General features: G+C 36.5%; 1 protein-coding gene across 2 annotated transcripts; it reads right to left on the bottom strand.

Annotated features, from left to right (window-relative positions):
• Positions 1–26,358: 26,358 nt before the first annotated feature.
• LOC149575694 (cleavage and polyadenylation specificity factor subunit 3-I-like) lies at positions 26,359–108,821 on the bottom strand. Of its 2 annotated transcripts, none has more exons than XM_089815457.1 (6): positions 108,787–108,821; positions 108,418–108,640; positions 108,029–108,126; positions 28,458–28,503; positions 28,213–28,362; positions 26,359–28,077 (listed from the first exon to the last, which is right to left on the bottom strand). In XM_089815457.1, the coding sequence occupies exons 2-6, from the start codon at positions 108,547–108,549 to the stop codon at positions 26,458–26,460; spliced, it is 2,046 nt and encodes a 681-aa protein (XP_089671583.1). In that variant the 5' UTR covers positions 108,550–108,640; positions 108,787–108,821; the 3' UTR covers positions 26,359–26,457. The 2 variants fall into 2 exon arrangements, with proteins under 2 accessions (XP_089671583.1, XP_089671584.1); XM_089815458.1 differs by having other exon boundaries at positions 108,418–108,608.
• Between the last annotated feature and the right edge of the window lie 35,358 nt (positions 108,822–144,179).

Raw genomic sequence — 144,179 nt, 5'->3', positions numbered from 1 at the left:
CTTAGGTGCATCTTTCCACATGACTCCTAATAGAAATTGGTTTAGTAAGTATGAAAAGTTTGATGGCAGTAAGGTGTTTTTGGCTGATAACTCAGTTCTTGATATTGTTGGTCATGGAAGTATTTGTGTGAAATTTTTTTATGGTAGAATTTGAAGATTAGATGGTGTCTTGCATATCCTAGGACTAGCAAGGAATATAATATTTGCTAGCAAACTAATAGATGTAGGTGTGCATGTATAGTTTTTTGAAGGAGGTGTGAAAATGTTGAGAGGTGTTATGGTAATAGTAAGAGGGATTAGATTAGGTACATTGTACCAACTTGATGCATACACGGTTGAGTACAATAGTACTTCTGACAAGATTTTGAAGAGGATTACCTTGTTGGAGGAGAGGATTTCACCTTCAACAGATGGTCATGGTTTATGGATGGACAAGGGTGCTCTATCTATTGAATCAAAGTTGCCTACAGAGAAGACTATTATGGCACTAGAGACTCGACCATATAGGTGAGAAAGGTCTATGAACCTTGAAAAATAAAAACCTTATTGATGTGTTAAATGGTTGCAATCTTGAGTTATGGATAAAAACTAAGCCTTCTTCTATTACAGTGTAGCCAAAATAGATAGAAGAAAAGAAATATGTGATTCAACTTCCTGCTACACCTGAGAAAGTTGAATCAAGGCCCTTAGAAATACAAGACGTTGAGGAGAGATCTACGAGTTCAAAATCATCAAAGAGGGAGAACCTGATCATGAACCTAAACTGAACCTAAACCTAAAGTAGGTCTTGTTCAAAGGTCTAGTAGACAAAGGAAAGCATCAGAATGGTATGGATATTCTCTTGATGATTGGAGATGTATATTTGCTTTGAATGATAATATTGATGATCCAAAATCTATAGAAGAGGCTCTTCATATGAATAATTTAGAGTCCTAGAAAATAGCCATGGATGAAGAGATGGAAGCTCTTAAGAAGAATGACATATGGGACCTTGTACCATTACCTAAAGGACAAAAGTTTGTTGGTTATAAATGGGTGTTCAAAAGAAAGATGGGTTTAGATGAAACCACTGAGAAGTACAAAGTACGTTTGGCTACAAAAGGTTACTCCTAGGTTGCAGGAATTGATTATGGAGAAAATATTTTTCCTATAGAAAAAATGACATCCGTTCGATTTTTTCTTTCTATTGCAATAGCTTATGATCTAGAAGTTGAGCAAATGGATGTGAAGACAACTTTCCTTCATGGTGATTTGGGGGAAGAAATTTCTATGACACAACCAGAGCACTATGTAGTGAAAGGTAAAATTTGTTCGGTTTGTAAGTTAAAGAAAATCCTTGTATGGTTTAAAAAAAATTTGATCATGTTGATATTTCATTAGAAAGATTGCTGAAGAAGATTATCTGTTTCAATCATTGTTTTGTCACTGATGCAAAACCTATTATTTGTTAGTAAGACAATTGCTTATATGTCTCAAGTACTATCACTTAGTTTATTGATGAGCAAGATTTCATCAACAAGATGTAACAAATGTACCTAGAGGAAGGTTGAATTATGATTATGTAATGAAGTACAAGGATCAATTAAGACAGTGATAACATAATGTATTGATGATCTACTTGAGGTTACAAAATGGTTGGCTACACTTAGAAAGTTCAGAAGAATAAGTTAAACAAAGTTCATTTGCCAAGCTTGACCAAGTGGATAGTAGGTGTCGAGGAATGTTAGTTCAAGTCAAGTAAAAAGTCAATTGGAGCTGAGTGAAAGAAAATTCTAGTGGATGTCAAGAAAAGTTAGTAAATTCTAAGTAATTTTTAGTTGATGTCGAGCACCAGTAAAATCTAGTTGATGTCGAGTGATTTTATAGTTGATGTTGAGTGACGTAGTATGTATTGAGCATTAGAAGATCGATAATGTGGAACTGCTTTGTTATGAAAAAGATCGAAGATTCCCCAAATAAAAGCTGGCAAGTTTGTTTTCTTGAAACTTGTGAATCAGAAGGAAGATAAGATTGATGAGCTGGTGACACAGAATATTATGTAAACCATTTTAGAGGCGAATTCAAATGGATTCTAAAACAATTTTCTAGAGAAGACAAGATATGGGGTAGATACATTGTATCCTACCTAATCCATCTAAAACCTTAATTTATACGATGGATAATGAGCAGGAAAATGTTCAAATTTCCTGTATATAGGAATGTCTAGTCATGAAGCAAAAGAGTTAGAGAGTTTGATGCAAGAATCTGATAAGGAGAAGGAGAAATGTGTTTTGCTTCATCAAGTGACCCAAGAGAAGAGTTTGCAATGGTGTATTAAGCAAGAAAGCTTAAGAGGATAAATTCTTGGAGGGTGAACAAGCTATCAAAGCTGCAAAGAATGGAAGCCAAGTAGAGTTGAGGACTAAACAGAGATCTGTAATTTACCAATGAGGTTGTAAGTTGTATAAGATCAAAGCTCTACTATTACTTTCTAACAATTGTATTAGTCTAGGGTAAATCCTTTGGAGTAAGGTTAACTTAAAAATCTTTGGAAAATCTCTTAATAGGGTGGCATTCCAAGTGAATGGCCTAAAGTCTTCTAACAAGGCTCACTTTTAACAAGGTGGCTGAAATCCCTTAACCGGGTCACATTTCACAGTGTGTATTGTAACCTTTAATAGGGCATCACTTTAGAAGAGTGAAAAATGAGTAGCATGTTACTAGTGATTTTTTTTCAAATTGGGTTTCCACATTAAATCATTGTGTCAAATATGTTGATGGATGTGTTGTGTTTCATGCTTTACATTTCTGCAAGTTGATTTGACAGTAACATATAAGTTTTAGTTGATACACAATGAATGCATGGGTATGAATGTTTTATGGGTTCATTGAATTGTGAAAATTTTTATTTGTACATCTAGACCTTGAATAACTGATTCACTCGCCCTCTCAATTATTCTAAAAGAATTCCAACAATTTCTATAAGAGCCATCTACTTAAGAGGATTAGTTTTAAGGTACTAGAAGCACAAAGATCAAGATGTCAAAAAAAGAAGTACCCAAACTCAACAAAGATAACTTTCCTGCATGACAAAGTTTGATGAAGCTACACCGTGGAGGACTTGGAGATCATGCACAATCTTGCATTTTAGTGGAGGATGTTGATCTAGCAAGAGCCCTAACTACTGAAAATATGAAGAAAAAGAAAGAACACAATCAGGCAATGTTGGAGATTGCCTCTGCCCTAGGCTATGTCAAATTTGATGATATCAAAAGCCTTGATAGTGCAAAGAAGATGTGGGATACCCTGGCCACCATCTATGGAGGAGACAAAAATGTTCAAAGAGCCAAGTTAGAGAGTCTCACAAGTAATTTTGATGACATGAGAATGGAAGAAGGTGAGAATATTGCTCAATATGTTGCTAGGATAAAAGAAGTTGCTAGTGCAATAAAGGGTGCTACTAGTAAAATAGATGATGATACTATGCTAAGTAAAGTCTTGAAGACATTATTGCATGTTTATGCCATTAGAATTTTTACAGTCTAAGAGTTAAGATGTATACTAGGAAGTGATCTATCCCTTGAATGTCTGGTAGGTAGACTCACTACTCTTGAGCGATCTAATTTTGACAACTACAAACTAGAGAGTATTAAATCAGCTTTCAAAGCAAAATTGTTACTGAAGGATTCTGAGGAGGTAAAGCAGAAGAAGAAGAAGAAGAAAGATAAAATATGCATTCAGTGATAGCAACATGGATGAGAAAGACATTGAAAAATTGGAAGCATTGTTGGCAAGAAGATTTCACAGAGGAAAAGGCAAGTTCAAAGGTAAGTAACTCATCGTTTGTTTCAATTGCAATGAAGTTTGTCATATTGTTGGAAGATGTACACAAAAGAAGAACTACAGAGAAGGAAACAAGCACAAAAATAGAAGAGAAGATGATGGTAGAGACTATAGAGACAAAGGAAAGAAGTAATGCTACATTATTGATGAACATGACTTTGATAAACATGATGATGAAGTGGTATATGTTGCAATGAAGGACGAATCTGATGAGGATGAGGCAGTTGCACTTGTGACTTGTGTGAACAAGAATGATAAATGGATTATTGATAGCGGATGTTCACATCACATGATTAGACAAAAAAGTAAGTTCATTACTTTAACTTTTTATGATGGAAATAGTGTAAGGTTTGGTAATTATGCACCATGTTTGATAAAAGGAAAATGATCTATCAAACTCACAAAAAAGATTTCATGTGACAATGTTTACTATGTTGAAGGATTGAATTATAACTTGCTAAGTGTGTCACAATTGAATAATTTGGGATGCAAAGTTGAGTTTGAAAATAAAACTGCCAAGATATATGACACAAATGGAAACTTGATTGGAAAAGGTGATCAAACTAGAAGTAACATGTTCTATCCAGATATAGAAGATTCTACTTGTCTTATTGCAAAATTTGATGATGTATGGCTTTGGCACAAGAGATTACATCATATTAATTTTAATAATCTGATTAGTATTAGTAACATGAAAAGAGTTAGAGGTTTGCCCAAGTTGAAGAAACTTGATAATATAATATGCAAACAATGTCATCTAGGCAAGATGACAAAGTCAAGCTTTAAGAGTAAAGCTTATACCTCTAAAGAAATACTAGAAATTGTTCATACTAACTTGTGTGGAGCTATTGAAGTACAAAGCTACAAAGGAGATAAGTACATAATGCTATTTGTTGATGATTACTCTAGGATGATGACAGTCATGTTTCTAAAACAAAAATTTGATGCATTTCAAATGTTTAAGTGGTACTTGGCAAGAGTTGAAAAAGAAATATTTAAAAGTCTGAAATGTTTAAGATCAGATGGATGAAGAGAATTCACTTCAAATGAGTTTGAGATGTTCTATAATGACAAAGGAATCAAAAGATAGACATTTGCACCTAGGACCCATCCACAAAATGGAATTGTTGAAAGAAGAAACATGTCTATAATGGATTTTGCAAAAACACTTATAATGGAGAAGAATGTTGCTCTAAAATACTATAGTATTTTCAAGTACTACTGTATATACCTTTTGAACTATGGTATGAATATCCACCTAATGTGAAATACTTTAAGGTATTTGGAAGCAAATGTTATATTTTTAAAGATGTTAGGAGTGAAAAGTTTGATGCAAAAAGTGAGGAAGGTATATTCTTTGGTTACTCCACAAGAAGTAAAGCTTACAAGTGTTTAACTACTAATACTAACAAAATTGTGGAAAGTGCAAATGTGAATTTTGATGAGTTTATAGAAGTACATGAGGCTAAACCTACAAAGGAACCAAAAGAATACAAATCATTTGTATACTTCTGTGAGGAATGCTTGCTGAAGAAGATGATACAAATCAAGTTGCAAACCAACAAGTCTCAATAACTGTCGAGTCACAACCAATGAATGTCAAGTTGCATTCAAGAACCGAGCTACATTCAAATGCTGAGTTGTAGAATGAATAAAATGCACATTCTAATTCTGAGACCAGTATACATGAAAGAGATGTTGAAATACCTGATAGAGATGTACACAGTGATAGTGAAGCTAAAAGACAAAATGCAGTTACAAGAACTGACCCAAGATTGTCCAAATATGTCAAAAGACATCATCCTGTAGATTAAATCATTGAAGACAAAGATGTAAGGCCAATGACAAGAAATAAATTGAGAAGTGAATCATGTTTGTTAAGCATGAAGGAACCTAAGACAGTGAAAGATGCATTGCAAGATGATGACTACTATAAGGCTATGGAAGAAGAATTTCAACAGATAGAGAAGAACAAGACATGGAGTCTAGTTCCTACACTAGAAGACAAGAATGTGATTGGCACCAAATGGGTATTCAGAAACAAGCTAGATGAGAATGGTGAAATGACAAGGAACAAAGCAAAACTAGTTTGCAAAGGGTATGCACAAGAAGGAATTGACTATGGTGAGACATTTTCCCTTGTTGCAAGAATGGAAGGAGTGAGAATTCTGCTTGCTTATGCTATATACAAAGGTTTCAAAGTTTATTAGATGGATGTTAAGTTTGCATTTCTGAATGGCATACCAGAACAAGAAGTATACATAGAATAGCCAAAAGGATTTGTTGATAAAAATAACAAGAATATGGTATGTAGACTACACAAAGTCTTATATGGATTGAAACAAGCACCAAGAGCATGGTATGAGAAACTTCATACTTATCTTGTGAAAATATGATTTGAAAGGATTGATGATAACAACAATTTGTACATGAAGACAGATAAGGACAAAGGTATACTGTTATTTGAAATATTTGTTGATAATATCATATTTGGCAGACAAGATGCTTTGTGTAAGGACTTCACAAATCAAATGAAGCAAGAATTTGAAATGTCAATGTCTAGTGAGATCAAATTCTTTGTGAGACTACAAGTATATCAGATGAAATATGGTATATATCACTCAGTCAAAATATGTGAAAGAGATATTGAAAACATTTGGACTAGAGGATTCCAAACCAGTAAGTACACCTATGGTGACAGAACTCAAGCTATCAAAGAATGATGTTTCAGCTGAGGTAAATCAAACATTATACAAATTCATGATTGGCAAATTGCAATATGTAGTACATAGCAGACCTAATATTGCATTAGTTGTGGGGATAGTTGCAACATTCTCTGCTAATCCCAAAGAGAATCACTTGATGGTTGTGAAAAGAATAATGAGATACTTGAAAGGAACAAAAGAGTTGGGTTTATACTATAAGAAGAATAAAAAGTTTGAACTAAGAGCCTACACTAATGCTGATTGGGCTAGAAACATTGATGACAGAAAAAGCACCAGTGGAGGAGCATTCTTCTTAGGTAAAAGACTTGTTACATGGACTAGCAAGAAGAAGAGTTGTACTTCCCAATCTACTGTTGAAGCAAAATATGTTGTTGATGCTATTAACTGCACAAACATTGGATGGATCAAACAACTGTTTAAGGAAATGAAGGAACAAATCACAGAATCAGTGACACTTTATTGTGATAATACAAGTGCTATCAATATATAAAAGAATCTTGTGATGCATACAAAGACAAAGCACATTGCAATCAAGTATCATTATGCAAGGGAATTGGTTCAAGATAAAGAGGTGAAGATGGAATATATTAACACAAAGGAGCAAATTGTCGATATCTTCACAAAAGCATTACCTAAGGATGCCTATGAGTATCTAAGAGGTAAACTAGGGGTGATACCCCTATCAAAGGCTATGTAAAAGAAAAAGGGAGTGCCCTGAATCAAACAAGCTGATATTCATTTAATAGAAATTGATGCAATGGATCTTACTTTAGGAACTACCTAAAGTAATCACAGAACTGGAACTAGAAAACAGTCATAAGCAAAGTGACAGAGGGAGAAATTGAAGAACCTGTAAAAGCCTATATCTACATATGTTAAAGATGCCAAGTGATTGAGTGTATGTCTTTGGCATTTTTGTGAAAGAGGGAGAAAGTACATTAAACTGATCAAGTGAAAGGAGAAACAATGGAGAAAGTACATCATCAGAAGATCAAGAAAGAAAGAGGGAGAAATAATAGAGATTGATCAAAGAGGGAGATATTTTGCTGATCAATTCAGCATGAAAAAGAGAATTAAGAAGGAACTCAGAAGGAGCTATATTTTGTAACCTAATCAGAAGATGGAAGTTGCTAATAAAGGAAGAAATTTCAATACAAGTTTTCTTTTTGGTATTGGCTTAATGTTTTAACCTAGTTAGTTCGATGGAACAAGTTGTTCAATCATTTAATTGACTTGGTTGATCATTTTGGTTTGCCATCAATGTCAAAGAGGGAGATTGTTGATATCTAACTAGAAAGATTGTTGAAGAAGACTATGTGTTTCAATCATTGTTTTGTCACTGATGTCAAACCTGTTATTTGCTGGTAAGATAATTGCTTATATGTCTCAAATACTATCACTTAGTTGATTGATGAGGAAGATTTCATCAACAAGATATAACAAAAATACCTAGAGGAAGGTTGAGTTATGATTATGTAATGAAGTACAAGGATTAGTTAAGACAATGATAACATAATGTATTGATGATCTAGTTAAGGTTACAAAATGGCTGGCTACACTTAAAAAGTTCAGAAGAATAAGTTAAACAAAGTTCATTTGCCAAGCTTCATGAAGTGGATAGTAGGTGCTGAGAAAAGTTAGTTCGAGCTGAGAAAAAAGTCAGTTGGAAAGAAGTGAAATCAAATTCTAGTAGATGCCGAGCAAAGTTAGTAGATGTTGAGTAATTTTCAGTTGATATTGAGCACTAGTAAAATTCAGTTGATACCGAGTGATTGTACAGTTGATGCCAAGTGATGCAGTATGTGTTGAGCATCAAAAGATTGATTATGCCACGCTGTTGCATTATGAAAAAGATAAAAAATTCACCAAATAAAAGCCAACAAGTTTATTTTCTTGGAACTTGTGAATCAGGAGGAAGATAAGATTGATGAGCTGGTGGCACAGAATCTTTTCTAAACTATTTTGGAGGCAAATTCAAATGGATTCTAAAAGAAGTTTCTAAAGAAGACAAGATATGGGGTAGATACATTGTATCCTACCTAATCCATCTAAAACCCTAATTTACACAATGGATAATGAGTGGAAAAATATTCTAATTTCATGTATATAGGAATGTCTGGTCATGAAGCAAAAGAGTTAGAGAGTTTGATGCGAGAATCTGATAAGGAGAAGGAGAAAGGGGTTTTGCTTCATCAAGTGACCCAAGAGAAGAGTCTGCAATGGCATACTAAGCAAGAAGGCTTAAGAGGATGAATGCTTGAAGGGTGAACAAGCTGTCAAAGCTGCAAAGAATGGAAGCCAAGTAGAGTTGAAGATTGAATAGAGATCTGTATTCTGCAAATGAAGTGTAAGTTGTATTAGATCAAAGCTCTATTGTTACTTTCTAACAATTGTATCAGTCTAAGATAAATCCTTTGGAGTAAGGTTGACTTAACAATCATTGGAAAATCCTTTAACAGGGTGGCATTCTAAGTGAATGGCCTAAAGTCCTCTAACAAGGCTCACTTTTAATAGGGTGACTGAAATCCTTTAACCGGGTCACATTTAACAGTGTGTATTGTAACCTTTAATAGGGCATCACTTCAGAAGAATGAAAAAGGAGTAGTATGTTACTGGTGGTTTTTTCCAAATTGGGTTTCCATGTTAAATCATTGTGTCAAATGTGTTGATGGATGTGTTTTGTTTCATGCTTTACATTTCTGCAAGTTGATTTGATAGTAACATATAAGTTTTCGTTGATACACAATGAATGCATTCATGGGTATGAATGTTTTATAGGTTTACTGAATTGTGAAAAGTTTTATTTGTATATCTAGACTTTGAATAACTGATTCACCCCCCCCTCTCAGTTATTCTAAATGAATTCCAACATATCAAAACATAGTCTAGGAAGATGTTGAGGATGTTTTCATAAGTAAAAATGGAAAATGCCTGAAATATAATTTTTTGGTATTTTCTATGTTCTAGTACTTTGCATTTTCGGAGGCCTTTGGGGCATTTCTCAGCTTTAGCAGGGCCAAGAAGGCATAGTTATGCTTAAGACTTTCAAAAATAAATATAGAACTCTAGAAGATCTTTCCATAAATTGTGACGGTTCATGATTTCGAGCTACGAGTAGAAAGTTATGACTTCTACAAGTAGACGCAAATTTTAATATAGATTTTTGTAATTTTTATAGTAGTTAGAGTTTATTTTGTAATTAGTTAGCTTGTGGACTTTTTGTTTTCATTTCCAAGGGATAATGGTGACCCTTGGGGATCCATCAAACTTGTATAAACTCTATTTTTTGAAATGAATGGATCACTTTTTGGCTTGTAGAAACATCAACTCTTGCATTTTAATTGCTTTCAAGTTAGTCACAAATTACAGGTTCTACACCAAGTATTGTAGTCTGAATTTCTAATTCAGATCAAAAGTCCTAGGATGTGGTACTAGAAGTTAGATACACATTTATTGAGTTTTGGATTTGTGCATTCAAAGTCATATCACTATATATATATTTCAAGTCTAATGGTGATCACTTCCTAGTTATTGTCTTATATGTTGATGACATGTTGTTAATTAGCAAAAGAAAAGGTTTGATTGCAAAATTAAAGTCTCAGCTATAAGAAAAGTTTAAAATGAAAGATCTTGGTGTAGCAAGGCACATTCTTGGAATGGAAATTATAAAATATAGAAAAAAATAGAAAGCTTTGGCTAGGTCAGAGTAAGTATATTGATACTATTTTGAAAAGATTCAATATGTAGAATTCAAAACTATTGAGTGTTCCTGATACTATGGGGAAAAAAGATTTCTATCTCATAGTGTCCTACATCCCCATTGGATATGGAAGAGATGAGTTGAGTACCATACCAGAGTATTGTTGGAAGTTTGATGTATGTTATGGTTTGTACAAGACCAGATATTGCCCAAGCAATGGAGTACTTTATTGTTACATGTCTAATCCAAGAAGAGCACATTGGGGTGTAGTAAAAAGAGTATTTAGATACTTGTAGGCTGCCTTAGAGTACTCTATATGTTTTCATGGAACTGAAAATGAGGATTCCTTGGATATTTTAGGCTATATGGATTCAAATTGGGTTGGTGATGTTGATAGAAGAAGATCCACCAATGCATATGTGTTTACATTATTTAGTGGTGCAATCAGTTGGATGAGCAAGCAATAGGTTGTGGTTTCTTTGTCCACCACAAAGGAAGAGTATATGGCAGCTACTCATGCCTGAAAGGAAGCCATTTGGCTTAAGAGATTGTGTTCAGATATAGAGTTCAAATAAGGTGTCATGACAATTTATAGTGATGGTCAGAGTGCAATCTATCTAGCGAAGAACCCTACATTTCATGCCAAGACTAAACACATTGATATACAATATCATTTTGCGAGAGATATGGTCAAGGATGGCAAGGTGAAGCTGGAGAAGGTAGAAATTTTGGCGAATGTTGTTGATGTATTAACTAAGCCAATGAGCACAAAGAAGTTCAAATGGTGTTCACAGTTTATGGGTCTCTCGGCCCCTAGCAATTAAGTCCATGATAATTTGGATCCCCTGACTCTTGCAAGTTGTTCGACAAGTGGGAGAATGTAGAGAAACATGTGTCTCAATTTTGCAAGTTGTTGGTATAATTAAATATTCACTAATTACACTTACTTAAGCTTACTTAGGATAATGCATTTCATAGTAGTTTGTGGTTGAGACACTTGATAGTTTGCACCTCAATCAAACACATAGTGTATGAGAATACCACTCTAGGTGATCATAGTTGTTATCTCATTTCACCTTTAGTGTACTTATCACATTATCATCCTCATCATCGCACATACTTCATTGCATAATGGACTATGATCCACCCTTGGTGGACATGTGATTCCACCTTATCTGAGTGATAGCTTATCTTCTCCTTATCATTGTCTCTTATTGCCTCTCCTATATAAGGAGGCCTATTATGTGCGTTTAACATCAATCCATTAGACCTCAATCAAGTTCATTATCAATAATAGCATTCTTGCATCTTCATGGAATTGTCTTGCCAATCTCTTGTGGAAGTTATCTTGGTCTTTCATTTGATCCTGAGGAAAAAAAGAAGAAGAGAATATCACCTTTTTTCACCTCATTTCCTCTTCCTCTCGGCCATATTCGACCTTGTGACCACCGTTTTGTTACACTTTCAGTTTGACAACACACCACAAGGAAACAACATACCATGTTAGAGTTTTAGGCGACTCTACAACACAAGCTTTTTTCAAAAAATTCTAGAATTTGTTTGTGGTATTTTCCACATGTTTATGTGTTGCAAAAAGTTGTACAATTTGTTAGAAATGTGTGTTGTCCCTAGTAGAATATAGGTGGGGTATTTTAGAGTATTAATAACTCATTACATGACTTTTATGAGGGTCTAATGTAAGGGACAAAATTATGGACAAGAATACTATTTTAACTTGGTTCTTTGCCCATCTTGGAGTTACAAATGACGAAGGGAGACCTACCTAAAGAGGACTCAAAGATGTTGTTTGACTTCCTAGAGGAAGACTAGGCTAACATCCTTCTGGGGAGGATGGAGGCCAAGAAGTCTTAAGGGTTTCCTCCTTTTCATTTTTATGTTGGTTATCTGCTGGTTGATGTACTTGAATATTTGCAAGGCTGATAAGTCTTTTTTTTTTAATTACTATAGTTTTTATAGTTTTAAAATAGGCAATATGTTGGTTAAACCTACTGATACTTTATTATTTATGGTTATGAACCTTGTTTTTGTTCTATAAGTTGTAGGGGGTATTTTTGTTGTTTGGTAATCTGCTAGTAGTCGACTAGTTTGTTTGTAATTGGGCCAACCCCCTAGTTTTGGCTACTTATAATTCAAAAACATGTGGCATGGTTGTTTTGCCCATCATTTTGTAAAACCACGAGTGGTTTCCAGGTTGTAAAATCACTATATAAGGAAGGCTTGGGGAGGAGTTTCATCATTGAGTTTTATTTGCAAGACTAGATGCTAGAAGGTGTCTCTTTGAGCTTGGGTTGTGATGATGCGCTCGGTAAGAACTTGCATTGCAAGTGTATTGTAATCATCTTGATTTGGTAATACAATATGCAAGTTTTTCGAGGGTGGGGTTTTTCTCCCAGAAGAGTTTCCCCACAGTAATCATTGTGTTATGTGCTTATTGTGATGTTTCATTTATGCATGTTTATTTGTCCATTGAAGTCTATAATCGTTAGTTGAATTTGCATAATCATCCTCTCAAGATTAGCATAGGAAGCGATTTCGTACACCTTTGTTTCCTTACATACCCGAGGGAATTCAAACTTGTGACCAATCTCTAATACCACTTGTTACAAGTATGGTTGTCATTGCACCAAAAAAATGGCCTATCAATGCCCAATATATCCACTAGCAGGGTATAATATAGTGGCGAATTTTTGTATTTTGGCGAATTTGATGTTTTGCCAATGTTATTTTTGGCAATTTTTGAGCCCTTCCATGGTTTCCTGGTCGCCAAGCTTTGTTGGGTTTACCTGGTTGCCTAGCATTGTAATCGCCAAGGCAAATGTTACGTTTGAGTTTTTCCCTAGCGATATCGCCTTTCACACAACCGACCAAGTAACGCTTATCATGGAATGTCCGTCGGGTTTCAAGTTTTCGTTTCATGCAGTATGGGAGAATTTTCCATCCCAGTTTCATTTTACCATGGAGGAGTCGGCTCGTTTCACGTTATGGGAAGTCGAGGAGTCGGCTCATTTCGCCCAACACTCTTTCATTTTTTCGTGGAGGAGTCGGCTCGTTTGGCGTGGTAAATTGGTAATTGTATTGATTTGTAATATGTATAAATCCAAATTCACCCAAGCAATGAGACATTCACTAAATACCACTGGCACTCCATCAAATTTCTGGTAGCGTAGAACACATCGCAGGCATGACTCAGACTCCAAAGATAGCTTCCACAAGTGGTGGTACACTGGTATGTGCAGTTGTGCTGTAAAATACTCTCCTTAAGCTTATGTCGTTTAATTTAATCAGAAGCTTATCTACAGTGTCCTTTCTTATCTCATTTTCATTAGAAATTTTTCAAAAAGTGGACGCAATGCTGAAAGTTGTTGGAGACGTTAATGGTTTTTAAAACTTGCATGCATGGATTCGTGAAAATGTGAAGTCTATTTCCTACCAACTTTCAAGTGAGATTCGTGAAAGATTCCATCGAAGTCTTTTCCCTTTAATTGCTGCGAACATGCAAAATCCTTGCCATCGCAGTCTCGCGATTGCTGGAAGTCTTTTCCCTTTAACCACTGCGAACATGTGAAATCCTTGCCATCGTAATCTTGCGAGTGCTGGGAGTCTTTCCTTTAAACCGCTGCGAACATGCGAAATCCTTGCCATCGCGATCTCACAGCTGCTGGAAGTCTTTCCCTTTAATCGCTGCGAACATGCAAAATCTTTGCCATCGCAGTCTCGCGGCTGCTGGAAGTCTTTTCCCTTTAACTGCTGCGAACATGCGAAATCATTGCCATCGTGGTCTCGTGGCTTCTGGAATTCTTTTCCCTTTAACCACTACAAAGTGCGAACATCCGATGGTGTGATCTCCCTTTTTCGTGACTTCACGACATAAAAGTTCACCATCATTTAAACCGGCGATGATGCAATCTCTACCCTCCTCGCGGTTTCACAACACAATCTCCTTTATCTTTTCAACTGGCGATGATGCGATCTCTACCCTCCTCGCGGTTTCGCAACATACAAACTATTAACTTTCACTTTGACAGCGACATTGCAATAGACCTATTAAAGCCTTTCTCATGGTTTCGCAACTGCCAAGTTGCTAACTTCAAACTGATAAAACTATCATACCACTCCTTTGTACCAATTCCCTAGCCCTTTCATGGTATGTTTTTTTTAACCTTGAATAAAATGAAATGATTTGCCCAAAAAATTAAAATTTTACTATGATTATTATTTTTTGTTCGTCAATGTATAAATATTTTGTGGTTTTAAACGGATACGAAAAGTAATACTACTTATTCTCAGGGAAGTAAAGTTTAAATGGATTATCAGTGGATTGAGATGTCAGGGGAGGGTGAGTCTGTAACTAATATTGCTCAGTCTCAGGGAAGTGACAAGGGTAAGACCCCCAAGGGCAGTGAAGGGATTAATCTTACATCAAAATGCCGAAAACTTAGAGATACTACCATAAAGGCTTTCTTTGGAATTGACAATGTTTCTAGTCCACCAACTTTGGCAAGTACAAGTGCAAAAGGAAATCACAATACCTCACCACCACTAGAAGAGCAGGTTGTTATTCAATTAAATCAAAATGCATCAAACGAGGATAACAATGTTCGAGCAACAGAAGATGTTGTAACAGAAGATAATATTGATGTTGGTAGGAAGAAAAGAAAAAGGAATGTAAAAATGGGGCGGGAGTGGGAAATGAAAAGGACTTTTCAGGTTGATTGGGTAGCAAAGTACTGGTTTATTGAACTAGTCAGAAACAATGATGAACCACCAACAGAATGCAAGTGTACGATTTGTACCTGAAAAACTAAAAGAGAGAAAAAGTTGCAGTTAAAGCTCGACACTATAGAAAAACATATTGGTAAGGTTTATGAAAAACAAATCATAGATGGAAAGGAAGTAATGGCAATGAGATGGAAATCAAAGGAAGAATGCCTTCATGTTAAGTATGCCATAGAATATGAAGAGCATTTCAAGAAAATAGCGGTAATTGGTAGTGGCAGTAGTGGCAATCCAATCAAGGATGGGCTTCAACATGCAGCCAATGATGCAAACTTGGCAAAGACCATTCAGATGAGTGTTATTTTTCATATTCTATCTAGAGGGCATCCTATGAGAGACTTTTCAGAATATGGTAATTTATTATCTTTTTTGAGAGTTCCTCACTATCCTATGTCACATTGGTCAATATACGCTGGATGGGAAATGGCAAGCTGTCTTGCTGAGGTGGAAAAGCAAAATGTACAGGAGAGAGTAAAAGAATCCATGTTCATTTAATTATCCTTAGATGAAGTCACTGCGGTAGATAACACTGCTTGGGTCTGTATGCATGTATATACTATAAAAGATCATGTCCGTCAAGCTAATCTACTTTGTGTTCATAAAATGAGGGCCAATTCAACTGCAGAAAAGCTATATTTAGAAGTTAAGAAAGCTTTGAATGAAATTGCTAGTATGGATGACTTGACAATTGCAAAGAAGTTAGTGTGTGTCGGAGCTGATGGAGCTACAGTAATGCAAGGGCAAAGGACTGGTCTTTGTGCAAGATTACAAACTAGTATTGCACCTTATATGCTTGGCATACACTACATGGCCCACCGAATGAATTTAGCATATAAGATTGTAAGTACTTTTCCTACAGTGTCAAAATTTGAAGATCTAATCCATGAGCTCCACTCGTACTTTTGCAGAAGTCCTAAACAAAATGCTTTGCAGAATTTAAGATTTTTTCTGAGGGAGTAACAGCAGGAAATAAGATTCTCAAGGATGTTGAGACCAGATGGATATCTTTGCATGGACTAGCAGAACAAGTTCTAGCAGAATATCAATCCTTGATTGGAGTTCTATATGAGCAACGCCTTACAGTGGACAGAGCTCCTGATTTGTTAAATAAGTTAAGTGATATAGAGAACCTATTAACTTTAGCTAGTCTTCTCCCCATGCTCCTGGATTTAAATGAACAAATTTGTTAAGAAAGCCCAAGACAGAACTATGTATATTCATGAGTATTCTGATTTACGTAAAATGACATGCATGGCTCTAGATTCTTTGTATTCAGATCTTTCAAGTCATAGCCCAATTTTTTCAAGGTGGGAGATAATTACAAATTTGAATCATGCTGAGAATTTTTTACAATTCAATGGGAAAAATGAGCTATGTATGTTTGTGAAAGGATTTCAAATACCAATGCACCAATCTAAAACAACCAAGAGAGGTAGAGTACTACCAGTTAGAAAGGATGATTTTGACAAGATTGTTAAATCTGTTAGTGAAAATGTGAAGTCTATTTCCTACCAAATTTCAAGCGAGATTCGTGAAAGATTCCCTCGAGAAGAAATTCTTGAAGCCATGAGTTGTGTGTTTCCTCAATTTTGGAAACACTTTGGACATAATCCAACTGATGCAAATTTGTTTCATAATAAACTTGATGAATTGATAACACAGTTTTCAAAGCATACAGATTGCAATGGACAACTAATACAAGGAATCTTAGATTCAAATAATCTTAAAAATTAATGTAAACTTTTTGCATTGTGTATGAAAAACCAGATGGAAAACTTTGAGAATCCATTCGATCCTGGTGCAATAACAAGGCTCTGGAAAAGGATAAGTTAGAGTGAAGTATTACATACTTCAATATCAGAATATTTCAAACTTGTTGATTTATGTCAAACAATGATATTAGGGTCGGTGGAAGATGAGAGAGTTTTCAATGCATTGGGGTTTTTGAAATCAAATGTCAGAAACAAACTAGACAAAAATTTGGAAATTTGTTTGAGGTTGTTTGTTACTCATTACAATGTTAGAGATTTTCCTTATGATAGGTCATTGGCCATTTGGAATTCCACACGTGAAAGACGAGGCCTTTGAAACACTTTAAAAGATGGTGGTTCTACTTCTACTGTTGACTCCAACATAAATGATGAATTTAGGTCTCAAAGTCAAAATGAAGATGAAGATTTTACGAATTTTGAATACCCAATTCAGAATGAAGAGGAACCTATTAGTACTAGTCAGACTTCAGTTTCACATTTGAGACTGAGTCAATGAAGTGAATTGTGATTTAGTAATGTAGCATTCAGTTCTAAGGAATTTATAGGTCTACTTCAGTTCTTCCATATTCATTATTCAGTCATATTGCAATTACAATTTACAAAAATTGAGTTCAAGATTTTTGTTACTCTATTGTTGACATAATGTTATTTTTGTACCTTTCTCTTGATTTGAGTTCAAGATTTTTGTTACTTGTTACTCTATTCATATTGTTGACACCATGTTATTTTTGTATCTTTCTCTTGATTTAGTTGTTTGATAATAAAAAAAGAGATAATAGAGACGTGTGCAAAGCTCATAACATGACAGAGAACTACTGACTACAAAACATAATGGAAAATTGAAATACATAGAGTTGGAACAATATCTGCTCTTAAACCAAATTATACTTAAGTCTTAATCTGAAAAATAACAACAGATCGGACCATTTCTAAGCCTTGGGAACTCATATTTATATCACTTGAGTTGCAAAAAGCTTTAGGCTTACAAAGGTTACATAATGATTCATTACAAAAGACAAAAGATAACAACAATTACGATAATCATTACAATTTGTTGAAACCTTTTGTGACATATTTTAACAGAAAAAGGGGAAACAATTACAAAATGTGACAAGTGGCAAGTGATCATTAAGCTTGTCTTCCAATTCTAACTGCAACATTACCCACAACGGATGTACTACAAAGGTAAGGTAATCGGTTATGATGAACAACTTCTCTTTGATATTCTACTACAACACTTGTCCTCCAATTGATTCCTCGGGGCCACCATCTTTTGTGCTAATCATCTTCTACTTAAGGGATTGCTTTGATATCTGCTATAATGTTGAAACCTTTTGTGACATATTTTAACAGAAAAAGGGGAAACAATTACAAAATGTGACAAGTGGCAAGTGATCATTAAGCCTGTCTTCCAGTTCTAACTGTAGCATTACCCACAGCGGATGTACCGCAAAGGTAAGGCAATCTGTTATGATGAACAGCTTCTCTTTGATATTCTTCTGTAACACTTGTCCTTCAATTGATTCACCGGGGCCACCATCTTTTGTGCTAATCATCTTCTACTGAAGGGATTGCTTTGATATCTGCTATAACCTCCCAGATGGCAATATCTGTATCCACAACAGGCCATGCTGTATTTCTAACTACCTATAATTCACTGATGTTTTTAGTCCATTTTGCATCTGTGATGGCTTTACCCTCTCCAGTAATTTTGTTCATATCTGCTTCAATTTTGTATGTCATATCAATCATATCATATACAACTTGATCACTTGATTCACCTCTTGAAAATGCTATAAATCTTGGATGGTCTAATATTGGATCAAAAGATTCAGACCACTCTTTCCAAGATCTGACATACCCTTCATTGTTCAAAATTGTTGGAATGAAATCTGGGGTACCCAATGGTATGCTTTTCAATTTTCCCCTTACTGCTTCGATCTTACCAATGAAGAATGAATTCAATTCTTTAACTTGATGTATCATTTTCCTTATAGGAACAATGATCTCCATAGGTAGTTCCTTTTTCTGTGTGAGTAAAGGAACTAACCTATCAAAGAATTGAATGTATGGCCCCCATTGGGCAAACAATGGAGATAATAGTGATAAAGCCTCAGAGCATTGGTATTCATTACTCTGCAGAGTAATGTACATACTATGTACATTTACATAGGCTCTCTTTAAAGTAGTGATTCTATGAATCAAAAACTGTTTCATTGTCCTGATCTTTGCATCATTGCTAATCTCAGACTCATCCACATCCATATGTGTTACTAGATGTGGTTCTTCTGCTATCTGGTCAGTTTGAATATTCTGGTCTTGTACCTCCCTTACTCTTAGTGACCTTTCTTCTCTTTTCAAATCTTCATTCTCCTTTTTTGATTCCTCCAAAACGTGTTGCAGAACACATGTTTTTCTCATTTCCTCTTCATACTTCTTCCTGGCGTCAAGGTACTTTTCATATGTCTGCACCAGTTGTTCTTGAAGAATATCAATCTTGTTCTTGCCTAGCATAGCAACAGTGTTTTGGAGGTTGTAAATTTGATCTGAAGAAGTTGAATGTGCATTCCAAAAAATTGCATTACCTACCGATGTCTCTTTAATTTCCATCAGAGTAGGCTTCTGTGATTCTGGAGCTACACTCCAAATAGCCATTGTCTTAGTATCTATATTTTATCTTGCCCCCTACAATTCACCAAATGGATTAATCTCCTAATAAGAGATTGATTTTTCTTGTCTCCTCATTTGATCAAGCAGGAATGATGAACTAATATCCCATCCTAGGAAAACTATCATACCACTCCTTTGTACCAATTCCCTAGCCTCCTCTACAGTGAGGCTTTCACTGTTAGGATCATAGGCTTGGAGCTTTTGTACCATTTCAGTCACTTTTTCATCTGTGTCTCCAGGTTTTACATGCAAAGAAAGTTCATTTTGTTTGAGTTTATACATAAAACTTTTGAATTCTTCACTCTTGATAAAATCATCATCCTTCATGAATTCTTGAGCCTGTATAATTCTGTCATCCAGGATCATGGATTGCAGTTCTAAACTATTGGGTCTCCTCTCCTCTTCAGTAGCTTGATCAATTAAGAACTTTTTTCTGGCATCATCAAAATACCTAGTTCCTTTTGGAAGCACTTGTAAGGCTTTCTCTCTAGCCTTTTTCGGAACCTCAATCAATTTTTGTTTCTTCTTGCCCCCTTTATCCCAGTCTGAAGGGCCAGGCTGATCTTCTTCGTCACTAATTTCCAATACAACATCTGCCTCTGGAGAAGAAGGGTTTACCTTATCTCTAGCATTTTGAGGAACTTGAGCCATAATGTTATCAAACTCCTCAATACACTTATCAATTTGTTTAAAATAGGGTAAATCAGAATAGAAGCCCTGGAAATTAGGATCTACTTTCTTCATTTCTTCCTCTACTGAGAGGATTTCTCTCCACTTCCGCATCCTATCAGCACAAACATCTTCATACAATACATCTCTAATGACATCCTCTTCCCAATTTTTCCTTCCAATGACGACATTATAACCCCTCATTTGTTTAAGAGCACTTGTAACAATGTTATATGGGTCATAAACCCTAGTGGGGGCAATGGGGAAATTTAACTCTCTTAGGAAGGCATCAACTTCCTCAATGGCCTCTTTACCAATTTCAAAATCCCCTGCTTTGAAATTTCTGCACACAAAAGACCCCTTTTTAATGGTTGGCCCTAGATATTCTCTATTCATGGATAACAACTGCCAGAAAATTTCCACTACACCCACCCTCTCTGGTACATATCTTGGCAAGAAATGAGGGGGTTGGGAACAACCAAAAATTCTAATCATTGTACAGTTTGCTAACAAAAAGGCACTGCCCCAATCATGATCAATTGGTCCCTCATCATCAAAACACAAAGTTGGTCTAACAATCTTCCTGATTAACCTAGGCAATCTTTCCAATTTTGAACCTAACATCCTATGAATAGTTGCAACAAAATCATTATAAAAAGAGAGGGAATTAGAAAAAGAGTAGAACCTCTGCCATAATCTTGTCCATCTTTGAACAGGCAATGGCTCTCCAAAATTGTCCAAACCTTCAATGAAACTGGAATCCACATGGCCCATGTTGTAGAAGAGGATGAGATGCATAAGCACCGAGTAATGTAGAAATTTGAAATTGTCAAGATCACCTTGTTGAGCTGTCACCATCTGCTGATGAATACTTTCAGCAATGAATGTTCCAAAATCATACCCCACAATAGTATGTGGGTCCTGAATGTCTAGAGCTATCACATACAATGCTGGGGAGGCATCCATGGATCCATCTACTCCCAATAGTTTGTTCAATCCGAAAATTATTTTCTGAAAGTATGCACACAAATATGACAAGGGTATAAGATCAGTAACCATTTTCGGGAATTCTCCTTTCATCTTGTTTTGATTTTCCCTCGAGATATGTCGCAACATTGCATGTGTTGTATAGAAATCTCTCTGTTTCTCAAATGTTGCTGCCAATTTTTCCAGGTTAATAGGAACTGACATGGGACCCTGCAAATCAAATGCTTCAACAAAAGCATCCTTACTTAACGTACAGAGAACGCTCATATCCTTTCTATGAAAGGACCGAGTGGTTGGATTATATGCATTTACCAGTGCCTTGATAAGGTCAACATCCACGTATACCTCCGGCATTATCAACTTTCCCAGGTTCCTCGTCCATGGATTTGAGACGGGAACCTTCTGCATCCTATTCTTGTAAAAGTACCAGAACAATTCAATTCCATTGGTGTACGGTACTTGAGCATCTCTACAGAAGTTGTAAGCGTCTCTAAACGCGTGGACATTAGCACTTTGAGCATTGGAAGATTTAGGGAGAATCTTCAACCATTCTTCTGCAAATTTGGCAGACAATGAAACCTTGGTGCCCTTCTTTACTGATGATTCTGCTTCTGCCATTCTGATCTTACTGCAAATTCTTGAATCTTTTTGCTCTGTTAGCTGTAGATACCTGAGAATTCTAGTTTTCTGCAACTTCGTGATGGGCCACGGCGTTAAATTGTTAAATTTTAATGGCTTTAAAGTTTAAAAGCTTGCATGTGCATGGATATCTATTATCGATCACTACCAGTAGTAACTACTGCCTTTATTTCATTTGCCTTAGAATGTCAACTCATCAGCTGTCCGGAATCAGATAATAGATTTGAAAACCTGTTCTTTTGTACTTTCAAAGTTTCAAGCTTTAAAAATAAATTATCATTGTACAATCTTATGAGTTGTGAAACCCTTCGTTCTACGCTCTGTCGCAATCGGTTCAACTTAACCTTGAAATCTTTTCGCGAAACTGCGAAACCCTTCTTTTTCTTTTCTCGGGCTATCGCAACTGTTAAATCAAATATTCGCTTTATCCTTGCGACCCTGCGATAAGCCTTCTATCCTCTTCTAATGAGATTCCCCTTCTGTCGCAGCTTCAGAACTTAAACGTTTCACATCACGTTGTCGCAATTGTGAAATCCCATTTCCTTCTAACCGGTGCGAAGTGGCGAACACTGCTTCATCTTAACCTTTCGCGACTTCGCAGGATGACATATCTTTCCCCTTTCACCGCTGCAAACATGCGAAAACTACCTAAATTAACATTTCGCGGTCTCACAACCAACTGACTAACTACCTGCATAAAACCTCTGATGATGCGATCTCCCTTTTCGCGACTGCCGGAAGTCCTTTCCCTTTAACCGCTACGAACATGCAAAAACTGCCTAAATTAACATTTCGCAGTCTCGCAACCAACAGACTAACTGCCTGAATTAACATTTCGCAGTCTCGCAACCAACAGACTAATTGCCTGAATAAAACCTCTGATGATGCGATCTCCTTTTCGCGACTTCGTAACATAAAAGTTCAAACTGATGAAACTCTTTGCGAACCTCCGATGCCATCGACTTCGCATATGTTTTTTTTAACCTTGAATACAATGAAATGATTCACCCAAAAAATTAAAATTTTACTGTGATTATTATTTTTTGTTCGCCAATGTATAAATTTTTTGTGGTTTTAAAATAACACAATTCGCCCATATTTTACACATTGTTCGAGACACTATGAATGATTCGCCAATGGAGATTATTATTTTTTCTTTGTAAACTATTTTTTTCGCCACAAAAAATAAATTTTTTTGTCAGGTGTTTTACACCTTTCGCCAATTTTTTACACCTTTTCTAAAGGAGGGGTTTCTTAAAGTATACCCTGTCCACTAGACTTATAGAATCCATAGGAGGCAATTCACCCCTTGTTGCAAACCCCAAAGAAAGCATTGACCATTTTACCAACAATACCATCATGTCTATTAGACCTATCATCCTTGGTGTGTCTTTTCTTTTATGTCTAATTTTCCCCGTGATGCCTTTTTTCCTTGAATTTTTAATATTTTGGTTATATTCATCTATGCATCCTTCTCCTTGATTAGAAACTCTTGTTCCCAAAATTCCACTCAGCAAATTTTGATATTTTGCAATACCTCACATCCTTATCAAACCTAGCATCCTCAATATGTCTTTCCATCCAAATTGATTTATGCTTTATGCCCATTTTATTTGAATTCAACATTATATGTTTGGTCATCAATTCATATTTTTTGAGTACCAACTTCTCTTCCCAAAATTCTACTTTGAATTTTTTTGAATTTCACAACTTCCCTTTCTACCATGTGTGATGAGGTACTTTTTTTTGGCCCTACTCCCCTTTTGGCATAAAAAATTATTAAAACTTCTTCCAAACAAAAAGCCCTACATACTATCATATGCTTTTGATACCTTTTGACCCCCCTAAGACAAGAATGGTGTACAAAACCATATGATTGTCAACATAAAGGATAGTTTTTATGTTTTTTTTTACGTAGCTTTAAGTTTATAACCATATGTTTTTGATACCTTTGGGCCCCTCTAAGACAAGAATGGTGTACAAAACCATATGATTATCAACATAAAGGATAGTTTATGTTTCTTTACATAGATTTAAGTGTATAAACATGCTACAAGTAAACACGAGAACCTCTACAAATACACAACCATGGTTCTTTTCACAAGGCCTCTAGATGGTAGAACCAACAAAACAATGATATTCACGAGAAGCCTAAGGGGTTCAATTTTTTACTCTAGGTAGCAGTATTTTTATATTATAATGATCTAAGCACATCCCAAATTTGTAACTAATATTTATAACCTTTATAGAGCAATTACTCTAGGTAGCAGTATTTTTATATTATAATGATCTAAGCACATCCCAAATTTGTAACTAATATTTATAACCTTTATAGAGCAAATGCCTAAAGATGGAATTAACTTTGGTGGAGTGTCTCCTTATGTATGATATATATTTATGGATGTGTGTTGCTCAATTGGTCAAGTACACAACTGTTAAATCCTTAGAAAGTATATTTAAGATATATTTTTATCATAGTAAAACACCGTATGCTCATGGGCTACTAAGTAATATCACTTGAAATTACGAAACCATTTAATGGTTTTTCTGAATGTATGTGCACAACTCAACTTGCCCAAGCATTTTGAAAGGAGTCATCTTTTGCATCAAAAATAAACAACAAAGGTACTATAATGCAAATTTCACATTTTTGCACTCATCAATTCATACTTGTAAATCAAGAAACTTGCTGAGGATATTATGTTGTGTCAAAATACTTGAGAAACTTGACCTAAACAATAGTTTCTCCCCTTAAATCTTCATGTGAAAACTGTACCTAATACTCCCAACTGCATCACACTTTAATCAATAGTTTCTCCCATTAAATCTTCATGTGAAAACTGTACCTAATACTCCTAACTGCATCACACTTTAATCAATTTGCAAAATACTTACAATGCATGGGTGATATCCTCTGCAACAAGGTGAGAAGAACGGATGGAACAATATGACGCCAAAAACGGATTACATTTTTTTGTTGATATTCATCTTGTTTAAATAAAATTCTACATCTGCACCCTTTGTTATAGAACTGTCACTGATGAAGATGGATATAGATATTGCCATAAGCTGTAAAGTTGCTAAGAAACTCACATCTGGCAGCTGCATTTAGTACAATAAAAAGCACATAATACTATTTTTTTATCAACCATTATTCCTTATATGATTCCTTGTGTTCTGCTAAAACCCACAACTGGGATGGATATATAACTTGCCTGTAAGAGGCATATATAATTCTAATTTTAATTTTAATGATATTACCTTTCTACAGCCCATAGATTGTAATGCGTATAAGCTTTTGGAATTACACTGTATAAAGTTTTAGATCGATATTTTGGATCACCCAATGATTCATCTCAAAGAAAAACCATATAAAGATACAATTATAGACAAACTTACATAACCTGAGATTGCAGACATACTTTGCATATTCCCAAGTCTATGTATGCAATTAATATACGGATACAATTGTAGACAAACTTATGTACCCTCAGATTGCAGACATACTTATGCATATTCCTAAGGTCTATGCATGCAATTATCTCCATATTATTTTTCCCTGATGAACTGGGTGTGATCCAAAACACCCATCTAAAAATCTATACGTCATATTTCCAAAAGCCTATTTGTATTTCTTCTAATTTTGTTATCCTCATCATTGTGTTATGCTCTATATAGTAAAAATGTACTCCAAGAATTTAGTAGGCATTTTGATTTTCTTTTACAGATATGTCATTGTAGAGTTATGCCTCAACTTCACAATCATTTACTCATTGCAATTTTTGTATTTGCCCATTTTTTTATTTTATTTTTCTTGTAGGGTTTCAGATCAAACCCAAATTGTTTTTACATTTGTATTTTGGTACTTCACTCAAGTTTCCATTTCAAATTTCATAAGTTACTGTTCAATGTTAATGTGATAGATATCGATTCTGAATTTCAACTTCTTTAAAATGATAAATGGCATTGGCTGTCTGATTATAGTCTAAAAGCTAAGATGCACTTCTTCATAGCAATCCCCTGACCATCTCCAAAATGCATGGAATTTTTCACCATGTTGTCACCCATTAACAAAACACATACTATGAGAATTTCTGAAACAACATCAGTCAAATATTAAAGCAATTGTTTCAGAAATTAATTATATTATTCAAGTGTGCACCAAATACCTTCCAAGCCTTCATTTGGAGGTGCAATATCTACCTTTTGCTTGATACAGCTAAAAGCAGGGTTTTCTCAATAATTAAGAATAATCTAGCAAGTTTTATAAGCCTGACAAAATTAAAGAACCCAAATGTCTAGGCATTTCAGTAAAACTGTGATGAAACTCTTCAATATGAGATTTCAATATACCACTAGCAAGATAGTTTGAAGCTGAAGTTTTTATCTGTATAAGATCTTATTTGCAAAGAATATATCATGGTTTCCCCTTTCTCAAGAAAGAATCTACCTTTTGTTCTTCCATATATGCAAACTCCTCAGCCATACCAGCAGAAGCCAGTTGATAGAAAACCAGGATGTAGAGATTCAAATGCAATCATTCTAAAGTACAGAAATGCAAAGCAACTGTGCTAGCTTCTGGTAGAAAACAATGTAATCCCACATAAAAATTATGAATATAGTCAAAAGGCATCTCAAAGTTCCTTCTCTTAAAATATGCTGGAAAGGAAGAAAACTAATGAGTACCAATAGGTTTAATAGCATTACACATTCTATTAAGTGCAGTTTTGATGCGTTCTTTCAAGTTTTCATTTTCACAGTCAACAGTATTGTTTGCATGGTCTACCGTGGCCACAATCCCATCCACAGAGACAATCAGTTTTCCTTCCTCTTCCTTAACATCTCCAAACAAAGAAGAAAACAATGATTGAAATATTTTATTAAAATCCTTCTCTACCTTGCCTTCCTTTGCATCTGAATCAGGTGACTTGGCCCTTGAAGACTCTGGATTGAAATTCATCATCATTACAATAATGGAGTCTGACACCATATCACTTATGGGGTCAGACACCCATTGTAACACGACATAATCTGTTCCTTCTTGCTTCACTGTAACTTTGCCATGGACTTTAAGAGTGGGAACTTCATCATTTGAAATTTCTACACCCTCGTACAATTGTTGGAGACGGCTCTTAAGTACAGAGAAAGCTCCCTTATATGGGATTGATAGTCGCTGTGTAACAGTTCCTGTTGAAAGCTGGGTGAATACATGAAGATCTTCAGGAGCTACTATCTGGTACGTGAAACCTTTTCTCACCAGTAAACCACTCACTTGATTGCCTTCTTCAGGTGTCTTTTCTGCTAACCTACCTATTGCCTTTGCCGTCTTCTCAGCATTAAAATGCATCTCTACTGTTTGACAGTTCTTTGGTGACAAAACCCTCATATTTTGGTCTGCAAACTGAGAAAGTAGCTTCTGTTTAAGGCGTCCCATTTCATTTGCCTCTCCATGCACAAGAATTATGTTAGGTGGACGTAGCTCATTTAAAAATGCACTTGTTTGGCTGAAATCAGCATGCGCAGAAAACGAAATATAGTGGACCTGCATATTCAATGGAGCTTGCAAACCATTCATCAATGTCACCTCCTTTGGTTCATTCATTATAGTCTTTGCCAGTGTACCCTCAACTACATACCCAGGAATCACACATGCATTCTTCCTATCATGACACCAAATATCAAAGAGCTGCCTTGACAAACCACTCTGCAAGCCACCTGGACTAGCCATGACTACTGAAGGCCCATCATCCTCAAAGTTCTCAATGCTTTTCAGAGGTAAGATGTGTTTGAAATCAAATGGATTTGAACCTTCAAATTGAGCACGTATTCTGTCATTCATTGCGTTGATGTATGTTTGATAAACAGCCATACACCTTTTTGCAAGAGGAGAAGCATAATAAATGGGAATATTATGGAGCTCTGGATGTGCTGCCCAATATTCGTCAAGAATCAAAAGAAGCTCCTGAGCACGACCCAGTGCAAATGCAGGAATGAGTACCCTTCCACCCTGAGACACAACACTGTGTACAACATCAGTGAATCTTTTCTCTCGGACAGCTCTAGGCTGATGAAGTTGCACACCATACGTCGACTCAATTATGCAAACATCAGGGGAGAACTGTGGAGTTTCAGCAGCACGAAGGTGGCGATCTTCCTCACGCGAGTAATCCCCAGTATATAATACACGCACCCCTGCAATGTCAACCATGAACATTGCTGCACCAAGGACATGCCCAGCTGTGTAACACCAGAATCGGATGCCATTCACCTCCTGAGTCTGGTGGAAATCAATAACCTGAAGTTTGAACATAGAGCTGCTGGTTAATTGGGAAAAGGAAATCTCTGAAGCTTTCTACAATAAAACTTTGCATCACAAGTACCAGAAGTAAGATACTAGCTCAGAAGTGAATGAAGGTCAATAAAATTTGACCTCAATCTTATCCATTGATCGAATAATGTCTTGCTCATCAAATAACATATCCTCCACTGAAACCTTGCTTACTTTCACATAATCAGAAAGTAGAAGTTTGTAAATAGCCTTGGTTGCATGTGTCATGAATACCCGTCCATTGAAAGTTGTCTGCAAATCACTGATTGATTAATACTCGGGTGACTCAAAATTAGATAGAAGCAGACCAAAGAATAACTAAGTGTAGGGATATAAATGAGCCTCACCTTCTCCAAAAAGTAAGGAAGAGATGCTGCATGATCCAGATGGAAACTGCAAGAAAGTATATTAGATCAATCCAAACAAAAGAGCATTCTATCAAATACTAAGCATTCCTTGCTAGTAAAGAATGGAAATGACACAGTGCAACATATTTCTCTAATTGTGAAAGCAATATTTCATAAATAAAGCATTGTACATTTCATGCAACTGCAGATTAAATTACAAAAGAAAAGTTAGCCATTTAGCATAGAGTTCCAAGATGAAAGAAAGTAATCAGATACATCAAATAACATGTCATTTTGGAGCCAATTCCAAAGTATGCAGATGCTTTCCATGTCTATTATTAGGCTACTAGGTCATGAATATTTTGTTTGAGGAATGAACTCCAAATTTAAAAAATAACACTTTGCCACAATTTAAGGATTTCGGGCAAAATGACAATGCCAAACTTAACAAAAAAACCAATTATCTCAATTGGTCACGATAATTCACCTAGGATCTCTTGAAATTTGAGCTTGTATGTACTCAATAAATTGGTGTCTCAAGCCCCTGCAACTGACACTTACTCTAAGATCAAACTTTAAAAATTCTATACAAACAGGACAGGCTTACTCTAAGATCAAACTTTAAAAAATCTATAAAAACAGCACAGGCTTACTGCAAGGAGGCAGACAAATAACTGCATCAAGTTCGCGGAATTTTATCAAGGTTTTTACACTCACATTGATCTCTAAACACATTATACTATTCCTCACTTTTTATCTCTATCAGATAATTCAATATTTTGCATTTTATTGACAAATACATATAATTTTTTCAAGAATGAGGCTAGAATTCCGAAATTCCATATTAAAATACAACAATTTCAAACAACTAAAGAGCTATGATATTTGCCTTCAATAAGGAAAATATGAAACCACCAAACATACTTCACAATCACATAATTTTTATGCAAGTGGACTACACCTCACCTATGTGATTATGAGATATTATATTACAACATAAGCATTCAGCCAAGCATGGCAATCTTATGAAAAAGAAGCTGGTAAGTAATCAACGACCTAACCTCAAAGATAGAAGCAAAAGAGTAATGGCTTTTATGCTATAATCATAATACTTTCTGTCTAGAGATGTGGAATTGGCTGATACTGGGCACTAGAAAAAACCTTCCTTGAGGAAAATCAATTATTTATATATGTTATGAAACAGGTATGGAAAATTAACACAATAAATTTCTTACGGCTTCTATAATATCCCAAATAGAATATTTTCTAATATTCTAATTTCCGCCCAAATTTTGATTTTTTTGATTTATTATTTTCAAACTGACTTATAATGATCAATATATAATATAAAAACACATCAAACTATGCCAAAAGGATTACCCAATATCAAAGATGAAATACAGCATGATATGTACAATGTATGAAGTTATGAACAACAATGCACACCACAAGAGTGAAGTTCGGGAGATAAAGCTGCTGTCATAAATCAGAATGTATAAGTCTGAAAGTGCACCCAAAGATGTGCATTTTATACGTCAATCATGCCGAGAAATGCTGCAGTCCCCAATCAGATATGTTTTATACATACCAAATCATGGCATATTGAACAGCATATGATGAACCCGTCCTCCTAGGAGTGGCACCAAGTTTAGGGCATGAAACCCTAATGGAAAGTGAACACAAACCACCAAAAATGCTACTGCAAATCTGGTGCTCAGATATGCTCCAAAGACTCTTACAAATTAGGATTTAACAAACCTTAGCAATGGAAAAACCCCTAGGCGACCTGGATTAAATTTGCATCCAAACCTTCAAACCCAAATTGAAACAACACAAATCCTTTAATTTGATTTTACAAAGCCTACCCATTCAAGTGCTCATATGAACTCTGCAAAATTGATTTTAAAGCCAGCACCAAAATAGTGCCAAAAATCTGGATAAAATTTTTGGCGCTTCCAAAATCAGGTTTGACACAAATCTTCCCAATTTTAGGAATTAAAACACTTGTTTCAGACCTGCAACAAAAAGCCTCTTGAGCACTTGCTCAAACTTGATAAAACGTCAATAATTACTTCTTAATTGATCACCAATTTCATCTCCGAACGAGACTTCACAAATTTTCTCAATGGTGTCCACTGCCTTGCAAACGCTCTACTGGAGGAATTTTTTGTCCACACCTTCAACTCCAAGGGTCATTTGTCGTCAGAAGTTCACTCTGTCAAGATTGATCAGATTTAGAATGTAGGAATTTTTAATTTTATTTCAAACTGTATGTTGATCTCAATTTGACAATAATGCAAACTAGACTAAGACTTGATGTGATTTATACTTGATTAATAATGATCCTAATGTTGGTATCAATACAATGTTTGCAGAACTATGATGAAGGAACAAATTGATCTTGAGTAAGTATGATAGTTTTCTGCCAACTTGAGAAGGTATAAATTCTATTGCCATTGTATCTTGTAATTGCACTTTTATTTTTTTGTGTTCCAAGATTTAAATTTTATTTCAAACTGCATGTTGATCTCAATTTGACAATAGTGCAAACTAGACTAAGATTATTGTGATTTATTCTTGATTTATAATGATCCTAATGTTGGTAACAATATAATGTTCACAGAACTATGATGAAAGAACAAATTGGTCATGAGAGAGTATGATACATTTCTGCCAAGTTGAGAAGGTATAAATTATATTGTTGCTGTATCTTGTAATTGCACTTTCATTCTTTTGTGTGTTCCAAGATTCATAGCCACTCAATATAAATATAACCAAGTGGATATATATCTCCCATAGAGACATGTCTCTACGCGAGGCAAGTCTCAACCACAATTGTTATCAATGTGATTTGTAATAAGCAAAGTCAATAATTTGTATTGACCATTGTGGAAGATAAAGTTGATACTTGCTATCGACGGTAATGTAAGTTATAGTAACTTAATAAGAATGCACAGGTCAAGAATCTTTATTGATTACGTATAATCAATATACAATAATGATATACACAATTAAGATAAGTCTTTAGAATGGATATCACCTAGAATAATACAACATACATTCAACTGAATAGAAATCAACAAAGCATTTAATACAATTATCATACGTACCAAGATATGAGAGAGAAACCAGTGTTATTTTTTTTATTACCAAAAAGAAACAAGTACATCATTCACATTCAAAAGTTCTTAAATAGAGGTCGGTTGGTTAGGAAGACCAACCAACACATCCCCTTGCTAACAACTACCCGGACCCAAACTATCTATCTTCAATTACAACATTTTATTAGTAGGCCCTACATCTATTAGCCCCACCCCACAAAAAAAGAAGTCGTCTTCCAGACAACTGCCCAGCAAAAACCAAAAGGAACTATACTTCAAGAAGTAGGGTGGGAAGATGTCCTTAGACTGGAGGCCCGTTCGAGGATATGTCATAACTCTTGCTTTGTAGGCATGTGCTTAGCTCAAACTCCTTGAAGCAGGTGCAAGGCATCCATTCTATCCTTTTCTGTGGCTACCAATTTGGTTTTCAGGGCTGCTTTCTCAACCTGTCATTCCGCTTCCTTTCTACTCAACTCCTTTTCTTCTTCCAATCTTCTTGTCAAGTTCCTTTCCTACTGCAGTGCCAGGAAGGTGCCTCAAAATGCTTCCTCCATCCAAGTCAGTGACTGTATGAGAAGTGGTTGGTCAAGTGTAGTGGGTATCGTATGTCTAGTCTGTCATCTTACTGCTGCCTGGTCATGCCTAACTCCACTCTACATAAGTAAACTAAAGTCTATATAGCAGGCGGTCTACATAAATGCCACTAGTGACTCTGCAGTTCTAACAATAGCTTCTAAGTTCTGCTCCTGTTTTATGATCTCCTTAGTGGCCCACTCTATGGCCTGTAACTCTTTAAGGAAGTTTTCAGCTTTATCCTCAAATGAAAGTGGTGTCATTCCTACTTTTGTTAGTTCCAAGGGCTCTTCTTGAGTTTCCACACTATCCTCTATCTCCATTTCCAAGGGAGTTGGTGAAGGGGGAGCTATCATTTCAAATTTTCCCAACAAATTATCTGTCTTTTCCAATAGCGTGTCCTCATCTTGTGCTATCGGCATACCAGAAATTGTTCCCTCCATGAACTTCTCATCATGTACTTCCATCTTGACAGTAGATTGAACCACTAAGGCAATTGATTGAGCCACCTCGATGGCTTCTGGTGTTGCCAATCTAACACTATGTACAGCCTTCCTATGGCACCAAAGATCTATCATTTTAGTGTGAGACAACTGACTAGGAGCAACAAGGTTCACTGGAATGGAAATGCATTTCGCACCCCACTGAGGAAGTAGATGCCCACTTGTTTGCACCCCCTCTTCTTGGTCCTTACAGACTCCTTTTTGCAGCCTCCATATGCTTGTCCGTACCAACACCCACCGTATAAGCTTCCTCTATACCACAACTCTCTGTAACAACACCTTCCATACAATTCTTCTTTGTACCAATATCCTTCGTACCAGGCATCTCATGGATTTATTCCTTCTCAGAAATAATTCATGGCAATGTACCTCTATCTCTTGGCAAAAATGTGGCCTCACCGAGTGTACCCTTAAGATGACTTAGACAAAATTTATCTTTGTCAGATTCATCTAAAGAAGATGTTCTTGTACTTGTGTATTCTTCTTCCGAACTCCCATCTTCTCTATCTATGGTTTGTGTTTGAACAGAAGTGTCAAGTACTACCACTTGCCTTAGTTTCTTTTTCCTAGGCTCTCCACCTCCAAGCCCCATTCCAAAGGTATCTAGGTGAAACCAATATGCCATGGTCAGTTTATAAGGTTCTACCTTGCTTGCTCGTACTAATGTCCTCCTATGCTTTGGAGCTACCTGTGTTCACACTGCTTCGAGGAACAATGCTATGGCATGATGTGGCATGTAGAATACTTTATGTTTTAATTGCGAAAGTTCCCTTAATATTTCTAACAAAACTTGAGCCCAATTGTAAACCTTTCCCATATCCAATCTATGGATAACATCCAGATGGCAATGCCAGGTGTGTGGCTTCCACCAGTTAGTTTTATCTTCACCAGGTCTCCAATGTACCTCCATTCATCATTGACTATGAATATTTTCTTCAGTCCCTGACTACCATTCTTACCGAGAATGTTGTCCCATTCCTCTATTGTAAGATCATTCTTGCACATTAGGCCTAGCTTTATTTTGTACATGATATCCGCCTATAAAAGTTGTCCTTCGTACTCCAACTTTATTTTGTACTCCAATTGTGCCTACACATGATGTCTTTTGTACCGCAATGTTGGGTACTCAAACTCCACGCGTGCCACAATTCTTTCCACTTGGGTGCTCCTCCTTCCTCTTACATATAAAGAGGCATATTTAGGGTTGCATTTGCTTTTTAATTTTATTATTCCCTCTTTAGTCCTCCCTTCCTTTATTTTTATTATGTTTTCCTTTATTTCCTCTACCTAACTTCCTTCTTTTATATCTATGGAGTAAATAGAAAAATCCTCATTTGTGTCTTTATAAGGTTTCAATTTAGATCCATTGACTAGGTCTTTAAGAGGGTTATTATCTAAGGTTGACAACTTTATAGCTCCATTTTCCCTTACTTCTATCATCCTATATCGTACCAACCATCTTACTTTGAACTTACTCGATTTTATTTCACGTTTGCCATTATACTTGAGTATCAACTGCCCCTATTTAAAATTCATTTCTTCAAACGTTTATCATGCCAAAATTTTCATCTCCCTTTTGGCACTTCAGTAGCCCATTGGGCCATAGTCCTCCTTTCATCCAATCTTATCAAGGAATTTAGTCATTCTCTTTTAACTCTCCATTTCCCATAGCTTGTGTTTAAATGCTATCCTTAAACTGGGTACTGCATATTCCACTGGCATTACAACCTTCTGCTCATAAATTAAGTGAAAAGGGGTCTACCCAGTGGTGGCCTTGTAAGTAGTCCTATAAGCCCATAAGACTAGTGAAAGTCTTTCCTCCCAATCTCCTTTTTCCACTTCACAAGTCTTACACAAAATACTAACCAAAACTTTGTGGCCTCCACTTGATCGTTGGCCTTCGGGCAATACAAACTAGAAAAGGAATCGAAAATTTTGTACTCACTTGTCATCGTCCGAATTGCCTGGTTTACAAAGTGCACTCCTCTGTCAATTGTTAAGTGCAAGGGTATGTCAAACCAAATCACAATCTGTTGATAGAGGAATTTGGTCGTACTTATGCTTGTATTGTATAGAAGTGCCCTTGCCTCCACCCATTTTGTAAGATACTCTACTGCAACCACTACATATCTACATCGAGGAGTGTTGCTAGTAGGCAAAGGGCCCACAAAGTCCAAATCCTAGCGCTCAAAAAGCTCCTATGGTTGTGAGGGAAAGAGAGGCATGAAGTCTCTTTTGGCAGGTTTCCCTGCCCTCTAGCATGTATCACAATTAAGGACCCATTCTTGGGCATCTACATGAAGTGTAGGTCACCAGAGTCTTGCCAAGAGTACCTTCCAAGTTGTAGCATCCGGTTCATATGCCCTCCTACCAAGCCTTCATGCGATTACCTCAAAACCCCAAGGATCTCTTCCTCCATTACACATCTCCTTAACACCTCATCCGGCGCCATCTTATAAAATAACTTGTTAATAAGCTAAAATGTCTTGCTTCTCCTTTCAACCGTTAGCGTTTCTCTCAAAAAGGTGGTAGTTGAACTGGCCAATACCTTCGTACCATTGTAGGAGTACTGAAATTTGAAATAAGTAGGCATCTAGGAAGTCTTCATTAACTCCACTTCTAACAAGTTCCCTTGACTTTATTCTAGACAACCAGTCTGCAATCACATGACTTTTCCCTGGCCGGACTATAATTTTGAAAGTAAATTCTTGAAGGATTAACCACCCACTTACTCTTCCTTGTATAATAGGCTTGTTAACCAGATACATGAGCACTTGACAATCCACAAAAAATGTAAAACGAGAGGCTAGTAAGTAATGTCTAAATTTTTGAACTACATAGACCATACCTAGTGCTTCTCTTTCTGTGGTACTGTATCATTCAACTTTTGAAAGTAGCCTACTAACAAAGTACACTAGGTGGTACAATCCCTCCATTCTAGTTTCTGCCAAAGTATCGTCCATTGCATAGTTAGAAGCATCCACATGGACATGAAATTCCTTGTTCTTGTCAATATATATGAAGACTGGAGCTCCTACCAGTGTTTTCTTCAATTCTTGAAAGGCCTCCTCTTGGCCCTTTTCCCATGCAAATTTCTCTACTTTTTTGGTTAGTTTCTCTAATGGTAGGGATGCCTCTGTGAATCCTGTTATAAACCTCCTGTAGTATCCAACATGTCCTAAAACTGATTTGACACCATTTATGTCCATAGGAGCTTCCATATTAATGACTCTAATTTTGTCAGGATTTGTTTACAACCCTTCTTTGCATATTGTATTCATGAAGTGCCATGTCCCCTTTTTAGTGACATGTTATTTTTCAGTGAATTTGCCTATCATGGACTCTCATAGGCAGATGATTTTGGTGAGAGAGGCATTCTGATGATTATTTGGGGATTCGATGGTCTTATTTGCTCTTGGAGAGATGGGGTTTATCATATTTTTATTTTATGTGTTATGTGGGGCCAAAATACTATAATTTTGAGTTGAGTTGCACACTTATTTTCTAAAGTTACTTTATATAGAAGTGCATTACAAAGGGATTTCATAAGAATATTTTATGGATACTTCTACAAGTTCTTAGTGGCTTCTTAGAAAAGTGAATAAATAGAGTGTTTGGCCTCTCATTTGGACATCCCAAGACTTGAGTTTACACTACTATTCTCTTTGAGCATTTGTGGCGCCATCTTGGTCTGCAGATTGTCATTTGATCATTAGGAATGAAGTCTCCTAAGGATTTGCATAACTGAGGAGGTGAAATATCCTTTGAAGGGTTGCACTTTGGAAGTGGTATTCAGCTATTTCAAGTTGGGCTTATTTGGTATTTAGACATTTCCAGCAGGGTTCGATTTTCAGCCTAGACATACATTTTTGCTCATATCTCACTGTTGGCTGAGAGTTTGATTTTTATTTTCTAAGATAATTTTCCTTGGAGCCTAGCGATTATTTCTATACCATTTTCGGCACCTTTCAGCCCAATATCTATTTTTGCCAAGTGTCATACCAGGCCGTACATGTACGGATGTACCTACAGGTCGTACAATTAGCAACTCTGAGGGCAGGTTGGAGTTGCATTTTCATCATTTCGTCTTCAGCATTCAATCTCCAGCATCTGCTCAATCCAGGTTCTTTCATTTCAGTTTGTAGTTGCACAAAATTCTCAGTTGCATTCAGCCAGTAAGGGTTTGTTTGTAATGTGCCATGTTGGATGCTTTGAGTTAAAAATCGCATATCATATGTAAAGGCATTTGGTTATCATTGAATGAATATATTGGCACTATTTTACATCAGTTATTTGAGTAGATTTGTTACACAACAATTTCCTTTATTCAGCATTTTACTTTCAGCAGTGTATTTAGTTTGCATGTCAAGTGCTTGACAAAATTTTACAATTCAGTATTAATGGTTATTAGTGGCCTATTGGCAAGGGCCATTACAATGGTATCAAAGCGGTGTTCTTGCCATCCTGTTGGGTAAAGAATCTTTATGCATCCTTCAGCTTTTGGGTATCACAAGTATTATACACGCAGGAGAGCAGCACCTAAGGGTGAACAGGAATTTGGAGATATACTTAATATGGGTGAAAGACAGTCACAGAGTCCACCTAGAGTCCCCAGGACTGATGATGATGAGGTTAGAAACTTCTTCCGGGCTATGCTACTAGACAGCAAGAGATAGTGCAGTCTATACGTGCATTGACTACTATGATGGAGAGAGTTGCTTAGCTGAGGAATCAGGAACAGGGTAGGGGGGCACCAGAACAGGATAAAAGGAGTGTAGCAAGTTCACAGGGTGCTCCTAGGCACAGGTCATGGACTGCAAACAGGACTACACGTCCTACATTCCTTAGAGAGGCGACCCAAGAGGTAGTAGAGGATGATATGCTAGAGGACTTTCAGGATGATCTTCAAGCTGCAGATGCAGAATGGCAAGCACTACCTCTACATGTTCGTGAGTTGCTGAATTTTGATCGCTACCTGAGTCAAAGAAGAGAGCACATGAGGAGTAGCAGGCAAAACCGCCGGCCTAGAGGAGGTCAGGACAGTGAGTTGTAATGAGTTGCTAGCAAGCTCACCTTACCATCTTTCGAAGGCAGTGGACAGATGACAGCACAAGCCTGGATCCATAAGTTAGATACATTCCTAGCATTGAGGCCTATGTCAGAGACGGATGCTATCAGGTATGCCACTTTGCATTTAGAGAGCGTAGCACATGATTGGTGGTCACATGGTATGGTTACAGCATAATCAGGTAACATCCTATCAGGATTTTGTGGATAGATTGGTAGAGCGCTTTGATAAGAAAGACCCGAAGGTCTTCGTCTATGATCTTGCACAATTGAGACAAACAGACAATTTGGACGTCTACATCAGTGAGTTTCAGAGATTATCAATGATGGTGCAGGATGTGTCCAAGAGGAGATTGGTTATAATATTCACAGAGGGGTTGTCTGAACCTCTAAAGGGGTGGATCAAGGCATTCGATCCCCCTTCATTGCAGGAGGCTATGAAGAAGGCATGGAGCATGGAGCTCACAACACCCTGCAATAGGTTCACCTCCAAGAGCACTTCTTCATTCAAGGACAATAAGAAGTTTGATAAAAACAAAGGCAAAAAAGGTGACACCAAGGGTAAGTCTACTACACCTTTAGATTGGAGACACTGAATGACTTGCGCAAGAAAAAGCTATGTTTCTTCTACAAGGGTCCTTACGACAAAGATCATGATTGTCCTATGAGGCCTAAGGGGAAGGCCAACAAGGTTATGTGGGCTTACTACGAGGGTTCAAATTTTGATAATTCTGGACATGAGGTTGATCATAGTGATGCAGAGCCCGAGGCAGAAGCAGAAGCTCCAGAGACTAAGGAGGAGCTTGAGTTGCACTTACAAGAGCCACGCTTGTCTAGCATTCAGCAGGAAGGATCTTTTAGACTGCGTGGTGTTCTAGCAAGGCAGAGAGTTATTACTTTGGTTGTTACAGGTGTTACGTACAATTTCATTGATGCACGTTTTGTTGAACATCGTGGAATTATGACTAAGGAGTTTGAGGGACTATGAGTACAGGTTGCTGATGGTTACACTCTTAAGTGTAACAGGATGGTTAGAAATTTGCCCTTACGCCTGAACAACTATGAGTTCAAAGTGGACTACCATGTTGTCAACATGGGTGATCTGGATATTGTTCTTGGGATGGAGTGGTTGCACTCATTGAAAGAGGTCACCTTCAGATTGAAGGACATGGAGATTAAGTTTGAAGTGGATGGGAAGCAACACATTTTGAGAGCCATCAAGAATGGAGACATCAGGATTATTTCCTTCAGACGACTGGAGAGGTTAGCCAGACATGATGACATTGAGTGGGCAGCCATATGTACTCTCATGCCTAGACTGCATGGTGTTCTAACAGAGCAGAGACTTATTACTTTGGTTGTTACAGGTGTTACGTACAATTTCATTGATGCACGTTTTGTTGAACATCGTGGAATTATGACTAAGGAGTTTGAGGGACTATGAGTACAAGTTGCTGATGGTTACACTCTTAAGTGTAACAGGATGGTTAGAAATTTGCCCTTACGCCTGAACAACTATGAGTTCAAGGCGGACTACCATGTTGTCAACATGGGTGATCTAGATATTGTTCTTGGGATGGAGTGGTTGCACTCATTGAAAGAGGTCACCTTCAAATTGAAGGACATGGAGATTAAGTTTGAAGTGGATAGGAAGCAACACATTTTGAGAGCCATCAAGAATGGAGACATCAGGATTATTTCCTTCAGACGGCTAGAGAGGTTAGCCAGACATGATGACATTGAGTGGGCAGCCATATGTACTCTCATGCCTACACAGGAGGGACAGCATAAGACAGAGTATCATCTAGACATACAAAGGTTGAGAGTGAAGTATGACAGAGTCTTTAGTGACATCCCACCTGGCAGACCACCAGACAGAGGTATTGAGCACATCATTGAGTTGGAGGAGGGTGCTAAACCCATGATGATTACACCATACAGGCATCCTAAGAGGGTCAAGGATGAGATCAAGAAAACCATCAAGGAGCTTCTTCCGATGGGTCACATTAGGCCTAGCAAGTCTCCTTTTGCTTCTTTGGTTGTGTTAGTGAAGAAAAAGGATGGTACATTAAGGATGTGCATTGATTACAGGGGGCTGAACAAAAGGACAATCAAGAACAGGTACCCCATTCCACGGATTGATGAGTTGATTGATGAGCTTCATGGTGCATGTTACTTCACGAAGATTGATTTGAGATCCGGCTACCATCAGATCAGAGTTAGGGAGCAGGATATTGAGAAGACTGCCTTCAGATGTCATTGTGGGCACTTTGAGTTTGTGGTCAAGCCATTTGGACTAACAAATGCGCCAGCGACTTTTCAGAATAGGGTCTTTCGTCACCAGTTGAGGAAGTATGTGTTAGTCTTCTTTGATGATATTTTGATTTATAGTCGAACTTAGCAAGAGCACATGGAGCACTTGGAGATGGTTTTGGGGATCCTACAGTCGAAGCCCTTGTACGCCAAGGCGTTCAAATGTGATTTGGGCATGACAAAGCTATTGTATTTGGGTCACATCATTAGTGCAGAGGGAGTAAGGATGGATCCTGATAAGATCCGTGCCATTGTGGATTGGCCTACTCTAGAGAACTTGACACAGTTGAGAGGGTTTCTTAGGTTGTGTGGTTTCTACTGCAAATTTGTCAATGGGTATTCACGTCATGTAGCTCCCATGACAAATTTGCTGAAGAAGGAAGCCTTTGTTTGGACACCTAAGGCACAAGCTTGCTTTGAGAGATTCAAGGAGATCATGGCTACGTACCCTATGTTAGCATTACCTAACTTCTCGAAGCCATTTGAGCTTCACTGTGATGCATTTGGAGAGGGTATTGGTGTTGTTCTGATGCAGGACAAGCACCCCATTGCATTTGAGAGCAAGAAGCTCTATGGGCCAAAGAGATCATTTAGTATATATGACAAGGAAATGTTGGCTATTATGCATGCATTGGCTAAATTCAGGCAGTATCTGGTGGGTGATAAGTTTTGCATTAAAACTGACCACAATAGTTTGAGACATTTCCTTGGATAGAGAGATCTCAATGACAGGCAGCAAAAATGGGTTAGTAAACTGCAGGCTTATGATTTTGACATCTCCTATGTGAAAGGGACTCAGAATGTGGTAGCAGATGCATTGTCACATAGACCACATCTCAGTGCTATGATTCAGATATCAGAGGATTGGAGGAACTTGATCATCGCTGAGTATGCTAGAGATTCATGGGCATCCGAGATTGTTGATGGAACAGTTGTCGATACCAGGTATACACTTGTGGATGATTTAATTATCTACAAGAACAGGATATTCTGAGTCCTAGAATCGAAGGTGAAGCGTATTGTTATGAGAGCACTTCATGATTCACCCACAGCTGAACATCCTGGATACTTCAAAACGTACAGGCAAGTACAAGAGCGGTTCACATGGAAGGGGATCAAGGTAGATGTGTTGCAGTATGTTAGAGAGTGCGCTGTTTGTCAGCAGAACAAACAAGAGCACACCTTTCCAGCAAGGCTGCTACAGCCACTTCCCATTCCTAACAAGAAGTGGGAGTGTATATCCATGGATTTCATTACGGGCTTGCCTAAGCCCCAAGGGCGAGATTGCATCTATGTGGTGGTAGATAGGTTGACGAAGTATGCACACTTCTTTTCCATCACTACTACTTACACAGAAGTGCAGGTGGCTGAAGTCTTTTTCAGGCAGATTTACAAACTACATGGGATACCTCGGAGCATAATGAGTGACAGGGACAGTAGGTTCTTGAGTCTTTTTTGGTATGAGGTGTTTCGTTTATGTGGCATTGAGCTCACACCTAGCACCGGTTACCACTCACAAACTGATGGCCAGACAGAGATAGTAAATAAGTGGGTGGAGGGATATTTGAGGAACTACATTGTTGGTCAGCAGAAAGCATGGGTTAGATGGTATTATTTGAGTATTGCTATAATACTACCTATCACATGTCTATTCAAATGACTCCTTTCAAAGCACTATATGGCTACAATGCACCGAGCTTAGTTGATTTGCTTATGAGTGATGTTAGAGTTCCTCATGTTGGGGATTTGCTTCAGGTGAGCAAGGACACTGTTGATGCTCTTAGGGATAATATTTGCCAGAGCACAAAATCAACATAAGCAATATGCAAATCAGAAGAGGACAGAGAGGAGTTTTGAGGTTGGTGACATGGTTTACCTCATGCTGCAGCCTTACCGACAGTCTACTCTCAGGAAGAGGGAGTCAGAGAAGCTTAAGCCTAGATACTATAGTCGTTTCAGGATTATCAAGCGGATAGGTGAGATGGCTTATGAGCTTGATTCCAATAAACAGTAGGGTGCACAATGTTTTCCATGTGTCACAGCTCAAGAAGGTGTTGGGTCAACATGTTGTGCCTTCAGCAGTTCTTCCTCCATTGGATGATGAAGGGAAATTGGTTCTTGTTCCTGAGTGCATCATTGACAACAGAGAAAGACAGCTCCATCGGAGGACTATCAGAGAGTACTTGGTGAACTAGAGAAATGTACCCAAGGAGGATGCCACATGGGAGAGAGAAGATATTTTGCAACATCCAGCTTTGAGATTGTTTGAGGGCAAGCAATTTCAGGAGAGGCGGACTGTCATGTCCCCTTTTTAGTGACATGTTATTTTTTAGTGAATTTGCCAATCATGGACTCTCGTAGGCAGATGATTTTGGTCAGAGAGTCATTTTGATGATTATTTGGGGATTGGATGGTCTTATTTGCTCTTAGAGAGATGTGGTTTATCATTGTAAGAATTTGGCTTAGGCCAAAATTCACCCAAGAACTAAAGAACTCAACACAAGCACACAATAGACCAAAATAGACAGAGTATGATCAGAATGACGATATTCATTCAATAATTGGTTGAGAGTACACTAGGAGTGCCTGAATATAAAGGCCTCAGGAGAGCTTCTAAAATGCATAGAAGTCAGCATCATGATATGTCATACAACCAGGCACATGTCCACCAGATATGGGTTATCCTCCATTGAGCATGGGATTAAGTGAGATGATGTGAGGATAAGCCTACAATGGTGTAGCACACAAATCAGTGGTGTAGACAACATGTGCTAAATGAGTGCGGATAACTGTGTTGTCATCATGACAACTCAGTGAATGATGTGAACTCCTATGTTGTAGACACCATGTGCATAATTAGAGTTGCATAACTCAATGAGAGTTCACAAACTCCTAAGTGTCTCACCTAAAATAATAATAAAATAATGCAAAATAATTAAATAATGTATTAACCTAAGTAAACTTAAGTAAGTGTAATAAGTAAATACTTATTTACACCAACAATCATATTTTTATTTTGTGTTCTGCGGGGCCAAAATATTATAATTTTGAGTTGAGTTGCACTTTTTATTTTATAAAATTACTTTTTATATAAAAGTGCATTACAAAAGGATTTCATAAGAATATTTTATGGATACTTCTACAAGTTCTTAGTGGCTTCTTAGAAAAATGAATAAATAGAGTGCTTGGCCTCTCATCTGGACATCCCAAGACGAGTTTACACTACTGTTCTCTTTGAGCATTTGTGGCGCCATCTTGGTCTACAGATTGTCATTTGATCATTAGGAACGGAGTCTCCTAAGGATTTGCATATCCGAGGAGGTGAAATATCCTTTGAACGGTTGCACTTTGGAAGTGGTATTCAGCTACTTCAAGTTGGGCTTATTTGGTAATTAGACATTTCCAGCAAGGTTCGATTTTCAGCCTAGACATACATTTTTGCTCATATCTCACTGTTGGCTGGGAGTTTGATTTTTATTTTCTAAGATAATTTTCCTTGGAGCCTGACAATTATTTCTATACCATTTTCAGCACCTTTTAGCCCAGTATCTATTTTTGCCAAGTGTCATACCAGTCTGTACATGTACGGCTGTACCTGCAGGCCGTACAGTCAATAAATCTGAGGGCAGGTTGGAGTTGCATTTTCATCATTTCGTCTTCAGCATTCAATCTCTAGCATCTGCTCAATCCAAGTTCTTTCATTTCAGTTTGTAGATGCAAGAAATTCTCAGTTGCATTCAGCCAATAAGGGTTTGTTTGTAATGTGCCATGTTGAATGCTTTGAGTTGAAAATCGCGTATCATATGTAAAAGCATTTGGTTATCATTGAATGAATATATTGGCACTATTTTACATCAGTTATTTGAGTAGATTTGTTGCACAACAATTTCCTTTATTCAGCATTTTACTTTCAGCAGTGTATTTAGTTTGCATGTCAAGTGCTTGACAAAATTTCACAGTTCAGTATTAGTAGTTATTAGTGGCCTATTGGCAAGGGCCATTACACAAACCCTACCCTGAGGGACCATGAATCTGTGTTCCTTTGGGTTTAATGCCAGCCTAGCCCTTCGCCATCATTCCATGCATTCTCCTATCACCTTCAACTGGTGTTCTTGTTGTAGATTGACCAATTGTCTAGAAAGGCCTTGAGATTTCCTACTAACATCCCCTTAAAGATGTGAAAAATAATCCTTCGAAACGTGGTCGATGCATTACATAGGCCAAACGGCATTTTTTTGTAAGCATATACCCCATCCTTAACTATGAAGGTGGCTTTCAGTTTATCTTCTTTGGCAATGCTAATTTGGTTGTACCCTAAAAACACGTCCATAGAGGAGTACATCTCTTGTTCGGCCACCTCTTCTAGAATACTATCCATGAAGGAGATGGGAAAGGGGTCTTTTATGGTTACTGCATTCAAGCACCTAAAGTCTACACAGAGCCGAATTTGATTTCCATCCTATTTCAAGAATATAACTATGGACGACACCCACTCAATCTACACTTTGAATATTATGGTTACATCCAGCATCTTCGTGATCTCCTCTTGAACACTAGCCACATTAATCTTAATCATTCGGTAATGTTTCTTGCGTACTGGTCTTTCTCCCAGTACCAAGGGTATTCAATGGACGCACAGTTCTGAAGGCACTCCTTTTAAGTCCTTGTACATCCAAGCCAACATGACCTTATACTGAAGAAATATTTTGAATGTCCTCGCTTTTAGTACAGGATCCTAGTCGTCTCCTATAAAGATCTCCTAGGTTGGTCCTTTTCACATAAATTCAACTTCTCCAACTTAGCCTCCTCATACTCTATTCTTTTATCCTTATGGAATATGTGTGTTGGGGTACCGTCAATTAAGGTTGTACCTTCTATGTGCTCCTTGTAACACCTTGGATACCCCACCTTAGTCTCTTGAAACTACAACATATTACACTCTAGCTGAAACACTTTATAGTCCCCCATTTGCCAGTGAAACAGGCCGTCAAGGGAACTTGTTTCATCTTCTAAACATTCTCCTAGCCTTAGAATGCCTTCTTCATCTGGCTAGATTTCATTGCCATCCTCTCCCTCAACTTCTGAATCAGAAGCAAGCTCCTAACTTACAAACCGATTCCTCAAGCCAATTGTGCATTTCCAACCATCTCCTTCAATGGAAAGGGTAGTTTTCTTCCAGTTGTGATTTGTCTTTGCTGAGATTAACCACCCTCTCCCTAACAAAGCATCATACCCCTTTTTATCCAGGCCAATTACTACAAAATCCAAGAAAATTGTTGAGTTCCAATCATGAACTTTTGTCCCATTAAGGTTCCAATGGGCTTTATCCCATGTTGATCCGATCCTACTAACTAAAAAGTGGGTGGCCAAAGGGTTGGTTTCCCGAGAGCCTTTAGGTTTCTTCAGGAAGGACATTAACACCTGAACCTCCATCTACAATAGTATTGGTCAATTTGCATCCCATAATCTCCATCTCCACCACCATCAATGTCCTTCCCATTCCTATGGTAAATACAGAGTTATTGTATTGACTCATTTTTACTTCGTCCTTCAATGGTTCTTCTTAGTATAGTCTCTGTGTGTTATTGCCACCCTTAATTGCAGCAGGGTCTCTAACAAATTTCCAATCTTTACTAGTACAGTGGTCTCCAGATTTTGCTTCATGATGTTAGTTTCCAAACTGGACTTGGTGGACATTTTTAGGAGTACTTACCTTTCCTTTCTTATGCATTATCTCTTGGATCTTCCTCTTTGCTTCGTCCAACCTCTCTTTTCTCGTACTTACTTCGGATATGTGAATTTTTGAGCTTACATCTAAGTGATAGCTAATACTTCCTCTTCTGGTTCTGCCACCTCCAGCATGTTCACACTATTCTATTTGGGGCAGTTGGCATCCTCATGATTACCATGTCCACAACATTTGCAGAGTATTCCCCCACTTTGTTCTCCACTCTAACACTCATTGGCAAAGTGTCCCCAATGGTTACATCTCCTACATTGTATCATGGGTCATCCTCTAGAGTCGTACTGAATTCAGCTCTTTGTTGTGTTTTTATTACTATTATTGTTGCTACACTTCCTATTGTTTCGCTACCCTCCAGGTGATGCTTCCATGTTTGTGTTGCGTGGGGGAGTAGAGGGAGGTGTAGATGATTCTCCTTGAGTAAAAAATACTTGGACATTGCACACTTTTAAATTGTAGGGTCAATCCTTGATGGATTGCCCAATTACCTAACATATATCGCAAAATGTCTTCCTAGGGCAAGTGTTCTTTGTATGTCCCTAATTTTCACATTTTGTACACCATAGTTCTTTTCCTTCCCTTTTTCTCCTCCCTGCTTCCTGTTATTTCATTCATCATCCTCATCGTGTCTTTCCTCAACACCTGTATGGTTTTAGATACATCCTTACTTTATTCAGAACTCTCGCTTCCACTTCCATGTCTCCTTGCTTTAGAGGCCTTAATTTCACTCTTTTATCCATCGTGTGTGTACAGGCCACAGCAAATAATGATGGTGTGGCAATTTTCATTTTCCTTTTCCTTCGTAGGGACTAGGTTAATCCTTCAATAAACCACCTTTTCTTTAGCCCATTTGTGGGTTTTTTATCCAATTTTCCTAACAACTCCTTCAGTCTCCTACTGTATGCTCTTACAATTTCATTTTCTCCATTCACTTGCCATATAGTTATCCAAGTTTTACAATGCCTTGCAGGGTCTTCCATCTTGTCTCCTATGAACTTCTATGGCCATCCTTTTCCCACTCCCTCTTTTGATTGTTCAATCTTGTCAAGACTATGTTCCCTCCTGTCGAGACTGTGGTCCTTCCTGCCATGAGGGTTTCTTAGGTGCTTGTTCTAGAGACTTTTCTTTCTCCCCTAGTTCCTCCTCTTTGTGACTAGAGCCAAATTGAGGTCCTACATGTTCCCTACATGTTGAGGTCTCAAGATTTGGCCACCCTTCTTTCCTTCCTTGTCCTTCTCAGATAGCCAAATTGGCAATGCCATTTATTGTATTTTCAATTAGATTCTCTTCAAGTTGATTTGGTTCCTGGAATTGATTTACAAGTTCTCTTAAGTGACGACATCTTTCTTCCTATTCCATATTTCGTAGGAGTTGTTGCAAGGCAATTTCTCCCTCAGCTTCTTATCATACTCGCCTTGGGTCCTTGTTTAGAAGTAGAGGCATGAATTATGTTATTGTTTGTTTATCTTCCTTAGATTTTCTCTCTCTTGAAGTTCCTGTGTACTTCTTTCAATGAATTATTGGAGCATTTGTTGCCTTCTCCGTTCTCTTTGTGCTTCGGCTCTTTCTTCCTCCATGCGTACCAAGTTTCTTGCCAACAACCGAGGAATTTGTCCAACAAGGTCATATACTGCTAGTGGTACCAAAAGTTCGTCCCCTACCGTGCTTTCTGGTACTGCTCTCTCTCGAGCTTCCCTTTGCATGTATTGGTTGACAGGGACTTCCCATGCTACCACCAAATCTCATGTCACCTAATCCTCCCCCGTGATTTCCTCCTCTTCTCAATCATTGTTTGTTACTTGTAATCATGGAAGGAATGGTCTACCCGTTACTCCATTCTATCTAATATATGACCTCCAAGATCAAACTTAGGCAACAGTGCCAAAATGTAGAATGGATATCAACCAAAATAATACAACATACATCCAACTAAACAAAAATCAATAAACCATTTAATAAAATTATCATACCTACAACGATATGCAAGGGAAACCAATGTTATTTTATTTATTACCAAAAAGCAACAAGTACATCATTCATACTCCAAAGTTCTTAAATAGAAGTCAGATAGTTAAGAAGACCAACCAATACATCCCCTCACTAACAATTACCCAAACCCAAATCATCTATCTTCAATTACAACATTTTATTATTAAGCCCTACAAAGTTGATACTCAATATTGACACAAGTTATAGTATTAATCAAATGATTAATAGTGTACTTAACAATATACACATATGTTTATATATTTAATATGCATAGACATATTAAATGTATGTATGTGTGTATACGTAAGTGTTAATAATTATTGAACATGTTTTATGTTAATAACACTCATAACAAATTTTGAGTAGAACGCAAAAGGAGGATAGATATTGAATGCTCCAGGCTGATTTCATCGATTGGACTAACCCGACTAAAGGTACAAATCATTAACACTCCCTCTTAGCTAGGGAGGATGATTACTATCTAGATGAAAACATGATATATCAACATATGAGTTTTAAAGATATCACCTCAATAATATTAACTTGCAATAATATCCGGAGTAATGACATGTCCCCTAATATCACGTCACGTGATATTCACCATACTCACAATATCCATTATAGTATGTGCATAGGCATCATGTCTTATGATGCCTACCATAAAAGGATATTTGTTCATGGCATATCCATGTATATCATATCACATAATATCCACCATGAAATATCCCAGTAAAACAACTTATTGTAGCTATCCATTAATATAAATTCTTATGATATCCACCTCTCAGTTAATTTAACTGGCAAGATATCAATTATCAAGACATGTCCACTTATATCAATTTACATGATATCCATCATGATAGTAAGATTTGATTATTGTAAAGTCATCATCTTACAATAACAATCAAAAATTACAAGTGTTCATCATTGAAAAGTCGTCACCTTTCAATGATGTTCACAGGTGCTCATTGAGTCGTGAATAATACACATGACAAAGGAGTTTACACTTTAAACATCTTTAGAATATATTAATATTGTTGAGACTCAATCTCAATCAAGATTACATTTCTATCATGCCAAGCTTAACTATAAAGTATTCCACAACTGTTTTAGATAGAGGCACATGGTGAGAATGTTGTATGTTCATATGTGCTAAAATATCTCAACTAGATAGCATCTCTCTCCACCACGTCTCTAACATAATGGTAGGGAATTTCAATATGATTCGTTCAATCATGGAATACTAGATTTGTTGAAAGCTTTATACAACTTTGGTGATCACAATAAATAATAGTTGGGGGCAAGGATTGTCCAAAAGGTCCCACAAGTAGTTTACTTAACCATGCAACTTCTCGAGCTCCCGTAGATGTTGTGATGTATTTGTCCTCTGTAGAACTTTCTTCTACTGAAGATTGCTTCCCACTAAACTAGAAGATCATGTTTGGTCCATCCTGAGGTGCTCTTATGATCAACTATGCTACTTGCCTAATCTAAGTTTGTACATCCATGTAGATTTAAGTCCTTATATTTAAGCCATATCCAATTGTGCCACGTAAGTATCTCAGAATGTGTTTTACTGCAGCTAAGTGTAACCATCTAGGTTCACACATGAACTAACTAAGTGCATTTGTTGCACAACAAATATTTCATCTGGTGTTAACCAAGTACATAAAGCACCCAATCATTTGTTGATGCAGGAGCATCTTGGGTTCCTGGTAATCTTGCATCAACTTTGTTTTCATTTTGTTCTTGTTTTACGGTTTCAATGCTTGTCATAGCAATCATGTATCCTTGAGAGATTTTGGTTGCTATCTTGGAATCTAGTTAAGGACACTATGGAGTTCATCTTTACGATCATACTTCATTTAGATTCAGTTGTGACTGTTGATTGATTCGATGTGATCTCTCTGGTTTAGTTGCTTCACAAGTTGGTTCTTGTTCACCAATTCATGATTCGCCCATTGGTTTTTGTTCACTAGTTCACTTAGTTGCCTTGACCAGGTTTATCAATCGTGGATTGCATTGGACGCTATGAATTAATGAAGATGTTTGGTGCATGTGGCCAACTTCGCAGATGAATCGTTTCTAGAAATTTCCTTATTTGATATAATTGTTGTAAATGTAGATCAACAAGTCCAATACATTTGCCTAGGGATATTTAACATCTTAAATGTCGACTTATAGGGGCATTGTGTTTAAATCTAGGGTTTGTAATCGTTAGTAGGTAGCTAAGGAGATAGAGATCAAGCTAGGGACATCTTGCAGGGTGATAGCTTGTAGTTGAAGGATCGCATTGAATTTGAGTTGTTCTCATTTGTACTAGCCATAACGAAAAAGGTCGTACAGCCCAACATATTTAATGTACCTATTGGAATAAAAATTGATTTTGCATTATTTCACTCTCAATCTTGTGTTATTGCTTCCGTGTTGTTTCACTACAAAGTTGGACATTCTCCGCATTGGACTGCGTCAGGTGATATCGGAGTCGCGTTCTTTGCAAGTTGTAGTTGACTTGGTTGTGCGGTGGCAAGTTGTAATCTAACATACAATTGGAGAGTGGCGTGGGGAAAATCAAAAGTTACCAAAATCTACATTTGAAAATTTTCTATCTCCATCTCCCTATCGAGTTCTCGTACACACACCAGGCATACAACTTTTGCAAGCTCATATTATAATTTCTAAAACCAAGAAAAACAAGTATTTCCTTCCAAATGCAGAAATAACAAAACTTCTATTGCATTGACCTACAATTACATATATTTATTTGTTAGTCTCAAGCTCTTTCTATATGCATACACCGGAGATTCTCTTTTCTCCTTTTACTATCCCTATAGGCCTTTCTCTTTCTATAAAACCTGAGCTATATCTCGCAGGTTCCTCTTCCTCTCCCTAACTCCAAACATTCTCCATCCTCCGTTAACGATTCTCTCCGTCACCTTTTTGTTTGCCTCTTTTTTTCTATTATTGAGCTTTCTTTCTAACTAAACCTCCATCTCTCCCTTGCTACCTTTGGCCCCCTCCATCTTCTCTAATTCATACTCAAAATCTTCCTTCAGATTATCGGATCACTCTTTTTTTGCTAAAGCCATCTACCCTCCTTCCATCCTAGGGCCTTTCACCAACAGTCTCAACTATCAACCACTCCACTTCAATTCCAAAATCCCGGTTTTTGATCCCTTGTCATTGGGTTTCCTCTTTCCTCATAAAATTCGATATCTCCCCATTATCGGGGTCTTTCCCAAACCATTATGCCTCCTCTATTGTTCTTTCGGGCTCCCTCTTGTCGTGAGCTGGTGAAGTGATGTTCATTGCCCAAACATATCGGGCTTCTCCATACTCAAGACCCGCACCCAATATCCATACATTTCGGGCTCCATTACGATGTTCCCAAGTAACTCAGGCCTCCCTCCTTTGCTATGCCGTGTCTTTATCTTCGCCCATCACCCATCATATCAGGTGCCCCATCTTTTCCTACTTACTAACAAGACTGACCCCAAACTGATTAACCACTAACACACTAACCGACCCATGGCTATTGCTCCAAAATTGACTTACAACTAACATTAAACTATGATTGATGTTATCAGGTTCCTAAAGTTATTAACCTTTATATTTTAAAATGACAATCATATGGTATCAATAAACTCCTAATCACCTAAAATGACTTTTGTAACGATTCCGTTATAAAATAAATTATTATTCAAAACTTTTGTTAATGGGCCAATTGATTTAATATATCTCAGACCCATTTTTGTTTTACTTTTGTAGTTTGTGTCGTCATCAACTATCTTTGTACACCCTCGAAAAGTTTTCCCCGACGAGTATTTAACCACAGCTTGTAGTCTATGGATATGCTTTTTGGATTTTTTCTATGTACTGCGAATTCATGTTGGAGTTTTGGATTGTTCGTCATTTCGGAAGTGAAAGATCTTCCTTATTTAGCTCATGCGATTTCGCTAGGATTCAACCCTCACCCTATTCTCTTGTTGCATATAATACTTCGCTCGGATCTGGCAAATCAGAGCACCATCCTTTGGCAAATACTATTTGAAGGTTATTTGTGTTCTAATCTCCCTTATTGTTTGGTTGAAGTTGATTAGTTGTGATCTTTAAGTTTATAGTGGCATTACTAGACTTTCCCCTCCATTCGTACACTTCTTACTACTCAACTTGGTCTACCTTCTGCAAGACATTGTCTCCCTCTAATACCGTAAGGCTAGTATTAGTTACGGTCCTCATATATTCCATCACCATACTGCACTTCCTTGTTTCGTACGGCCTACTAACTCCCGTGTACGGCCTTCCTGGTGACACCATACAGCCTTTCCTATGCATTGCTTCGGCACCATACAAACTTCTTGGGACGGCAAAACCGTACTTCCCTTCCTTTCTCCACCGTACGGATCCCTTCATTGCACTATATGGCTGATCTTTCTACACCGTACAAGTTTCCTAAGCTCAACTCCATCAATTATCCAACCCTCCATACTTGGGAACATTACAGTGGTATCAGAGCTTCGATCCTGCCAGCCTATGGACAGTGTGAGAGTTTATAGCCGGAAGAGAAGAACACATTTCGTTGATTGAATGGCTGCCAAACCGAAACCCACAGCCGCCGAACTCGTGGCACTACTGAGGGCGCTTGAGAGGAATCAAGCACAGATCAATGATACTCAACAACTCATGGAAGAAACTCTCAAGAAGTTGGCAAACAATAAAATATCTGGTGAACAAAATGGACACAGCGCGGACTCAGTATCAGGTAAAGTAAACCCTCATCTAGCACGCTCTCGACCTTCCATGCCATCTTTTCCACCACACAGAGGGAAACAACCAACCTTTGAAGAAATGCAAGACCAGCTGAGGGAAGATTGGAAGAATGCAAATTTTGAAGAAGATATATCCTACAAAGATTACGCAGATCTGAGAATGAGATATTCAGGAGGCGAAAACAGAGGATATTTGAATAATGATCTCAAAAGGAAGTTGAGTAAAGTAAATTTGTCTCCATTTGACGAATCCAGATTCATCTCTGTGCAAGCGTGCAAAATGAAGGCCAATACTTACTTCCAGCTTAATCCCATGCCAAAAGAAGAAGCAATTAAATTTGTGGCATTGCACTTGGAGGGAGTTGCGCATGAATGTTGGCATCACGGCACCATCACACTGGGGCATGATCAAATAAATACTTATGCGAAATTCACTGAGAGATTGATAGATCGATTTGATGGTAAAGATTCGGAACTCAGCTTCAAAGATTCGGCACAGTAAAGACAAATTGGATCGGTCGACCAGTACATTGCAGAATTGCAGATGGGTAGTGCTCTTCAGTCCACTGAAAGGTTGGGTAAAGGGGTTCAATCCTACCACCTGGCGTTTAAGAAGGCACGGAGCATGGCATCATCATCGGCCTCATCCTCGCGAAGCTACTCACATTCCAAATCGCAAGTGTTTAAGAGGGACAAAGATAATAAACCTCCGCCCAAGAAGTCGTCATTGAACAAAGCCACTAGACAGGAGCTCCGAAGGAAGAAACTATGTTTCAATTGCAAAGGACCTTGGGAACCTTGACACAGATGCCTCGAAAAAGGGAAGATCCATTACATTGAGGTTGTGTTTGATGATGAGGAGGAACAGGAAGAAATACCCACCGAAGACAACCAACACCACGATGACACCAAAATGGTTACTTTGAACCGCATGGAAAGAATTGCAGCATTGGTACGGCGCAGAGGAAATATCGCTCTAGCCGGTAGCTCGAGGTGCATAGTTTTTCATGTACAGGAACCCTTCAAGTACAAAGGGTTGTGGTGATGCTCAATAGCGGAGCCACTCTAAACTTCATAAACTAATCTCTGATGAAGTGAAGAGGTCTACCTATGGAGATGCACACAAGATTTCAGGTAAAGGTTGCCAGAGGACTCTTCTGCCTTGCACACACCTTGTTCCTGAGATAAGTATCACAATGCCGAATCACATGGTGACCGAAGATTTCTTCATAGTGGACCTTGATGACATGGGGGTTATTTTGGGCATACAGTGTATGGAGACACTTGACAAATACACTCAGAGCTTCAAACGGATGGATTTCACTTTTGTTGTCAATAGGAAGAAGCTTGTTCTCTGTGGAATAACAAATGAGGGTCCGAAGAAAGTTCTTGCGTATCGAATGAAGGCAATTTTTCGGCATAATGACGTTGCTTGGCTACACATTGTTTTGTCTCGGCAGAACTTATAAAAGGGCAACAAACACCTCCCCAGGATGATGATCTCCAGAATATTTTAAGTATACAAGATAAAGTTTTTATAGACATTGCTCCTGGCATACCACCTCATCGAGGGTTTGAACACACTATTAAATTGGAAGCAGAAGCCCAGCTGTTCATAACCACACCTTACCACCATCCCAAGAAATTCAAAGATGAGATTGAAAAGACGGTTCAAGAACTGTTAGAAAAAGGACGGATCTGTCTTAGTTCTAGCCCCTTCGCGTCATCAATGGTTTTGGTCAAAAAGGACAGGACGATGCGCATGTGTGTGGACTACCATGCGTTGAACAAAAAAACAATAAAAAATAGATATCCCATTCCAAGAATAGATGAGTTGTTGGATGAATTACATGGCGCAGTCTATTTTTCGAAAATAGATCTCTATTCCAAATACCATAATATCCACATGAGGGAGGAAGACGTGGAAAAGACGGCCTTTCTTTGTCACTATGGGCATTATAAGTTCCTCGTCATGCCGTTTGGATTGACAAATGCACCTGCTACATTCCAATCATGCATGAATCGCATCTTCAACAAACTATAGGATAAGTACTTATTGGTATTTTACGATGATCTTCTTATTAATAGCAGGACATGGGAGTAGCACCTAAAGCATCTAGATAAAGTCCTAAGGATTATGGAGCAGTCTTTATTCGCCAAACAATCCAAGTGTGAATTTGGTATGACAAAAATATTGTACTTATGGCATGTTGTAAGTAAATATGGAGTTCAAGTTCATCAAGAGAAGATTCAGGCTATCCTTGATTAGCCTCCCCCAAAATATCTCTTGGATTTGCAAGAGTTTTTTGGATTGTGCACTTATTACTGGAGGTTCATTAAAGGATTCTCTCAGCTCAACGCACCCTTAATGGACCTGACAAGGAAGGGGTCTTTCCAATGGAGTGAAAAGGCACAACTCACTTTTGATAAGCTAAAAGGCAATGAGCACTTGTCCCATACTTGAATTACCTGATTTCACTCGACTGTTCATTTTGGAATGCGACGCATCCGAAGAAGGCATTGGCGCAGTACTGATGCAAGATAGACACCCCATAGCTTATGAAAGCAGGAAGCTTACGTAAACAAAACACTTACATTCCATCTACGACAAAGAGATGTTGGCCATCATACATGCACGAACCAAGTTTCGGCAGTATCTGGTGGGTGTCAAGTTTGTCATATGTACAAATCACAATAGTTTAAGATATTTTCTGGAGCAATGGGATTTGAACAAGAGGCAACAAAAATGGGTAAGCAAGGTTCAGGGTTTTGATTTTGACATTGAACATGTTAAAGAAAAGAACAATGTGGTTGCATATGCCTTGTCCAGGAAACCCACCATCTACTCACTAAACCAGATTTCAGCTGACTGGAAGGCACATTTGTTGGTAGAATATTCAAAAAACACATTTGCCTGAGCTAATGGATGGCAACACCCAGGATGATCGGTACAAAGTGGTGGATGATATCATTTACTATAAGAGTCGAATATTTTTAGTGCCGAAATCCAAATTGAAGCAAAAAATCTTGAAGGTACACGACTCATCCTTGGCAGGACACTCAGGCTTCCTCAAAACTTACAGAAGTTTGAGGGAGAGGTTTTCATGGAAAGGACCTAAAAGGGACATATTGCAGTATGTAAGAGAGTGTGCGGTCTGCCACCAAAACAAATCCGAACATACTCTACCTGTCGGGTTACTACAACCTCTGCCAATTCCAGAACATAAATGGGAAAGTACCTCGATGGATTTCATAACTGGACTTCCCAAGGTGAACGAAAAAAATTGTATCTTCGTGGTGGTTGACAGATTGACAAAGTACGCACATTTCTTTGTTGTCCCCTCAGATTTGCAGGCTGCACAAGTTGTCGATCTGTTCTTTAAAGAAGTCTTTCGTCTGCACGGGTTACCCCGAAACATTGTCAGTGATCGAGATGGGCGATTTATCAATGTTTTCTGGACAGAATTGTTTCGGTTGGCAGGGACGAAATTGTTACCAAGTACTAGTTACCACCCTCAAACAGATGGACAAACGGAGATTGTGAACAAGTGTCTTGAAGGTTACCTTCGGAACTACGTTTCGGTACACCAACGGGCATGGGTCAAATGGATACACCTAGGTGAATATTGTTACAATACCAAGTACCACATGTCCATCGGAATGGCACCATTCAAAGCTCTATACGGGTACAAACCCCTTTTCTTCATTGACATAGTTCTGGGTAACAGTCGCACACCTAGTGCGAGGGATTGGCTTCAGGAGGGACAGGACATCCTCAGATGCCTGAAAGAAAACTTACAACAACACAAAATTAATAGAAGATGTACGCCAACAGACACAGAATGGAGAGGAGCTTCAAAGTAGGAGACTTGGTTTTTCTCAGACTCCAACCATATCGACAATCCTCATTAAAGAAAAAGGGAAAAGAAAATTTGAAGCCACAATTTTACGGCCCCTATAGTGTAGTTCGTCGCATTGGTGAAGTCGCCTACGAGTTCGAACTTTCGGAAGCGAGCCGCATCCATAATGTCTTTCATGTTTCATGCCTGAAAAAGGTCGTAGGGAAAAACGTCAAGGTAGCCACAGACCTTCTGCCGCTCAATGAAGAAAGAAACCTCATTCTGGATTCTGGAACCAACCGAGATCATCAAAGTACATAAGAAGACTACACAACCACACGCTGAAGGAATATTTGGTGCGTTGGAAACACTTGTTTTTGGACGACGCGACTTGGGAGGGCGAGTACATTCTTCAACACCCGGCATTGCATTTGCTTGAGGGCAAAAAAAATTTGGGACAAGAGGACTATAATGTTGCCATTATAAAATAAATCATTAATCAAAACTTTTATTAATGGGCTGATTCATTTAATATATCTCGGACCCATTTTTGTTTTGTTTCCATAGTTTGTATTGTCGTCGGCAATCTTTGTACACCCTGGGAAAAGTTTTCTCCTACCAGTATTTAAGCACGGCTTGTAAGTAGTCTTTGGATATGCTTTTTTGGATTATTTCTATGTACTGCAAATTCCTGTTAGAGTTTTGGATTGTTTGCCATTTCGGAAGTAAAAGATCTTCCCTATTTGGCTCGTGCAGTTTTGGTGGGATTCAACCCTCACCCTATTTCATTGTTGCATGTAATACTTCGCTCGGATCTGGCAAATCGGAACACCATCCTTTCGCAAATACTATTTGAAGGTTAATTGTGTTCTAATCTCCCTTATTGTTTAGTTCAATCTGACGAGTTGTGATCTTTAAGTTTATAGTGGCATTACTGGACTTTCCCTCCATCCATACACTTCCTGCTACTCAACTTCGTCTACATTCTGTATGACATTGTCTCCCTTTGATACCGTACAGCTAATATTAGGTACGGTCCTCATAGTATTCCATCACTGTATTGCACTTCCTTGTGTCATACGGCCTGCTAACTCCCCTGTACAGCCTTCCTGGTGACACCATACAGCCTTTTCTGTGCATTGCTCTGACACCGTACGGACTTCTTAGGATGGCAAAACCGTACTTCCCCTCCTTTCTCTACCATACAGATCCCTTCATTGCACTATACGGCTGGTCTTTCTACATCGTATGGGTTTCCTGAGCTCAACTCCGTCAATTATCCAGCCCTCCATACTTGGGAACATTACAACTTTAATGACCCCATTACAATAGTAAATTGACCATATGCAGATGATCTTCTGAACTTGATTTGGATCTCCCAATGCTCTTCCCATGTTCTTTGTGATGCACCTGCATCAGAGAGGGTTGCAAAGATGGTTGGTGGCAATAGAGAGACAAATCATGCAGTGATGGATATGTTGAGGGTGATTTCTGCAAGACTTGAAGTTGTTAAGACAACCCAAAGAAGACGAAGACCTATTGATGACAAAAACAAAGATAAGGCTGACGAATTGCAAGTAAAAGGAGCAACACCAACACCTGTCTAGGAGATAGAGATAAAAGATTTTTTAGAGCTTTGACAGGCATTAATTCTCCTGAATATTGTAGCAAGTTGGATTTAGATGAGTTGATGGATTAATTCTTTGAGATGGATAAACACTTTTATTATGAGGACAGGCCAACATGCAAGAGGGTGAAGATTGCGAGTACTAAAAAGGACATGCATTCTTGCAGTGGGGACATTTGCAGACAAGTCGGCAAAGAGAAGCTCAAGGTATGAGACCAGCTGATTAACATGTTAGAAAGGTAAATTTTTGCCCTATGATTATCAAGTTAACATGTTAAGGAGAATGCAAAATTTGAAGCAAAATGATAGTTCTATAAAGGAATATACTAAGTACTATAGGTTAGAGACTAGATCTAGACATGTGGATGATGGAGTTGAAAGGGTCGCCATGCATTTAAATGGTTTAAGGACCTCTATTCAGGATGAAATCAGTTCAGTCAAAATGGATACTATTGAAGAGGCCTATAAATTTGCATTGTGGACAGAGAACAAGTTGAAGAAGAGACATGAACAAAGGTAGAGAGGTAGAGGTGGAACATTTCCGAGGGGTAGACACAGACCCCATGTAGAATGTAACGGATCAGATCAAGGTAAGGCAAATCACGACAAAGTAAAATCAGAATGGAGAGGAGAAAATTCATTAGGAGGTAGAGGATGTTATCAAACAAGTAGTTACCCTAGAGAATAGTTATAGGAGAGAAGAAAGGAATTGGTTCAAAGGCGCTTGTTTCAAGTGTAGTGAAGAACATAGGTCATTTTAGTGTAACAATGGAGATAAGAAGACCGATAGCAATAGCAGGAATACACTTGTTAAAGAAGATTCACCTAATTCAAAGAATATTCTTGAGGATGGAGGAAATTTGATGGTCAGAAGAGCATTATGGAATTGAAGGAACTAATGAAGATCCTGTGAGGAAAAGCTTATTCAAAACCAAATAAGGTTGCAAGAAAATGTTGCAAAGTGATCATCGGCAATGGAAGTTCAAAGAATTTGGCATCAAAGGAGATGGATACAAAGTTGCAATTACAGAGGATGAAGCACCTTAAACCCTATCAAATCTCATGGATCGGAGATGAGCACAAACTTCTAGTAAGTGAGCAATGCCTTGTGAAACTTAAGATTAGGGATTATCATGATGTACTCTGTGATTTTATCCCTATGGATTGTTATCATATCTTGTTGGGTAGACCATGGCAATATGATAGACAAGTTGCACATGATGGAAGGTTGAATCAATATATTACTGTAGCTAATGGAATGAAGGCAATTTGTTTCCATTGATTAAAGCATCTACTGGTGAAAATTGTACCACTATTAGGGTTCGTTTAACTGAAGGAAATTGTTCATAAGAGATTTTGAAAAACAAAGATGTTTGTTATGCTTTAGTTCCTAATAACAATGTTCTGAAGTCAGAAAATGAAACACCTAAGAAGTCAAAGAATTGTTGACAAAGCATGAAGAGATTATTTATGATAATGTACTAGATGGATTACCATTGGTTAGAAGTATTAGTCATTGTATGGATTTCGTTCAAGGGACTAGTTTACCTAACAAAGCATCTCACCAGTTAACACCTGCAGATAATGAGGAATTTAGTAGACAAGGTCAAGATGTGCAGAAGCATTTGATCAAAGAAATTTTGAGTCCTTGTGCAGTACCAGTTGTGTTAGCACCTAAGAAGAATAATGGCGAATAGAGAGAATGGTGCACTAGTTCCAAAGCTATAAACATATTTGTAGTTAAGTATGGTTTCCATTGCCTAGGATGGATGATATCATGGATTGTTTGAGTGGAGCAAAATACATTAACAAGATTGATATGAAAAGTGGCTAACACCATATCAAAATTAGAGGAGATAAATAGAAGACTGTTTTCCAGACTAAAGAAGATCTGTATGAGTAGTTGTTTATGCCTTTTGGTTTCACAAATGCACCTAGTACTTTTATCAAGCTGATGAATACTACTAAAGAAATTTTTGGTCAAATTTGTGATTGTATATCTAGATGACATTTTGATATTCCGTAATAATAGGGAAGATCATTTGTTGCATCTGAGACAAGTATTGCAAAGGTTGAAAGAGAAGTTACTGATTAACTTAAAGAAATGTTCTTTCCTGAAAGAGGAGACAGTGTCTTTGGGATCTGTGATCTCAATTGATGGTTTGAGGATGGATCCTGAAAAGGTGAAAGCAATATTGGAGTGGCCTACACCTAAGAGTGTTGAAGAGGTAAGAGCATTCCATGGCTTGGCTAGCCTTTATAGAAAGTTTATCAAGAACTTTAGTTCTGTTTGTAATGCTATGACAGAGACAATGAGAGGAGACAAAGGGATTTCAAGTGGACACATGGAGCTGATAAGAGTTTTGAGACATTGAAGCCAAAGGTTGCAAAACTATCTGTTTTAGCTTTGTCTGACTTCTCCAAAGTATTCCAAGTAGATTTTGATGCAAGTGGTAGTGCAATAGGAGTTATGTTGAGTCAAGAGGGTAGACTGGCTGCTTTCTTTGGTAAAAAGTTGAATGATGCTAAGAGGAAGTATTATGTTTGTGATCAAGAGTTCTATGCTATTGTTCAAGGTTTGAAGAATTGGAAACATTCCTTCATGCCTAAGGAATTTGTGTTCAACACTGATTATAAAGCATTACAGTATTTGGGGAGTCACAATAAGTTGAATCAAAGACATATGACGAGGGTTGAGTACCGGAAGAACTATACATTGTGCTGAAACATAGAAGTGGATTGTCCAATAAAGTTGCAAATGCATTGAGCTGAAGATCTTTGTTGACTGAGATGACAGATGAGTTTCTTGGTTTTGATGACTAGATGAATTTGTATGATACTGGCCTTAATTTTTTAGACGCTTGGAGAGCATGGAAGAAACACCTATCATTCATTAGCAAAACAGGTGGAATGATTACTTCATTCAAGAAGGTATGTCGATCAAATGAATTCAATTGTGTATACCGAGAGGTTCAATGAGAGATAATTTGATCAAGAAGAAACATAGTGGTGGGTTAGCAGGACACTGGTATTGACAAGACCTTGAGTTTGCTTAAGGATAAGTACTTTGGCAGCAATTATATAAGGATGTTCAAAAATTTGTAAAAAGTTGCAGAGTTTGTCAAGTTACAAATGGAATGAGTCAAAATACTGGATTATATGCACCATCACCTGTTTCTAATAAACCTTCGGAAGACATCAGCATGGATTCTGTTCTTGGCTTACCTGAGACACAAAGAGGTAATAATTCTAGATTTTCTGTGGTGGATAAAAAAACATTAAATGTCACATTTTATTCCTTGTAAGAAGACATTGGATGCAGTTCATGTAGCAGCTCTTTTATTTAGGGAATAGATTTTCAAATATGTCACATTTTATTCCTTGTAAGAAGACGTTGGATGCAGTTCATGTAGCATATCTTTTCTTTACGGAAGTTGTGAGATTTAATGGGTTACCTAAGAGTATTATCTCAAACCGAAATAGTATGTTTGTTGGATACTTTTGGAAAACACTTTGGAAGGAGTTGGGTATCATTTTGAAATTCAGTTCTACTTTTCACCCACATATAGATGGACGAACAAAGGTTGCGAATAAAGCTTGGGTAATTTGTTGAGATGCTTAGTTGGAGATGAACCTGGTAATTGAGGTTCTGTATTGGCACAAGAAGAGTTTGCATATAATATTTAAGTGAATAAAGAATAGGTAAGACACCTTTTTCTTATTGTTAATGACATGTATCCTAAAGGTATATCAGATTAGAACACACTTGGTTTAGAGGAGAAAATAAGTGTTGAAGGTGAAGCTTATGCAGATTTCACAAAGACTTTACATGATGAAGTGAAGCTTAGTTTGGAGAAGGCTAATCAGAGGTACAAGGAGACAACAGATAGTTATAGAAGACATCAGTTATTTGAAGCTGGTGATGAAGTTATGGCTCATTTGTAGAAAGGTAGGTTTCCTGTTGGAACATATAGCAAATTAAGGATGAAAAAGTTTGGACCTTGTAAGATCTTGAAGAAGTTTGATAGTGGTAATGCATATGAAGTTGATGCAAGAGCATCTTGAGCTCTTGGAGAATTTGCATTCTTGAAGGAAATTCCCATGGCTGGTTGAAATTCCTTGTTCTTGGCAGTTTTCTGAGTTTCTGAGTGCAGTCAATCTGTTGAGATCCTTAGCGTGTGATATCAAAAGGGTTTGTTCCTTGGTGTTCATAGAGGCTATAGCTTTGATCACATCTCTTTTGGAGTTGATCTGAGTGACCATTTGTGTTGATTGGTTTGGCTGATTCAAAATGTTAATGGTTCATTAAATTGGGTCCGCTGGTCCTAATTATCATCAGTTGGTTTTTGTTCACCGGTACAAGTTGCGTTACCACTTCATTAGTTGTTCATCACCGGTTTTGTTCATCAATTTGTCAATTCTTCTTCATCTCTTTGTTGATCATGGCTTGCACTAGAAGCTTTGGATCAATGAAGGTGTTCGATGGAAATCTCAAGGGGGATTCTTGAGCGGTCAGCTTGGTGATTGGATCAATTCTAGAAGTTTCTTGATTTGATGATTTTATTTGTAATTGAAGGTCAACTGGTCTTGGGGTATGTGCAAATGTGAATGTTGACCTATCTTCTCTTATGTATAAAGTTAGGGTTTGCGATTGAGTTACAGCAATCATAGAGGCATGATCGATGAGGGTATAAGTGTAGCAGAGGGCTAGGAGCATCATGAAAGATGATAGCTCTGGGTATGGGAAATTGAATTTGAAATTTGAGTCTCGTTCTTTACACAACAAGGAAGGCCTTACAGTCCGGCATATTGTATGAAAATCCCATGTTCCTGTCAATGAAATTCATTGTTGTTTGAATCATATCTTTGTTTTGCTATCTTGATTCCGTTGTGTGATTGTTTGCTGGAGGTTGGACATCTCCTTTGGGGATTCTCCATTCCTTGTGTATGCATGTTTTTAGCACCCAAGATTTAAACTTGGAAAATTGGCCTAGCGAGAAAAGATTTTTAAATTGTTTAAGTTTCTCATTGGTTTTTGTCACTAATGATGCCTTTGTAAAGTTTGATCTGCGAACAAGCAGTGTTCTTGGATTGTGTTGAACTTGAACTTGAACCTCGAAGTTCAAAAGTTCAAAGTTCAAAATACAGATTCATTAGTTTGAAGGTGCAAATACAAAGTTCAGAATCAGGTTCAATAACAACAGTGATCAATTCAAATACTCAAAGTGGTGGACTCAAATCCATCTTCTCAAAATCAAGTTTCAAGGTTTGAATACACTTCATTCAAAGTCCAAATTAAAGTCTTCAAATTCAAGATCTCCTAATACAAAATCCAAAGTTCAAAACCTCTAACCTAATGATCATGTTATTTCATGTCAGAACGATATATATTTGGGCTATAAAGAGGTAGAACAAAATTATAATATCTAGATGACAGGCAGACCCGATGAATCAGCATGAATTGATAGGTATTACGCTTTAAGATAGCAGATGATAGCCAAGTTTGAAATCATTGCTTAGAAACATCAAAGGCGTCATTATGAAGAGGATCACAGTGCATGACACAAACAAATGGTAGATATGTATGTGATTGAGGCATGTAGAAGGACTAAAATCAAATTGCTTGGCTAAATGCCATCTTGGCACAAGTGTTTGACAACCATGGGCAGAAAATGTGGCACGGTTCGGACTTATCTATCTCTTTTTCGTCGTGTAAATTGTTTGTTATCTTGACATCAGGAGTCATCTATGGCTCAAGTAAATATTCTTTGCACTTCAGATCATGTATTTTGCAACTCGAAATCTTGAGCTATCAGGAGTTGCCTTGCACTCAAACCCAACACATGAAATGTTCGCCAACTGTTTGATATAATACATTAAACCCAATTATGCATCATCAAGTTATGTCATTTGTTGAGGTGGAATCATGCGGTCACCTGTCTCTTCGCAAACACATTCACTCAAAACTACTCCTACATGGCTCAACCTTTATCAACGCCTCTCGATATTGCCTCTAATATACTCAGCTACAAACATGCATTAACACACGAGGAGATTGTCTATAAAATGTTCGATCAAGTCCCAGTTTAGGAGCACATTCCTAATCAAAAAAGGAGAGTAGATGAAAGGTGAGAACACGAGGTTGGTCACAATGGTGTGTCATAATCACAATAAAATCAAGGGTCACACAGTTCATGATCTCGACTGCGCTCGCTCACCATGACTGAGAGAGCGGCTGATTAGTGAGTATAGACTATGCATGGAAATCATGCTCTGAACTGTTTCACAAAATGCGGATATCACCAACCACCCTTATGTGCACCCCAATAACAATTCAAAAGGATCCGAGGCACTCAGTCTTCAAATGACCGATTTCCATAGATAAAACACATGCCACTAAGCTTTGAAGCCCCTTTAAATATGGCAAATGATATAAAGTGTGTTTGAGTCATGATGGAAAATATTAGAAATGCAAAATGTCTGATCCATCCTCGCTATCTTTCTAAGGACGACTTGTTGTAGAACAAACCATAGGTCAGTGAGAGTATAATTATCGGATTCCATGAATGTGAACAGGCACTAATAGAGGCATCGATACACCAGCCAGTGACTAAATTGAATAGATAGGTGACATTAGAAATGGGGAACAATAACAAGCCCATTAAGCATGATACCATATAATGGGTCGAGCCGCATAGTGTGATGGAAAACTCATCGAGTCTAGTTTTGAAGGAGACAATCCTTATAAACTCAAGAATGTGTAGAGACATGACTATCAAATCCCAAGGCAGTCTAAGGCTTTTCAACGACTCTTAGCATACAAATTGGGATTACCGAGTCTCCTGATCCTTTCAGAGATGTGATACGATCATTATGGATTGGTAAAACTTGAAAATAGGGTGTTGAAAAGTAGCAGCAATAAAAGAAATAGGACACGCTATTTATAATCCCCTGCATAAATTCATTTAGATACAAATTGAAGGTGTTTCCATGTCACCATTCCATGAAAAGCACAATCGAGTTATTGGGCTCAACAAGATATGCCAACAATAGAAAACATATTGAAGTAAGGCTTCGAAGGGGGAAACCAAAGGAACTGATCAAACTTTGATAGATCATTGCATATTATGAAGGTTTAAAACACATGTACCAAACATAGCCAACACAAGCTGAAGTGATACATGGAGTTTTCACCTTAACACAAATGTTGATCATTAAAGATGTATGCCTCATTTCTCCAAGCAATTGTGCCTTCCAAGTGGGTCGCCAATTATAGGTTGAGAATAATTATCATTGGCTATCCTAAATTGTTTAAGTCGTGTTTCAATACAAACACAATAATCATTGGTAGAACAATTGTGGAGCCACGAGATAATCAAAGGATAATAATAAATCAATTTCAAGAAACGGTTACCATAACTAAGATGCAAGAAAGAAACACTATTTATTGCAGAGCTTTCAACACAATATAGGTTATTTTCTCAGTAGTCCTAAGACAACCGGGAAAAGATATTTTAAATGTTGATTGTAACAGGGAAGGGGGTTTTGTTTTGTTTTCTATACTCTATACTCTATCTTGTGGTCTGAAGATGTAATTCTTGGATCGTTGTTGATCGTATGGTCACTTCTTTCGTGTTTTGAATCCTGTCCTGTGGTTATTTATAGTTGTAGAATAAAATAATGTTTTTCTCCATTTCTCGGCAATGTGAAGAGGATTAATGATTGGTCGTATGGCTATTTTCTATTATTTCTCTCTTTATTCTATTCATATACCTTGTAATCGCATTCATTCCATTTTGATGGGTGAATGTTAGCAACCCTTCATGTCCTCAAGCCAAAGACATAATCAATCTATCTAATTCACTGAATATCTTTTTATGGGGGAGTTGTACCTCTCAATTCAGAGGAGGGTTATCAATCAATGATAACTCGTCCAACTGTTAGTAGGTTTTTGTTCTTAAATTTGGGCATTTTGAGTCATTTTTTGCAATTCTTTTCAAAGAGACAAATCTATTCACTAACACCTTGTACTACATTAGATGGAATCAGGGCAGATTTTGATCTTGCAATAGCCATGTGATGGATTGATCAACTTGTAGAGCCATAGATTTCTTTGTTGTGGGGTGGCAAATCACAACTCTCACTTGCAATTGCAAAGGACTTGCACTTGGATTAAAAGAGGGTTACTGCTTGAACGTTTGGTGGTAGTGTTAGATAAGAGAGACACAAATTTGATGTGCTAGATATTGTTTTCTGAGCTCGTGAGATGCTAAATTGGTTTGTCAAGGAATGGCAAACTGCAGATTTGACCCGTGATTGCACAAGATTAGCGCGAGGATGTATCAGAACTAGTTGTGAACATAAGGTGAAAACCTTGAGACATCCCTTTGTTGTGAACCGATCAATTAATCGAGGTAGGTTGCGAAGATGTTCAGTAGATCGCCAAATGTGAGGCAATTGGAGACTTGGAATCAGATCATTGATCTGAGGTAGTTACACCTTGAGAGGAATCTAATGGAGAAGATTGATCGGTTAGAAGATTAGTTATTTATTTGGTTTGAGAAGATGGATGAGGCCACTTATAAGTTTGAGTGTTGGCATCTACCAATCAGAAGGAGAGTTATTTGGCCGATTAGGTGACTTGTTCGGATGAAAGAAGGCAAGTTGATGTTGTTGTTGAGGAAGTACATATTGATTTTGCTGAGGTAAAAGAGGTATATTTGGTTGGTTCACATGATCAGTTTGTCACTTCTGATATGAAACCTGCGGAGCAACTAGATGTTGTTGATGATGTGATGATGGTAGGGAATGAGACTGGTTTTCAAAATCAGGTGGTTGGATCTGACATTTAAATAGTAGAGCATCTTGTTATTGTTAATGAGATTGTTGATAGTGTTGTGGAGTTTCCTTCAGGTAATGTTATTGGTGTTGATGAACTTGTTCGTGCTAATTGGCATCTTGAGGAGAGTTTACATGTTGAGGACAAAGAGGTTGTTGATGGTGGACATCTTTGGCTCTTTTTTGCTGAAGGTGGTAAGCTTGGTGACAATTGTAGAGCTTGTTTGTTGATGGTAAGGTTGCAGATCTGAGTGGAAAAGGAAGAAGTTGCTTACGGACATGGTTGTCTTCTTACCTTTGACGATTAGGAAACCAATGGTGAAAATGAGGTCATGTTCTACTTTTTTCTTATGCCTTCAAAGTGTGAGACACTTTTCCATCTACCCTGGGTGTCCAATGCAAGAGCATCTTGAGCTCTTGGAGAATTTGCGAATTCTTTAAGGAATTCCCCTATGGCTGGTTGAAGTACCTTGTTCTTGGCAGTTTTTTGAGAGTCTAAATGTCGTCAATTTGTTAAGTTCCTTAGCATGTACTATGAAAAGGGTTTGTTCCTTGGTGTTCAAAGAGGTTATGGCTTTGATCACATCTCTTTTGCAGTTGATCTTGGTAATCGGTTGTCTTGATTGGTTTGGCTGGTTCAAATTGTCACCAATTTATCTAGTTGGGTTCACTGGTCCTGATTATCAAGGATTGATTTTTTTACCAGTTTCAATTGTGTTACTAATTCATTAGTTGTTCATCACTAGTTTTGTTCACCCGTTTATTGATTGTTCTTTGTCACTTTGTTGATCCTGGCTTGCACTAGAAGCTTGGAATCAGTGAAGGTGTTTGGTGGGATCTTGACCAAATTTTCAGTGGTTGATTTGGTGGTTCGATCGATTCTAAAAAATTCTATATTTGATGAATTTATTTGTAATTGAAGGTCGACTAGTCTTGGGGTATTTGCAAATTTAAATGTCAACCTTGTTGGCTTGTGTATGAAGTTAGGGCTTGCACTTGTGTTAGGGCAATCATGGAGGCATGATCGAGGAGCGTAGAAGTGTAACAGAGGGCTAGCAGTATCCTACGACATGATAGCTCTGGGTATGGATGATCGAATTTGAGATTGTGTCTTGTTCTTTTGTAGTGGTCGCAACCGGGAAGGCCTTACAACCCAACATGTTGCATGAAAATCCCATGTTCCAGTTAATGAAATCCGTTACTATTTGAATCATATCTTTGTTTGTAATCGTGATTCTATTGTGTTATTGTTGGCTAGAGGTTTGGGCATCTCCTTTGGGGATTCTCCATTCCTTCCACTACATCAAAAGTAGAGTTACCAATTCACGTGGATATATCACCCAACATTTCAGATTTATATGAGTACCACGAGTCAGATGAAGTCGATGTTTAGAAAGAATATCCTAAGAAGCAGATGAAAACAAGCAAGTTCTAGATACAAGGATTGGTAGAAGTACTAGCGGTAAAGATTACATGGAGTATTTGGTGAAGTGGAATGACCAATTGAGGAATCTTCATAGATTTATCATTTGTCAATCTAAGTTGGATTGTTTTGGTTCAACTTGGGTTGCACTACATTCTTGATTTAGGAGAATCAGTTCTTATTTACCTCGATTGTTTGATGCAAGAGCATCTTGGGTTCTTGGAAATCTTGCATCAACTTTGTTTTCGTTTTGTTCTAGTTTTCCAATTTGAGTGTTTGTTGCAGCGGTTGTGCATCCTTGAGAGATTTTGGTTGCTATCTTGGAATCTAGTTAAGGTTAGTCTACAGTTCATATCTTTCTGATCGCACTTCATTTGGATTCAGTTGTGGTCATCGTTGTGATCTCTCCTATTTTGTCTATTCACCGATTGGTTCATGTTCATCGACTCATGATGATTCACTAGTTGGTTTTCTTTTCACCAATTCACCTAGTTGGATTCACCGAGTTTGTTGATTTTGGATTGCACTAGAAGTTTAGAATTGATGGAGATGTTTGGTGCGGATCTCGAGGTGGATTTCTATGTGGTCGACTTCATACATAAATCATTTCTAGAAGTTTCCTTATTTGATGTAAATGTTGTAAATGTAGGCCGACAGATCTAATACATTCGCCTACAGAGATGTAATGTCTTGGATGTCGACCTATGGGGGCATTGTGTTTAAATCTAGGGTTTGTGATCCTTAGTAGGTAGCTAAGGAGATAGAAATCAAGCTAGGGCCATCCTGTAGGATGATAGCTTACGGCAGAAGGATCGCATTGCATCTGATTCGTTCCTATTGTACAACCTGTTGTACCTTTTGGAATAAAAGACTGATCTTGAATTGTTTCTCTCTCAACTTTTTATCTGTTGTTTACCTACAAAGTTGGACATCTTATTTTGGGATGTCTCCACCTTGGACTACATCATCTACCAGTAGAGAGTGGAATCTGTTGTTTCTGAGTTAAATGTTGCTTATTTTATGTAGATTTGTCTCCATTAGTGTATACATTGGTTTGAAGTCCATCATTCCGAACCTTTTCAAAGTATCAATAGTGTATTTTACTTGATTTAGAATAATGTAGAAGCCCCACTTCCTTCGTATCAAATTCAAATGCTAGATCTTGTTTATACTTGATGACGAGATGGTCTTCTCTAGTAATCAGGAGGTCATCAACATTAAGAATGAGAATCAACATGTCAACATTTATTACCTTGAAGTAAAGGTTTGAATCTATATCATTTTTGGAAAATCATAGTTCTGAAAGATAGTTGTCTATCTTCTCATACTAGACTTGAGGAGCCCGTTTAAGACAATATAGGGCTTTCTTTAATCTGCAAACATGGGGAGAACCATTATTATAGATCATAAATTCTTCAAGTCACTCCACCTAGACTTCCTCTTCTATTATACCATTAAGAAAGCAATCTTCACATCCATTTGATGAATCTTCCATCCTTTTGATGCGGCAATAGCAATCACAGTGCTGAAGTGGTATATTGAGCAACTAGAGCAAAAGCTTCTTCATAATTAATTAATTCCTTTTGAGAAAACCTCTTGCAACAAATCTTGCTTTATATTTTTCAATATTGTCATCTACAACATGTTTGATTTCGAATAGCCATTTAGATGAAACTACTAATTTGTCTTTTGCTCTAGGTACAATATCCCACACATCATTCTCAAGAATAGATTAATATTATTCTGTCATCACATCTTTTCAAAATTGATGTTTAAGAGCTTCCTCGACATTGAAAGGTTTTGATCAGATAATTTCATTCATGAAAGAAACATAACTAGAGTATCTATGAGGCATTTTGCTTTCCCTAAAAGTTCCTTTTGAGGTTGAATAACTTTCAGCTTCTTGAATCATTTTGCTTGCCCTTAGAAGTCCTTTGTGATTTACTGTGGTGTTTCTACGCTCATCATTATGATCCATGGGTTCATTTTGCTTATCAAAAGTGTGATCGTCTTACATATTTTGAGGAGGCTTTTGATTTGCAATATCCATTTCACAAGTATATTTGGATCTTTTGAATGCAACATCTTCAAAAATCACATCTCTTAGCTTAATTATTTTTTGTCCAAGGATGTAAATCCTATAGGCTTTAAATGCTTCACTGCAGCCGACAAATATTCCCTTGTTTCCCTGAGCGTTCTAGTTTGGATCTCTTTTCTTTGGGTACGTAAATATAAACAAGAGAACCAAAGATTATCGAAAGAATTATATCACATTTTACTTTTGTAAATGCTTCTTCAAGGGTTTTCCTATCGAGATGGGAGTGAGGACATCTATTTTGAATATAAACAACACAACTAGCAGCTTCAACCCAAAGGGAGGTATTGAAGGTTTTGATCATACATCATGGCTCTAGTTCCTTCAACATTTGTCCTATTTTGCCTTTTTGCTCTCTCATTTTGTTGAGGGTTATAAGAAAAAGTAAACTACCCCTTAATCCCAACTGAAGGATTTGAGTAACACAAATCCACAAAACCCGAAGAACACATGCATGCAAGAACCTGTCATAGAGAAGAAAAGACAAAGAGAAGACAAGGGTTTGACTCTAAAAATATGAAAGAATATATTATCAGACTGAAAGAATGAATGAAATTTACAATTGATCAATCCTTATAGAAGGAGATCATAAAACCTAAAAGGGAAACCCTAAGAGATAAATGATATTTAATAATTAATATTTAATTATTAAATAGAAATGCATGTGCATAAACTGAAATCTTAAGAAGGGAGTAAAGGTAATGTAATAAATAAAATAAAATTAACCCTTTACTCTAACACCCCCTTTAAGATGAGCAACAATGTAGCTACATACAATGCATGAAAAAGCAAGGAACTGCGATGCTGAAAGCAAACTTTGGTCCTAGCAACAGGCCTGATGAGGTACTCAATCACAACCAAATCTCTATGAAACAAAGAAATAGGGAAAACTACATGGGAAAAACCCTACTCCAAAAAGATATAGAAGAAGCTAAAAAGCAAGAAAAAAAGGAAGGACTCATCACTGAGACCCTTCAAGGACAACTTCCTTCACCCCAAGCATAGAACGTAGTTAAAGATACCATGGGGATGCAAAAGGTTTTGTGGAGATGTCTACAACCTACTCAACAATGGGAATGTACTCCAAGCTAAGAGAGCAATCCTAAATCAGATGCCTGATGAAGTGCATGTGAAGCTCAATGTGCTTGATCCTCTAATGTTTAACTGGGTAGTGGGAAATGTGTATCGCACTCTAATTGTCACACCAAAGAATGGTGGAACTATCAATAGGAAATCCAAACTCTATCATCAATTGTCAAAGCCATAACACCTCCTCACTAGCTAGCACAGCTGCCCTGTATTCTGTCTCTCTAAATGATAATGTGTGAGCATGTTGCTTCTTGCAAGACCATGTGATAGGACCAGATCAAAGACAAAACACAAATCCAAAAGTAGACTTGCGATCATCAATATCACCAACAAAATTTGAGTTTGTATAACCAACAATATTTGGATCCCCTAATGTGTAATGAATGCCATAACATGTAGTACACCGGATGTACCTCAAGATACGTTTAGAAGCTTGCCAATGACTCTCATGTAGATCATGTGAGAATCTAGAGACAAGTCCAACCCCAAAGGAAATATTAGGATGTGTGTGTCAGGTACAACAGACTACCCACAAGTTGTCTGAATAAAGTGGAATCCACTATAGGAGTAGTGCAAGTGGTAGATAAAACAACACCTGACTGAAAAGGTGTGAAGCAGGCTTGCAATAAAGCATGTTGAATCTCTTAAGTATATCTAGAGCATACATATGCTAGAGTATGGCTATCCCATCCGAAGACTGAACAACCTGTAGGCCCAAAACATTGTGCAGAAATCCAAGGTGTGTCATCTCAAACTGCTCTCTCAAAGCTCACTGAACACTCTGAATCATGAAGGATGAGCTACCTATAATGATGAGATCATCTTCATAAAGCACAAATATCAATAAGTCAGCCCCATGACACTGAATGTATATTGTAGGATCAGAATGACACTAAGTGAATTGTTAAGCAAGCAAGAAGGAATCCATCTTCTCATACCAAGCCCGAGGGGCTTGTTTGAGACCATATAAAGACCTTCGAAACTTGCATACCAAAGAAGAGTCCTCCACAAAACCATGAGGTTGCTCCATATAGATCTCCTCATGTAGGTCTCCACGCAAAAAGGTACTCTTCACGTCCATTTGAAATATTGTCCATCCCTGAGAAGCTGCAAGAGAGAGTACAAGGCGAATAGAATTCATCTTGGCAACAAGAGCAAAGGTCTTGGAGTAGTCAATACCCTCAACCTGTGAAAATACCTTTGCAACAAGACATGCCTTGTACCTGTCAATAGAACCATTTGCGGCATACTTGGAACAGTACAACCATCAGCACTGAACCAACTTTCTTCCTTTCGGAAGATGACAAAGATCTCATTTGCGGTTCTTCATCAAAGAAGAGTACTCATCTATAGCCCTATCCCACTCTAAATGTCCTATCGCGTGTGAAAAACTCTGTGGATCATATGAAATGGCATGACTCAATATTCTAGTACCAAATTCTTGAGCACAAGTGCGACGAGAATCTGAAGGATCTCTTGCCATAGGTCCTACTGCATCAACAGTATCTCGAGCCCACTTGGGAACTTGTTGAACATCTAGTGGAGGTGGTAAAGGGGGATCAACATCAAGATCTTCCTCAAACGATATATAATCCTGTGGAGGAAAAGAGGAAGTACTAGGTAGTGAGGGATAACCTAGTAATGGAGGCTCCATCTGAGGATAACGCTCATCAATCTAGACATCTCACCGAAACAAAACATCTCTGGAATTGGGATGAAACAACTTGTACACCTTTACACCCTGACAATAGCCAACAAAGATGAGTGGTCGGCTCTTCCTCTCCAAGGCTTTCCGCTAAGCACCTAGAATAAATGCGCAAGCCTCACTACTGAATATGTGGAATGTAGAAATATCGAGCTTGACATGAGTCCAAGCCTCCTTAAGAGTAATGTCGCAATGCCTTGTGACGCATCCGATTTTGAATATAGTTGGCACAATTGATAGACTCAACCAAAAATGAAGAACTCATAGCTTGAGATTGTATCATACAATTCGCCATCTACCGTCATGTCCTATTCTTTCTCTCTGCAACCCAATTCTCCTAAGGGGTATGGGGAACTGTGAATTGCTGTTGTAAACCATGCTCAGTGCAAAAATCTCTAAAAGATTGATTCACATATTCCTTGACAAAAAGACCAAACAGCTTCTCCACAAATGTCTTAAAAAATTCGAAATGAATCAAATACATCAAACTTGTACTTCAAAAAGTACACCCATGTACGTCATCTATGAAGGTACATCATCTAGAGAAGTCATCTATGAAGGTAAGCACATATCGAGCACCTAAAAAGGATGGAGTGGGGAATGACATAAAATCATTGTGTATCAACTCCAATGGTGTCTTGGCACGTGTGGATCTACCTGCCGGAAATGGATCTCTGTGATGTTTGCCAAGTGCACACACTTGACAAACATCGTCAGTACAAGAGATCTGAGTTAGCCCAATCACTACCTCCTATGTACTCATCTGTTGTAGATATTTGTAGTTCACATGGCCAAAACACTCGTGTAAAAGCTTGCTCGCTGTGTCTGCATGAGATATAAGAGAAACACTTGTACAATCGAAGCTCTCAAAGTCATCAAACTAATACAAGTGAGACTAAAGATCAACACTCTTAGTAGCAACAACCAAGTCAGCATCATGGAGGTCTCGAATAACCACATCATGTGGTGAGAACTCAACTGTCTTACCAAAGCTAGAATGACAAATCTGAAAGATAGACAGGAGGTTTGTAGAAATGGCCAAAACCGAGAGAACATCCTATAGTGAACCACCCTCGAAAGAAATAGTGCCTTAACCTAAAATTGAAAGTTGTGCGGAGTCACCAACTACAGTCTGTGTAGTAACACTCTAAGCAAGTGAGGTAACTAAATCAGGTGAATGTGTCATATGGTGGGGACGAACCTGAATCAAGAATCCAAGTAGTTGATGAAAACAATGCTTGTGCAGAAAGAACATGTCATGTCCCTGAAGGAGGTGGTGGCATTGGAGAAGCAATACTATGCTATCTCATGGCCTCCTCTAAAGCCTCAAGACATTTCCAACACCTGGAAACTAGATGTCCTTCCTTGCCACAAAAATTGCAAGGATAGCCTGTAAACTTCTTAGTCTTGGAGGAAGACTCACCAGACTTAGAAGATTTACCCTTCGAAGTGGATTTCCAAGCATCTAAGTTAGGAGTAGGCTTGGAGGAACTCCCACTACCTGTTGAATCTACCTTGGGCTTCGGTTTCAGCTTCGATTTCCCTGTAGATGTCTAAGCAACCAATGCCTAGGTCATTGATCCTCTAAGAGTATCCAACTGTGTAAGCTTAGATTGCTCTCTAGTCAATCGATCACAAAAAAGCTCAAAAGTGGGCATGGTGAATCTAGGACCCAAAGCATCCATAGTGGAATTGAAGGTAGAAGAGAAAATTTGAAAGTTTCCTCAAAGCTTTGACAGAATCAGATAGATCCACTCCTTATCTATCTTCGCTTTCCCGCACCTGTGTAACAAAATTCTCTGCTATTTGAACCTCATCAGAAAGTCCTCAATAGAGGGAAAAGCATCGGGTAAGCTCTACCTCAATCTGAAGTGCTCTGAACTCGTTGATGGTACCAAACAAGTCCTTGAACTTGTCCCACATTTCTTGAGGAGTGGTGCACTCATCAAGATGAAACTGTAAGCTATCTAAAACACTCAAAGAAATCAAACCCATGGCTTCGTCCATCTTTTTCCTATGCTGCAAAGTCTATTATTGACTCTGAAAAACTAGCTACACTGTATCCAAACAAGACCAAAAACCCTTTTAACGAAGAAGTCATTGCATAAAAGATGTCCATGTGTGATAGTTATGTGAGTTTAGAAGTACTCGACAAAAAGGGGTCTCAGTCGTTGTTTTAAGAAAGTATTTGAATTTTTTTGATATACTGATATTGTAACAAAAAATAATACAAAAAGCACTCACCACAATGCAAAAAACTGAACCCCAACTGTTAGAAGGAAAGTGTATAGAAGAAAAGAGCAAAAAAGCTTAAATTGAGTATCACAAATACTTGGCAAAAATACTGGTGAAATAACAAAGAATTTGTAAAGTGCTTGAGAAAAGCTTTCTGGCACTTTTTTCGGATCAAAAAACGGAGCTAAAACGAGCAAATTATGCCCCCGGACGGTAGAAGCCATCATTTGACTTCGAGAAAAAAAACAAGTACCATACTAGAAAAAATCCAAAAATTACCTTCACCATCACATTCGTCTCGAAATCAACTTTCCGACAATATTTTGTTTTCCAAAAAATGATACCATAAGGCAAAGTTAGAAACAAAAAATTGACAAGGCCTCTGGAAGTGCTATCAAAAATTTGAAACCCCAAAAAAAAATTGAAGGGGCTGAATATTTTTTGCCCCTGGCCCCCCACGTGACTACAAGCTGGGCGGGGCTAGGCGGTGATGGCCCATGAGCGGAGCTAGGGCGGCTACGTGGTGGTAGTAGCGACAGAGGAGGTGAGTTGTCGGCAAAGGGTGGCGGAGTGTTTTAAACCACATGCAGTGTCCACACTAACCCAAGCGGCATGGCTATACCCCACACGGTTGGTTTAACCACTACAGTGGTGTGTAACCGCAGCACAATTTTAATAACCACGACAGTTAAAAAATCACATTTTTTATTTATTTATTTTTAAATATCACAATCGCCTCTTGGATTATGTACCAGAGTCGTACAACCCTAATATGCAAAAACAATTTGCCCCCCAAGTCAACTTGTCCACATTTGACAAATTTTATATGAAAATAGGGGTTTCAATGTCCTATGAATCCATCCATGAGGTTTTTTTGGCCTCAAAATGCTCTGAAATTCAGAGACCCCCCTATTTTCACAAACAAATACCTGAAAACAGCCAGATCTATTCTATCAAACCCTCGTTCCTCCTTTTCTCCAAATAAGAACAAGCTACAGCAGATCCAGCTCTAATACCATGAAGGATTTGAGCAATACAAATCCACAAAACCCAAAGAACACCTGCATGCAAGAACCTATCACATAGAAGAAAAGACAAAGAAAAGGCAAAGGTTTGGCTCTGAACATATGAAAGAATATATTATCAGACTAAAAGGATGAATGAAATTTACAATTAATCAATCCTTATAAAAGAAAATCGTAAAACCTAAAAGGGAAACCCTAAGAGATAAATTTCATTTAATAATTGATATTCTAATTATTAAATAGAAACGCATGTGCATAAAGCGAAATCTTAAGAAGGGAGTAAAGGTAATTTAATAAATTAAATTCAATTAAATTAACCCTTTACTCTAACACCAACATTATTAAAAAAGGTTTTGAAGTTATCAAAGAGGTATTCCCCCAAATTATCTGATCTTAGGATTTTGATTCCTTTACCTTATATATTTTCTACTGGAGCCTTGAACTCTTTATATCCCATAAGGACTTCATCAAACTCTTTACATTTCAAAAAATATATCCATTTTTCCCTAGAATAGTCATCTACAAAAATAACATAGCAAAAAAATCCTCCCAATGAGTGATTCCTTTACCTAATATATTTTCTACTAGAGACTTGAATTCTTTAAATCTCATAAGGACCTCATCAGACTCTTCACATTTCAAAAAATATATCCAGTTTTCCTTAGAATAGTCATGTACAAAAATAACATAGCAAAAAAATTCTCCTAACGAGGTTATTGTCATAGGTAAACATAGATCTGAATGAACAAGTTCTAAGACATCTTTACATCTTTAAATCTCATAAGGACTTCATTGAACTCTTTACATTTCAAAAAATATATCCATTTTTCCCTAGAATAGTCATCTACAAAAATAACATAGCAAAAAAATCCTCCCAACAATTGAGTCCGTTACCTAATATATTTTCTACTAGAGCCTTGAATTCTTTAAATCTCATAAGGACCTCATCAAACTCTTCACATTTCAAAAAATATATCCAATTTTCCCTAGAATAATCGTACAAAAATAACATAGCAAAAAAATTCTCCTAACAAGGTTATTGTCATAGGTCCACATAGATCTAAATGAACAAGTTCTAAGACATCTTTAGATCTATTTTCACTACTATGAAATGTGCCTTCGGTGTTCTTTCCCAAAGCACACCCTTTGAAAGTTCCTTCATGTTCTTGTTTGAGTTTAGGTAAACCTATTACCATTTTCTCCATTGAAGGTAGAGCTCAAAAGTGAAGATGCGCTAGTCTTCTATATCAAATCTCACATGTATTTGAGGATTCATGAATTAAGGCTTGAAAACAAGAGGTGCAAAGTTTGTATAGGCATCCATGTCAAATTCCTATAATGTGAGCTTTCTTGATGTTTGAATTCTTGGGCCAAGCTAGAACGTTACCATCCATTTAAGTAATTTGATATCCTTTGTAGGGCCAAGCTAGAAAGTTACCATCGTTACCTGGTACAAATAATACACCTAGCAGGTGTATTGTGCTTAACTTTAATTGTATAGTGCAAGTTCCAATTCCTTTCATTGGATAGTTAGAATCATCCCCAATAGTGACTTCCTCACCTGAGTTTTCCACTAGGCTATCTAGGTGTTCTCTGAATCTTGTTATGTGACGAGATAATCCACTGTCTATGACCCAAGTATTAAGGCTAGTAGGTACTTGACTTGATACGGCTAAGTAAAACACAAGTCTTGCAGTCCTATCTGAACTCACTCTACTAACTTTAGCTATGGAAGCCAAAGGTTTAAGCCTATCTGGACACTTCATTGCAAGATGACCAAATTTGTCACATTTAAAGCATTGTACTTTAAATAGGTTCATCCTTTTGAATGAGCGCTTTCCACTTGAATCATTTCCTTTCTTCTTCTTGAAATTACTTTTCTTTCTTTTCTTGTGAGAATGAGATTTTGGTACTTGAATAGGGGAGAGGACCCAGTACTTGAACACATTCCATTAGTTGTGATAGGAGTTGTTGACTTGATACCTACACTTATTGGCTTAATGCCCAATTTTTTTGACGACATTGTACCAATACTTGTGACTATAAAGTTGTTAGTACAATGATGACTACCAAAAATAGAATAAAAGGTAACCTTAGCTATAAAAATTAACCAATGATGTGATGCCACATCACCTCTACAAGTATGGGTACCCTTTATTCATGACCATTGGTCTCACTTTTATTTGGGTTGTTTTGGACAACTTCGCAAAAAGCATGCAGATGTGGCATCATAATGGGTGATGTGGACTTGAAAACTTTGTTATAAGTAGATGAATCACCAAATAAGCTACTATAAAAAATTATGAGTGATTTGAAAATTCCACGTAGGATTTTGATAAGTGTGAAGTTAGGGTGTTCAAGTACTGGGTCCTCTCCCCTATCTTTATTTTGAGAGTCTAACCAATTCCTCTAGTAATAAGCCTCGACTCTTTTTGAACGCAGTTGATTTCCAGCCGATCAAACTTAAAAAGTTTCAATTGAGCACTTATCCCTTGTATGAAAGACTCCCAATATGTAGGAAGTTTATTGAGAGCCAGCATTGTTAATTCCTTGTTGTCAATTGTGTGGCCAATTAGTGGATAGTTGATCTCTTAACTCAAATATTCTCATGAAGTATGATGTAACAGATTCTCCTTTGTTCATTTTGGCATGCTGGAGTTGTTGTTTCAAGACAAGAGCTATACTTGTATTATTTATCTCATATATGTTATCTAAGGATGTGAACATGTCCTATGCAGCATCTAATTTTGATATAATTGGAAGTGGAACTATATGATCCTCAACAACATCCATTAATATCTTCATGGCTTTGTTATTGTTTTTCAATGTTCATCCATTGACGTTTCTCATTGTCTTCACTACATATAGAAGTTTCTTTTTCCACAAATGACTCTAACTCATTTTCTTTTAGGGCAAGCATTATTCTAAATTTCCAACATAAAAAATTCAATGCTCTTTCAAAACAATCCTCAAATCTGATGTTGTTCACCATTTTATATGTATATAAAGAACTCTAAACGCAGTTTAGATGATCTCTTATAAATCTGATCTGGATCTTCCTTATGCTAACTCTGATACCATGTAAGATTGATCAGATTTAGATAATAGGAATTTTTTATTTTATTTCAAATTGTATGTTGGTCTTAATTTGACAATAGTGCAACTAGAACAAGACACAATGTAATTTATTCTTGATTTATAATGATCCTGATTCCTAACGGTGGTATCAATATAATGTTTGCAGAACTATGATGAAAGAACAAATTAATCTTGAGTAAGTATGATAATTTTCAGCCAACTCGACAAGGTATAAATTATATTGCTGTTGTATCTTGTAATTGCACTTTTATTTTTCTGTGTTCCAAGACTCATTGCCACTAAATATAAATATTATGAAGTGGAGACATGTCGCAACCAAAATAATTATCAACAGTGGTGTCGATTCATAACATATCTTCATTGCTGAATATTGATTATGTAGTATCGTAGCTTATCAATGCAATTTGTAATAAGCAAGGTCGATAATTTGTATCAACCGATATGAAAGATAAAGTTGATACTTATTATTGACAGTAATGTAAGTTATAGTAACTTAACAAGAATGCACAGATGGAGAATCTTTATCGATTGCATATAATTGATACACAACAATGATATACTCAATTAAGGTAGGTTGATACTCAATATCAACACAAGTTATGATATAGTATTAACCAAATGATTAATAGTTTTAACAATATAGATATATGTATATATATATTTTATATGTATAAAGTCTAGACATATTAAATATGTGTGCACGCGCGCATACATAAGTGTTAATAATTATTAATCATGTTTTATGTTAACAACACTCAAAAAAATTTAGTAGAATACAAAGAGGAGGATAGATATCAAATGCTCAAGGTTGATTTCATCGATTGGACTAATCTGACTAAAGCTACAAATCATTAATACACTCCTCAAAAAGAAATGAAACATATATCAATTTCAATAACGCATTTCAACATGCCATACACATTACAATCCTTTCCTTGTAAAGAACTCAAAAACACTTTAATATTTTCACTCTATCGAATTAATAATTCAAGTCATCCCTTTAAAAAAATATTAATTTTGGCGAACTTAATCAATCAATTTAATTAAATCACTTCATAATTATTTGGAGGCATTACAACTTATCATGAATAAACCTGAAGAGGCAAATTATATGACCGTCGATGAAAAGACTTGCTTTTAATTTGTTGCAGGATATAAAAGTCATGCAAGTTGCACGGGTACTCCTACCCACACCCATGGGACATATACTGTCTACCTGTACACATACCCAAGTACCAGATACTCAGTGGGTACTCAGTGGAGAGCATCATAGCTAAGGACCTTGATTAAGATTCTGATTTTTGTCTCAATTTTTTGTTTGCATATCAGCTTCTTGTTTATCAAGCTTAATTCAATATGTAATATCAGTTTGGAACTTTGATATAATACTGATCAACAGAAAACTTTCACTGTTCAAGTCAGAAGTTCATCATTTGCAATAGGTCATTGTTGTATGATTTATGATCTTTTTGTTCATTTTTATAGTTTGTCTTCTCTGTTATGCATCTAAACATTTAGCATATATTATTATTACAAAAATATTGCAAATCTGAAACTGAAAATAATACATTACATCTGCAAACTTTATCACTGTTCTTATTTTGAAACTCATTGTCATCACTCATTTTCTATTTAACAAAACTCCAGTTGTGTGAATAAACCCCAGCAGCTTGAGCAGAAAGATCTCCACACTCAAGCATTACTACAAGAGCAAGTGTCAACAATGCATTTGTAAACAACACTCACGGTATACACCCCACACATTTTACTAGACCAGAATAGCAAACCTTGTCCTAACAACGAGGCAAAGAGTTTCAACAACTCTACGACAAATATTCACCAATGAAATAACTGAAACTCCAAGTGTACAACTACAGTAGCAAATCTCGTTGATACTTAACAAGCTTCATATTCCATTTCAAAGATAGACCAAACAGAATCTCAAATTCACTATTGCCCAAAGAGGGCTCAAAATTTTCACCATGCTAATGGATCTCTTGCCCCAACTGTCACAGATACTAAACTCTCTTATTCCAATGTCTCCATCCTAGACTGCGCTCCTATAGAAATGACTGTCCCCAAGCATTGAGCATCTATCAAAAGTGGATGTCCTAGATCAACAATCCAATCTCGCATACATGATATATCATTATCCTTCGTTGTTTTCTATCATGTATCTTTACGTGTTTTGGCTATTTATATTACACTTGATGTTTTTGTGTTTCAGTGAACAAACAACAGATACATTCTGCATAAGTTGCAAGATTTGAGTGTGTCTATAACCCTGGCAATGTCACAAGAGATGATTTCAACGGCTTTGCATATTTAAAACAGTACGTCCCTATATAGACAGTGTATCCGTATTGATATATTATTCCTTGCAGTACGTGTTGGTCAACCTGGATTTCATACATATTGTGTCAGACCCAAAAGCCTATCTATGCATTTAGAGTTCTAGAATTTTCACGGAAGATTTTGTTTAGAATGTTGACTTTAGTGTGATTGGGGAATTTAATATTTAATGTATTGGCTAATTTGTCATAGTTAAAATCCATGTTAATTGAATTAATTTTACCGATTTTAGTGGTAAAGTCAATAGTTCACTTAAAATATTTAAGTGGCCTATTTTAACAGTCACTTTTGAAAAAGTGTTTTTATGTTGAAAAGTGAGCTCTTTTTCACTCACTTCTCACTTTTGATTTTTGGAAGAATTTGAATTTTGCTACAAATTTGAATGGAGAAAAACACATTTTTTGCTCGTTGTGTTTAATTCAGGCAATGAGTCTTTGTAAGTAGTGGTCCATTGAATTCATGTCAAGATTACTCTGCTTTGCCGAAGATATGTCCATTTTCATTGAGTTTTTGGATTTTTCTCTTCATTTTGAGTTTCCTTTATTTGGTGTGGGGTAGGGCATCTCACCATTTTTAAATTACTCTATTATTTTGAATGGAAACAATTGCATTAGTTGAGTGGACCGAGAATTAGGATTCGCCCACATTCATGGTTGATTGAGTTTATATAAGCATTTATGTATTTTCCGTTTTGTGATTTGGGATTTTTGAGTTGTATGTAGCCCGAATTTTTGCATGCCCGGAAATGAGATTTTATTCTAGAAATCTAATGTTGGATGCCTAAGGGCAAATGGGTTTTTATTTTGTGAGTTTTTTTTATGATGCTCGAGCTTTGGGTGCTTTTGAGCTTGCCTTGTTTTGTGTGCTGCTCAGAACTTGTCTAGCATCATGTTTGGTCTGATTGATCTATTGGAGAATGGAGAACTCCAACTTTGTAATGGGATAGTGGAATCAGAATGTTTTGAGGACGTTCCGAATATTTGATACCGCAACCCAAACTTACCATTTAATGTTGAAATGATTTTTACACTTTTCTCAATTTTGCTAGAGTTTGGGTGTTTTGAGCCTTCCTTGTTTTCCAACAAGATGATTGATGAATTCCATGGCAACTTGTGCTCATTGCAAAGTGGCCTATTGAGCAACTTGATATTTGGCTTAGTATTCTTTCTACTCAATTTCTGATCTTGAGTGTTTTGCGAGTTGAGATATCCTCTTGTCATTGCCTTTATTGTTGCTGTGTTTGCCTTGTGTTGGCACACACCATGCTTGAGGTTGACCTCATATGTAATATGTGGATCTAGGGCGTTGAGACTGATTCAAGCATGTAGTTGAGTTATGCTCCTATATTGAGGTCCAAGTGACCCATACTTTTGTTTTAAAATAATTCAGTTTATCATGCTTATTATGGATTTATGACTTTGAGAGTCTTAGTGTACATTTTACTTGTGTTGCATTATGCTTGTGCCTTGTTGTGGAACAAGATGAGCATAGTGTTTGGGTAGTGGTGCGGAGTGACTCCTTTGTAGATCTTGGTGCATAAGTGATTGGCATGGGCCATGTAAAGTTCATAGGAAGTGATAACATTATAAAGTAAATTGGGGTAAAAGACATAACAAGAAGAAAAGAGTTAATATAACTACCTTGTTGCCTAAGGGTGCTACCTGGAGATGACTTTGAATTTTCCTATCTAAGGGTGTTGACTTGAGATACTGTATTGATGTTTGTCCCTCTACGAACGTTGACCTCAGACTCGAAGCTACATGAGCAACCACGAGCCATGTAATGACACTCCACCTTGGGTTGTTGCACTTTAGCCTTGATGTGTTGTGGTATGCGGTATCGTGATTGTGTCTTGGACATTGGCCCACATGTTGAGTGTTCTCCGTGTGTATTTACATTCTTAATCTTTGTGTATTGCATTGGATTATGAGATTATGAGATTATGCATATGCTAGGCATGTTTTAGCTACTCCTTGTTTGTGTTTATGCCTTGTGTTTGAGGTTGGTTTACCATCTTTGCAAGTACAGTGGGGTGAGCTTGAGGGTTCCACATGGTAGGGTGGCGTTGCACTTTACCGTTGTTGGGGACTGGTGTATAGGTGGCAGCCAGCCTCCAGCTATGGGCATTTCGAGCATTGAGTGCTCATTGTATATCTTTCATTTCTTGCATCACTAATATATGCTTATGTACATGTTTATGCATTGATGTCCTTGGTATTTAGCTTAGTTTCCTTTATGCTTTTGGGTGATGTAAACTAGTGATTATGGCCTCAATCTATTCTATCTGGCACTCCCCAATGTGGAGCTACATGTTTACAAGTCATACGTTGGAGTCAACTTAGGTTTTGGTTTTTATTCCTTTATATTCTCGACCAATTTCATGAATCAATGTTCCTGTCTGATTCAACATTCGTGTGGATCAACATTTCTGCAGCTTGAATCAGCATTTCCAACTCATGGTCTAAGACTTTTTTTTTCTTAGAGGTTTGCCAATTAGAATCGACGTAAACTAGTGTCTGTGCCTAAACCAACATTTGCACCATCTTTTAGTGTTTGCACCTAGTTTGGTTTCCCAATCAGTTATAGAAAAGGAATCTACTGTTTATGCTTTTGGTTTGGTTTCTTGAGAGTTCTTGGATGCCTTTCTTGTAGTCTATGTCTGATTTCAGCCCTAGAGCAGTACATAAAATGTAATATTTAAGTACAAGTTACATATTCTTCCTTTCTTATACTTTAAATTACATTTGATGCAACACTTGTAGAATGTTTGAGAGTGGTTTCAAATTCATAGGAGTTATAATAAAGATTCTAGAATTTGAGACTTTTTATGAAGTTTAAGACTTAGCCAAATTCTAGGAAACAACATGTTTTCTTCAACATGATTCTCTTGTGCTGACTTTAACATAATCTTATTTCTTTCATGTGTGCATGGTCGTTTAAGTATCGCTTACTGTCTTATTGTTTATGCTTATGGTTAATTGGCAATTAACGTGCATGTTTAATCATGTTAGGAACATTAGGTTTGGGTTTAAAATGAACCTCAATTAAGATGGATTTTGCAGATGATTATTTTTCTCTTTGTTTAGCCATGGTTCTCGTTGTCTTAGCCTCTTGTGAATTGTGGACGTTATTTGAATCCTTGTAGGATAGTCTCATGAACGTGTTCTTCATTCTAAGTATGTCATTCAGTTGCCTTAGGACCTTTGGAAGTGTTTTTGTTAGTATTCTGCTTGTACACGATCATGTGATGATTGTGTTGTATTCACTTGCATGTTTTAATCTTGATTATGTTTATGATTGTTATGAGATGCACATTGTTATGTCATGTTTATTCCATGTTTCAAAAACAAATTGTTAAGTGTATATTTAACCTCTTTGTTCCAAGGATTCCTCGCTAGGGCATTACAGAAGCTCAATGTTCATTTAGTAAATAATTTTTTTGCATCCCTTCACAAATTGATTTTAGTGTGTTGATTTTTGTTAGGCATAAATAGCATAATGCAAAAATTTGATAACACAAAAACACAAGACACATATTTACCCTACGAAAACCCCCCAATTGAGGGGAAAAACCCGACCTTGCATAAAATAATGCTTTATTTAAATAATAGGAATATGAACTTTACAAAGCTCACAAGTTGAACAAATAACAAATGTTCTCCGCGATAATATAGAACCTACAATATGTATGCCTCACACAAAATAGTTTGATTACAGTAATGGATACTACACACCCGATAATCGACGCATAAAGCACTCCCAATAATCATAGAATGAGTACCAACTATAATCTCAAAACAAATGTTCACTTTGATCTTATAGGACAAATGTTCACTTTGATCTCAAAACAAACAAGCACAATAACAAACCACTAAACACCTATAGAAGGAAACATGTAAAGGAGACCTTTCATAACCCTTTGAATAGATGCCTACATAAGAAAAGGAATGTGACAATACTGAAAACAAATAACCAATCCAAAAACAAGAAGTCATCTCATGATTGCCCTCCTACATGCATAGCGGATATAATACTAAAGTCTAAATCATTGTCTCACAAAATGATAGGCTTTTCATATTTTGTTTGACATGACGCTTCAACTTTTCATAAACCATTCGCCTACAGATGGAAGACGCAAGGCATTTCTTGTAGTGCCCAACTAAGAACAAGAGACTTCTTCATAGTCGTCCTCAATAGAATAATACTCATTGAGAGATAATAGAGAATAAGGAGATGGTTCAACAATTTCTGAGTGGTATCACGGACTTGTATTCTTCAATGTGAATTTAAAAGTGAAACAAGCAATTTCAAGAAGACGATAATATATAAAAAATGACAGCACACATTGTTCCATGCAAATACTTGGTTACAATGCACTTTATTATAATGCACAATTCCTTACTCTTCAATCACCCACACGGCTAGCACAAAGAGGCAAGTACATTGTAATGTCTTTGGGAGTCTTCAAATGGTCGACTATAACCATTGTCAATCCAATAACCTTTCCCCATGGTAATAAACTTTACTAACGTATGACAGATGTAATACTCATTACGTGAGTGTTGTTTTGAATGTTCCTCAACTTTTGATACATCTTCTAATGCCTTGCTTGAACAAGTTCAACAGTGTCATATTGATTTCCTTATAACCACTAGCCATCTCTTGATTTTCCTCGCCATGAAAATGGACGTCTTAGAGAAAGATGGAAGACAAGTTAAGGTTTTGTGGAGAACTTGTAGGCTGAGACTAATCTTGCACTGATTTAAATAGATTTGCTTCATGATAATTTGTTTTTCTCCACCTACCTCTTCATTTAATCCCAACCTCTATCACTCTTATTGTCTCCCAAGTCTTTGATGTAGATATCCCCTCCTTGTTATCTCGTATGCCAAAATAGAAGTTAGGTATGGTCATCCCTCAAGAATAGCTATAGAAGAAATCATCTGAAGTTGTTGTTGCAACTTAGACTCCCATCAATAAGTGTTTTCCTTTAAGCTCTCAGTTGTTGACATTTGTTACTATGCACCAAGCAAGAAATGTCCATAACAAGAGAAGCCCGATAGATTGCATCCATGAAAGAGAGGTACAAAACGCCTTCAAATGTCGATGAAAACTTCCTCTGATTAATCCAGAGTTTATTTGTTTTCAGCCTAGCCTACCTGAAGAATGTATAAGTGCGGTCATAATCAATCTCCATGCTCGTCATTTTACTCGCCATAAATGGATCACCATAAGGTGGCTCAAGTGCTTGCGTTTAGAGGTCAAAGCAAGTGCTACAATCACATATCTTCACACAAATAATGTGTCTAAGTTTATGGCCATTGGTGATTTGTAACACTTCATTTAATAATCTTATCCTTATTTGCAACGGATACTTGCATGGAGTGAACAACATCCCTCTAGCTATGAAAGAGAATCACAAAAGAATGTAGTTACAATCCACATCCAAACTCTCCTAATGTTTAAAATGGACTCCAATCTCATGATAGCAAAAATAATTATAATCATGAGATCCAATGCCATATTAAGCGTAAAAAATTTGATTCTTCCATCAATCACACGCACAAAAATTATAGTTGCTCTCATACCATGTTGATTTTTTAAGGCATAGATAGCATAATGCAAAGAATCAATAATACAAAAACACAAGACACGGATTTACTCTGCGAAAAGCCTCTTGAGTGGAAAAACCAAACCAAACAAAAAATAATGCTTTATTTAAATGAGAGGAGTCTGAAATTTACAAAGCTCACAAGCTAAACAAATAACAAATGTTCTTCGCAATAATACAGAACCTAGAATACACATGCCTTACACAAAATAGTTTAATTATAGGAATGGACACTACACACTAGATAATCACCACATAAAGCACTCCCAATAATCACAGAATGAATGCCAACTATAATCTCAAAACAAATGCTCACTATAATCTCAGAACAAATAAGCACAATAATACACCATGAACACCTACAACAAATAAACATGTAAAGGGCACCTTTTGTAACTCTCTAAATAGATGCCAACAAAAGAAAGGAATGTGACCATACTAAAAACAAATAACTGGTCAAGAAACAAGAAGTCATCTCATGACTATCTTCTTGCACGCACGGCAAATACAATATTAAACTCCAAATCACTATCCCACGAAATGATAGGCTTTTCATTTTTTGTTTGTCGTGTCATTTCAACTATTCATAAATCGTTCAACTATAAATGGAAGAGGGAAGGAGTTTCATGTAATGCTTGTTGAAGATGGTAGCTGCGATAGAGATCTTTATCTCTGTAAATATGAACGTTATTATTGTTATTATTACGTTCCGCTGAAAAGGACACTTAAGTTTAATTTGTCATATTAAATGTAAATGACATGTGTCATTCACATGCATTGAGGCGTGAATATTCGAAGAGTTATAGGAGTTATGGGAATCTCAAGAGAACTTTGGTTATAATGTGAAGAGTCTCTCCTATTGTTATATATTCATAGCTTCCAAAGGATATTGTACACTTTTCATTTCACTATCAATAAAGATATATTTGTGTTGTGTGGTTGGGTTTTTCCCTTCATTCACAAGGGTTTTCCCAAGATATTTCTAGTGTCTTTGTTTCAGTTTTATATCTTTCTTATTGCTGGTTATCTTCATTATTTGTTGGGCTCTAGTTTTAACATGGTATTAGAGCCAGGTTGATAATAGTAATAAATTATAACTTCAATATGTGTTCATTATAGGTGCTTTGAGCATAGTTTTATTTCACTATCGGATGTAATCATCAGAATCATTCTTATGTTTGCATCTTCTTTTGGCCGAGTCACTCTCTGGAATCCATCTTCAAGCGGATCATTAAGTCCTATGCAATTTTTGATGTTTTGCATTAGGGGTCTTTAAACAAAATCTACTATGATCTCTAGTGGAGAATCAGAGACGATATCTCTATCGCACTGTGTCTGGGAAAATTTATGGACTCCTAACATTCATCGGCAATACTATTTCTCCTTGTTTTTGGCATAAGTAGCTTCTTCTGGTGGTAATGGTAGTCTCCATGGGACGTAAAGAGTCATCTATTGTTCAAATCACCGTGGCTATTGATTCATTATGGAAAGCGAAAAGTCTTGGATTCATTCATTTTCGGAGATAAGTGATAACGGCAAGAGCAGTTTGTGATCATAATGCTTGGAGTGGATATTTTCATTCATTTTCGGAGACAACTATATCTGTTGATGAGGAAGCATCGTCACGAAGGTTAAATTTTGATTGCAGTGACTGCATGCATGATCAGGGAATATCGTTTATTTTCATTTTTTTAATCATTCCTAGCGACATTAAATTTGGATTTTATCGCTTTTTACATTTTGTTTTGTTTATACTGCTCACTCTCTAGAGGTGTCGTAATAAGCATTGGCTCTTGTCTATAATCTTGCCATGTTGTCACCATCCTTTAAGATCCACAATGGTTCTCTCATTTATTTCTATCTTTTATGTTTAATTCTTATGAATCGATGGAAAGAAATCTAGTGCGAGACTTGATCTTTTATGCAAAGAGAAGTATGTAACATCAATGGCGGGAATACCAAACAAAGGTCCAAGAGTTGGGGTTCTTCCTCCTCTGCATCATATATTTGGTCGTTGGAAGAGCATCATCATGATTGATATATGATCTTTATCTCATTGGCAACATGCCTTACAGAACACAGAGAGTTACTCTCGTTAATCATCATTCTGTTACAAATGTAAATGGCAGAATACTTGACTTGTTAAACAAAGATCAAATGATCTATATATACAAAGAGGAGAGTCGAATAGAATAGAAACATTCTATTCTAGACTCCACCTAAATATTAGAAACGTTCTAATATTTACAGACATACAATAAGATACAATAGTGAGCATTAAAAAGAAACATAAGGATTATTCTAATACCCCCCCTTAATGCTCAATCTATTTACTACACCAATAGATCCCCTGAATTTAACAAACTTGTCAGGACCAAAAGGTTTTGTGAAAATATTTGCTCGTTGCTCTGAGGTAGGGACATAAGAGTAACTAAATAGATCCATCTTCTACTAACTGTCAGATGTAATGTCAATGAAGCTCTATGTGCTTGGTTTGTTCATGAAACACTGGGTTCTTGGCAAGTTTGAGTACTCTCTAATTGTCTGAAAACAAAGAAGTTGGACGTGCTTGAGGAATATGCATATCTGGAAGCATCTGACGGAGCCAAACGACTTCACAGCTCCTCTATATTCTGCTTCTGTAGAGGAGAGTGTTCGTACCTGTTGCTTCTTACTAGTCCAAGTAACTATTGCAGATCCAATACTGAACACATAGCCAAAAGTAGATTTCCTATCATCAACTAAGTTGGCCCAATCGAAATCGGTGAATCCATTGAGCTGAGGAGTAGCACTCATTGTGTAAAGAAGACCATAATCTAAAGTACCATGTACATAGAACAACACACGTTTCGCTGCAATCCAATCATCAGTCTTGGGGTTCGTCATTAACCGTGAGATGTAGCTGATTGCAAAACTGAGATCAGGTCTAGTAGTAGTAAGGTAGATGAGACTACCTACTAGTTGCCTGAAGAGTGTTTCATCTACAGGAGAGAATCAGATTGTGCAGACAATTTCAGACCAGTCTCCATAAGAGTTGAGGCAAGTTTGCAATCCTGCATTCGAAACCTGTCAAGCAAATTTCTGGCATACTTGGACTGAGACAAAAAAATAATGTTGTCAGTCTGCCAAACCTCAATACCTAAACAATAATGAAGCAATCTGAGATCTATCATATCAAAAGTTTTGCATAGATCCTATTTGATTTCTAAAATCAAATGTTTTGAACTCCCAGTAATGATCAAATCATCCACATAGACAACAAGAAAAAGAATATCATTACCAAAGTGTTTAATATATAGATTATTGTTTAACAAGCTACGCTGAAATCCCTGAGCAACCAAGTACTGATCAATATTTATGTACCAAGCCCGAGGGGCTTGTTTAAGAATATAGAGGGCCTTCTGGAGTCTCCATACTTTTGGCTCTGAACCGGCAACCTTGAAACTTGGGGGCTGCATCATGTAGACTTCTTCCTATAATTCACCATTGAGAAAAGCACTCTTGACATCCATCTTATTAACTTTCTAACCATACTGAGCTGCAATGGCAAGAAAAAGGCGAATAGTTCTCATCTTGGCTGTCGGGGCAAAAGTCTTCTCATAATCAATGCCTCCACGCTGGGTGAATCCTCGAGCAACAAATCTAGCTTTGTATTTGTCCAAGGTACCACCTGCATGGTACTTGACCTTATAGACCCATTTACAGCTAATAGGTTTCTTCCCAGGAGGGAGATCTAAAAGAACCCAGGTGTGATTCTTTTGAAAACTCTGAAGCTCAGCATCCATTGCCTGTTCCCATTTTGGAATTCCTTTGGCCTCTACGTATGTTTGGGGCTCAAGGATAGTGTGGATGTTGGCCATAAGAGCAACATTAACTGTGTTGTGTTGAATGCTCTTATTTCTAAAGGTTCTACCCTCAATGAGTTCATCAAGACGAAGAGTCACTAATCGTTTGAGCCACCCATCATTTTGGCCAAAGAGTAGAGGAGCCAATATCAGATGCTGTCGGAATAGCTGGATGAGGAGCAAGAGCAAGAGTTGTATTATCTAGAGGTGGCTAAGGTGGTGTATCAGTAGCATCAAATGACTCATATAAAATAGAAGGACCCAAGTCAGAGATTGTTGAAGATTGAATCTCGAAATGTGATGGGGAGGTAGAGAGCTGAAATGGTCTGAGTTCCTCATCAAACACAACATCACGACTGAGATTAAATGATCAGTGTTTACATCAATCAGTCTATAAGCCTTATGTGTGTGACTGCATCTTGTAAACATGAGTTTTTGGCTTTTGGAATCCAACTTAGTGCATTTGGCATCAGGAATCCATACATATGCTAGAGAGCCAAAAACTTTCAAATGGTTGATCCTAGATTTGCGATCAGACCAGGCTTCCTCAGGAGTCTTATGGTTAACTGCAAGGGTGGCTGACTGGTTAAGAAGGTAGACAGTTGTGGACACTGCTTCTGCCCAATATTTTTTGGAAACATTTCTATGTTCTAGCATAGCCCTAGCCATTGCTATGATGGTACAATTTCGACGCTCCACAACACCGTTTTGCTGAGGGGTGTGAGGTGTGGTGAACTAACGTCTAATGCCATGAGTAGTACAAAAGGCAGAGAAAGCAGAAGAACAGAATTCCCCCCCATTATCGGTCCTAAGAGTAAGGATGGGGGAACCAGACTCTTTTTCTACTAGGGCTTTAAACTGCTGAAATACAAGAAAAGCATTTGATTTTTGCTTAAGAAAATATACCCACATTTTGCGACTGAAATCATCCACAAAGAGTAAGAAGTACCTGTTCCCAGTAACAAAAGGAGTATTCATAGGACCACATACATCAGCGTGGACCAGCTGGAGTACTTTAGATGCCCACCATGATTCAACATCCTTAAATGGTGTCTTATGTTGCTTCCTTGCTTGGCAAGCTCTGCAAACGCGATGGCTCTGGGTCTGGATATCAGGTAGGCCATGGACTAAATTATCCCAAGCAAGTTGTGCTAGATATTGAATGTTCAGGTGACCGTATCGTTGATGCCAAAGGCTGTTGAGAGCGGATGATTTGGCGATGAAGGCACGCTCAAGGGAATCGCCTAAATCTACAAGCCTATAAATACCATGATCCTCAAGACCGACAGCAAGTGTAGTGCGAGAAGCACGATCAATAATCAAACACTTATTTTCACTAAAAACGACATCGAACTAAAGGGAATGCTTCATAATCTGACTAATACACAGAAGATTATGTTTCATGCCAGGAACATGACATACATTGAGGAACATGAGTCTTCTTCCTCCGGACTGAATCTGAACATTGCCCTTGCCGACAATATTGTTTTCTTTGCTGCCTCCAAAGATTACTGAATCAGAATAAGGAGTGAATTAAACAAACCAATCACGCTTGTGAGTGAAATGTCGAGAGGCACCGAAATCTATGTACCAGGCAGAAGATTTCACATGATCTACAGGTATGCTGGCCATAAAGGCATGGTAGATAGATTCTTTCTGCTCTGAGTGTTGGGTAGCATTAGCTTGCTTTTTAATTGAGTCTGACTTCTGATGGTGCTGATACAGATGCTCATACTATGTGAATATCTCAAATGGCACAAACTTTGAGGTGAGAAAATGAAAGACAGAAAAATCAGAGAAGTACCCAGAAGAGAGCTCAAAAAACCCAAAAATAATATCCTGTCGGAATTCAAACCCGCTGGCTCGAAAATTGAGGCACAAAAATCGAGGCACCTAGAAAAATATGACAACCCATTTGAGATTTCGAAAATCTCACCAAAAATATGCAATCGGGAAAAAAATTCCGACCCCAAAAATTAGGGTTTCAGGCAAAACCCTAGCCATCAGATTGGAGAGTCGAATTTGCAAAAAAATTGGAGGTTGCCAGTAAAAACGTTTGTTATTGGAACGCTGTTTGCTCCCTCAAAACGCTTGTCTTGACTTCTGAAAAACGCAAAAAGCATCAAAGTAGACCTCCAAACAGTGGCGGATTTGGAAGAAGATGTGATTTTAAATTGCAAACCCATCTGTAAAAAAAACGGTAGAATAAAAAATGCGACCTCTAAAGTGAGGATCTGGTCACAAGCAGAGACGCATGGGATTTCCAAGTTTATACAGCAGCAAATCACAAGTTTTCTCCAACAAATTGCGGGCTACAAACTAAGAATCGAAAAATGCCTAGACTGAGTTGCGTGCGATTTTGAGAGTACAAAAAACCTGTCAAAACATGTCGAATCCTACCACTGAAAATGTGATTTGCTGGTAACAATTTTTAGAGAAAAAATTCAGCCCAGTTCCAACCACAATTTTGCCAGATTTCTGATAAAAGGATTATTGATAATAAACCCTAGCTCAAGATTTCTCCAAGCAAAAAACCCTAGGCGAGTTTTAGAGAAAATCAACTGAAAAAAATTTGAAAAAATTTAAACAAATAATTTCAAGAAGAAATTATAATTTTTTTCAAAAAAATTAAGTATTAGCTCTGATACCATGTTACAAACGTAAATGGCAAAATACTTGACTTATTAAACAAAGATCAAATGATCTATATATACAAAGAGGAGAGTCGAATAGAATAGAAACATTCTATTCTAGACTACACCAAAATATTAGAAACATTCTAATATTTACAGAGATACAATAAGATACAATAGTGAGCACTAAAAAGAAACATAAAGATTATTCTAATACGTTCTCCTATTTGCGCTCAATATGAAAGATGTTATGATATCAGGAATTTTGTCTGTTTTCTTGAGGTGGCTCTTGGACAGATTCAAGTCCGTCGATTTTAGCATAACCGTCATGGGGTTTCCCTTATCTGAATTCTTTGATAATATTAATCTTATTTATGTGAGGAAGGATGATTTAGATTATCTATCGAAAGATGAAAATAAATTGCAAGTTGGCAGTGCTGATCTTGTAGTCGAGGATATCATTCCAAGGAATGGAAAGATATTGTGTTGTGTGATGATTCAACAAACAAACGCATATTCAAGATAAAGTTGGACTGGTTCATTATATATAAGAAAAAGCAGGTCGCTCTGAAGCTGCGGGAGGTAAATAATATGTGGACAAATATTGCATGATTATGATACAACCAAAGAAAGATATGGAAATCTACTCTAAGAAATCAAGAGATAAGTTTTCATTTTTTTAAAACATTGATTTTCTAATCCAATTTTAAGTTATATGTAATGGTTGCATATAGTGTTGTATATGGTTGCATGCATGATCAAGATGATTATTCTTCAAATAGATAAGTATTCTGACTTTTATATTTGGGAAGTATGTTTAAATTTTTGATTGCAGGGTACATCAAGATATGAGTTATAGCTCGCAGGGAGATGTTGAGCTTTAGAGGGAGATTTAAACATTCAAGGGAAGTTTCCTAGATATTATTTTGTGATATTTGATTATGGCCTTCAGATTTTAAAATGATCAAATATTGAGGAGTAGTTTATGAGTATTTTTGTGTAAAACTCTGAGTTTTGTGACCTCTGATTTTGATCTTTTAAAGATGATCACTTGAGGAAGTCATTTTTGGCAATGAGAGGACTGTTCTTGCTGAAAGAAGAATCACTCAAATTATTCTTTCAAGATTATAATATCTCTTGATGACATGCATGGTGTTTTCTTGCATCTCATTTTCCAGTTATCATTTCACTAGGAATGGTGAATATTCTAATATTGATTCCTATTACAATTGTCATTAATATCTACTTTCGTTACAGGAGAAAAGCAATGATTAAGAGGGAGATATTTTAGCTTCAAAGTAAGGTTACATAATTAAGAGGGAGTACTTATGGAATCCCCACCTTTCTCATATATGATTGTGATGCTTGTGGTATTTGTAAAATTTGAGACTTAAATGGAACTAAGTCTTGCTTTTGTTATACCTATTTCTATTCTTGTGTGAATAAATGAGATTGTGAGATCAGCTATGATAACTCTTTCACTATGCAATAATGAACACCATGTTGAGAGAGTCCATGATATCATCACGTTGAAAGAGTCCGTGATATCATCACGTTGAAAGAGTCCGTGATATCATCACGTTGAGAGATTCTGTGATGGGAGTTGGATGTCATGTTGAGAGATTCCATGACAGTTCACGTTGAGAGAGTCCGTGAACAAAGGCTTAGCTGTGAGTCTTGTAAATCTTTTCATGTTGAGTGATTCCATGAATGTGATTAATAGTTACAGTGTTTCATGTTGAGCGATTCCATGAATGTGATTAATTGTTACAGTGTTTCTTGTTGAGTGATTCCATGAATGTGATTAATTGTTACAATGTTTCATGTTGAGCGATTCCATAAATGTGATTGATTGTTACAGGTTTTCATGAATCTTATAGGATATATGGGATGAGATTTCGTCATTAACATTTTGGTTGCAGTCTTGTGCGATTGTTCAGCTAAAGATCTCTCTCTGGCTATAAGAGGGAGTGTTGAAGATGGTAGCTGCAATAGAGCTCTTTATCTCTGGAAATATGAACGTTATTATCGTTATTATTATGTTCAGTTGAAAAGGACACTTAAGTTTAATTTGTAATATTAAATGTAAATGACATGTGTCATTCACATGTATTGATGCATGGATATTCTAAGAGTTATAGGAGTTATGGGAATCTCAAGAGACCTTCAATTATAATGTGAACAGTCTCTCCTATTGTTATATATTTGTTGCTTCCAAAGGATATTGTACACTTTTCATTTCACTATCAATAAAGATATATTTGTGTTGTGTGGTTGGGTTTTTCCCTTCATTCTCGAAGGGTTTTCCCAAGATATTTCTGATCTCTTTGCTTCGGTTTTATATCTTTCTTATTGCTGGTTATCTTCATTATTTTCTGGGCTCTAGTTTTAACAATGCCCAACTAAGAAAGGGAGACTTCTTCATAGTTGTCCTCGGTAGAGTAATACTCGTTGAGAGCCAACAAACTACAAATGGACAAATAAATGAAAACAGAGCATCTAGGTTACCGAGAACGAAGTAGGATCAGAGCCATACAAAAACAACCATCACAAGCATGCAAGATGTCTTCTACAACTACAATCACCAACAAATTGAACCATCTAGTGTTTATTTATTTAAACATTTTATGAGTTGATGTTAATGTATTGATCTCTGAATTGGTCCATTGATAGCATCCATTGGTATTATTCAATTTAAACTTTTATTACAGCTATATAAAAGTCTCTAATTTAACAAGTAGAAACTTATAATTGATTGTGCTTGCATGGTTACTTTTTTCTTTAGATCTAAAAATCTTCTAGTATGTCTTTATTGTTGATAATTTGACACTTGAGCCCAGAGCAAAAACAAAATCATTTAGGAATTCACATTTAACTCAAAATCCCCCATAAAATCTTGAATAGTATGCATACTTGTAAAATTTCATTAGTTTTAGGTTTAGTTAGAAGCTTAAAGAGCTTCATGATTTGATGGTAGCTCTACTCTACACAAAATTCCAGTTTGAGCAGTCTCACAACAAACAAATAAATACACTTAACCAAGTGCAAACCTCTTTAGAAGTAAAGAGGCATTCTTTATTTAGCAAATAGAAGGCATTGTTTATTTCTAGTTAAAGCATGTCACCTGTCTTGGTACTTTCCCATATATAATTTTTGGATTTGGAATAGAAAGGGGTGCGTAGAAAGTCCTCATTTTGAAATACTCTAGTGTCATAAATTATAATATCTTACAATTTCACACTCACCTTTGGGACCTTGCTTTAGTGTGCCTTCTCGTATGGCATTTCAGGTTTATTTGGGGTTCTGCCATATTGTAAATTTCAAAGCACTTCATTTCATATTTAAATGTTGTCATCCAATTTTGAATTCCAAATCCAATGTTATGGCCGTAATATCTTGCTTCTCTAAAAATCAAGACCTATTTTGTCGAGTCACTATTAATTAGCCACAGTGACCAGTATTTTATGGTTGACATTTTGAGAGTAATGTGTTGGCATCAACATTACCAAATCTCGCCTTGAAATTGGGATCTAACCTTTGTAAGTTGGCCAAAATGCAAAACATTGAGAGCCCTATATAAAGGCATCACTCCTAATACATTGGGTCACCTCATGCTTACATGAGCGATAATTCCAATTAAAAAGCAAAATAATTCTTCTTGGAGAGTAGATCTAAGTACAAGGAGTATGGGATATAGAAAGTTATCTTCAAGCATGATTTCCTGGAGGATTTTGTTTTGATTTATCATGTTGGTGCACCAACACTTGAAGGACTTACCCAAAGAGCACTAAATCACCAATCAAAAGTATAATCATTTCATTTCAGCAATTCAACATTTCATTTCACATTTACCCATGTTGTTGCACCAACACTTGAATGACTTACCTAAAGAGCACTCAATCACCAATCAAAAGTATAATCATTTCATTTCAGCACTTCAATATTTCATTTCACATTTACCCTTTGCCCTACAAAGGTAAGCTCTCTTTATAAGCATCATTATTTTAGTGGAGATTAACAACTACCCATGGTTTGAGTTAGGCAAGTCCTATGCAGCCCAACACTATTCCCTTCTTTTGTGGATTTGTAGAGTGAAACACAAGTTCCAGGAAAGTTCTAAATGTATAGGAGCACATCATAGATAGAGATAGAGGATACCAAACAAAATTTAGCAAAAAACAAGTAGACTATGTCAATTGCATCGGTGTCCTCTAGGGCATCCCAAATTGACCTAGAATTTGAAGAAAGGCAATTTGAAGATTTTCAGTTCAATCTAACAAATGTTTCCACCTAGATATCAATCAGGACTATGGTGCCTAGCCACAACGTCCAACAATTTTGAGCTCAGATTGCAAACAAAAGTTCATCTCTACAACTCATTTCTACTTTTGTTTATCTCAATTGACTTTGAAGCAATATGGAGGATAGAGAATCTAAAGAATAGACAGTCCACAACTTGCAGCATGAATCACACAATAGAAGCACAAAGAAACACAAAAGATATGATTCAAACAACAACAATTTTATTTATTAGAATCGTGAAATTTACATCCAACACATTGGGTTGTAAGGCCTTCCCGGCTACAGCCAAATACAAAGAAAACCAACTGATATCTCAATTTGATCATTCACCTTCGAGCTATCACCAATCAAGATGCCCCTAACTCGAGATCTAATCCCTTGTCTTATCGATCATGCCTTAAACGATCGCAAGCCCTAAATTTATACACAAGCCACCAAAGGTCAACATTCAAAATATTAAAGACCCCTAAAGGTCAACACTCAAAATATCAAAGACCCCTAGAGAAACATATTAGACCAGTCGGCCTGAATTGCAATTAATTACAACAATTACTTAATACTAAGTTGGCCACACATAATCCCACATCGAGATCCACGCCAATCAGCCACATTGATCGAAGACCTCCATTGCAATCCACAATCTAAACCGATGAACACTCTGAACCGGTGAAGATCAACCAACAAACCGATGACACTAAACTGGTGCAAGGAAGAACACCCTATAAAACACTGAACCCACAAACCAATCAACACAACTGGTCACCAAGAATAACTCTTGAAGAGATGTGATCATAGACACAACCTCTATGTACACAAAAAGAACAAACCCTTTGCATAGCACAGACCAGAAATCTCCATAGATTGACCACACTCAGAATCCCAAAAAACTGCCCAAAACAAGGAACTTCAACAAACCAAAAAGAAGTTCCTCCAAGACAATGCAAATCACCAAGAACCCAAAATGCTCTTGCATCAGACACCCTAAGTGAGAATATGCTCTCAGGAACTCAAGAACATCTAGCGAAATTGATTACATGAATCCCATACTGATTTCTGATCCACATATCCTCTTGAACATTAACCTGCCCTTGGTTACCTCTGCTCTTTTGCAAATTCTACAAATACTTTTACTTTCCAAATCTCTAACACTTTAATCAATCTGCAACTCAACCTTCCTTGCAATGCTCAAACTCTTCATACCTATCTCTATTTCCTACAAAGGAGTCAAGGAAAACTTCCATCCTTCTCAATGATGAATGCATTCTTTACACAATCATGTACAATCTTACAATCATATTGCCAAGGTCTTCCGAGCAACACATGACACGTACGCATATTCACAACATCATACAACACTTGATCTAAATGTTGAAATTCACTAGGCACTACTCTCTTGCCTCTAAGCATGTTCATCTTGTAACGAACTTATCCTATAAGAACAAGAATGCCTCAACCTTTTCAGCCCAAGCTTCTGCACCATCTCTTCGGAAACTAGGTTATCTATATACTTCTACCATCTACAATTATTTGCAACATATGCCTCCAGATTTGCATAAGGTTCTGAATAAGTTCCTCCTTTGACAACACTGAACTTTTCCTTTGCTCAACAATGCCCTGTGGACCATGAGAGTTTTACCATCCTTAGTGTAGCAGCATTACCAAATGGTTCCTCTTGCAACATGAGCTTTCTTGCACTTAAAAGCCCCATGTCCATTCTAACCACTTTCAAAACAAGTTTTTTTGAATTCACCACCACCTCTCCTTCTCTTAGGTACATCTGATTTAGATCCTTCTTCAGCTACTTGCTTGTCATTTATATTGATCTATTGTTTGTCCTTTCTTCTAGGGCTACTATAATGTTTCCTTTCAACTTATCTTCTACCTTTAGGGCATATTGATAAGAATATTCAATTGAACCTATTCTCAACATGTTGATCTCATCCGGAATGTTGAACTTCAAACCATTGATATACTTTGCCAGCTTTTCCTTGGAAAGCTCTCTATCACCAGACCTAATGGTAGGCTTGTGAAATTCCTCAGTGTAGTCCTTCACACTCATGTCTTTCTACTTCAAAAGTTCTATAACTTCTTGAATAACTCAAATTCATAGTCAATAGGTATGAACTTTGTCTTAAGCTTGTAACCATTAACTTCCATTTAGTGATTTCCTTATTTCACCTTTTTTCTTCTCTATTTCTCTGCAATTCTTTTTACCATAATGCAGCATGTCCTTTTAACTTAGTTTGCGCCAATCTCAGAACTTCAAACCATTGATGTACCTTGCCACCTTTTCCTTGGAAAGCTCTCTCTCACCAAACCTAATGGTAAGCTTGTGAAATTCCTTGGTGTAGTCCTTCAAACTCATGTCTTTCTGCTTCAAAAGTTCTACAACTTCTTGAATAACTCAAGTTCATAGTCAATAGGTATGAACTTTGTCTTAAGCTTGTAACCATTAACTTCCATCTAGTGATTTCCTTATTTCACCTTCTTCTTCTCTATTTCTTTGCAACTATTTTTACCATAATGGAGCATGTCCTTTTAACTTAGTTTGTGCCAATCTCAGAACTTCAAACCATTGATGTACCTTGCCACCTTTTCCTTGGAAAGCTCTCTATCACCAGACCTAATGGCAAGCTTGTGAAGTTCCTCGGTGCAGTCCTTCACACTCATGTCTTTCTACTTCAAAAGTTCTACAACTTCTTGAATAACTCAAGTTCATAGTCAATAGGTATGAACTTTGTCTTAAGCTTGTAACCATTAACTTCCATCTAGTGATTTCCTAATTTCACCTTCTTCTTCTCTATTTCTCTACAATTCTTTTTACCATAATGCAGCATGTCCTTTTAACTTAGTTTGTACCAAAATCTCACCCTTAGAAGGTCTCTAATGTCTTCAAGCTCGAAGTAGACCTTAAATTCACCTATCCAATCAATCAGGTCCTCAAAATTCAATGTACCTAAGAAATTAGATCCTTCCATTCTATGGCTAGGACTTAACCTAGTCATAGATCTTTCCAACCTATCAAATATGTCATCACAATCAAATCTTTCAGCTTCTAAATCCTTAGCAGTTGCTTCATAACCATCACCTATTCCATGGTTTCTCTATAATCCAACAGTAGCATTCATGGTTTCATCCCTTATTCCAGTCATCTCAGATCTAATCTCCTCTCAAAGATCTACCTTCATCTGCTCAATCATCCTAGGGTCTATCCTTCTAGGAGGCATCTTCCAAAACTTAGGTGCAACTACCTCAGATCAACAACTTGTTCACCAAGGAACAAACCTCAAGCTCTAAACCCTCTACAACAGGTTCACTTCGCGTAACCTTACGCACCTCCAGTTGCTACGAGCCAAATCTGCAATCTATCACCTCACAAACAACTAGCCAAAGGTTCACAAGTACTAAAATACGGAACTGCGAGCACAGGAATCAAACTTCCACTCTAATACCATTTGATGCAATACCAAGGATGGAGGGACTAAAGAATAGACAATACGCACCTTGCAGCATGAATCACATAACAGAAGCACACAAAAAAACACGGAAGATATGATTCAAATAGCAACAATTTTATTCATTAGAATCGTGGAATTTACATCCAACATGTTGGATTGTAAGGTGTGTTCCTAGTTGCAGCCCAATACAAAGAAAACCAACTCAAATCTCAATTCAATCTTTCACATTCGAGTTATCACCCCTCAAGATGCCCTTAACTTGAGATCTAATCCTTTCCCCTAGTAACCATGCATCAATCATGTCTTACATGATCGCAAGCCCTTAATTGATACACTACTAGACAAACATATTAGACTGGTCAGTGTAAATGACAATTAATTACAACTATTTAATACCAAGTCACCTACAAATAATTTCACCTCGAGATCCACACCAATTAGCCACATCGATCGAAGACCTTCATCGCAGTCCATGTTTAGCAACCCAGTGAATGCACAATACCGATGAACAATCTAAACTGGTGAAGAACAACTAGCGAACCGATTACACGCTAAATTGGTGTAAGGAAGAACAACTGATGAGCAACAATGAACCCGCAAACTGATCAACACAATTGGTCACCAAGAAAACTCCTAAAGAGATGTGATCATAGACATAACCTTTATGAACACAAAGGAACAAACCCTATGCATAGAACACACTAGAAATCTCTATAGATCGGTAGAATCTCAGAAAACTACCAAAACAAGGAACTTCAACAAACCAAAAGGAAATTCCTCCAAGACAATGCAAGATCACCAAGAACCCAAGATGCTCTTGCATCGGATTCTTAATTCTATATTTGTTTATTTGGGTTAATTGTTACCAATTTGCATCTTTTACCTGGTTCTTGCATTTTTATATCTAAATCATTATCCAATCATAATCAATCAAAAGAGAACAATCAACCACATGTGTCAAGCTCTCCTGAGGAAGTTGGGGCATAGTTAGTTGTTGTCCAATGTAAGTGTTTCAAAATGGTCTAATTAGAATTATTAGGGTAGACCCTATTTTCTTATGTTACGTTTGGTGTACCCAACATGTCTTATGCTTGCATTAACTTCTGATTTTCATTTTCAAATCTAATTTATATGCACTTAGATGATCTTTACTTGTAATGACTTTTGTAAATATCATTTATGCACTTAAATTGTGCATTTAGAGAGCTAGTTCACCAACACTACCACTATCAAATGAAACACACTACAAGAACCAAAGAGTAAAATAAGGACTACACATCAAGAGATATCGACAGCATGATGCAAATAGAAAATCCACACAGACCAAATATGCAAATCAAATAAGGAGTTGACTTATAATCTTAAAAAAAAAATCAAATAAAATCAATCCCCATGTAAACAAGAACAATTGAGAGAAACAACATCTCAAGTTTATTCTACAATCTAGCTTCCCAAACGCATAGCCATTGTGAATCACCGTCACATGACAACATGAACCTCAAACAAACACCTCCAATCTGATATTAATCAGAAAATAAGCAAAAGAACTCCCACACTTGAGTTACAACCACACTTCAATCTTTGTCCATCAACTTGCAACCATCCAACTAAAACTCCAACTCCTATCTTCAACATATAAAATGCGATGTCATGAATTACTCATCTTTTGGTAAAAAAAATGCTCCACAAATCCACCTCAACTTTCACCGATATAAATGACATTAATTATTAATGCAAAATCAGACTTTCTCCAAATACAACATCCAAATATGGAGGCCACCATGAAATCATAAATAAAATGCAATATGCTCCATAAATGTTGTCATAAGCTACCTCCTCTAACAGCCAATCAAGTTGGACTAAAATGACAACTCCATAACTCCACAAGAATCTCTAATTAGGCATGCACAACTATTTGTCACCTGAATTGCTAGGATTATTAGACAAAAATATAACATTTACGTGCAAATCTAACCAATAACGCAAAGGAATAAAGCACACAAAAATAGAACAGAATACACAAAGATTTAACGTGTCTTACCCCTAATCTTGGGGTACATCCACCAAACATAGAGTCCAATATTATTATCCAGTAACTCAACCTGACTACAATCTACAAACCTATGCAACTCAATACCGCTGCAAGAAGCTACTAAGTCATCACGTGAAAAATCCCTAACCCTAAGCCATTATATGCAAGACTTGTATCAATTACAAAATTAGGGTTAGAATATGTTGTTCAATAGAAAAATAACTCCCGATGCCTTTTACAATAATAAAGTCATGTTTGCCTCACGGGGCACTACCCCTCGACCCTGCCCTCTATTGCAAGAGGGAGCGGAGCGCACATGGAGCCCTGCCCCAAGACCCCGCAAGGTGTGTTGCCCCTTGACCCATCATGGAGGAGTTGTCACCAAACAATGCAAATAAAGAGTTATTTTGCACTGCTCTTGAACAACAGATCCTATCGACTCAAGGCAACATAAACATTAATGTCAACAATGATAAGACAGAATACATTAACAACAGTTCAATGATCCCCTTAATACAGAGAGCATTAAAGGAGTGTAAGAGACCAAGAACAAAGAAGAATATTGCAAGCACTTTTTCCGACCAACCCATGGTATGACAAAGAATGCAAGGCTGCAAAAAGGGGCCTTACAGGAAAAAACGAAAACAAGGCAATGATTCAAGAATACAAACAGCTGATTAAATCCAAAAAAGATGAATATGTGGTTAACCGAAAAAAGGAGTTAATCAAGCTAGGAAAGCATAACCCTAAAGGTTTCTAGAAGGGGTTTCTAGAAGGAGTTACAACAAGTTAAAAAACAAGTTGAAAACAAAATCATAGATTCTCAATGGCTGGAATATGCAAAAAGTCTTTATGAAAGACGAGAGGGTGAAGTAAAACTTCCAATCAGCAGCTCGGTTGAATTATTCTCAGAAGAAGACATTAATTTGGAGATAAAGAGACTTGCGAGCGGCAAGGCTCGGGATATTGATGGATTACGGGCTGAATTTCTGAAGTGGGGGGCAGATTTGTTGGCTCCACACATCAAGAACACTTTTAATAGGGTCACACAAGGCGGCTTTCCCACTGATTGGACAACCAACGTAGTTATCCCTCTTCGTAAAAGCACGGATGTCAACAATCCTTCCAATTACCAAACCATTATAGTGAACCCTCTCTTAGGCTAGCTTTACAGGAGAATGTTAGAACATACAATCAACAATTGGGCAAAAGAAGGGGAAAAAAAGCTAAAGGACAGGCGAGTTTCAGACCCAAACACTCCACCATTGATCATTGCATTACTCTACAATACCTCATTGACAGAGCATGGGAAAAACAGGGAGAAGAAGCTTTTTGTTGTTTTGTCGACTTTAAGAAAGTCTTTGATACCGTCCCTAGGGACAAACTACGCAACAGACTGGAAGAATTGGAGGTCCAGTAGAGTACAAGGCTGTTGTTTATAAGCTTTACGAGCAGGTTAAAGCAAAAATCAGAACCAAAAAGGGCATGTTAGAGTGCTTTGGCAGCGACATAGGGATCAAACAAGGCTGCCCTCTATCCCCTACCTTGTTTGGTCTTTATAGTGATAAGTTGGAGGAATGGCTAAACAAAGCCAATGAAGAAGGAATTTAGCTAACGGATTATGTGATTAGGTTGCTTCTTTATGCTGATGATCTTATACTCGTTGCTAATATGGCCCAAGGGCTAAGGGAACACCTAAGTAATTTGGAAACATTTTGTGCGGAGGTCGGTATGGAAGTCAATACATCAAAGACCAAGATCATGGTCTTTTCCTTAAAGAAAAGAAAACAACAACTTACTTTCATATTCAGAGATAACGCTTTAGAAATTGTGGAAGAATACAAGCATATGGTGATAGATTTTCATTACCAACTAGGTTGGGAGACATGCAGATCAAAAAGAATGGAGGGAGGGTGGAAGGCTTCTTACCTTCTACAGAACAGATGCAGGAAAATAGAGTTATGGGATTGGAAGACTAAGAAAGCCCTATTTGGGTTGTTGGTGATTCCGGTTGTTCTTTATGGCAGCAAGGTTTGAGGGAGCAGAGTATCAAACCACAAATGGCGACAAATTGAAAGAATACAAAAGCATTTCATCACCACTAACCTCAAAGTCAAATCAACAGTTCCCTATGAGATTCTTTTGGCAGAGGCAAGCATGTTCCCAGTGGAGACCACGACACTTATTCAACTACTGAGCTACCTAAAAAAGTGGATAAAATGGTTAAACATCGCTGGACTAGAATGGAGGTTGACGAGGAGTTTGATCGTTGGAGGAGGACGTGGAAGAAACAAAACAGCAAATCGTTCAACAAATGGAACATTGACTACCAAGAATGCCTTGAATGCAACTTAGAAATTAAAAAATGGTTGGTAGAAAAAATCAAGTATGCCATGTGGACAAATCAGTTAGGCAGAAAAAAGGCTCATTATGTCAAAGAATTTAATCTCACATGCGAACACAACGACAAAGAATACTTAGGGGTCGAGATCAGAGGAAAAGCAAGAATTCTAATTGCCCAATGGAGGTCTAGATCACATTAGTTGAGATGTGAAACTAGCAGATGGAAGGTTCCTAAAGAAGAGTGGGAGAACAGAATTTGTAGGTTTTGCAAAGGAGTGGTAGAAATGGAATGGCATTATGTGAAAGATTGCACCACTTACGATGACATTCACAACCAGTACAAGGACACTTAACAGATGACCAACATAAAAAAGCTCTTCGAAGGGACAAGACTTCACAAGGGGACCATCTTACTCATGCAGATCCACAGCAAAAGGGACAGCCTGGAGAAATCTCAGCAGATTAACTTAAGGTTCTTTTGGTTCCATAGACCATTGGTCTTGTGGACGTCATTAAAAACCTTTCATTTCATTTAATTCTAAGGGTAAACCATGTCAATGGAAGTTGGGGAAAAACAATTTGAGTCTGATTAGGCTCCACATAACAAGAAGAATAACCAAATATGAAAAGATGCTCTTTAAACATAGAAAATGTAATATTTTGAAATATTTAAAATACAGTAATTGTCACCACCAATAAGCCAAAATGAAGATTTGAAGAAAATTCCAAGAAGATGCTAGGGACATGTGTCAAACTCCTATCCTAGATTAAACCTTAGGACTTCACCATATGATTCATAAATTATTTTAGGCCTTATAACATCAAATTTATTCACTAAAACATATGAAACTAAACTATTACAAAAATTTAAATAAAATGCTTTTGGTTGATGCAATATTGCTCTCACATCATAGTATCCAATAGCTCTGTTTATTCTTTTTGAAGGGAGGAAGGTTCAGCTGCAAGCTACACTCAGACCCACAGTAGAAAAATGAAACCACAGCAGTATTTTCCCAGCAGTATGGATCCTTACCTTACTAGATTGACAGAGAATTCAAAAATGGCATAATACATTTAAAAGAAAACAGAACAAAAGTACAAGGTCATTTCTCAAAAAGCGTTGTATAATAATGACGGTATATCCCTTGTGCACTTATCAGGGCTTCCTTAGAAAGCAATACAGTGTAAAATTTGATCAACAAACAAAAATGTTAATAAATGCAGAATGGCCCAGTGCCAAATGGTAAAGTTCTGAAGTCGTGTGAAATGTCTCTGCAAGTGCATGGGGATATTATGCAACCGTGTAAAATAGCTCTTGGAATACGAGGAAGTTATGGAACTATGTAAAATGGCTCTCCAGCACAAATTACGAAACTATCTTTGTGGGCACAAATGGTTCTGAGTTTCAGATAGATATTATGAGTCAAATCAAGATCAACCAAGATTCACAACAACTCCATGCCCAAATTCGGTATTTAAACTTTAGTCTCAAGAATGCTGCATGATGAAGTGCTAATGCTTCAAGAGAAAAGATTTACTTAAATGAAAAGGCAATACTACATTTGAATGCAAATTGACCACAGGTGAGAGTGAGAACTGGGATTTCAGCCACATTCAGGAGTTAAGGGCATAAAGAATATCATAGTCGTGCATCAGAATCTAGTGCGCCAAAAAAGATTGCTGAGAATTGTAGTTCATCATTAACGTTGTGAAAATGAAATACCCAAACGATGCTTTCCTACACCATGTGCAGAACATATTGTATATCAAAAATAAATATCAAATATGCAGAAAAATAGGGGCGCCATGCTCACCCAGGATGGATTGATACGTGGAGGGGAGTTTAAGTTTTAAAGCCTCTTAGGTTAAACTTTATGTACACAGCAAGAATAGAAAAGAAAAAAATTCTCAAGTGCATGCATAAACAATCAAACGCGTATGAATTTTGGTCTAGATACGTACTGTGTAACAAGGAGCACATCAATAGTTGATGGATCGATCTCATCAAAATACGGTAGAGCCGCCATACCAGAGTATGCAGGATGGATTCCGCAGTCGAACTCCACAAACATATTACATGAAAAGGTCCATCAGTTCCATTTCAAAAGCTATGAACAAAATATCATCCTGGCGGTAGTTCCGATATATTATATACCATTAACAGCTTTTCTTGGGGTGAGAAGTTCCTATTCTCTCTCAAACCAATACTAAAAGTCTACTAATAGTGCAATGGGCTTATTGCTGAACGTTAACAGAGCAGAAAAAGCTTGTAAATTGGGAAATGACAATGAACAGCGAACATGAATGGAATACGTAGGCTTATAAAAGTGGGGAAAAAGAAATGGGTTTACCATAACAGTTTTGTCCTTGTAGGTCATGTAAACACAGGAACGACCCACTTCATTGCCAGCCCCGAGAGGAGTGATGATCAACTGATCTCCCTCCCTGGACACCACCGAGTCCTTCCGTTTCAAAGTACTCATGGCTACTACTCCACAACTAAAGCCTTCTTGATGGTTTTTTGGTATCTACTGTATACGTCCTGTTATTGGCAAACTGTCCAAGATGACACATCTGCAATAAAGCAGTTCGAAGGAAAAGCTTAAGGAAACAACAGCGCTGCTGCCCGAAAATTTACAGCAGAATGAAGAAAACAAAAAACAAAAACATCGTGGAGAAAATGTGTAAAAACCCAGGTAAAGAAATTAGCTGACAAATACCTAGTTTAGTTTGAATGTTTGCTTCCTTCGCTTGTGACGGTACTGTATTGGGAGCATGGGCTTTATCATCTAGAGTGTGTTTGTTAGGGCGGTGTAATTTATTGTATTGCTTTCGCCGACGAGTTCTTATAATTGAACATATGTTTCAGAGTATAAGAGATTGATAATGAATTAATGTGAGACCACGTCATTGTACGGGATGGGATGAAGAGAACATGCTGAACAGATTTCATATTTCTTTCCATTTTCAATTTTTCAATATGGATCTTAATTAAGAAATATGTTATGTTTTTTGATCAACCACAAACAAATTATGCATGTTGATCACTTTTTGTATGAAATCATAGTAAGTTTGGATGTTGTCATAAGTTGTGCGCACAGAGAGAAAATGTCATTTTGTTTCAATAACTCTCATCCTACAAAATATGCATATCCTCTCCTCCCAAACCTCCTTGGGCCTCTTCCATCTGCCCATCTCGCATCTAAGGTGATGGCATCCAGTCCTCAACTGAACCAATAACAACTTTGCCTTACCTTTAATAGCAGCCTCAAGGTACATTTTCTCGTCATGATCCTCTGTTGGGTTGAATTTTTAATGTAATAAGTCGTCTTTCTGTCGATGTTATTATTCCACATTACAATTTGAAACTTTTCCCTAACAAACTTTTTTATGCCCGCATAATGGGGAAGTCTAAGATATTGATGGGCTACAAATTGAACATTTTGAACATTTCAGATATTCTTGGACCTTCTATATATCTTATTTTCAATTATGTTAGTAAAAAAGGTTTCTTAAAAATTGGAGAATTTGCTATGGTGATTCTTTTGTGGAAGCTTTTCTCAACACAAATGACAACATTAATAACCCATCAAACTAATGCACTATTGTGAGTAATCTCTTTAGGGGGGGTAGCATGTCAAAATGTGGATAGAGACAAATGGAGAGAATGAGAAACAGTTAATCGCAAGCAAAGTCAAATCTTTTGTTCCTTATGAAATTCTCTTGTTGGAGGTTGATGATTTTGTTCCTTATGAAATTCTCTTGACGGTATTGTATTGGGAGCATGGGCTTTATCATCTGGAGTGTGTTTGTTGGGGCCATGTAATTTATTGTATTGCTTTCGCCAATGAGTTCTTATAATTGAACATATGTTTCAGAGTATAAAGAGATTGATAATGAATGAATGTGAGACCACATCATTGTATGGGATGAGGAGAACATTCTAAACAAATTTCATATTTCTTTCCATTTCCAATTTTCTAATATGGTTCTTAATCAAGAAATATGTCGTTTGCTTGATCTCGTCAACCGCAAACAAACTATGCATGTTGACCGCCTTTTGTATGAAATCATAGTAAGTTTGGATGTTGTTGTAAGCTGTGCACTCGGAGAGAAAATGTCATTTTGTTTCAATAATTCTCATCCTACAAAACATGTATATCCTCTCCTCTCAAACCTCCTTGGGCCTCTTCCATCTGCCCATCTCCCATCTAAGGTGATGGGATCCAATCCTCAACTGAACCAATAACAACCTTGCCTTACCTTTAATAGCAGCCCCAAGGTACATTTTCTCGTCGTGATCCTCTGTTGGGTTGAATTTTTAATGTAATAAGTCTTCTTTCTATCAATGTTATTATTCCACATGACACTTTGAAACTTTTCCCTAACAAACCTTTTTATGCCCACATAATGGGGAAGTCTAAGATATTGATGGGCTGCAAGTTGGACATTTTGAACATTTCAGATATTCTTGGACCTTCTATATATCTTATTTTCAATTATGTTAGTAAAAAGGGTTTCTTAAAAATTGGAGAATTTTCTATGGTGTTTCTTTTGTGGAAGCTTTTCTCAACACAAGTGACAACATTAATAACCCATCAAACTAATGCACTATTGTGAGTAATCTTTTTAGGGGGGTAGCATGTCAAAATGTGGATAGAGACAAATGCAGAGAATGAGAAACAGTTAATTGCAAGCAAAGTCAAATCTTTTGTTCCTTATGAAATTCTCTTGCCGGAGGCCGATGCTTTTGTTCCTTATGAAATTCTCTTGACGGTACTATATTGGGAGCATGGGCTTTATCATTTGGAGTGTGTTTGTTGGGGCCATGTAATTTATTGTATTGCTTTCGCCAATGAGTTCTTATAATTGAACATATGTTTTAGAGTATAAAGAGATTGATAATGAATGAATGTGAGACCACATCATTGTATGGGATGAGGAGAACATTCTGAACAGATTTCATATTTCTTTCCATTTCCAATTTTCTAATATGGATCTTAATTAAGAAATATGTCGTTTGCTTGATCCTGTCAACCACAAACAAACTATGCATGTTGACCGCCTTTTGTATGAAATCGTAGTAAGTTTGGATGTTGTCATAAGCTATACACTCAGAGAGAAAATGTCATTTTGTTTCAATAACTCTCATCCTAAAAAACATGCATATCCTCTCCTCCCAAACCTCCTTAGGCCTCTTCCATCTGCCTATCTCGCATTTGAGGTGATGGGATCCAGTCCTCAACTGAACCAATAACAACATTGCCTTACCTTTAATAGCAGCCACAAGGTACATTTTCTCGTCGTGATCCTCTGTTGGGTTGAATTTTTAATGTAATAAGTCTTCTTTTTGTCAATGTTATTATTCCACGTGACACTTTGAAACTTTTCCCTAACGAACTTTTTTATGCCCGCATAATGGGAAAGTCTAAGATATTGATGGGTCGCAAGTTGAACATTTTGAACATTTCAGATATTCTTGGACCATTTATATATCTTATTTTCAATTATGTTAGTAAAAAGGGTTTCTTAAAAATTGGAGAATTTGCTATGGTGATTCTTTTGTGGAAGCTTTTCTCGACACAAGTGACAACATTAATAACCCATCAAACTAATGCACTATTGTGAGTAATCTCTTTAGGGGGGGTAGCATGTCAAAATGCGGATAGAGACAAATGGAGAAAATGAGAAATAGTTAATCGCAAGCAAAGCCAAATCTTTTGTTCCTTATGAAATTCTCATGTCAGAGGTCGATCCTTTTTTTCCTTATGAAATTCTCTTGATGGTACTGTATTGGGAGCATGGGCTTTATCATCTAGAGTGTATTTGTCGGGGTCGTGTAATTTATTGTATTGCTTTCGCCAATGAGTTCTTATAATTGAACATATGGTTCAGAGTATAAAGAGATTCATAATGAATGAATGTGAGACCACACCATTGTATGGGATGAGGAGAACATGCTGAACAGATTTCATATTTCTTTCCATTTCCAATTTTCTAATATGGATCTTAACCAAGAAATATGTCATTTGCTTGATCCTGTCAACCGCAAACAAACTATGCATGTTGATCACCTTTTGTATGAAATCATAGTAAGTTTGGATGTTGTCATAAGCTGTGCACTCGGAGAGGAAATGCCATTTTGTTTCAATAACTCTCATCCTACAAAACATGCATATCCTCTCCTCCCAAACCTCCTTGGGCCTCTTCCATCTGCCCATCTCGCATTTGAGGTGATGGGATCCAATCCTCAACTGAACCAATAACAACCTTGCCTTACCTTTAATAACAGCCCCAAGGTACATTTTCTTGTCGTGATCCCCTGTTGGGTTGAATTTTTAATGTGATAAGTCTTCTTTCTGTCAATGTTATTATTCCACATGACACTTTGAACTTTTCCTTAACAAACTTTTTTATGACCACATAATGGGGAAGTCTAAGATATTGATGGGCTGCAAGTTGAACATTTTGAACATTTCAGATATTCTTGGACCTTCTATATATCTTATTTTCAATTATGTTAGCAAAAAGGGTTTCTTAAAAATTGGAGAATTTGCTATGGTGATTCTTTTGTGGAAGCTTTTCTCAGTACAAGTGACAATTGGAGAATTTGCTATGGTGATTCTTTTGTGGAAGCTTTTCTCAGTACAAGTGACAACATTAATAACCCATCAAACTAATGCACTATTGTGAGTAATCTCTTTCGGGGGGGTAGCATGTCAAAATGTGGATAGAGACAAATGGAGAGAATGAGAAACAATTAATTGCAAACAAAGTCAAACTTTTGTTCCTTATGAAATTCTCTTGTCGGAGGCCATTGCTTTTCTAGTTAGAGGCTTTAGTGATAATTCAGTTACTTAAAGAAGATTGAAAATATGTAGGATCGTCATTGGTCAAAATTTGTGAAAGAAGAGTCTTAACCACAAGAAGAGACCATGGATGAAGCAAAACATTAAGTGGATAGATAAATGGAACAGAAAACATGTATGAAACAAAACATTAAATGGGTGAATAAATGGAACATCAATGTCCAGGAGTGTTTGAACATTAATGTGGGCATAAAAAAGTTTGTTAGAGAGAAGTTTCAAAGTGTCTTGTGGAATAATAACATTGGTAGAAAAAATGCTCATTACATTAAAGAATTAAACTCAACCATGAATCATGGCAAGAAAGCATACCTTGGAGTTGTTATTAAAGGTGAGGTAAGGTTGTTAGTAGCACAATTGAGGATGAGATCTTGTCACCTCAAGTGCGAGATGGGTAGATGGAAGGGCCCAAAGAGGCTTGGGAGGAGAGGATTTGCAAGTTTTGTAGCACAGGAGCTATTGAAACAGAATGGCATTTTCTCAGAGTGCACATTCAAACTTATTATGATGTCATCCTAAAGGTAGACAATAAGCATAACTTATTTGAAGTTGACAAGATCAAACAAACTGTGGATTTCTTGGTTAAGATTCATATCAGAAGATTGGAAATGGAAAGAAATATAGAAAATGCTTAGTGTTGCATTCATTTGGTCCCTTACACTATTGTGGTCTCATGGATGTCATTAAAATCATTCATTCATTCTTAAAGAACCTCTTTAGTAGCATGGTTGAATGCAAAATCAACATATGGGTTGAAGGAGAAGGTAAAGGGCACATTGCTTTCAAATCAAAATATCCCACTATTGATCATGATGTTACACTTGATTCTTTGGGATAAAATGGAAGAATTACAAATTCCTTTGAAGCTTAAGGTTGTAGTACATAGATCGTATGAGGAAGTCAAGGCTAAAATTAGATCTATGGATAGGATCCTAGAGCACTTTGGCAGTAATATGAGTGTTAAATAAGGATGACCCCTTTTGTTGACCTTATTTGAGTTATCTATTGACAAGTTAGAGGAATGGCTAAACAATAAATGGAGATGGGGTTTAGCTAGCTAAATATGTGATAAAGCTACTTCTACATGTGAATGATCTCATTTTAATTGCTAAAATAGTTGATAGCTTTAGGGAAGATTTAAAGGTGTTTGATTTCTTTTGTCATAAGGTTAGGATGCAAAGTGGACACTAGCAAAACCAAAGCGGTGATCTTTTCTTTGAAACAAAGCAATAGGATGCAAAATACTTTTCTTTTTCAATATCAATCCTTGTAGATTATGGATGAATTCAACTACCTTGGGATCAATTTTCCACAACAAAAAACTAAGTTGGAAAAGATATAGAGCAAAATGAATTCAAGGATAGTAGAAAACACTATAAAAAATAAAATGTTAATATGCCTAAAGATCTAAATTACAATGATAGGATAAAAAAATTGTGAAGGAAAATTTTGGAAGTCTCATTTGTTCAAAACAAAATGAGTGCAAAAAAGACTATTTTATCAAATAATTAACTCTATGGGAGATCGTAGGGAGTAAACATTCGTAGGAGAATATATCAAATAGAGAGGTAAAATTCTCATTATGCAACTTACGACAACCATATAAGGTTTTAAATGGGTAGGTGGATGATACCTAAGGAAGAATATGTTGAGATAATGGATGTTGCACACATTTCATAATATTGTTATATTGTATTATTTTATTTTATCATGTAATATTGTATCTAGAAGCGCCTAGATAGATGTGCAACATGAAAGATTCTCATGGGATATACTTGATGAGTTGTATTGTAACATTGTGATAATATTTCATGTAATTATTTAATATTGGAGAAAATAACTAAATTTCCAATATTAAATGTGGGGTCAATGGATTAGGTAGCACATGGTTTATGTAATACCACTTGGTGGTTTTGTGGGACTTGCTACTATATAGGCAACTACAAGGGTAGTTTTTGTATGTAGAGAAGATAAAAGGAAAAAAGGAAAAGTTGAGTAGGACAAGGCTTGACAGGTTAGCCAAGAGAGCATTTATGAAGGTTGGAAACATGGCATGGGATGTGTGGATTCATGCTTGTTCACATGGATTGTTTGGTTGTGGCTATGGCTTTGAAGGCTTCCATGGTTGTATTGCAATGATGTTCTTGTTGAATATTTATGGTGATGGATACTTTTGTGAGGCTGAGTTTTTTCTTTCAATGAGGGTTTCCCAAGGTATATCTTGTGTCACAAGTTTTGTGGGTATGTTGTCTATTCTCTTGCATGTGGATTTCAATTGCATATTTATTTCAAATCTACTATGAGTTATGTGAAAATAGTTATATTCTTTCTTGCAAGTTTCCATACAAGTGGTATCAGAACTATGGTTTTATTATTGTAACCCAAGTTTAAATCCATGAGAATGCATGAGAGGTTAAAAGAAAGGACAAGGTATATGAGTTGTTTATTGCAGATTTGAGGGTTTTGGATTTGTTTTTATGATAGGGCGTTTGTAGATTTTGGGCATGCGAAATTGTTGGAGAAAAGGATTTTTTTTTATGTTTCATTTAAATGAGGGTTTTAGGGGGAGCTTGCAGAAATGACCTCTTAGGTAAAAACAAACCTCACCATTGGATCTGAGTTGACATTTTCATAAATTTTGATATATAATATGCCCTAGTTTGGCCATGTTCAAAGGAAATGAAAGAATCTTTTAGTTTCAGCCCATGATGGTCGTCAAATTTAATCATGTCGAAATTTTTGTCACAAAAAAATCGCAATGAAAATGGTAAAAAGGTTGTCTTAGTAAAGTGACCATAACTTTCTCTGAGGATTTCGGATTTCAAACTTCTTATAGGCGTTGGAAAGCTAATTCAGAGTACTACAACTTGGTGTAGGTTTGGTTTTGTGAATTTGACATATTATAGTATGTTCATATGGAGCATGTTATCTCTTTGATTGAGATGGTTAGATCATGTTGTCATGTTTATGTTCCTGAGGCCATGGTTGGAATTTTGACATTGATCTTGGTTTAGTTTCTTATTATTGAGTACATTGATCATAAGTTGGATACTTTATGATATTGCTATCTTGCATTTGGAGTTGGCATGGATTGACTAGTTACAGGTGCTCATGGATACTCAGAGATAGTGATGATGTTCATTTCTCTTGGATTAGAGAAGTATTTGTTGGGATAGTTATTTAGTTTCAGTAGGAAGTCTAAGGGGCATTCACCTGATATGGACTTGAGAGGAGATTATTCTTAGATGGGTCTTGGTTGGAGATTTGGGTATCTTGATGAGCATTCTCATTCCCCGCTCTTGGTCTACCTGGTGGTTTGCGACTTGAGTGGTATAGCCCATTGTTTCTCTCAGGTGAATTATATTTATGCTTTTCTTTCATGGATATGGACTTGAGCTACGGTACATGGGTTAGTTTTGGAGGGTTCATTTGAGAGATGGTTTAGCATTAGTTATCTCCATTTGCATATGTTGTTATGTTGGTTGAGTTTGGGAGATGGTTTTATATTGGGCATATTCCTTAGATTAAGCATGGTTATTCCTTGGTTTCAGAATGATTTATGAGTTTGATCTTCTCGTGAGAAGCTTAAATCCTTGATTAGTTATATGGTATGCTTTGGGTGTTGTTGTGGCTTCTTGGTTGAGGTTTTACGGAGGAGATCGTACTTGCACAATTTACATCTAGAGGTGTGTGTAGAAGGACATGATATAGATTACGATTTGCATGATTTCTCTTTGGTCTTGGTTATCTTCCTGGATGTTTAGTTTTGCTAACATCAGATTTGAGATTGGTTAGAGATTATGATCACTAGTTTGTGCTCATGGATGTTGTGTGAGAGATGACATGGTTATTCTTTTATCTCTTTCCTCTATTGGTTGTGAAGAACTTGGTAGAGCATCAGAGACTTGTAATGAGAGTTGTTATTGCAGATTATTAGTTTATGTATTGTGGACGTCCTTGAGACTACATGGACTCACTTCTTTGAAATGTTGTGAGTGGACTGGTTATATATTTGACATTATCTTTTGCAATGGAAGCTTCTTGGTATATATGTGGTAGGTTTTGCTCTCGAGGCTTTTGATTGTAGGTTACAAATTGGATATGTTGATGATGTGAGATTCACTTGGTATACCTTTGGATAGTTGGATGGGTTTAGCACTTGGTGTGGGTACTATTTCAACTATGGATGTTTGACAACTACAAATACATGTGATTACCTCTAGATTACATTTTTGTGCTTGGCATTTCAATTGGTATAGGATTTTATGATCTTCTAATGCGACGGGTTGGATATATTTCTCTTTGGATGGCTTCTATGTATGTTTGGTGGTAGTGGCATAATAGAAGGTGAGATCATTCATGTTTGAGATGCAAGATACTTTGATTTTGTTACAGTTACGAGGATGGAACACATGGTGTACTTTGATCCATGATAGTGGATGCGTTGGGAGGGATTGTTCCCTTATTCATTTATGTAGCTACAAATTGATCCTATGCAATGTACACAACAAGTGAGAGATTGTTGAGATAATGAGTGTTGCACACATTGCATAATATTGTTATATTGTATTATTTTATTTTATTATGTAATGTTGTATCTAGGAGCACTTAGATGGACATGCAACGTGAAAGATTCCCATGGGATATAATAGATGAGTTGTATTGTAACATTGTGATAATATTTCATGTAATTATTTAATATTGGGGAAAAGAATTAAATTTTCAATATTAAATGTGGGGTCAATGAGTTAGGTAGCACATGGTTTTAACACATAGTTTATCTAATACCACTTGGTGGTTTTGTGGAACTTGCTATTATATAAGCAACCACAAGAGTAATTGTTGTATGTAGAGAAGACCAAAGGGAAAAAGCAAGAGTCGAGTAGGACAAGGCTTGACAAGTTAGCCAAGGGGAGCATTTGTGAAGGTTGGAAGCATGGCATGGGATGTGTAGATTCATGCTTGTTCATATGGATTTCTTGGTTGTGGCTATGGTTTTGAAGGCTTCCATGGTTGTATTGCAATGGTTTTGGTTGAATAGTACATGGTGGTGGATGCTTTTGGAATTTGGATTTTTTCCCTCAACGAGGGTTTTCTAGGGTATAATCCGTGTCACAATTTTTGTGGGTATGTTGTCTATTCTCTTGCATGTGGATTTCAATTGCATATTTATTTTAGATCTATTATGGTTTATGTTAGAAACGGTTATATTCTTTCTTGCAAGTTTTCTTATAGAATTGGAGGAGAGAATGTTTATTTTACAACATGAGAGTGGTAGGAAAAGAGCGACAATTTATTGGGGAGTGCCCTTGACATACAACAATATCCACTAGATATTTATGGGGAGATTTTAGAAGTGGGCAATTTAGGTACTCTTTTAAAGAAACTCAACTAAACAGGGTAACAAACTTAATGATCAAAATTTATTGTTAGAAAGCAAACTTAAAGAAACTGTCACAAAGGGCTTGATATTTTGGTGCTCTATTATGGGATGTTTTATTTTTCGAGGGAGGTCCCAAGGCTTCTTTGATCCCATGGACATTATTAAAATCTTTCATTCAACCAATAGTGTTAAAGAGTTTCCAAAATAAAAAGCAGTTAAGCAAATGAAATATCAAGTTGGAAGAGTGAGAAAGTTTAAAATTTGCCATAAAAAAGTTTAGATACATCATCTAGATTAGTCACGTTAGTTCTTGAAAAAGGCTTATTGCATTCAAGAGTTTGATTCAACTTGGAAATATTAGAGAGCATATTTAGAGGTGGGTATTGGAGGGAAATCAATCCTATTAGTAACACAATTGAGATTAGGATTACATCATTTTAGGTGGGAGACAATTAGGTCAAAGAGGCCTAAAGAAGTATGGAAGAATATAGCTTGCATGTTTTGCATGATGGATCTAGTCGAGACACAATGACACTTCTTTTTTATAGAATGCACAATAAATGAACACATTTGTGCTCAATACGAAAACATTTTGAAACTTAACAACAAACATGGTTTATTTGATGAGATGAGATCATCCAAATAGCTAGCTTTCTAGTCAAGATTCATAATAGGAGGCTAGATATACAAATGAATATGGAGATCATTTATACGGTTGTGAGTTTTTGGTCCCTCGGACTGACCAATCTTATGGAGGTCATTAAAATCATCTATTCATTCGTTCATTTAAACTTTAAATGTATAAAGAAGTATTTCAAGTTTGTGCCTAAAGTGTTTTACAAGTGGCATAGTTGATTATGTACATTTTAAGTTTCAAAATGATACATTGGATTTCAGTAGAAGAAATGTTGCCTTTGCATGAAACTTAATTACTTATAGTTATTGTTCTTGCTTCTGGGTAGTAAAACAAAAGTTGTGGGAATCTTTATACAAATAAGGGCCAAAATTTGGTCATTTCAAAGTATTGTTAGAAACAAATTACCTATTCCTCACTACTCATTCTCTTTGACAACCAAACAATTAACAATCAATCCAATAATTACGAACAAATGCCTCAAAAATGATATGTTATTGGTACAAATAAATTTGCACAATTGATCCAATTATAAAACATTTCCCTATAAAATGGGTGCCTACTAGTCCATAGATGATTTATTACTCAACTTTTGATTAGTGAAATCTATTAAAAGATTATCGGAACATGGGTGGTAATTGGTTTTCTCCCTAGACGTCTTTGAAAATCACTCAAAATTTCTTCTTTTTAGTGTGAGATGTTAAAAAGGGTTTTTTATAAGGACAAACAAAAATGGATACCAAAAAATATTTAAAGTAAATGAGAGGTTTGTTAGATTAGGTAGGAGGAATATTATGGCAGAGAAGGAGGTAGAGTAGAAATTGTCGTCCATTGAAAATTGATCCCAACTAATAGATAGCTAGGACCCCCTACAAATAGGTATAGATATTCATGTAAAGATTATTTGTTTGCAACTTTTACAATAAATACCAGACCAACTACCAATTAGTCTACCCTCCACACTAGTCTTTCCTTGTAAGTAAAGAGAAACTGATCTATTAAGGGGCTAATAACATAGAAGAATTTGGAGATAACTTCAATAGGAAAAACATAATATGGAGAATAACATCATAACTACTTGATGCATTTTTTATGTAATGTTGTCATATGAGCACAAACTTAAAATAGAGACATCTCTTATAGTTAACATGAAAATGTGACTATTTTCTTCACAAGAGATTAAAGAAAGTAATAAGAATTGTTTGTTATTGCTTCTGGATTAGATTGAGTAGGAATTTTTACCATCAACATTTCAAATCACACTATGTGATTCATCATCAGGATGAGAGAGCAAGAGCTGTAAAAAATTCCAACATAATCTAATCCAAAAGCAATAACGAACAAATCTAATGGATTGTGGAAATTTGATCTCTCCAAGTAATAAGAAGTTGAGCATTGGGAAGACTTGGGACATATTTGAATTACAAGAAGATTACTTAAAATAAGGAAAGAACTTTCTTACTCCTTGTATTAAGTACATTTTCAACAACATTAGCGATCTTGGGTTTCAAATAGATTGGGCAACTAAACTTGTGATACTTATCTTTAGGAATGATGACATAAATTAATACTCCCACTAACATACTACAATGGTCAACCCTTTACTTGTAAAAATATTTGGAGGCTTGGTCAAGCACAAGATCAACAATTGGGTAGAACTAAATGGTAAGAGAGAACAAGGACAATTAAGTCATATACTAAAACAATTGAATATAAACTTTGAGAGACACTAATGAAAAATAATGTCGCAATAAAGAGGAATCCTAGTGTGTCATTGACTTCAAGGAAACTTTTGATATGGTTCCCATGAGCATCTTATGGAGCAATAAAAGATCCTGAGTGTCCATAGCAATACAAAGGGATCACTCGCAAGTTTTATGAGGTTTGAATAAAAAAAACAAAAAAACTCAAGTTGGATTTTTTGAAAGGTGTGTATATAACATAGGTATCAAACAAGAGTGCTCTCCTGCCCTTGCAATATTAGGTCTTTGAATTGGCAAACTAGAAAAATGATTAAATACGTAAAATGAGGATGATGATATTTTTGGAGAGTGTGTTAAGAGGCCTCATCTATATGCCAAAAGACTCATACTGAGCACTAATTCTATGGAAGGGTTACAAAAGCATTTATATACAATGTGTTCTTTCTTGTCAGGGATAGAGGGATACAAAGACATTGGCATGGGTTTATGGAACAAAGGACAAAGGGCCTAAGTTTTGGGACAATGGGGGGCAATGTTATATATATTATATATTGTACATATAGTACTTGAAATGCTAGTTATGAAAAGATGGATAAGAAGTAAAATAGAAACTTTTTAAATACTAAATACTTGAACATTAAATAAAAATAAAAATTTAGAAGACCAAATTAAATTTTATTTTGACCAATGCAATTGTTGAATTGACAAATGGAAGATTTATGCTATGTTGAAAATATCATAAAGATGATTAGAATGAGCAACATGATATAAAAATAAGTGCAAAATGTAAAAATATGTTGAAGGGAGGTCTTTAATTATCCCTTTAGGAAAAATCCTCATTACTAAAACTTAGTAAAGTGAGTATAAAAACATCAACTTAATCCAAGGTGATTTTCTCATTAGTTTCTTCTTTAATTTAAAAATTGAAAGTGGGGATCTATGGGTGGCATCCCCTAGAATGGTCGAGGGGAAACACCCCCTTTTAATGTCCTAGGATAAATTCTTTAGTGCCAACACATTTATCCTCCTGCATGACCTTTAGATCCTTCATTTTGTAAGCATTTTTCTCCCAAAATTGACATGTGTTGAACTCCCTTTGAAATGCAATATTTTTTTATATATTTTTGCACATAAATCCACTTAAGACATTGTAAATCGCCAAGGAACACACAAACATCACTCAAATCTCTAAGATGGTTCAAGGATGTTTGGGTGTCCCTGTGTCCATTATGGAGATCTTGTGTCATCCCAATGTCTTGGTGGTGCATTGGCAGCGGAAGAGTGATGGTGAGGGGATTGCCCCATCCGCGTGTCTTAGGAATGTGTGGATCTAATTACCATGATGTTTCCCCATGTTTTACTATCTCTATGCCTTGAAGAAAGCATGTAAGTCAACACTGACAAGATGAAGCTTATGATTTTTCTTCGATTAAAAAAGAAAGGAAAAATATCTCAATTTTTATTTTAAAGAAAAATACTCTAGAGAAAGTGACACAGTGCAAATATTATTGGCATTGGCTTTAAGAAAGCTCAATTGGGATATTTGTAGAAGTAAAAAGAACTCTAAGAGGGTCGAGAGCACTATATTCTTGTTGGAATGTTCAAAATGGGAAAAGTACTTTTGAGAAGGGGGGTGAATCAAAAGTACCGCACTTTTTAACTTTATTCAATCCTTTAAACATATAATTGAAAAACAAATTGCATGCATGTAAACATATAAAGGAACATAAAGTAAATCACATGTAATAACACATAACACCTTAATTGATAACCCAAAAATCCTCCAGAAATAAGAAGGTAAAACTGGGGTGGGGATGATACCCACAAAAATTACTACAACAATAAATGTTCAACCACTTCTGATGGTTTGCCCTGTGAAAGGCCTGCCCTGTTAAAGGCTTTACACTATGTCAATAGTGACTTGGTTAGAGGATTTACTAACACTTACATGAAGTGTCACCCTATTAAAGGATTTACAATAGGCTGTTAAACCCACCTAATACATAGGATTTTCAATCACCTTCTCCAAAGGTTCTCCTACCTAGCTATTAAGCTAACCTATTAACATAGGATTTTAGCATCTAATACAATGGTAAGAAAGTATTAGAACATTTGACCTAATAGTATGCAATTTCTAATTGCTAGATTTAGGCACTTAATCTACTCTCTCTGATCTTGATCCTCTAAGATCTAATGTCTGATCGTGTCCCTTGTCCCTTGTGCTGTTCTGATCAACTTGATATGAAATTACTACGTTGTTCCTCTAAGTCTTTCCTTCTTCACACTGAATTTCACTATAATCTCTCCCCACACACTGTTCTCTACCACATACCTAATGGAGTTTTTGACCTCCTTTTAAAGAATGTGAAGACTTAGGGTTCGGTATGGATCTACGATCCACATCGAATCTCAATTTCCTGCTTATTCCTTGCATTTTTTTCATTGGTTGCATGCCTTCTCCATTTTTCTGATTGGCTACATGTTGATCGCATAGGAAATGTAAAAGATTCATCCTTATCTTTTTTCTCCTTCCAAATATCTTTATGTTGGCTCCAAAAATAATTTACATCTGAGTTTGTGAGGGCACAAACTCATATACTAACTTTGTGTTACTCAGCACATACTGGACTACTGATGCTCGACACATACTATCCTAGATTGCTCGACACCAACTACACTCTGTCTCGCTCGGCACATATACGATTCTAGCTCACTTAGCATATACTACATTCTAACTTGCTCGACATCAACTGTGACTCGGCACCTATATATCACTCAACACTTATATATTGCTTGGCACCTAAAGTCACTCAACACCTGTTGAAATGCTAGCTCGACACACACTGTGGCTCGACATACATGGTGTACTCGACTTCAATACAAAAAGTGATTAAGTGTGTTGACACTCAAATGTCAAAACCATCTAAGGACTAACAATCTCTCCCTTTGACATGAGTGTCAAAAACACTTAACTAATTATTGGTATTCTGTCCTTATGAGTGCCTTATCCACAAAATTTCAAAACTGTTCAAAATTTGTTCAAAATACCTTAACTCCCCTTGCATTGATTTGTGCCTTATCAATTTTTGCAATCAAAATTCTATGCTAACTGTGCTTGATACTCTTTGTCTTCTATCTTGTACCTATGTCTCTGTATCTATTTTATCGGAGTTTATGGAATTTCTGCATTTACATCAAAGCTATTTTCCATATGATTGCCAAAATTTCAAAATTTTGTATCTCCCCCTCTTGGCTATCAAAATTTATAGGTATTCTCTCCCTATCTTATATCTTCCTTATATTTTCCTTAAACATATATCTCCCCCTTTATTAATTCTCCCCCTTTTTGACACTAATGTCAAAGGGTTCTAAGGAGTAATATCGTATTTAGCCAAAAAGTTGCTATTTACCTCCATTATTGTTTTTAGAGCTACATCTCAATTCTCCAAAGCAATGTCCAATGACTTGTGTTGGATGGCAGTCTCAGCAGCAAGGTGTACAAGTCCATCAAGAATAGAAATATTTGGATCGTTCTTTAAAACTGTCTCAGCATAAACTTGTTCCTTGTGGAGGACTTCTAAATGAGGGGTGATGGAGGACTGGATCTACATCAATTTAGCCTTAATATTTGCCTCCTCTGCTATTAGTACAGCTAACTCCCTTTGTGTGTGAAGCGATTGTGCAAAATGCTTCTCACTCTGAGCTGGATCTCTAGGTAATTACATACTAGAGATTTTCAAATTTCTTTCCAAGCTCATTATTCATTGATTAGTTTCTTGTGTGAAATTGGAAAAATCACACAAGTTCCTATACAGTGAAAAATGTTTTCAAGAACAATTTTGGCCTTGTCTATTATCTTGGCCAACTCTACCTATTCAAGTGCAATGCCACTTGATATCTTTTCATTAACCTTTCCTTGAAACTTTCTTTCTAACCATTCCATGAGTTTAACATTGGTGTCTTGGTCCTCATTTATCACTTGGTCAACTATCTCTGATAGTCACTCAATTATTGGCCTTCCTTCATCTAGTGACTGCAAGCTGAAGGCATCCATGAAGATGTCCTTGATGTCATGAAGTGCTTGCTTATGTTTAAATTCTTTCCTCAAAATTTCCTACCTCATCCTTCTATCCAATGCATTTTGTATTTCAGTCATTTGTGTCATTGTGATAGTTTTGGAATCATAGGGGGGTATCACAATCTCTTCATCTAGTTTAGGGTCTCCATAGTGAAGTACCCTGGCCACTCTTGTTGAACTCGAGCCTGGTGTTGAAAATTGCAAGGGAATAGCTTCAGTGCTTAGCTTTTGAATGGTCTTAGTAGGAGTGTCAGTTTTTGGTAGTTCTACCAATGTCTGAATGGCGACCTGCTCCTTTTCTTTTGTTGCATCTTCCTTTTCATCTGATTTCCTCTGCTTCGCACTTGGCATCTGAACATTATCACTAGTTGCACTTGGTGGAGGTGGTGGTGGCAGCATCAAAACTTTAGTTCTAGTAGCAGTGTATGTAAAAGGTTGTTCCTTTGGCTTCACTTTTTCTCTTTGTGGTGTTGCTATTGCTCTTTGTAATTCATCTACACTCACCAATATAGGGCTTGTGCATAATTATGCTTGTAAAGTAGATTGGTGAAGGATCTTTGAGAGATCCTTTGCAGTAAGTGGATTGATGTTATGAGCTATCTTGTTAGTAACATCCTTTATGATTACTATCTCTATAGGTGTAGTGGTTACATGAGGTGGACTGAGAGGTGGCAATTGTGTGTCTTGCACACTCTGTTCTTTCTGCTACTAATCAGTTGTTGCCATAGTTTCTTCTCCCTTAGCTGGTTCCTCCTCTTCTCTCTCCTTATTCTCCACTTCTCCTTTCTCTTCCTCACCTTTCTTTTCCTCTTCCTTCTTTTCTTCTTCCCTTGCTTTCTCCTCTCCTTTTTGTTCTTTTGCTTTCTTTTCTTCCATTTCTTCTTTGGCACTAGATTCTACCTTATTTGTTTCTTCCACCTTATCATCAAATATCTTGTATATTGCTTTCCATATCTATGTGGATTTATTTACAACATCTTCAACTTTGTTTTGAAGAATGCAAAAGACTTTGTATTTGGGTGCAAATTTTCCACTATGTTTCTTGTTTACATTGGTTATTTGAGCCTTTTTCATTTCAGGCTTCACTTGTGCTAGGGTAGACTCTCTAATCTCCGTTTCCATTTGTAAACAATAATGCCATTTATGCCCCACTATCTCATATAGTTCCTTTGGCATAGTGTTATCAAGCTCTAGAGGTGTGTTTTTGAATTCTGCCATCATGCCATACACAGATTCCTCTATTTTATTCTGCTCTTCCCTACCGAGCTTATTGAAATTTAAAGACTTTAAATCATTTAAAACTACATTTTTAATTTTATTGCAAAGTTTATCAATTACAGATTTTGGAGGATGGCTTACCACTTTAAATTGGCTCATGTCCTTAGATTCTGTCCTTTCATCATCTATATCTGGTTGAGCCACATATCTTCTTCTTTTCTTAGGCTCTTCAGCTGGCTGTGTAGTAGCTTTCTTCTTTTCCTTTACTGCCTCTTTGGCCTTTTGAGTTGATGATCTTGTTGTGGCCCTTGTTGCTGTTGGTTTAGCTGGAGCTGGCTTGGTTTGAGCTTGCTTTGTGACCTTCTTAGGCTTTGGCTAAGTTGTAGGCTGTGTTTTTGCCTTTCTCTTCTTCTACTCAGTAGGTGTAGGTGCTTCCTTGGCTTCTTCTCCCTTGGCACCTTCCTCTTTGTCTTCTTCTTGGCCTTGTGTCAGCTCAACTGGTCCTTGCCCTTGCTCTTCTTCTTCCTCACTGTCTCCTTCTACTTCTTCCACTTCTTCTTCTCCTGCTTCACCTTCAATGTTTGCTCCAAACGCATTCTTTATTTTTCTTACCATTTTATTTTTCTTCTTGATTACTGAAGTAGTTTTCAACTTAGTCTCAACTTTGGACTTGACAACATCATAAGTCCCAAAGTGAGGAACTGCCTTATCAATTTCTTCTACTATCAATGTTGTGATTGCTGCTGAGGCTTCATCGACATCAAGTTCATATCCTAATGGTCTTAGCCATCTTACCCTTGGTATTTTTGCTTAGATGTAGGTGAAATCAATATCAGCCAAGAAACATATATCATTGACATGTTTCTCAACTAATGAGACTGGTATCCTCATCCTTTGCTTCATAGACTTCTTAAAGTCTTCAAAATAGCTAGTCATTTGTACCTCAAAATTATCTCCCATTTGATCAGTGAATTCATTAATTTGGGTGACTGCTGACTTGTTAAAATTCCAGTTCACCTTCCCAATTGAAGGGAATTCTTCCATCACATAAAAGAATATGCACATGAGAACTGAGCCAAATTTTCATTGAGCACCTTTTGATCTCCTTATAGCTCCTAGGTTCTCATTAATTTGCTACAACATGAGTTCAACCAGATCATAGGTATGATCTTTCTTCACCAACTTATATGCCACATCAACAACTATGCAAGGTACGCTATTCAGTCTGTTGGATTGATAGAATTTATGTGAGCTTATCCTCACAACAAAGTCAAGTAGGGGTTCAATCACAGTATCAATAGTCATTCCCCTATTGTTCCATTTTGCACCTGTGTTCTTCCCAACTACCTCCTTTCTATCACTTCTCAAAGTCTTTGGCCGATCTAGGGTTGGAAGACCAGTAAACCTATGCACAATCCTCTTAGTAATTTTGATAGGTCCTATCTCTAGCCAAATATATCCATCATGAATTCGGCTTAGAAAAATGCAAATCCATTCTGTTTTAAACACTATGGGAAAAACTAGGGTTTTAGTTAAACCCTTCTTCTTGACAATTTGAAACTCATCCTTCAATATCCCATTGTCACATAGCTTATCATAGGCATTAAAGATTTCTAGATCACTTATGGCACCAATTTTACAATTGTAGCATTTCCTTACATCTTGGACCATGATAGCTCTGGGTGGAATGACAAATAGTGCGCCAACCAGGTCATTTTTATAGGCAACTTTGGGGATTGGTCTGAATTCAGGCTGTTTAACTTCATTGCTAACAAGTTGTATCTCATGATCTTCCTTAGCCTTAGGGTTTCTTAAGCTAGAAGTCATTTGACCAAACTAGGGTTTCAAATGTATTAAAAACTATAACTCTACGTAGCTTAGCACTTGATAAATACCTTTAGATAGATGAGCTTGCTCTGAATTGCTGTTGGAATCAATTTAAATGATTGTAAGGTAGCTGTTTGATTGCCTCTTCACTTTTCTCATCTTTTCTCTTCGTTTGAATGGCGTGAAAATGAATAAAATAACCTTATACCTATCAATGACCTAGCATTAAATCCTTTGTGCATATAGCTATAAACTTGGCACTTGAAGGATTCAGTATAACTTGGCTTCCATTGTATTTTATTTACTCAGCCTCCACTAGACTTCAACTTCACTGAGCTTCAATTATTAGCTCGGCAGCTATTGGAAACTTGACATCCATTGGAGCTTCACTCGGCATCTAAAAGTGGCTTAGAAACTTCTTCAAAATTTTGCTTGACATCTTTGCTCATATAGATTTCTTCTTTGTAATAGTTCTTTATTCTTTGGAAGTGATGTATGATTTGACTTTGTATATCAGTCCCATACACTTTTCTTTGCTTAGTTAGATGAAGTGTGATCACTTGACCTCTTAGGTGAAGTGATCTCTCCATTTGATGTGTTGCATTCACCTTTCTCCTTCCATGTCTTGTTCACTTGTCCTCTTATTTGTTCAACATCAATCTTCTCTTTTCCTTTGCTGACTTCTGTCTTTGGTGCTTTTGACTTTGTAGGGCAATTCTTGCTGATATGACCAGTCTTCAAGCAACTAAAACATTTAGTTTGGTTTAGCCGCCTGCTATAACTTCCCTTGAAATGTGTCCTTATGCAATTTTTAGGAATGTGTCCATACTCTTGACAATAGTGATAGCTATACCTGGTATTGTAATCCCAATTATAGTGATGTGCATGATTGGTTCCTCTTGCAGGTTGATTAGGTGTCCACATAGGCTTTGATCTGCACTCAAATGCTCTATGTCCATACTTTTTGCAATTGTAGCAGTGACCTTCAAATCTTGGTGTCCTCATGATATTGGTTCTACATTCATGTGCTTGATGTCCTTGCTTTTTACACTTGTGACAAAAGCTTGCATTTGTAGGCTTGTCATGCTGATGACTATTTTTGCTCTTGCACACATTAGAGGTATGTCCCTTTTTACCACAAAAATGACAAGTAGGTTTAGTGTTCTTACCTTTGTTGCTTCTTTCTTCTGCAGTCTTGGATGATTCTCCTTGTTTAGTGCTAGTGTAACCAAGTCCTCAAGTGTCATTACTAGCCCTTGGTGATTTTAGTAATTGCTCAAAGTACTTGATGGCCTCATTGGGTTTTTTGTAGCTTTCTGCTATCTCCTTTGCTCTCTTCAGTTCATTCTACAATTGTTCATTCTACAACTTTAGAGTGGAAATCTCAATGTCCTTTATGTTTAGCTCATGATGAGCATTCATCATTTGACTTAAGGTGTCTAGCTGCGTGTTTGAGATCTTTTCAAATTCAATTATCTTCTCCTCCAGTCTATTGGTGAGATTTCTCTTGTTATCTTCTATCATGGCCTTGTCTTCAATGGCTCTTTTCTTTTTTCAATCACTTCAAAAAGTATTATGGCTTGTGATTCTTGTTCAAGCTTGAGTAATCTGATTTCTTCAGCTTGTGCTCTATTTTTCTCCATTTGTTATGATATTGCTGCATCAAATTCCTTGGAATCTCCATTGGAAAACACTTGTGTGGTATCAATCTCCTTGTAGTGTATGTCATTTTCAGCTATGGCTATCTCATTTCTTCTTTTTAAGGATTTTCTAAATTCCTCTCTGGCTTCCTCTACCTTGTGTAGAGCTAGGTGCACATCAATCACTTGATTGTCAATAATCTTCCCAAGTTTGAAGACTTTCATCTTTTGATCTTTTTCTCTAAGTTGTTAGGCTTTTCCTTGTGAGAACCAATAGCTCTGATACCAATTGTTGGAATGTTCAAAATGGGAAGAGTACTTTTGAGACGGGGGGTGAATCAGAAGTACCACACTTTTTAACCTTATTCAATCCTTTAAACATATAACTGAAAAACAAATTGCATGCATGTAAACATATAAAGGAACATAAAGTAAATCACATGAAATAACACATAACACCAGAATTGATTACCCAGAAACCCTCTAGAAATAAGAAGGTAAAACTGGGGTGGGATGATACCCACAAAAATTACTGCAGCAATATATGTTCAACCACTTCTGATGGTCTGCCCTGTGAAACACCTGCCCTATTAAAGGCTTTATACTGTGTCAATAGTGACTTGGTTAGAGGATTTACTAACACTTACATGAAGTGTCACCCTATTAAAGGATTTACAATAGGTTGTTAAACCCACCTAATACATAGGATTTTCAATCACCTTCTCCAAAGGTTCTCCTACCTAGTTGTTAAGCTAACCTATCAACATAGGATTTCAACATCTAATACAATGGTAAGAAAGTATTAGAACATTTGACCTGATAGTATGCAATCTCTAATTATTGGATTTAGGCACTTAATATACTCTCTCTAATCTTGATCCTCTGAGATCTAATGTTTGATTGTGTTCCTTGTCCCTTGTGCTGTTCTGCTCAACTTGATATGAAATTGATGCACTATTCCTCTAAGTCTTTCCTTCTTCACACTAAATTTCACTATAATCTCCCCATACACTATTCTCTACCACATACCTAACAAATTTTTCAACCTCCTTTTAAAATATGTGAAGACTTAGGGTTAGGTATGGATCTATGATCCACATTGAATCTCAATTTCCCGCTTATTCGTTGCATTTTTTTCATTGGTTGCATGCCTTCTCAGGAAATGTAAAAGATTTTTCCTTATCCTTTTTCTCCTTCGAAATCTCTTTATGTTGGCTCCAAAAATTATTTACATACGAGTTTGTGAGGGCACAAACTCATATGCTGACTCTGTGTTACTCGACACATACTAGACTACTGATGCTTGGCACATACTATCCTGGATTTCTCGGCACCAACTACACTCTGTCTTGCTCGGCACATATATGATTCTGGCTCACTCAGCATATACTACATTCTGACTTGCTTGGCATCAACTATGACTCGACACCTATATATCACTTGGCACTTATATACTGCTCGGCACCTTAAGTCACTCAACACTTGTTGAAATGCTAGCTCAGTACACACTGTGGCTTGGCATACATGGTGTACTCAGCTTCAATACAAAAAGTGATTAAGTGTGTTGACACTCAAATGTCAAAACTATCTAAGGACTAACAATTCTTGCAAAAAAAATGGGGAGGTAGAGTTATGAGGATGGAAAACCACGTGAATTTTTTTTTGGTTGTTTTATTGATTCTTTTACAACTATAAATTATGGACTAGCAACAATGAAGAGGTAAAACAAAAATATGTAGGGATGAATAAGAGATGAATGGTCTAAAGTATATTTTAACTCAAAATTTAGTCCCTTTGAAATTACTTTCTCTAAAATGGGTACCTTCACTATCAAGGTCATTTTATGGTGTATCTCCTAAGTGTATCTTTTAACATTTAAACAAATAAAGTATTGTATATGGTCTAAGGTTTTCATCAAATGTATCTTAAGTGTAAATAAAACCTTGGATAAAAAATTATTTCAAGTGGATAATGAGGTATTCACCTAATTGTGTGCATAAAAAAACATTGAAGGAATTTGTTATAGATACTTTTTGTAAGTCAGTGTAGAAAAAATCTTTTATGGAAAAAGAATCATTATTTTGATGAATTTAAACATACAATCATTAAAGGAATTTTACATAGGGGAAAATATACATCTAAGAAAAAATAATCTAATAGCTTGATTAAGGACTAACTTGTGTCATCTTTGATGTGAAATGAGTTGATAGAAAAGGCTTAAAGAAGATGATATAACGGAGTTAACAAACTTGATATGTTAGATTTAGAATATAATATTCATTGAATAACATGATCGCTTTTGTTAAATACACCTAACAACGTAATCAATCATGTTCAAAAAGCACATAAGCTCGTGTAAATGATTCACAATTCTAGCAATGAATTTTTTTATTATAATGTGATTTTTATTATATGGAATTCTTGTAGTAGTCATTATACAAAAACACATGAAAAATATCAAGTGATCTTTACACTTAATCACTAAACTTTCACATATATTGTTGAAGTTATAATACACTCTTTATGAGAGAAGAACCTTACAAAATAAAGGTTTATATCTCTTAGATCCAATAAGCAATGGTTTTGGTCTACTCATTGCACCTATTTTCATCCATAAAAAATATTGAACAAAAAGTGCCCAATGGGTATGATAATATGACATAAATATCCATGTTAAGCAATCGTAGAGTTTTACATGTTCTTCACACAAAATGTAGACAAGTTAACTAGGAAGCAAATGATGTTTCGTCCCAAATTTGAGTTATATACATCATATTACTTGGATTTGAATTGTACACATCATATCATTAACCTAACCATACAAGCCTTGCTATATTATCTCATTGAAGTTTAATACTTTTTGTTCCCTTAGAAAACTTGTCATTTGCCATTCCAAAACATTGACCCTTGTCATATGATTGTTATGTTGAATGTATTGGATGAAAAACTTGATCCCTAAAACTTCATAGTTTCTTAGCACGAGGAAAGAAATGTGCTTGATCATTAAATTGCAATAACTCTTTACATGCATCAAGAAAAGGCTCTAATTCTCATCCCTTGATGACCTTTTGGTACGTATCAAGAGGCACTCACAAGACTTGCTCTCTAATCAACCTCTAGCATGCATCAAATGATTCCCTTAACCCTCACACTCCAACACCGTCCTAAGTAAAAAATCATTCGTATACCTTCTCAAAAAGGAATGAAAAGTTGTCTCTATTATCATCATGAGAAAATTAGTCCATTCTTAATAATATTTGGCCCTTCCCATGTAGCATATTTGGTTGATATTTTCCTTCTCATAATAGGATAATTTGTGATGCACTTGTTCCCTAGTGTTTTACATGAATATGAATCACCTACTCAAGGATTAATAATATTTTCCCCTTATATAAGGTCAACAAATACTTTGAGGGTGTAATCCATTGACCATGGACTTTCTTCAAAGTCTATATCATGTGAAATACATTATGAACTCACTGATCTTTGGGAGACATAATCCATAATCCATTCCTACTTGATTCATAATTTTATAAGGTATGTTGTATTGTATTTTAAATTTTCACTTCCCTCCATCTGAAGTGGTCCTATTGTATGGGCGATAGGTACAATCTCAATATAACAACTAACCTCGTGACACCTCTATCTAAGGATGGTGATATAAACAATTGTGTTACTAAATGATCATGACTAAACCTTTATTTCAAATTTAATTTGAAAGCATGGTTGATAATAGGATAAATTATTGAGTGGAATTAAAATATAAGAGACAAAAAGGGGCAAGTAGGTTTTAGACTAGAGGACTAAGATATAAACCATGACATCCCTTTATAATATTACATTGAAAAAGTTTGGCACGATAATGAAAAATTTCATTATTGTTCTATTTGATAAAAGAAATCTTTCCACATGGTTCCTAAGAGAATTTTTTTTTTTAGAATGAATGAACTTAGTGTCCATAACAATAAAGAGGGATTGTTCACAAAGTTTGGGAAGAATTTTTAGTAACTATTAAAACTTAGGTAGGAAGTATTGAAAGTCTTAGAAGAAACATAGGCGTCAAACAATGGAATATTCTATTTCCCATATGGTTTTAGGTTTTTATATTGATAAACTAGAAGAATAGTTAAATATATAAACTAGGGTTGATGATATTTTGAGAGAATATGTTGTATGGCTTCCCCTATACATTGACAAACAAATCTTGATCACTAGATCCGTGGAAGGGGTACAATAAAACTTATGTATTAAATTCAACACCAACTAGATGATGATTAAATCTCCTCCATTAGAAGGAATACAAATCTCCTCAAATTTTATTTTGAAGAAATCATTCTAAGGGAAGTAACAAATTGGATTGGTCACGTCAACAACCAATAGTTGATTTGTCCAAGGCTTATTGTGGCCCCAGATCATTTTATTGGGCTCCACATAGGAGATTTTTTTCCACAAAGTATATCTTGGGTGTACAAAGTTAGCCTCTTAAAATCCACATATGATTGGGAATTGGTTCTAGTAGTTCCACAGTCATGTAGATCAATCGACTTGATTATTCCAATTATCTTATTTTTGTAACTCAAAGTCAACCATTCATTTTAGACTCTTGATCTTAAAACATTTTTCCATGATATCTAAATATTGTTATTTTTGCAACATTGGAAAGGTATGAAGAAGATCTATCATTAAGTTTGTGCTATTTTGTAGCTTTAACCTCATGTTTTGTCTATTGATTTTTTTAATTTTATGGCATTTTCTTGATAACTTGGATATCTCAGTGCTTGGAGAGTTTTATTTTCAATTGCTTATCATATTTGGAGGTTTTTATATTCATGCTACCATTCTATCTTGGAAATTTTAAAGCATATCATAGTTTGTAATGACTATATTATTATGTCCTTTTTTATCATCCCAAATAGGGGGAATTATATGCAATGACATTATCACCCATCTTCTACAATGTCATTTATTATCGTATTTGCATAATCATGTCCCCTTGCTTAGAGCACACACTTTGTGATTTTGTTGGAAATGCAATAGGTATCATGTATTATAAGTTAATTTTATGCATGGAAATAATGAAAGTTTGGATTATCTTGTTAATTTTGAATGTCTCGATGATCTTTCAACTAAAATTTGGGATTTATGTGGAGACCATTTTATTTAGTTATTCCTAAATGATCGTGTTTTAGATTACAATGAATATTTCCCGCTTTATATAGGATACCATATGATTGTGATATTTTGGAACCTTATTCCACTACATATCTGATTGAGATTTATTCAAATGTTCATGATTCTTATTTAGAGATAGTCAATCCACCTTCACTTTTATTGTCTTCTTATCTCAAATCTTTTGAGACTTCTATCATTCTTGATAAACAATAACCTTGATGCATTCTACCTTTGGTTAGAGGACACACTTTCAATTTTTTTAATTCTTAGTTTGAGGATGTATACATTATAGGTATTCATATCTGGTCTATCATTCTATGTAAACTTGGAGGATGATTTGAGTTAATACCTCTCCTCTTTTATCTCAACAATTTCACTATTATTATGACTTCACATTTGCATTTAGAGTTTAATCTATGTTGATTTCCACATAGTTTCAGTTCATCACCTTCTTCATTAATTTGGTATATAACATATTAATGGATTGCAACTCGTCATGTTTTGTGCACAAGGAGACACATGAGTAATTTTAAAAGATACCACAATCACTATTCACACTCCTGCCTTTAAAATTATTTCTTGAATGGGAAGACTTCCTTGATATAAACATGACTTTGTTTCTTCATAAGGAGAGATGAGTGGTTTGTAAGAATTAGATCAATTTCTTCCTTCAAATACTTCCTAATCTTGCATGTTATTATTATTTACAAGGAGGCTACATAATATTTCTCTCTGACTCTTATAGAGGGATATCAATTGCATCTTTGTGATGGATGTAGTTCTCAAGGGATATTGATTTTTATACCTCCACATATTAATTGATTTAGCACATGTGCTTGATATGATTTTCATTATCTATTTTTTTATAGAAGAGTTCTAATGTAGCATACTTGTTGAGACCCATTTCATATTGCATTTCCATACCAGTTGTATGGTTGGAAAATAGAAGCAAACTAATCATGCATTAATGGAGGGGGAAGACCAAGATCCACCCCTTTGTATTAGATTAGATTGATGCAAGAGGGAATATCGATCTAACCTGATGCAAAAAGGAATGAATAACTTGGATTTATTTTTTGCTTGCCTCCACCTTAAGAGGATTTAGGGAAAAAAAAGTAATGAAACAATGTAAATTATGGAATTAGAGGGTAGATGATGATATAACTTATGGAATAAAAACATGAAAATGTGTTGTTTAATGATGTTAGAAGCTTTTGTAATTTGAGATCTAGGCTGAAAACTATGAAGTAGAAAAAAACCTAGAAATTGTTCATCAGTCTATCAAGGGAAAAAATTGATGGTCAGGGGCAAAATGATTGATCAAGGGAAAATTGCAACCCCAATTTCAAAGTTATGCAGAGACTCAAAAAGGGTCATATCTAGATCTGTAACATGTTCATCAATCTAAGATCCAGAGCTTGCAAAACAAAGAGGTTAGCTATTTGTTGTGTGTGTGTGCAGGGGGGGTTACCTTGGTCAAACCTCAGTTTAGGAATTATCCTTGAATTGAAACAGAGATAGAATGTTAGCAACTAGTAGTGATAAATCTAATATAAAGAAATGCAAATCTGTGAACATGCTCTTGAATTTGGAATGTAATAAAGTACGTAGATGTAATAGCCTTGACTCAACTTCAAACTAAAAAGACATAAAAGTGAAACAAAAACCTTCATGAATGTATGTGTTTGGAATTTTTCCTATAGATGAATGTAGATGTTAGAAGGATAAATGTGGAAGATGCAATAAAGGGATCTTGAATGTTGAAAATGCAAGAGAATATCTAGCATAAACACCTTTGATATCTTGAATGCATAAATCTTTGATCATTGATGGAGAAATAACTTGAATACTTGAGGAACTCTTGAGAACTTAAAAACTTGAGTGTGCGAATGCTTGAATACTTGATGATTAGATATGCAAAAATAGAGCAAATGGAAGGGTTTATATAGAGCTTGGAATTGAATAAATTTTGTTGCTCAACCTTCCTAGGAATTAACACCATGAAGGTATCTAAAAATGAGACCCAAATAGAGGATCCAAAATAGGGACCAATCAGGGATGCACTCCGGCCTTGATTGGCCCATTAAGGATGTACTATACTCTTGATTGGTCAAGGGTTTACTGTGCCCATGACAACTAGGGCCCAGAACCTTTAGGATCCCAAAACAAGTCTCAAATCCCAAAAATCAGGCACAAAGTCTAAAATATAGCCATTTTGGTGCAAAGATAAGATTCCAAGTGGATATAGGAAGGGAAGGGAGGACCTAGGAGGATAGATCCTACCTTGATCTTAATGTCATGCAAATAAGAGCTTTAAAGATAATATATTATGTTATATCCCTATTCACCTAGGAGAAAGGACATAAAATGAAAGAAGGAGAGGTGCAAGGAGATTGATGATCTTGTATTAAATAGGTACTAAAACATTCACTAAATTAGAGTGCATCCAATTTAAGGCAATACATTTAGCTCCACTTTAGTGAGAGTGTGGGTCAACCAACACTTGCGATAAAGTAAAGAGAAGAAGAAGAGAAGAATCCAATGAATCACAATGAGATAAAACACCACTTAGTCAAAGAGAACAAGCCCCCAAGACTAAGGGTCCTAACTCCACATCTATGTACAAGGGTGCAAAGAAAAACAAAAGAAAACAAAAATACAAAGAAATGAAAAGGGCTTAGTACTAAAACAAACCCAATTAAACCAGTGCGAGAGACCTTCACTAAGGAAACATCTCACCCACTAATATCATATTCAAAAAGCCATTATAACAACATAAAAGGTGACATATGAAATTAAAGGGCAACATCATTAATCAATGTAGGTTCTAGATCTATCTCTTCTGGCATCAAAGCAAAGAGAGAGAAGGGAAAGAAAAAGTTACTAGTTTGCCCAGTAAACTGCCCACCCTACTGTGAATCATCGAGAGAGTTGTTGCAAAAGATGACATCAAATGGTTTAATAGGGTGTAACTTACTATTCAACCCACTAAAGTTTCATTATAAATAAAAATCCATTGTACCACAATGACATGGTCCTAAAAAAATGTGTTACCCATGTATGGGACTTAGTATGTTGTATTTGAATGTGTCACCTATATTGGGACTTAGCAAGTTGTTATACATATCCCAAATGTAAGATTTAGTATACCTTTCTAGATGCATTACCCATGCATGAGATTTAGCAAGTTTATCTGTGTTACTCATCATGAGATGTAACATATGTGTTTGTGTGTGCAAAAGAGATATGAAATAACAATGCATAGACTTGAGAATGACTTAGAAATCATACCTAGAATCTAGGGCTAAATTACTCTAAGCCATGTTTAGAATCCATATTTTATATAGCATGAGAGCATAAATATGTGCATGGAGGACATATATATGCCCCCCTCATTATCATGTCTAGATACTAGACATGAGAAGGAATATAGAGAGAGAGGATACCTACTTCAGACAACAAGGAGATATCCTTAAAGCAATAATGTGGATTGTATTCAAAGTGAAAAGTTGTGACTTTTATAGGATAAGAATATAGAAAATTTGTGGAAAGGATATATTGCTTATGGAAAAAGGATCCTCAAAAGGGATAAATCATAATAACAATATGTCCACCTAAGAGGACTACTTGATTAAGATAACATATTTGAGAAGAAGAAGAAGAATGCACCTACTCCATATATATATATATATATATATATATATATATATATATATATATATATATATATATAGGTGAAATACATATCCTTAAATGAAGGATAATGATCTTCAAACAAGGGAAAGTGTATATAATGGACATATCTTACTAGAGATGGTGACCTAGGATATGCACCTCTTGCAAAAGAGAGAATCCATACTCAAGAGAAAATTCATCATAAAGAATAGAACAATTTCATATAATAAACAAGTTCCATGTAAGCTTAAAGAAAGTAGATCCATAGAGGAGAAGATAAAGAATCTACAAAGTGTCTTGCCCCACAAGAATGAAACAAGAAAATAGATCTATAGTGGATTAGATAATAAGATCTTGAAGGATATAAGGATGAGTCATAAGGAAAAATTGATATTCATGCACAAAACCCAAACACTTGATATCCAACAAGAGAAATATTATACTATGGCATAGAAGGGATAAAAGAAAGAAACATCATAAGATAACTAAGAAACAATACCACATATGAAGCAAGGCATACATGATCAGTATATGAGAAGCATTGAGATCAAAGATATGAATGATAGTTTGCTAGGAAAAAGTACATGGTTATGCATGTAACAAAGGAATTCATACCCATGGATGAAAATGTTCCATAAAACAATACCAATCGTTAGAAAGATAAAGAAAATATTTCATTGTAATAGCTAGAGAACATCTTATAAAAAAATGTGAGTAATAAATAAATCTACCCCATATAAGGTAAAGAGATGTAAGAGATAGAGATAACACATCATGCAATCAAAAAAAGAAAAAAAGAAGTTCAAAATGAGAAGAGATAACAAAATCCTCTTCCCACATAAGATTTCAAAGGATTCCTATGTATAAGAAGAAGAAGTGATCTCTAGGAAAGAAAAGAAGGAATCCTTTCCCCCCAATGAAAAGGGACAATAAAAAGGGAGCTATTAGGAGATTCCAAATACACATTATGTAAAATAATGGGGAATCCACTCCAATAGGTGGAAAGAAAGACTGAGTGAAGTTATGGAGAAATTGTAACACCTCATGTGTATAAGGGATAATGCCTAGAGATGCCCTTTCCTTAGCATACAAGTGGAGATGAATACAATCGCCAATTATGATAGAGTCATCATACTGAAAAGAACATGAAAATTCAAAAAGAGAATCTTCAAGAGGTGTGCTAATTTTTTCCAATTTAGCAACAACTACTTGAATATACAATTTAAAGCCAAATCTCTACAAGTATCAGGATAATCAAGATCATGAGTAGGTAAGATAAAATGAAGAGGAGGCCATCTAGAATATTCTTCTAAGTCAGAAGGAGAATATTTGATACCATGTTTGTCCACCTTAGGAGATACAAGAATACGATCTTTAAGACCTTGCTCATTAATATGAAGTCCTAAGCCATCGTACCCTTATTTAATAATCATGTGATAGCCTTAAGGAGATCTATTCATCAAATAATAAATAGGAGGAGATTTTTCATTAGAATCATGTGAAAAATTAGTGTTAGTAATGATAATAAGAGGAGGAACAAAATAAACTTTACATTTCCTCTTATTACTGGTTACAGGAGGAGAAGGTTCATCAAGAAATGTGGAAACACCATCATCATGAACTAAAGGTTGAGCTTGAACATATGTTTGAGAAGTGTTAGGAGATGGAGATGGAGAAGGAGGATTGGGAGGGTTAGGCAAATCCTCAACTAAGGCTCTCATATAATACAAAGAAGAAATAAGCCAACCAAGTAAATATCTACTTGCAATCTTAAAAGAAGAAAAATAAGTGTTTGTTAACTTTGTAATAGTCTAAACAAGAAGCACATGAAGAGACATAAACATTATGAAATGCATAAAACTTTCATAAACATCACAAGTGTTATAAATGGATGCAACAAGAAGAATATTGAAAAAGATAACCACACACCAAAAAAATTTCATGATGCAAAATGTATGTTAACCAAGGGAGAGATCTAACACACAAAAAAATATGAGTCTAAAAATTAAGCACACAAATCAGGTTCACCAATGTTGGAGAAAGGCGAACAAGAAAATTAAGGATCTAACTACAAGATTAAAGAAGCGAGTGTGTTGGGTTCACCAATATATGGGTTGGGTAATGGAAGAAAATGAACCACACATTAAAGGAGGGGAAGACCAAGATCCACCCCTTTGGATTACATTAGATTGATAATAGAGGGAGTACCATTATGCCCAGGTGTCTTAAGGGTTGAAAGTTGTCTTTTTATACCATTATCTTTAGAAAAATTGTTAAAGTCATTTGAAATAAAGTCTCCTCTTTCAAATTTCAAACACCTAATCTTTAAACCAGATTCATTTTCTAGTCTACTCTTGAATTTATCAAAAGCTTCAATTTTTTCTCTTAGAAGTACAACCCACATAATTCTAGTGAAACCATCATCAAGAATCATAAAATACCTTTCACCACAAATTTCTCTAGTCTTTGCAGGACCACTCAAATCTGCAAGGAAAATCTCCAACTTCGCTAAAGCAGTAAACTTTTTCCTTGGAAAACTACTTTTTTTTCTACTTTACCGTCACACATTTTTTATACATAATGTTAGTAGGTTTCACAATATTAGGCAAGTCTCTAACTACAAATGTAGTACTAACCTTCGTAATGTTATCAAACATGATATGACAAAATCTCTTATGCCATAACCAACTATCATCCACCTTAGAAAATAAACACTTCATTTTAATACGACTCAATTGAAATACATTACCTTGTTCTCATTCCATTACCAATAAATGTGTCATTCTTATCCTTGATTATACAAATCTTCTCTGTGAACTACAATTGATATCCCTCATCAACAAGTTGTCCAACACTCAAAATATTATGTTTCAAACCATCCACAAAGTAACATCTTCAATGTTAGTCTTTCCATCAAGTCTCATGGGTCCTTTTTTGTTTTATGTGCCATGTTGCATTATTTCCATCTCTAAATATTGAACCATCATAACTATTGAATTCAACAAATTTATTCATGTCTCATGTCATATGATAGGAACATTCACTATCTATGATCTAATCAATCTTTTTTTTTTCAACTTGTGATGCTAATGCTCTCTCTTTTTTTTATATTTATTTTTTCAAGGTTCTCTTCTTTAATAGCACCAAATCCAATTTCATCATCCTCATCATCACTATCATTCAAAAATACTACCATTTTAAACTCAAATTCACCATCTCGATTAACATAAAAGCAATTCTTAGGCACTCTTGATTTATAAGGCTTTCTAGGATTAAACTTCCTTTCTCTTTTAGAAAATTTAGAATAATAACGACCAAAATTTTCACATGTCTAACAAACAATAATTTTGCCACATTTAGGTTCTCTCTTCATAAGCAAGATAAGTCCTTCTTCAATCTTCTTGTCTTCTTCATCTTTTGTTCGGCTACTACTAATATAGTCTCCACTTGTAATTGGACTCTTTTGTAAACATAGTTTTGTCTCTTTGTACACTAGAAGCAGTCTCTACTCTAGGAAATTTTACACTTTGTTTCATCCACATTTTAGATGTTTGCAATATCACAAGAATAGTCTCTCTTGTAAAGTTAGGTGTGTAGGGAATAACATGTTCAATCATCTGCACTGTCTATTTATAATCAGGTATTAATATCTTGAATATTTTCCATCCAACTTCATCTCCTTACTTTTCTCCTCCATAATTCTCTATTGACAATTTTTGATGTTATAACAAAATATCTTCTTACAATTTCATCTTCCAACATCTTAACATCTTGAAATAAGCATATCCAACTTTGCAATCTAGCCTTCTTAGCATGTTTATCACACTTAAATGTAATTTTTAAAGCATTCCAAATCTCAATAGTAAGTCTTAAAGATTTTACCTCTACATATTCAATTTTAGGAAGAGTTGATGGCAATGTTTCTCCAAGAATCATATTATGCATGAGTAGATTTTTCTCTGCTTCCTCACAACCCTCAAGCACAATCATAACTTTAGTCTTCCTAGTAACCAACCAAGATTCCATACCCATGCATAGTAGGTGTGTCTTCATCTTTTCTTTCTAGCTATCATAATTAACTCCATCAAACTTTGGACTATCTTTTTTGAAATGTGCCATAGATCTCCTTAAGTTGTTAAGTTTTTTCTTCAAGGACTTGATGCTTTGATAACAATTTTTAGAAATTAAAGTCCACCAATATCTTTAAAATAACTCTCTATATATTTATTAATTCTAAAACATGTAAATATAGATGCAAAAATCTCAAAAAGATAATTGTTGACACAAAAGTATGCACCCTTGCTTGAGGTATGAACCTCAAGCAACCTTTTGTATTATGGAAATGACCTCCAAGTGTGGGACTTGCATTTTAAGGTCGAATCTCCTGAGAAGGCCGCATTCCTTACTATCAGGGTGCAACTAAACTACTGCTTGAGAGGAAAAGAGAGAAGGAGAACATAAAGTAAATTGTTGAAAGGGAAAGGTGATGCATTGAGATAAAACATTGGTCAAAATCTCTACCCATGAATACATAACACATGAATGAAACCCAAATACATAAATCTTGACTCTATTCTACCCTCTCAGAACTCACATGTAGGTTTTGAGTTAATTAAACGTTGAAAGGAAGGATATCTTCACAAAATAGTATTTCACCAATAATATTAAACACAATATGCAAACCTTAGAAACCAGAAAAGAATCATTCAAAACAAGACAATGGACATGCACAAATAATGAATGGCAAGAAGAGGTAAGAAATAGAGCTATTTCATTAATGGAAAGGCAAAAGTTGCAAAGCAAAACGCTGCTGCAAAAAATACAAGTAGAGAAGAACCCTAGAAAACATATTTACAACTACCTTTTATAGAGTTCATGCATAACTTAAATGTTTACATTGAGTTCAAACCCCAACCAAGTGGAGTTGAGTTGAAGAGGAGAGCAATAACTGAGAATCAGAAAGAAATCTGATAATGAAGTGCAATCTGCCCGTGATGTGACTAAAAGAAACCTAAATCAATGCACCCAGTCATAAAAGAGATCCAATCACCAAAGATTTGATCATTTCATGCATTAAAGAAGCATGGAGTATAATGGTGTCATGCAAACAAGGCCCAAGAAGTCACTCACTGTTAGCATGTCATGGTTGCAAGAAGCTAATCTACCCACAAAATGTATGGTTGACCATGTGGGGAATTTGATTTTCCCAACATTGAATGTTGATCATCAATGAAGTTATTCCCCTTAAGAAGGATGACCAAGATGTCACGAGAATCTCCCCAATGAGAGATTAAGTTGCAGCCATCAATGTAGATCCTCTTTATTTCTAATGGATGATTGAGATGCAACAAAGAGATCTATAAGATGCACCAGATCCAACGATTGCTGCGCAATTCCAGGCTCACTTTAGAGCCTCGCAAAGACTCTGTAGCATGAAGAAATGCTAGAATGACGATGCGTGGTAGTGTGACACAATTTTGGGCTTTAGAGCGTTGAAGAAACAATGCAACACAAGGAAACACTAGAATGGCAATGCATGGTAGCATCATATGTTTTGTCAGTTATCCATGATGGGTTAAATGGGGGGAAAAAATGGCCAACATTCTTGGTGACTCAAGGGGGATACTTGTCTGCTTAGCATTGATTAGTGGCCTTAAGTAATCCAATGGGCATGAAGTCACCAACAAGAAATAATAGCATTGTCCTACCTGCAACTTCACAAAATTTTGCAACCAACAAAAAAATCCAGGAAGCTCTAGAATGAGAGAAAATGTGCACATACACTTCTTTGAAAATTTAAATCCTACTCTATGATGTACAAAATTTTACAAAACTAAAAATCAAACAAAGCCATTAACTAGCTTGCTGAAGTAGTTGCCCTTCCTTACAAGTTGATATTTTCTCCCATGCACATGGG

The sequence above is a fragment of the Cupressus sempervirens genome, chromosome 2, assembly GCF_028749045.1.
Source record: "Cupressus sempervirens isolate cs-2001-9-10 chromosome 2, ASM2874904v1, whole genome shotgun sequence".
Classification (NCBI taxonomy): Eukaryota; Viridiplantae; Streptophyta; class Pinopsida; order Cupressales; family Cupressaceae; genus Cupressus; species Cupressus sempervirens.
Note: the sequence above shows the minus strand (reverse complement) of the source record. Positions and strands in the feature narration are given on the sequence as shown.

Excerpts from the sequence above, each read along its gene's own strand:
- LOC149575694 (XM_089815457.1), bottom strand. The coding sequence starts at position 108,549 with ATGAGTACTTTGAAACGGAAGGACTCGGTGGTGTCCAGGGAGGGAGAT. Across the intron at positions 28,504-108,028 it reads GATGTGCTCCTTGTTACACA|TTTCCATCTGGATCATGCAG; the intron begins GTACGTATCTAG and ends ACTTTCTTGCAG. Across the intron at positions 28,078-28,212 it reads GATCAATGGATAAGATTGAG|GTTATTGATTTCCACCAGAC; the intron begins GTCAAATTTTAT and ends TTCAAACTTCAG.